This window comes from Pelophylax lessonae (assembly GCF_965119305.1).
Source record: "Pelophylax lessonae genome assembly, chromosome: 1".
Classification (NCBI taxonomy): Eukaryota; Metazoa; Chordata; class Amphibia; order Anura; family Ranidae; genus Pelophylax; species Pelophylax lessonae.
The window spans coordinates 227550807-227694985 of record NC_138768.1 but is presented as its reverse complement, the minus strand read 5'-3'; the positions used below and the strand labels follow the sequence as shown (position 1 = coordinate 227694985).

Below are 144179 nucleotides of genomic sequence, written 5' to 3'. Positions count from 1 at the left end.
GGTATGTAACAGGAAGTCAGCTAAATCTGGGAATGTAGTCACAGGAAGGAGATACATTTCCACCTGATTTAGAAAGTCCATTAATTAATTTAGGGTGTTGGCTACAGAGCTAGCCAGCAGGAAGTTGAAAGGCCTTCACCTGTTCAGAATGAGGGAGTTAAGGCTCTATAATTTGTTCAGAGAAATTCCTATTGTTTGCTGCCTCCAGAAGCTGTGTCCTGAAGCCATGTGGGCTGGGAGCAGGAGGACAGTCATACGTGTACCTCCCGACGCCGTGTGGGCATGGGAGAAGGACAGCTGCCTCCAGAAGCTGTGTCCTGAAGCCATGTGGGCTGGGAGCAGGAGGACAGTCAGCGTGTGCCTCCCGACAGGATGTGTGGGCCTGGGAGAAGACCCCCCGGAGTGATGTGTGCCCGGGACGGTAACCAAGGGTGAATACGTCTCAAAGGTGAGAAGACGAACTGTTGATGTGAAAGAAACAAAGGACTGTGTTGCCCTGTGAAGCTATTATAAAAGGACTATTGAGTGTCCGTTGTAGGACAAGGAAGTCTGCCCGACGGTAGGTTGGAGACAGACACTTAGGCAGGTTCCAGTTGTGAGAAGATAGCCGCCCACAGAGGCAAGGATTTATTTTCTGTTTTATTTTATTTTGGATGTTTTGCTGCATACAGCCTGGTGAAGAAAACACCATTTAATAAACCACACTGTTTGTTTGCAAGCACTTGTCGGCTACCTCTCTGGGAAAACGCAACCCCCAAGGGGTCATCCACACCCGCCACCGAGCTAATCCCTTACAGTGCCTAAATAAAACTATTGTTTTACATAATTTTGAGTCTCCAGTGCCCTTAGTTGGTCTCTTCTGAGACTGATCGACCACGGTCTTTCATCTCATATTTTTCTCCTTATGCATTATGTCTGTCCAATGGTCACGGTGTGAGACTTAACTAAAATATACATTCTGGGATTTGCTTATTAAATTCCCCATTGTGGGTTATTGGTAAGGCCATTTTTGGAACACTATTTTTTGCTTCTTTATTGTAAATGATATAGGGTTTGGGATTAAAGGTAGCATTTCGGCGTTTGCAGATGACACCAAGCTATGCAGTGAAATAACTTCCTTACAGGATGTTTCCAATTTAAAAGCCGACCTCAGCGCACTGTTTCATTGGGCAATGGTGTGGTAAATGAGGTTTAATGTTGATAAATGTAGAGTTATGCACTTGGGGGCTAAAAATATGCATCCATCATACATCTGCTGAATATGCATCCATCATTCATATTAGGATAATGGGGGAAACAGTCAATATCAGACCTCAAAAGTAGTGCCCATCCCTAATGAGTGGGAGAGACAAGCCTAAATTACCAGCTGCGTTACAAGAGTGACAATGCTCTGTTTGTGTTTTCCAATTGTGTTCTTGCATTATTACTCAAGTCACATGGGCTTACGATGGAGTCATGGTGGTCATTTCAGCACACATTAGGTGGACATGTTGCGCTGTTGCCCCTTTCAGGAAATGCAGCGAGCATTCTAGCGTGATTGCTTCCAATCTGCGGCCTCTAGGCCAAATACAACCCTTTGCTTGCCTTTATTCAGCTGTTGAGAGACTATTCCTCCCACTGACATTTAGGCTTCATTCACATCTAGGCGTTGCTGTGTTTACAGGCATTTTTTCTTTGCATTTTTGCAGCGTTTGTGCAGGGTTTTTTTGCAGTCGTTTTGAGTTGACAAGTGACCAATGAAAAGCCGTAAATTGCCTGTAATCTGCCAAAAAATAAACTCATGTACTTTTTTGAATGATGGGTGTTTTGCTTAAGACGACAGAATGCTCAGATGTGAACAGGGGCCATTAAAATGAATGAGATCTGTTTTGTTGGGTGTTTTTAGAGCTGAGGCTAATGCCCCGTACACACGTGCAGATCGTCGGCCGAACGATCGGCCGTCTTTTGTCCCCGGGCTGTCGTGTCTGTTGAAAAGTGCAAAAGACTGCACAAGAATTTTGTCCGCCGACTACAGCCGACTGCAGAAGTGATGTCATGTGATGGTTAACTTTCCCTGTGTTTTTTCTTTTCTGAACATGTCTTGCAAATCTGCTGTCTGTCGGCCGAATTCTGTATTGACTGGCGAACAATCGGCCGCTCTGGTGTCGGCATACAAAAATTTTAATGCTTGCACGACAGATTCTTTTCGGCCGAAAGTGCGCTGTCGAAAGCATTATACTAACAAGCCGAAAATCGGCCGATCGGTCGTCGTCCGAATCTTTTCGGCCGACAATCTGCACGTGTGTACGGGCCTTTAGAGCTGAAAAATTGCCCAAAAACGTCTAGATGTGAACGGAGCCTAACGGTGGGGCATAATTCCTCCCAGTGACACCAACGCTACTATTCCTCTAACCGACATCAGTGAAGGGACCCTATTTCTCCCACTAACACCAATGATATGACACTATTTCTCTAATACCAAACATAGGACATTGTTCGCTCCCACTGACCCCATGACATTTTCCACTCTCACTGACCACAGGCCGGCCCGTCTAGAGTCTAAAGGACAGTAAACTGGCCCTTTGTTTAAAAAGTTTGGAGACCCCTGCTGTAGCGCATGCATGTAGGCAAAAAATGGCTGCAAAGGGGCTAAAGTAGATCAGCAGCACTGAGATTGAGACTGCATAAGGGATGAAAGGACACAAATTTTATTTTTAAAAATTGTGGTTATTTAGGACAAACACTGCTTTAGAGAATTAAATGCTATTCATTAGGGGTTCACATCTGCTTTAAATATTCTGTTAACAGTTTCCATGATTAGTTTATTATTCTAACAAAAAAAAAAAAAAAAGAATACTCCTGAACAGTATGATGTTTTATATCCAAGCAAGTAAAATAAAACCACCCTGGCATACTGAGCAGCAGCCTCAATGAGAGAGAATATTGTTTGTAAAATTCTTAATCTTTGTGCTGTAATGTTCTTTTATCTCATTTCCCCTAATATTAAAACTTTCATCTTCCAGGCTTATGAAAATGATGTTATCAATGGTTCAGCTTCTCAGTTTCTCAGTGTATGATAAAATAGTGTTGAGAAAAAGTTTGGTTTATCCTTATTTGGTTAAACCCTCTGTGCTGTCTCCATGTAAACGCCACCAAAGCAAATACAAGTGTCCTGCTTGTGATCCACAACCTGCTTATCCCTATTCCTGGATAGTGTTCCTCATTGCACTAACAGGCACATATTAAATATACAGAAGGCTAAAGAGACTAGCAGAATAACTGATGTGATAAAAATAAAATTGTCTACCAGATTCAGGGGACATAAGACACGAAAAATCATTTGGATACGTTTTTTACTAGTTGTTTCTTGTACTCTAAAAGTAAAAGCATTTTGGGGTCATATAGAATATTTTTATTCTCTCTCCCTCTGGAATGACAAGAGGAGAATGAGCACATATATTCCTGCATATTCAAAGGGATAAATATTCAACTTCCAGCCTTTGGAAGAGATCTACTGCTCCAGTGATTTACCCTACGTTCACACCAATGCGCTTTTTGGTGCGTTTTGCATTTTCGTACATGTTCACATATATGCGTTTTTCAGCCGGTGCGTCTTTTATAAAGGATCGGAGATTTTTTTCCCTGCAGCATATTGGGATTTGCATGTAAGAGACTTTAAAGAAGTTGCACCAGAAATGCAAGTAATGCGTTTTTTGATGCGTCTTGCGTTTTTTTCCCCTTTAAAACACTGTATATAGCTGGTTGCTAAGGAGCGGGGCCGGGAAGCCCGCTGATGAGTCATCAGCTGTCAGCAGGGTTTCCCTGCTGACAGCTGAATGTAGAAAATAAACAATGTCGGAAAAAAAAAATGGGTAAAAAAGATGTGTGGGGTCTGTAGTGATATATAAATAATGCAGCAGGGTCCTCCCACAGATCAATACCAGCCCCTTCTGGTCTGGTATGGATTTGAGGAGGAACCTCACGCCAAAGAAAAAAAAAAAAAAAGGTCAGCAGGTCAGGAAGGGAGGGGACAAGTGAGGTCCCCCCCCCGCCCCCATTCCTGAACCATTCCAGACCACATGCCCTTAACATGGGGGTTTCTTTGGGGCTGGGGGGGGCTGTAGTTGTGGGGGGTCTGCGGACAGGGGGCTTTATAGAATCTGGAAGCCCCCTTTAACAAGGGGGACCCAAGATCCTGCCCCCCCATGTGAATGAGTATGGGGTACAGTGTACCCCTACTCATTCACCAAAAAAAAGTGTCACATAGAAAAAGAAAAAAAAAACAATTTTTGACAATTCCTTTATTAAAAATCCAAAAATAATGTTCCCCCATGTAGATCCATCGTCAATCACGCCGCCCACCAGACCTGAATGGAAAAAAAAAAAAAAAAAAAGAAAATCGATGCACTTGTTGAAGGCTAGGGCTAACTGCCGATTGGCCGCTCTTCTGTCTAACAGTTCTTAATTAGGTAACGTGCGTGGTCCCGCCCCCTTGTGACATCACCGCCCAGTGCATGCCCATTACCTATTTAAGAACTGTCAGTTGGAGGAGCGGCCAGTCAGTCGTTAACCTTCGACAAGTATGGAGCTTTTTTTTTTTTTTTTTTCCCTTTCTGGGTCCGGGCGGATGTAGTTGTCAAAAACAGTTGTGGGTTTTTTTTTTTTCTTAGAGACACTTTTTTTGGGTGAATGAGTTGCTTGGGTTTCCCCCCCCCCCCCCAAATCCATACCAGACCCTTATCCGAGCATGCAGCCTGGCAGGTCAGGAAAGGGAGGGAATGAGCGAGCGGCCTCCTAAACCCTGTGATGCTTTTTTGGTGAGTGAGGGGCATGGGGTCCCCCCAAAACTCATACCAGTACCCCATTCTCATTCACATGGGGAGGCAGGATCTGGGGACCCCTTGTTAAATGGGGCTTCCAGATTCTGATAAGCCTCCTACCCTCCTGAGGCCCTTGTCGCCAGCGACATGGAGACATGGTGCTTTGGGATGGGGGCAGAGCACCAAGGCCCCCCCCCTATATTGAGGTCATGCGGCCTGGTATGGTTCAGGAAGGGGCGGGGGGCGCTCACTCGTCACCACCCTTTCCTGACCTACTAGGCTGCATGCTCGGATAAGGGTCCTGTATTGATTTGAGGGTGGACCCCACGTTCTCCTCCAAATCTATACCCGACCCGAAGGGCCTGGTATGGATTTAGGGGACGGGAAACCCCATGTCATATTTTTCTCAAATTTTTATGCCGGCAATTCTTTTTATTTACATTCAGCTGTCAGCTGATGACTCATTGGTTGTTAAGGATGCAGCAGGCGCGAAGCTGCTCCTTAGCAACCAGCTATATTCAGTGTTTTTAATGGGAAAAAAATGCATGAAAACTGCATGCAAAATAGCATCAAAAGCATGGGTTTAAAAACGCAAAACGTGCCTGAAAAAAACACACCAATCACAACCGCATAGTTGTGAACCTAGATTTAAAGCGTATTTAAACCTCAAAAACAAACATTTAATTTATTTAAACTAATTTATTACTGCTTAGTGCTTACCAATCCTTAAATGTGCTGGCTGCATTGATTTGCTAGTTTTAGGCTTTTCCCCTATATTTTCACCTCATGATCTGGCAAGTAACACACTTCCTGTCTTAGAGTGCCTCCACTATGGATGGAGAAGCAACAGAGACACCTTTGGAGAGCAGTATTGTCAATCTGTGGAGAGGGTACATATTTTTAAGCAGTTACAGTAACATTTTATTTTTTATTTTTTTGAGATTAAGGTTTTTACACAAATCAATAAAAGGTGACCATTCTAAGCACCCCCGTCACTGTGAAATGGTTTGTCTCATCTCTCTAATGTCTCATTCACTCTAGTGGCTGGGCCATGTTTTTACTGACCCCCAACTGCTCCTCTTTACATGCAGAGAAAGCAGCCGTGGGTGTACACATGCCACGTCCACGATGCTTTTCTTCACAGACCTGGCAGGAATTATACTCAGTCACTTTGAGCAGTGTGCTAGTGTGGGGTTCAAGGGGTTAAAGCTGGCAGTGAGGAGGTGATACAATGTCTCCGTAACCCGCCTGTCAAATACTCTCTAAAGCATGATCCGAATGCAGAAGGCTCCTCAGAGCCAAAGCAAGTGTGAAGGAGCCCTAACTGCCACTTTTTTTTGGACAGCATGGTCTACTAAAGGAAGTTGAAAAATAAAAGACTACTGGCTGGATCACCACGTAAAAACAGAAGGGAATCTAATGATTGTTAGATCTCTTTCACACTAGGAGTCCGCCGGACGGACTCCGTTTTTCTCAGCGGGGGATCGATCCGCCAATCCTCCACTGAGCAGGAGGACGACAGCTGTGTCTCCGCGCTGTGTGCGGAGACGGAGCTGTCAGAGCCCTATGCATCTCTATGGGGGAATCGGATGGGAACGGACCATCTGTCCGTTCTCATCCGATCCACTGGACCGATGGAAAATAGGGTTTCCATCCATCCAGATTTGACGGATCGGATCGTATCGGATGTCAGCAGACATGTCTCCGCTGATATCTGATAGAGACGCATGGGGTGACCATTCAGATCCGCCAAAAAAACTGACAGGTGGATCTGAACGGTCCACCTGTGTGAAAGGGGCCTTAAGCTGCGATATATTAACCGCTTGCCGACCGCCGCACGACTATATACTGCGGCGGTCAGCCCCTCACAGGCAAAGCAACGTAGGGCTACGTCGCTAGCCTGTGAGGCTCTAGGAAGCTCCCGCGCACCGCCGGAGGCGCGCTCCCGCGCGGCCACTGACACCCTCGCGCGTGTGCCCGGCGGACCCGATGTCCGCCGGGCACTCGCGATCTTCCGTTACACCGGAAAAAAGGCAGGCGGCTAATGTAAACAAAGCCGCCTGTCAGTCTTCCCTGTGTAAGAATGGAGATCACACGGTTCTACTATGTAGGACCGTTGATCTCTGTTCTTACACTAGTAGCCACAGCCAATCACAGTTAGAAACACGCCCCTAGGGACACACTTAACCCCTCCCTCTCCAATAAAGTTAACTCCTTCACTGCCAGTGTCATTTTTACAGTAACAGTGCATATGTATAGCACTGATTACTGTAGTAATGTCACTGGTAACCCCAAAAGTGTCAAAAATGTCAGTCAAGGGTCCGATCTGTCCGCCGCAATGTCGCAGTCCCGCAAAAAAAAAAACGCAGATCGCCGCCATTATGCGCTAAAAAAAAAAAAAAAAAGACAAAAATCTTTCCTTTTGTTAGTAAACGCAATAACTTTTGCGTAAACCAATCAAAATACACTTTTTGCGATTTTTTTTACCAAACATATAGTAAAAAAAAAAAAAAAAAAAAAATTGGCCCAAAATGTTAAAAAATTTAGATTTTTACATTTTTTTGGGGGGGAATTTCATATAAAAAAATGTGAAAAATATTGTTATTTTTGCAAAAGTGACGCTCTTTTTTTGTTTATAGCGCATGATCAAAAAATCGCACAGGTGATCAAATACCACCAAAAGAAAGCTCTGTTTGTGGGAAAAAAAAGGACGTCAAATTCGTTTAGGTACAGCGTCGCACGACAATTGTCCCTTAAAGTCACGCAGTGCGAATCACAAAATAGGCCCTGGTCAGGAAGGGGGTAAAATCTTCCGGGGCTTAAGTGGTTAAAGGGTATTCCTTTCATGGGGAAAAAAAATTGTATAGCATATACAATTGTGACACAAGTCATTTTGTGATTGAATGTTATTACAAATGTCCTTTCCTTTTCAATCTTTAGTGCTGTAATTTTCTGTAAAATGCAATATGTCTACCTGGAGATGTTCTGTACAGAGAGATGGTGTATAGAACGCTCCCCCCAGAGATGTAATTTCCTGCTTGCGCAATTGGCTTACTGTTTTTCCCAGAAGTCTGCACTAAGATATAAATTCTATTTTGAGCATCCCCTACAGCAAAAATTGAATTTTTTGTTAGATACCCCAAATGTAAAATCATGTCTAAAGGGATGCAGACCTTGCAATGTTCCTCATTAAAGCCCTGCAGGTGCAGAAGCTGACTGATAACTACAAAACCACTCTAATAAAAGGTTCACTTTGCACATGGACACAGACAAACAGCTCTTTCTTCAGAATAACAAAAGGTAGGAATCTGCAGCAGAGTTTATTTAAATCCTTGCAATGTGCATAGATCACCCAGAAGGGAATATTTTTTTTCTCAACATAAGTGCAGTTATTCTTTACATTTTTGTGCATGCGCAGCTTAGTATACATTCTCGGCACAGTGCTAGTGTGCCGGGTTAAATGATTCCTGTTCACATGTTGGGGAGTCACGTATCTCACTGGCCAATTTAAGAAACTGAAGATCAGGCAACTGAAAGATGCCCAGGGAGTTATTGAACAGTCACGTTGCCTGAACAGAGGAAGTGTAACTATACCCATAAAAACTTAATAAAAATAATGTTCTTTACCAGGAACATACATTCCACATTAATAATAATGCTATCGGAATTAGTGTGTGCTGTAAATTGCCTCCAGCATTGTTACTGTTTCATCTTGCTGGCGGCTGCCATTTTGCTAAACCCCAGAGCTCCTGAACAGCAGTAAATCATAAAGCAGAGCTAAACCCATTGATTTAAAGTTTTTTGAAAACAGTTACATTCAGGGGTCAAGTCCTCGGAAAAAAAGTGTAGGAACTCACCCAAGATTACCATCTCCAACCTCAATAAAAAAGAAAAAAAAGTGTGTGTGTGTTCGTGTATGTGTGTGTATATATATATATATATATATATATACACATACATACACACACACACACACACACACACACCTCTTGAGGAGCAAGGGCCACTTTAGCAAATTGGTAACCAGTCACGGGCCACAATGAGCGGAGCGGGCAGATCAGATGACAGGTCTGTGTCAGCATATGCAGAGCAGACATGGACACAGCCCGTTCTACTCTATGGGCCCTCCAATCTGATCTGCCCAGACAGAAGGGGATGGATCCCCTTCTGTTTTTTTAAGTTGATCGAATTGGGTTTCTGCAGGTATCGCTGGCTGCTGCTGTCCCCCAAGCGGGTATGGCTGGTGGCTGCTAACTGGCTGTCCTCCAGAGCTGGTACTGCTGGCTGGTACTGCTGGCGGGTAATGCTGGTGGGTACTGCTGGCTCATACTGCTGGTGGGTTCTGCTGGCTTGTACTGCTGGTGGGTACTGCTGGCTGGCACTGGTGGTGGCTACTGCTGGTTGTGGGTACTATGGTGGGTTACGTATACATTGAGTTGCAAATTTGCAGTAGGGGTGTGATTTATATCAGTTGGACACAACATCATTAAAACCCTGGATCTGTCACATATTTCTTTGCAAAATAGACTTGCATTCCTGGAACACTGGGATTGAAATGGCTGGTGTCATAACTGATTACATGTCTAGCACCATAGCATATCAAACAGAAGCAGCTTGCTTGGCTGTAAGGGCCGGTTCACACTAGTGCGATGCCAGACATTGCATGTGATTCGCACCACATTGCTGTTCAGATCACATGTTATGTCTGTGCGATGCAATTTCAGCCATACAACTGTATGGCTAAATTTGCATCGCATTTGGACCAAACTCATGCAGGACCCATGCGATCCGATTCCTGTCCGATTTCATAGTTTGCACTGCATTCTGCGAACCGATTTTGGGGTGTCATTAACTTTATATTGACACCTGCAGCGGTTCGCAAAGCACAGTGTGAACTGCCTGCTCTTCTGATGCAGTGCGGAATCCGCAGCTAATTCGTTGTGAATTTGCACCGTATCCAGTGTGAACCGGACCTAAAAGATAGGGGGGATTAATTAGGCTTTATGGCTGTCAGCAGATCAGCCTCTACAAACTTGGCAGTGCCTAAAAAAAGAGAGCAACTGAGCATGTGCAGAGCAGAGTGAGACGGTGTATTACTGTTTTTTTAAACAGTACAGGCCCTTATTATTACTGTTTTACATAGCTACACATGCAAAAGGGGCCAGCCTGAAGTGATCTAGCAGGACTTAATTTTCTGACTAAATTTCCACTCTAAATTTTGTCTTCCATATAATCAGACAGTAGATCTGGTGAGAAGATTCACCCCTCCGTGGGGTGGCCTAAACTTAAAAGACCTAGGTCGCAAACCTGGCCAGGCCAGGCATCTTTGAAGTCTACTGATTGCTTTGTGTTTATTAAGTGCATCAGATGCCGTGTCTTCTAAATGGATGTGTTCAATGGAAGCAACAAAGCCAATGTGTGCTGCTAGCTGTGGTCAAGGATCAGGATGGGTGGGCACATTATTATATAGTATTTAGGAATGAAGCCAATCTTCAGTTACCCTCCTCACAAACCAGAAACAACAATTAAATACCTATCTTCAACAATACGACTTCCTCTGAACTCACTGTCACTGCAGAGGTCATTGCTCTGCACACTTTGTTTAGTGAGAGCAAAGGTTTTTTTTCATGTCAGCATTACACAACTGCTGTGTTGAAAATAATGGCTGTTCTTCCTTTCAGTAGTAGTATAAATAGATTAAAGTGAAAACATGGCATCTAGGATGTACTTCAGAATACAGATCATTTTGTGGGAAATACATTTGAAAATGTTCTCTCCATCCAATGTCTGCATCTCCCTATATTAAAAATCTGGAGGAAACTAGGCACCACTCATCACCTGGCCAATACCATCCCCACAGTGAAGCATGGTGGTGACAGCTGTGGGGATGCTTTTCAGCGGTAGGAACTGGGAGACTAGTCAGGATCGAGGAAAAGATAAGTGCAGCAACGTACAGAGACCTCCTTGATGAAAACCTGCTCCTGAGCACTCTGGACCTCAGATTGGGGCAAAGGTTCATCTTTCAACAGGAAAATGGCTCTAAGAACACAGCCAAGATAAAATATGGAGTGGCTAAGGGACAACACTGTGAATGTCCTTGGGTGACTCAGGCAGAGCCCAGACTTAAACCTGATTGGACATCTCTGGAGAGATCTAAAAATGGCTGTGTACTGACGCTCCCCATCCAACCTGCTGGAGCTCAAGAGGTCCTGCAAAGAAGAATGGGAGAAACTGCCAAAAAATAGGTGTGCCAAGCTTGTAAAATCATAATTACAAAAAGACTTGAGGCTGTAATTGGTGGCAAATGTGCTTCAAAAAAATATTGAGCACAGGGTTTGAATAATTATGTATATTTTTACTAAATTTGCAAAGATTTTAAACAAACTTCTTTCACGTTGTCATTATAAGGTATTGTTTGTAGAATTTATGGAAAAGTAGGATTTTTTTTTTTTTTACTTACCGTAAAATCCATATCTCTGAGTTAATTGATGGACACAGCTCTCCATTATTTAGAACTATAGGGTTATATTGCCCCCAACAGGAGTAGGACACTAGGCAGAAAAAAAAAAAAAAAAAAACTTTGCTACACCTATGGGCAGTCCTTGGTGGTATACATCCCCCTCTCTGCTATAGTCCTTCAGTTTAGTAACAAGCAGTGTCTGAAGTATCACAATCTCCATAGAGGAGTGAGTGCGGTGTCCTTGAATGAACTCCGAGAAATTAATTTTGCGGTAAGCACAAAAATCCCATTTTCTCCTTCATTCATTGACAGACAAAGTTCTCCATATTCAGAACCATAGGGATGTCCCGAAGCAGTGCTAAATATGGGGGGTGTGGACACGAAAAATCCCAAGGCTAAACACAGTAGCCAAACAGGTAAACAGGAGCCCAACAAAAAAAACAACTGGAGCCAAACCTGAACAATACACCCCCAAAAGAGGGAACAGACCCTCTAAACAGCAGCCTGCAAAAGCTTGCAGCCAAAAGGAAGCATCTGCAGATGCCAACACATCCACTTTGTAGAATGTAGGGAAAGTGTGCACCGATGACCAAGTGGCCGTCTTGCAAACCTGCGCCACCGAAGCCTGATGACAGAAGGCCCAAGAAGCACTAAGCACCGAGTAGAGTGGGCCGTTATAGGGAAAGGAGGAACCTGACCCTTGATAGAATAGACCTGAGTCACCATCTGTCTGATCCATCTGGAAATGGTTGCAGAAGTAGCAGACAGCCCTTTTCTTGACCCATCCTTGATCACAAACAGTGAGTCTGACCTCCAAAAAGACTGGATGTGGCTCCCAAATATACCCAAATCGCCCGAACCACATCCAGGGCATGTAACGCAAATTCCTTAGGGTGTATGGGCCTGGGACACAGGGAAGACAACACAACACAACATCTTTATTCAAATAGAAATCAGAGGCTACCTTAGGAAGGAACGACGAACATTGGCGAAGAACCACCAAGGCTGACACCTGGCCCTTGATGGTACTCAAGGCCAATTTCTGCTCTACACCTCATTGAAGGATGGTCAAAATCCGAGCCACCGAAAAAGAACATGGGTACACACTGGTTGACTGGCACCACAAAATGTATGCCTTCCATGTACGATGGTAGCTATTCCTAGAGGTAGACATTCTAGCCTTCAGCAATGTTGAAATCACCGACCCAGGCAAACCTCTATCCTTCAGCACCTGGCTTTCAACAGCCAGGCTGTCAAAGCCAACGACTAAAGCAGTATGGAAGATTGGCCCTTGGGACAGAAGATCCTCCCTGAGAGGCACTCTGCAAGGAACATCCGCAACCAATCGCGCCAGGTCAGCATAGGCGAGGCCAGGATGAGGGCACTAGAATGACCTGAATCCCTTTGACTTTGATCCTGCGCAAAAGCCATGGCAGAAGCTTGAGAGGAGGGAAAGGTGTAGATCAGAGGATACTGGACCCAGGGGGCCACCAGAGCATCTGTGGTCGTCCGCCAGAGGATCCCATGACCTTGCCACAACCTCGGTACCTTTCATTTGAGCTGAGATGCCAACAGATCCACCTCTGGGGTGCCCCACCAGAAATTAATCTAATCAAACACGTCCGGATGAAGGGACCACTTTAGTTTGCCTGCCGATTTATATAGTCCGTCTGCCAGTTTTCCACTCCTGGAATGTGTACAGAGGAGAGTGCCGGAACAAAGTGTTGTGCCCACCAGGGGATTCTGGCTACTTCCAGGGCTGCCAACACACTCATTGTTCTGACTGGGTGATTGACATAAGCCACCGCCGTGGCATTGTCCGACTGGAACCCTACCTGGAACCCCCAGAGTCGAACCGTCCAGTGATCCAGGTACAGCCTGATCGCACAAAGTTCCAAGACATTGATCGGAAGTCTGGACTTCTCCAGTGTCTAACAACCCTGAGCAGAGTGCAGTCCAAGGACACCTCCCCACCTGGACAGACTGGCATCCGTGGTGACCACTGTCCAATACAAGGGAAGAAAGGATTTTCCCTGCCGAAGAGCCAGAGAGTGAAGCCACAAGGCCCAGGATCCCCTGATTTCCCAGCTCAGCCGAATCTGATTGTCCAGAGACCTCAGGCACTTGTCTCATTTCACCAGGATCTCCCTTTGGAGGGACCCCGTATGGAACTGTGCAAACTGAACCACCTCAAAAAGGTAGATACCATTAGGCCCAGCACCCTCATGCAAGTCTGGAGGGAGGACCACCTGCTGGACAGCAGTAGGTGAATCGCAGCATGCAACTTCTGGTGTTTGTCCAGAGGAAGGAACACTCTGGCTAGAGCTGAATCCAGAGTCAGACCCAGATAATCCAATTTCCTGAATGGATTCACAGCAGATTTCTGGTAATTTAGAAGCTAAGCGAACTCCTTCAGGGTCTGTAAAGTGATCTCCACGTCGTCCGTCAAGGCAGCAGAAGACTCTGCTGGCAAGAGGAGGTCGTCCAGGTAGCCTAGTACTGCAATCCCCTGCTGACGTAGCAACGCCAGAACCGGGGCCAACACTTTTGTGAAGACCCGAGGAACAGAGGTAAAAACAAAAGGGTAACACCACAAACTGATAGTGCTCATCTCCCACAGCAAAACGGAGGAAGCGCTGGTGTTAGGCACATATTGGAATGTGCAGGTAAGCATCCTTGATGTCGCTAGAGGCAAGAAAATCACCCTGATGTAGGGATGTCACCACCATTCGAATGGGCTCCATTCCAAATTTTTGTTCCCGCACAAAGCAGTTCAGGGCCTTGAGATCCAGAATTGGACGTACCTTGCTCTCCTTCTTTGGGACCATGAACAGGTTTGAATAAAAACCCTGAAACTGTCCTGATACCGGAACTGGGACAATCACACCCTGAAGCAACAGGTCTTGCACCCCTCCAAAGAGAGCTTGCAATCGGTCCACGGATTTAGAGAATCCCGCTCTCAGCTTGCCAGACCAGGGCCGCTTGGAACCCAGGAGGGGTCCCTGGCACCCTAGCAACAGCCACCATGGAAAGGAGGTTACCAGGCACAGGACCACCATCAGAGGCCAGCACCCCCCCAGCCATGAATCCGATCTGCTGGCAGCTTGCCCCCACCAGTACAGTGCAGCACACCATCCCCTACCATCTGCCAACCCCCCGTGCAACCCCAGGGGGGGTATACCACCTAGGACTGCCTATAGGCGTAGCCAAGTCTTTTTTTGCCTAGTGTCCTACTCCTGTAGGGGGCAATATAACCCTATGGTTCTGACTAAGGAGAGCTGTGTCCTTCAATGAACGAAAGAGAAATAATGAATTTATTCCATTTTGGAATAAGGCTGTAACATAACAAAATGTGGAAAAAGTGAAGTGCTATGAATACTTTCCAGATGCACTGTATATATAAATGTTAAACAGTAATGATGGGCTATGTACTACTACTGCCCAAACCAGGACGTGCAAACTGCGGCTTTCAAGGAATGGACAGCAGCGGTAACCAGGGTTCTCTGTGGTGCCGTCTGAAGACTTCTTGGTTGATGACAGTGCTCACATGATCCTCCAATGGTAGATATAGGAAAGAGCAGCAGCTGGACTGAGCCTGTATCACAACCCCTTTTTTTTTTGCAGTCCAGTATTCGTCACAGCATAGCGACATTAAAGGACCTGCGCTGTGTTCATTCATGTCCCTTTCAATTCAAACCAACAACATTTTCAGATGAGCTGAAAGGCTCTCAGCCCTTTAGACACTTTAAAGCATGTTTGACTACTATAGAAATGCCAGCCAGTCAGGTCGTCACTTTGAAGTATTTTATCTCAGCTGTATTTTCATATTTGAACATTCCAAACCATTTTCGCATCTGCTTTTTGAAATGTCACCACCTTTTAAGTTTCTAGGTTATCTAGTTTGTCCAGTCACTATTAGAGTATGACAGTCAACATTACCTACAGCTTTCTACATTGCTGTTAAGGATTTATAGGTAGTGTTAAAGAATAAGTTCACCTTTTATTAAGAAAAAAAAAAAATGTGGATTTATTTTTTTTACACTGGAGCCTGAAAAGCATTGCACCCATGACCAGAAGATTGCATTGCCAGTATCCTGCAGACTCTCAGTACACTGTCTGCTGGTACCATCACAGGCAGGTAGTTACTAAATAGCAGGAAGAATCAATGAACTACGAGAGCCCTCACCAGCACCCTCGCAGTTCATTCAGAAACACCAAGTCGGCGGCCGCAGTGGCCGACGATACTTGTAGTTCATTAATTCACAGAACTCTGTGGATGAATAACACATTGATTGGGGCGGAGCCCCATATGGCCAAGCTTTCCTTTAATTGTGACAGCTGGTGCGGGTAGAAGATCCCCTGCCTGCTGTCACAAGGAAGAGGGATTAGAGGGAGAGACAGCAGGAGTTGGAATGTTACATGTTCCACCCTAAATACAGGTGGAACATGTAACATGTTCCAAAGATGAACTTGGCCTTTAAAGAGGAAGTAAACACTGCACAAAAACATGAAAAAAAAAAAAACTGCAAGACAAAAAGGTATAATGAGCTAGTATATGCATCGCATATGTAGGATATGCATCGCATACTAGCTCATTATGAAATACTTACCTTAGAAGGAAGCCCCCCCCCCCCGCAATGTCGCTCGCACAGAGACAGGACGGCCGACATATGTCAGTCCTCCTGCTTTCTGGTTTGCGTCCTCCAGCCATCTGATGGGCCAGAGGCGTGATTACATCACGGGCGGCCGTTTCTTCAGAGGGCATTCGTGCCGAGGATGTAATCGGCTGCATTAAAAGTAAATATCTCCTTAACGGTGCAAGTTTAGGAGATATTTACAGTACCTATAGGTAAGCCTTATTAAAGGCTTACCTATAGGTACAACTTCCAAGAGAGGTATTACAACCACTTTAAAACAAAACCAAAAAAAACATTCCACAGTTATTTGTGAGACAGCCACACACAGTACTGCAAAGATGTGTGATCATTTTAGAAAAACAATGTTACAAATTTGGGAAAAGTAAGCCAAAACAGGAGGTGGGAAGAAATCCCTGCAAATTAAAAGGAATTCCTTGGGGTCCCCCAGGTCGCCATAACTAGTTTCCCCACGGGAAGATTTTTCCTCTATTACTTTCTAGGTACAGCCCAAAATTTGAGATTTCACTTTAATGGTAAGCAGGACAAATAGAGAGGGTGAAACTCCCTAACAGGGGCACAGCCAGAAATGAAATCCTAAAAGGTGTTCTAATAAATGTCCACTCCAAAACTAAAAAAAAAAAAAAAAACGTTTTGCCTTTAGGTATACATTATCTATTATTCATGGCACCCCAATACACACTACGGTTTGTTGTTATGCGTTGGGTTACAAAAATATAGTGCATACACCTTTTTTGATGCATTAGGCAGCCTATTCAAATGAATAGGCTGCCTTAAAGTGATTTTAAAGTCTTGTTTTTTTTACTTATTTAAAAACATATATGGTATACTTACCTGCTCTGTGCAGTTGGTTTTGCACAGAGCAGCCCAGATCCTCCTTTTCTCAGGTCCCACTCCTGGCCTCTCCCTCCTGTTGAGTTCCCCCACAGCAAGCAGCTTGCTATGGGGGCACCATAGCTGAGCCGCAGCTCCTTGTGTCCATTCAGACACGGAGCCGGAGTTTGGGCTCGCCCCTCTCTCTCTCCTCATTGGTTAACTGACTTTGATTGACAGCAATGTGCTGCTGCTGCATCTCAGCCAATCACAAAATGAGTCCCATACGGCAGAGTCTCTCCTGCAATATCGCTGGATCGAGATGGGTCTCATGTATGTATTAGGGGGCTGCTGCACACAGAAGGTGTGATATCATCATGCACAGAATGCGTTAAGATTCAAAACATTCTGCCTTTACAACCACTGTAACACAACATGCCACAACAGTGTGAATCCTGCCCTAAACACTCTATTGAAAGATGTCACAAACCAAAATCTTTTCCTCACTTTCAGCCCGTCACTAAAACGAATAGGGTGAATCTCTACTAGTAGGGACACTGATAGCAATAAAAACTAACTATTGCAAACCTTTCCCTACTATATCCCAAATTTTTTTTTTTTTTAAGTTTTAGATACATTTAAAGGGCTCATTCACATGGCTATTCCTGGCTGTATACTGCCCAGATCAGAATATTCCTGCAATGGGTATGGCTAAGTGTTTCTAAATTAGCTGTGACGTTTAAGCCTATAAAAAACAAACGACAGTCTCTGCACCTGTCTGCATGTATTTGCACAAAGAGAGATTACCTGCGGTTAGGGACAGATAAATGGCCCTGGACGCAAATAGTAAATTTACAGAGTTGCTCCTCTGCTCTTAGCCGCATGTAATCGCGGTTTGAGCAATTACATGTTAAAAGCTGCAGACAGGATGACTGTCCAAATCAATGACAGGCTGACCCTATCTGCAGCTACTGGGAACTACCTGACTGTAACCTAGTTGTACTCATAACTGATGGAAAAATCCAAAAGGACCCCTTTAACTACCTCCCACCCGGGCCATAGTACATATACGGCCGGGCGGGAGTCTCGTCCTTCTGAATGGACGTTCCGGAACGTCCTTCAGAAGGAGAGAGATCGCGCCGCCGCGGGCACGCGCAGCGGCGCGATCTCGATGTGCCTGTGTCCCTCGGACACAGAGCAACATCATTCGGCAGGAGGGCCCTGTGATTGGCCCTCCTGATCACATGACAGCTGTGTCCAATCACAGCCGTCATGTAATGTAAATAGAGCCGTTGTAACGGCTTCGATCTCTCTTCTCCTCCTGACAGATCCTGCCAGTGAGGAGAAGAGGGATGATCGGTGCTGCTGCGGGGGTGATCAGTGAGTATTTCTAATTACTCACTGATCACAGGGGGGGTCTGTGCTGGTAATCAGAACATTGATTACCAGTGCAGCCCTGGGGGGGGGGGGGGGGAGGGGTGCCACTAAGCCACCAGGGATGCCCACTATGGCCACCAGGGATGGCAAGCAGGGCTCAGAGAGCCCCCCAGTGCCCTCTCTATCAGTGTTGCCCACCAATGCCATCTATCAGTGCTGCCCACCAGTGCCATTATTGCCATCTATCAGTGCCGCCCACCAGTGCCCATTATTGCCCACCAATGCTGCCTATCAGTGCCCATCAGTGCCCCCCATCAGTGCCGATCAGTGCCACCCATCAGTGCCGATCATTGCCGCTCAACAGTGCCACCTATCAGTGCCGCCTATCAGTGCCCATCAGCGCTGCCTATCAGTGCCCACCAATGCTGCATATCAGTGCTATATATCAGTGCCCATCAGTGCTGCATATCAGTGCTACCTATCAGTGCCCATCAGTGCTGCATATCAGTGCCACCCCATCAGTGCCACCCCATCAGTGTCTCCTCATTAGTGTCTCCTCATCAGTGCTCATCAGTGCAGGAAAAAACATATCTATTTACAAAATTGTATAGCCTAAACAAAAATTTTTTTTTTTTTTCAAACTTTTCAGTCTTTTTTTATTTGTGCACCAAAAAAAAAACCTGACGGTGATCAAATACCACCAAAAGAAAGCTCTATTTGTGGGGAAAAAATGACACAAATTTGGTTTAGGTACAGCGTTGCATGACCGCGCAATTGTCATTCAAATTGCAACAGCGCTAAAAGCTGAAAATTGGTCTGGGAAGGAAGGGGGTTTAAGTGCCCTGTATTGAGGTGGTTAATACACCATTAATAAAAACATAGCTGATCAGATTTGTTTTTAACATTTTTATTAGGCGACTAAAAAAAGCGAAAGAACAAAAGTATTGTAGCAGTCAGACATCCAACATACCCTGAAGCCTGACAGATATTTAAGATTTGTTGATCATCATGGGCGGCGAGATAGGCAGAGATGTATAGAAACTAAGTAGAACTACTTCACTACTGTACTTAAGTACCGAAAGGCGATATCTGTACTTTCCTGGAGTATAATTTTTTTCTCCTACTTCCACTTTTACTTCACTACATTTTTTCGATGATTTCAATACTTCTACTCCGATATTTTTTTTTTGTGCTGCATAGATACTCGTTACAATTATAAAAATTACCACTGCCAGAACAGTAGATGGCAGGTTTCATGAAGTTCAAAAAAATGTGTATAATGTCATGTGTAAATCAGCGCATACGAAAATAAATGCTACTGTATGTATAAATAAAATGGTCTACATATCTGCTGTTAATGGGAAAGAGAACCTCCCCCAACCAAGAAGAGTCACAAGCGTACATAGACCTTTTTTCTGGTAAGAGGCTGATTTTGCTTTTTTTCACTGGAAGTTGAGAGCACAGGTTTTTCAGTTAGGTGTCACTGGAAGAGTCTATTTGGATATTATTTTGCACTTACCTTCATCCGCCGGGTAAGGGGGAAATCCACAAGGTGGCGGGACTCGGAGTCTGCACCCATTATTTGGAATAGCACCTGTTTGATTCCTGCACCTTTGAAAATATATTCATCTTGTTTTGTCACATATATATGGTATTATGGCATATATATATGGACTTTTTATTGACTTTGATTTCATACACTCTTCCTTTATTTCATTATTGGAATATATTGTTGTATATCACATTGGTTTATATATGATTTTGCATACCAATAATCTGCGGAGAAAAAAAAAAACATGCAGGGAAGAGAAGGAGGGATGCTTTAAGGGGGAAGGGAGGGACATACTTTATCTGTTTTTGTTTACAAAACATTACAGCCAAAGGAATTGTGATTGTCCTTTAGGTTAATCATTTGAAATAATAAAAAACAATATGATGTTCAAACTTTTGACTTCTTTCTTTAAGAACTACATAACACAGTACTTGTACTTTTACTTTCAGTACTTGAGTAGCAAAATTAAAAAAAAAAAAAAAAACTACTTGCAATACTTAAGTACAAAAAATTCTGAATACTTTAGTACTTCTACTCAAGTCACTTTTTGATAGAGCACTTCCACTTCTACTCAAGTCACTTTTTGATAGAGAACTTGTACTTTTACTCAAGTATGGGTTTTGAGTACTTTATACAAGTGTGGAGATAGGTATGTATTATACCAATTCATTTACAGGTTTTTTTTTTCAGATTTGCTTCCTGGCTGTCTCTAGTTTCAATACCTTGGGACACTAACCTCATACAAGAATGGAGATGAGGAAAGTCAATATAGAAAAGAGTTGAGGTCAGAACTAATCTGCATACTTTTCATGGGTTAGAAACTTATAAAACACCAAATCTGTTGCATTAGCACAACAACCGAAGTAAAAATTTCTAGTTAGAGGAGCTCCAGGCTCCTGCAGAAAAAATTAAATGTCAGCAGCTGGAAACACTGTAGCTGCTAACTTTTATTATAAGGACACTTACCTCTCCAGGAATCCAGCCGGGTCTTCACCCGAAGCCGAGTTTTCAATTGGCTATCGGGTTCTGCCACCACAATCTCCACTAAGGGAAACAGGCAGTGAAGCCTTGTGGCTTCACAGCCGGTTCCCTACTGTGCATCGCTCTGTGATTGGGCCAGCTGCGGGGAAAGCAGGAGGGGGCTGAACCCCACAATGAACTCAGCCGGAAGTGGGATCAGTGACCTGTCAAAACCAGGTACCCACTCAACCCCCCCCCCCCCCAAATGTGGCAACGGAGGGGGGGGGGCTGAATAAGTGGAACTTCCCCTTTTTTGGGTGGCACTCCGCTTTAAAAACATAGATCTTTCACACACAATTAAAGCCTATTTTAGACTTGTGATCCTGGGTGCAAGTGACAAGATCACTATTCAGAACAGGGCTGGGCAGAGAAATACTTACCCATAGGCACATGTTGCCCGATTGCTGGCTGGATGAGTTAGGCACATTTTTCTCACCCGGAAGTGGCAGAAGGGCTTAATTTCTGCTGCAGAGCCAACCCAGGTTCACTAGCCATAACACTTCAAAGAACAAAAAAACAGAAATCGGGTCCATAGTGCAGAAGTTTATCAACCAAACGGAAGATGTTAGCAATAACACATACACAAGAAAATCTTAAAGCAATTAGCACCAGTTGAATCGGATATTTTCGCACCAGTATTTTAGCAATCCTTTACTGGAGAACTGTCACCAATGCCAGGATCGCAAGGGTAACCCGAAGAGACAAAGTTGAATACAGTAGCTTAGCGGTAAGCACTTCTGTCTTGCAGCACCAGGGTCCTCAGTTTGATACAAGGATGTTAAATTGTAAGCGCTTTGAGAACAGGGACTGATTGAATGTGCAGTATGTAAACTGCTGGTGCTATCTAGGACTAACAAAAATGTGCCATGGGGAACAGGCAGAGCTTTTTTTTTTTCTTAGAGAATAGGTGCAGAAACTCCCCCCTTGTATCTGCCTCCTACCCCTCTCCCAAGAACCGTCCCTTGGTTTCACCCCTTTCTCACCTACCAGTGCTGCCCCAAGTATCATTTTGTGGTGCTAAATAATTTGTATGGAATTTGTTCTTTTCTACAGTATCTCATAAAAGCGAGTACACCCCTCACATTTTTGTAAATATATTATATCTTTTCATGTGACAGCATTGAAGAAAGGAAACTTTGCTATAATGTAAAGTAGTGAATGTACAGCTTGTATTACAAACAAAAGTGAGTACACCTCTAACTGAAAATGTCCACATTGTGCCCAAAGTATCAATATATTGTTGTGGCCACCATTATTTTCCAGCACTGCCCTAACCCTCTTGGGCATGGAGTTCACTAGAGCTACACAGGTTGCCACCAGAGTCCTCTTCCACTCCTCCATGATGACATCACAGAGCTGGTGGATCTTAGAGACCTTGAGCTCCTCCACCTTCTGTTTGAGGATGTCCCACAGATGCTCAATAGGATTTAGGTCTGGAGACATGCTTGGCCAGTCCATCACCTTTACCCTCAGCTTCTTTAGCAAGGCAGTGGTCGTCTTGGAGGTGTGTTTGGGGTCGTTATGTTGGAATATTGCCTTGCGGCCCAGTCTCCAAAGGGAGGGGATCATGCTCTGCTTCAGTATGTCACAGTACAAGTTGGCATTCATGGTTCCCTCAATGAACTGTAGCTCCCCAGTGCCAGCACTCATGCAGCCCCAGACCATGACACTCGCACCACCAAGCTTGACTGTAGGCAAAACACTTGTCTTTGTACTCCTCACCTATCTGCCGCCACACACACTTGACACCATCTGAACTAAATAAGTATATCTTGGTCTCATCAGACCACAGGACATGGTTCCAGGTCCCCCCAAGCAACAATAGATACCCCTCCCAGCAATAGTAGACCCCCCACCCCAGCAACAATAGATCCCTCACGCAACAATAGTTCCATCCAGCAACAATAGATCCCCCACAAGCAATAATAGACCTTCACACAAAAGCAGATCCCCACCAGTGACAATAAATCCCCCAGCAGACACCATCAATAGACCCTCCAGCACACCCCTTGCTTTTACATACATTTAGTGCTGGAGGTGCCGGAACTGCGTCCCCCCGCGTTCCCACTGAAAAAAAGCCCTGGGTAAAGGCAGTAAGAGGTAGCCTCACAAGGGTTACTGTTTTCTACATATAAGGTACCTACTTTATACTAAAGTACATAATAGTTGGTTAAAGACAGTCATATATTGTTTTTAGCCATATGCGTCCAATTGAGAGATTTTCTTTTACATCCTAGGTTAGGAGTAGGCAACCTTAACCACTTCTGGACCACCCCATGAAAATATACTGCGGCAGGGCGGCCCTCCTGTGCGAAATTATGTACCTGTATGCCATTTCCTGCACTGGGCCCGGGGCGCAAGTGACCCGCTTCCACTGTGTTTGGACACAGTGGGAGCTAATCAGCAGGTCCAGCGGACCCAATGTTCGCCAGCACCTGGCAATCATTCCTGAGAGAGGCAGGACAGCGGTCTGCCTATGAAAACAAGGCAGACAGCCATTCTCTGGGAGGGGAAGATGGATATCTTGTGTTTCTGCTAAGCAGGAACACATATCTCTGTCTTCTCCCAGTAAAAGCATCCACCATACATGTAGAAAAAACTCCCAGGGAATACATGTAACCCTTTGATCGCCCGATGTTAAACCCTTCCCTGCCAGTGTCATTACTACAGTGACAGTGCATGTTTTTTTAGCACTGATCACTATACAAGTGTCACTGATCCCAAATAAGTGTCACTTAGTGTTAGATTTGTCCGCTGCAATGTCGAAGTGGTGTTAAGAATCGCGGATCGCCACCATTACTAGTAAAACAAAAAAAAAAAATTCCATAAATCTATACCATAGTTTGTAGACACAATAACTTTCGCAAATTAATATACGATAATTGGGATATTTTTTTTACCCAAAACATGTAGCAGAATACATATTGGCCTAAACTGATGAAGAAATGGCATTTTTGACCTACAGTAAAATCCATTTCTCTGACGGTGACAGACACAGCTTCTGATATTCATAACCATTGGGTTGTACTGTCCTCTAGAGGTGTAGGGCACTAGGCAGAAAATAATTCTGAAAAACCCTCCAGGGGGAGAGGGGGTGGCAGCTACTCATCAAACCTGGAACAAGGCGGGCACCACTCCAGACAGAACACCTCTCCATCGAAATGGGGGGCTATCAGCCAGGAGGAACGCTGTGACTAGGGCCAAGACCCGGTCGCATGCTACCTCGCAAGGCGTTTAACTCCCAGGCCAGCCCCCGTCCAAAGTGGCTATGTAAAGGCCGATAGAAGCCAGCCTTGGGGCAGACCCATACCATAGGAGCCAGCCTTGGTGTAGACCCCTACCACAGAAGCCAGGCCTGGTACAGACCTGCACCATACATGCCAACCTAGGTTTAGACCCCTGCCATAAATGCCAGCCTTGGTACAGACCCATGCCATAGATGTCAGCCCTGGTGCAGACCTGTATTACAGAAACCAGCTTTGGTGCAGACCCCTACCACAGAAGCCAGCCTTGGTGCAGACCCGTACCATAGAAACCAGCCTTTGTGCAGACCTCCGCCATGGCAACCAGCCTTGGTGCAAACTTGTACCATAGAAGCTAGCTATGGTACAGTCCGGTACCACAGAAGCAAGCCTTGGCGCAGAACCGCACCATAGAAAGCCAGCCTTGGCGAAGAACCGCACCATAGAAAGCCAGCCTTGGTGCAAACCCGTTCCATAGAAAGACAGCCTTGGTGCAGACCCGTAACATAGAAGCCAGCCTTGGTGCAGACCCGTAACATAGAAGCCAGCCTTGGTGCAGACCCGTAACATAGAAGCCAGCCTTGGTGCAGACCCGTAACATAGAAGCCAGCCTTGGTGCAGACCCGTAACATAGAAGCCAGCCTTGGTGCAGACCCGTAACATAGAAGCCAGCCTTGGTGCAGACCCGTAACATAGAAGCCAGCCTTGGTGCAGACCCGTAACATAGAAGCCAGCCTTGGTGCAGACCCGTAACATAGAAGCCAGCCTTGGTGCAGACCCGTAACATAGAAGCCAGCCGTGGTGCAGACCCGTAACATAGTAGCCAGCCTTGGTGCAGACCCGTACTATAGAAGCCAGCCTTGGTGCAGACCCGTACCATAGAAGCCAGCCTTGGTGCAGAACCGTACCATAGAAGCCAGCCTTGGTGCAGACGCGCACCATGGAAGCCAGCCTTGGTGCAGACCCGCACCATGGAAGCCAGCCTTGGTGCAGACCTGTAACCATGAAAGCCAGCCTTGGTGCAGACCCGTACCATGGAAGCCAGCCTTGGTGCAGACCCGTACCATGGAAGCCAGCCTTGGTGCAGACCCGTACCATGGAAGCCAGCCTTGGTGCAGACCCGTACCATGGAAGCCAGCCTTGGTAGAGAATCGACACATGATGCATGGAGCGTGAAGCATGAGGCATCACTTTTCTATAGACTGTTTCACCTATATTGGCACCTTTAAGTGAAGTTCACCGACTAATCTATTATGAATATATATATTTTTCTTTTTTTTTGAAGTGCGGCATTTACAGGTAAATTGATTTGATTTTGAGTTTTGTTGTTTAGATATCTAGTGCTTCATTTTTTAATATAAGCCTTGGTACAGACCCATACCATAGAAGCCAGGTTTGGTACAGACCCCCTCCATAGAAGGCAGTGCAGACCCGTACCATAGAGGTCAGCCTTGGTGCAGACCTGTACCACAGAAGCCAGCCTTGGTGCAGACCTGTACCACAGAAGCCAGCCTTGGTGCAGACCTGTACCACAGAAGCCAGCCTTGGTGCAGACCTGTACCACAGAAGCCAGCCTTGGTGCAGACCTGTACCACAGAAGCCAGCCTTGGTGCAGACTTGTACCACAGAAGCCAGCCTTGGTGCAGACCCGTACCATAGAAGCCAGCCTTGGTGCAGACCCGTGCCATAGAAGACAGCCTTGGTGCAGACTTGTACCACAGAAGCCAGCCTTGGTGCAGACCCGTACCATAGAAGCCAGCCTTGGTGCAGACCCGTACCACAGAAGCCAGCCTTGGTGCAGACCCGTACCATAGAAGCCAGCCTTGGTACAGACTTGTACCACAGAAGCCAGCCTTGGTGCAGACCCGTACCATAGAAGCCAGCCTTGGTGCAGACTTGTACCACAGAAGCCAGCCTTGGTGCAGACTTGTACCACAGAAGCCAGCCTTGGTGCAGACCCGTACCATAGAAGCCAGCCTTGGTGCAGACTTGTACCACAGAAGCCAGCCTTGGTGCAGACCCGTACCATAGAAGCCAGCCTTGGTGCAAACTTGTACCACAGAAGCCAGCCTTGGTGCAAACTTGTACCACCGAAGCCAGCCTTGGTGCAAACTTGTACCACCGAAGCCAGCCTTGGTGCAGACCCGTACCACAGAAGCCAGCCTTGGTGCAGACCCGTACCATAGAAACCAGCCTTGGTGCAGACTTGTTCCACAGAAGCCAGCCTTGGTGCAGACTTGTACCATAGAAGCCAGCCTTGGTGCAGACTTGTACCATAGAAGCCAGCCTTGGTGCAGACCCGTGCCACAGAAGCCAGCCTTGGTGCAGACTTGTACCACAGAAGCCAGCCTTGGTGCAGACCCGTACCATAGAAGCCAGCCTTGGTGCAAACTTGTACCACAGAAGCCAGCCTTGGTGCAGACCCGTACCATAGAAGCCAGCCTTGGTGCAGACCCGTACCATAGAAGCCAGCCTTGGTGCAGACCCGTACCATAGAAGCCAGCCTTGGTGCAGACTTGTACCATAGAAGCCAGCCTTGGGGCAGACCCGTACCATAGAAGCCAGCCTTGGTGCAGACCCGTACCATAGAAGCCAGCCTTGGTGCAGACCTGTACCATAGAAGCCAGCCTTGGTGCAGACTTGTACCATAGAAGCCAGCCTTGGTGCAGACTTGTACCATAGAAGCCAGCCTTGGTGCAGACTTGTACCATAGAAGCCAGCCTTGGTGCAGACTTGTACCATAGAAGCCAGCCTTGGTGCAGACTTGTACCATAGAAGCCAGCCTTGGTGCAGACTTGTACCATAGAAGCCAGCCTTGGTGCAGACCCGTACCATAGAAGCCAGCCTTGATGCAGACCCGTACCATAGAAGCCAGCCTTGAACCACAGAAGCCAGCCTTGGTGCAGACCCGTACCATGGAAGCCAGCCTTGGTGCAGACCCGTACCATAGAAGCCAGCCTTGGTGCAGACCCGTACCATAGAAGCCAGCCTTGGTGCAGACCCGTACCATAGAAGCCAGCCTTGGTGCAGACCCGTACCACAGAAGCCAGCCTTGGTGCAGACTTGTACCACAGAAGCCAGCCTTGGTGCAGACTTGTACCACAGAAGCCAGCCTTGGTGCAGACTTGTACCACAGAAGCCAGCCTTGGTGCAGACCCATACCATAGAAGCCAGCCTTGGTGCAGACCCATACCATAGAAACCAGCCTTGGTGCAGACTTGTTCCACAGAAGCCAGCCTTGGTGCAGACTTGTACCATAGAAGCCAGCCTTGGTGCAGACTTGTACCATAGAAGCCAGCCTTGGTGCAGACCCGTGCCACAGAAGCCAGCCTTGGTGCAGACTTGTACCACAGAAGCCAGCCTTGGTGCAGACCCGTACCATAGAAGCCAGCCTTGGTGCAGACCCGTACCATAGAAGCCAGCCTTGGTGCAGACCTGTAACATAGAAGCCAGCCTTGGTGCAGACTTGTACCATAGAAGCCAGCCTTGGTGCAGACCCGTACCATAGAAGCCAGCCTTGGTGCAGACTTGTACCACAGAAGCCAGCCTTGGTGCAGACTTGTACCACAGAAGCCAGCCTTGGTCAGGGGCGTAACTACAGGGGTTGCAGGGGTTGCAATCGCAACCGGGCCCCATGCTCAAGGGGGCCCATGTGGCTCCCCTGTACACCTGAATAGGAGGGGTGGTGGGGGCAGCATGTAGAGAAATCACTGTCCTCCTTTTTCCTTCTGTAGCTGCAGGAGGAAAATGGAGGAGATTGGTTCCTCTGTACGCTGCCCCCAGCCACTTCTCCTATCCAGTATACTTGTGTTCTGTGGTCTCTGGGCCCCTGTGTGCTCCCTGGGTCCCCCCCCCCACTTCTGTGCTGCCCCCCCTTCAGAATTCTCCCTTCCCTCACCGTAATAAAGGGCCCCGCAACTAGAGTAAAGGGCCCCAGGGCGCCAGGGGTCCAGGGGGCCCTTCATGGTTTCTTGCACCGGGGCCCTGAAGGTTCTAGTTACGCCTCTGGCCTTGGTGCAGACTTGTACCATAGAAGCCAGCCTTGGTGCAGACCCGTGCCACAGAAGCCAGCCTTGGTGCAGACTTGTACCACAGAAGCCAGCCTTGGTGCAGACCCGTACCATAGAAGCCAGCCTTGGTGCAAACTTGTACCACAGAAGCCAGCCTTGGTGCAGACCTGTAACATAGAAGCCAGCCTTGGTGCAGACTTGTACCATAGAAGCCAGCCTTGGTGCAGACCCGTACCATAGAAGCCAGCCTTGGTGCAGACCCGTACCATAGAAGCCAGCCTTGGTGCAGACTTGTACCACAGAAGCCAGCCTTGGTGCAGACTTGTACCATAGAAGCCAGCCTTGGTGCAGACTTGTACCATAGAAGCCAGCCTTGGTGCAGACCCGTACCATAGAAGCCAGCCTTGGTGCAAACTTGTACCACAGAAGCCAGCCTTGGTGCAGACCTGTAACATAGAAGCCAGCCTTGGTGCAGACTTGTACCATAGAAGCCAGCCTTGGTGCAGACCCGTACCATAGAAGCCAGCCTTGGTGCAGACCCGTACCATAGAAGCCAGCCTTGGTGCAGAGCATACCCGTACCATAGAAGCAGAGTAAAAACCCGCTCTCTCGCAACCGGCGTGCCATGAGCATACAGCACACGAAGAGAGCTCAGGCAATGCAGCGACAAGCAGCTCTCACAAACCCCGCCCCTCCAGCCTCAGCTGAGCGTAGGCCGAGCTCCCCCACTGGGACATTTCGAGCTACGTCACCGTGATCCTGGATCCTGCCGGGGAAAAGAGGCGTGGCCCGGTGACGCTCCTTGCCACCAATCAGAGTCGTCCACATGCAGCGACCGTGAGCCTGGGGCAGCCTCAGAATAAAATGCTATAGCTGCTGTGTTCCGCTGCCACACTAGAAGTAGGAGCTGCGCAGGAGGAGACGGCCCGGTGTGTGACACGGCACAGACACAAGCAAACGAGGCCGCGGCCCGGAGACAACGCTTCATAGGAGGAACGCCCTGACCTGGCGCCGTGCAGTCTCTCTCTATATATTTATATATATGCGTGTGTGAGGGAGGGAGCGAGCCTCGTTGAGTCCCGGGCGCTGAGGTACATCCCGGCAGCGTAGAACATTGTGGAACGTGTGGTCTCTTGGCCTCGCCAGCTGTGCAGGAATCGCAGACAGTAGGAGAAGACTCCATCCTCTCATAGACAGCAGTACCCGGGGTGGCGGGGGGGGCTCCTCGTATGGACAGAGAGCTGTGAGGAGGACACGGCCCGGGCCTATTGTGTGGACTGATTACTAAACGGACACAGAGGAGGAGAGCCATGGAGAACGCACACACCAAGACGGTGGAGGAGGTGCTGGCCCATTTCAACGTGAATGAGAGCACGGGGCTGGGCCTGGAGCAGGTCAAGAAGCAGAAGGAGAGATGGGGCCCCAACGGTACGTCAGCTCCAGGGCCCCTCCATCACCTGCTACAATGGAGGGGGGGGAGGGGTGTGATAAGCTCTGATCGATTGCTGCCACTAATGGTTCTCCCCATACATGTTCCAATCTTTCTATAGTGCCTGATCATCCATACATGTACAAGGCCAATCTAAAGAGATTGTAATGTGTATGGAGAGGGTTAGAGGGGGGAACTCTCCAGAGCTGGAGCAGCTGTGCATAGCAACCAATCAGCCTCTACCTTTCATTTTTAAAGCTTACCTGAAAAAGCTAGAAACTGATTGGCTTCTATGCACAGCTGATCCAGTTTAGATCTTTCTCTCCCCCCACCTTGCATGTTGGATCACAGGTGGTCACTCCATCTTCCTACCAGGGTTGCCAACTGTCCAGTAAATTCATACAGTTCCAAAATGTGTGATTTTTACATCTGTCTGTGAATGTCAGTTACGAACATGCAGTCTGCCTGTCTGTGGACATTCATGGGCATATGTAAAAAAATAAGATTTTACAAACTGTCCATGAATTTACTGACAATTGGCAACCTCCGGTAGGAAAATCTAGGCCTAATTTATGCATCAGTTAAAAAGAAAAAGCGCCCTTACGAGCGTTTTATTTAGGGAACCACATTGTTTTCAATGGAGACATTCACACCGGTGCGTGAATGTGCACTGCGTTCAGATCCGCTCCGTAAAAATCTGTGCCTGAGGATGTATGTAGGCCGCAGATGCAGGTATTGGAGATAAAAATCAGGACAAATTTACGCAAGTATTTACTGACCTTTTTACATGCGTAATAAGATCAGTTAAAGTTTTACACCCATGTGAATGTAGCCAGGTTGTAGTGTGTGTGTGTGTGTGTGTGAGAGAGAGTGGTGGAGATGGCAGGGCTGAATTACTGGTGACTGCATCATCTCCTACCCACCGGCTACAGTGAGAGAGATGGGGACAAAAGAGAATCACAAACTCATCATTACCCAGATCTAGCACCGCTGGCGTGTAGAATCAGCAGCTGTTTGTGCTGTTGCCAGGCGACTGATTAAAAGATCACACAACTTTATTTGTATACTAGAGATCGGATGTGCTTTATCCTTGGAAGGGTGAGAGAGGGCTCGGGCTGCTCCAGGACACTGACATAGCCCACTGATTCCTCTGTGGGGGAAACAGATCAAAAGGGATAATGTCAGCACTTCCTGTAAGGGCCTATCCCGGCATCTCAATGGGAGCCTAGTATCACATTAACAGAAGATGGCTGCCTGGATGGAACCTCGTGTGTGAGAGAGAGAGATCGAGTACCAGAACTGGTTTCACCACTTCCCTGACATCTGCCGATTGCTGATCTTGGCTTTAATCCCTATGCCTTTTCTTAAGAGTTGCACAACATCCTGTCTCCTCTTTATGTAGGAGGTGAATGTAGAATTAGCAGACCTGGGTGACAAAGCATATATACTTGTTAGCTAACTTGCCAAATAAAAAAAATCTTTATTATTACTCACTAGAGATCTTTGTCATTGTTGGAGGGATAACATATTTTTTGTATGTTTTGTATACATATTTCTGTAGCCAAAAGCTGTGGGTATGCCTGCAGGTGTCCAGCAACGTGTGTGTATGTATGTGTGTGTGTGTGTGTATGTATATGTATGTGTGTGTGTATATATATATATATATATATATATATATATATATATATATATATATATATATATATATATATATATATATATATATATATATATATATATATATATATAATTTTATAAACTTAACTATAAATTTAATTTTTATTTTGGATTCTTTTGTGTGCATTTCATTGAGGTTGTCATTAACTGTGTTTTTATACAGTGTGTGTGTGTGTATGTGTGTGTGTGTGTGTATATATATATATATATATATATATATATATATATATATATATATATATATATATATATATTAGGGCTGCACGATATTGGGGAACAAAAGAACATTGCGATATTTCGTTTTCAACTATATATATATATATATATATATATATATATATATATATATATATATATATATATATATATATATATATATATATATATATATATATATATATATATCTCGCAATATTTTTCTGGGTGGAATGCAGAAGACGGATTAGGCAGAGTCGGGACTCACAGTTGTGGTAGGAGGTAAAAGAATACAGCCCGACATGACATCTGTCCCACACGTTCCCTCTGCCGCCCTGGAGCTAGTTCTCTTGACCGAGCGGTGAGCGCGGCACAGCGAACCAATCACGTGAGTAGCGGCACAGGGAACCAATCAGGTGTGCAGGCACGCATGATTGGTTAGCAGTGCAGCTGCTCACAGCGTGCTGCTCACCGCTGAACGTGTGGGACGGCTGCCAGCACTGTGAGTCCTCCTCCTCCCCCCCCCCCCCCCCGAGTCCCGACTTCTCCCTGCCTAATGGTAAATATCATGTCTTCGGCGATATGAATATCGCCCACCCCTGCAGAACGATAGTCGATATCACATCGACTATTGTTCAGCCCTAATAAATATATATTATTCAAAAAGGTACTGCACTTTTTTTTTTTTTTTATTTAACTCTTATTAAATCTAAAGTGTGGAGACTTTTTGAAGACCCCTCGTGTGTATGTGTATAGTATGTATGTATACATTCAAATAAGAGCCCATTCACACAGGGGTGACACGACTTGCTGGGGCGACCTGTGAAGTCGCGGTGCACCGCGACCTCGGCGCGACATGCACAGACTTCATATAATTGAAGTCAATGCAAGTCGCCTCCAGGTCACCCCAAAGTAGTACAGGACCCTTTTTCTAAGTCGGAGCGACTTGTGTCGCTCCTATTAGAACGGGTCCTGTGCTAATCAATGGCAGGCGACCAACCGCGACTTGTCAGGCGACCGAGTCGCCTGACAAGTCGCGCTAGTGTGAATGGGGTCTGAAGCTGCTGCAGGTACCTAAAAGAAACCTTTTTATAAAGACTTTAGGCTAGAGTTAGACCTTGTTTGTTCTAACTATATAATACAGTGAGTTAAGAAACATACTAAGTTAGTACAGAAATGTTTCTATTACCATCTGGGTACATATAGGTTTAGCCTGGAAAAGAGCAGACAAGTAGACATACATGTCAAGGATCACCTGGGACTTTGCTCATTTACATAACTGACCTATGTCTCTTGGATTTTAACTTTTATTTTTTTTCTTTCCCTTATGCTCCTTGAACCATTTCGGGAACAGAGCTACCAGCAGAGGAAGGTAGGTTTTTATTGCCGTTCAGCTATGTTTTATTTGTGCTTCTGTGTTGTTCTTAAGTCATGGTGACAAGTGTTTATCTTTCTCCATAGGGAAAACATTATGGGAGTTGGTGATTGAACAGTTTGAAGATTTATTAGTTAGAATATTGCTACTTGCTGCCTGTATATCGTTTGTAAGTATATTGAGAACAAAATAAAATGTTAGCATCTAGTATTGTTAGATGTGCAGTAATGAGATAACACGTTGCAACACTATCATTGCAAAGGGAAATCTTTCCAGAATGTTCTAGAAATCGTGTGTGTGTTCTCTTCTGGGAATGTTGATCACTTTAGATCACAATGTTCTAAGCTGAATGACACTTGGTGGGAGGGTGGATGATCTGTTGACCAAATGTAGTAACTGACCTTTTCTTTCTTTTGAGCCCAAACAGAATTACTACTTTTATTTTTACTCTATAATTATTTTTCTATGTATGCTTGTACTACAAATGAACAGAGAGGGCTTGTTTTAATGAATGATGCAGAGATAAGTACAGCAGCTAAAGGAAGTGTATTTTCTGTTTTCATTGGAAAGCTTTCTTAGGAGCCCTGGGCTTTTTGGGCTCATGTTCACAAACATTATTGTGCAGTATTCTTGCCTTACTATGTAATATAGGATTGTGCCAGATTATACAGTGTTTTATATTCCTAATATTGGCTAAATATTAGGAATATAGGAATAATATTAGGAATATAAGTTTGGGTGTTATTGGGATCTGTTCAATTGGGTAGGAATGAGCTCGCTCATCAAGAACCCTCCTTCACCCAACATGTCATGTGTTGTGAAGCAGTATATAGTGACATGGCTGTATCAGCACAGATGAATTAAAGTTGGTCAAACATCTTCGGTTTCAGTAGGTCCCCATGTAGTGGCAATGCTAGTCTCCCTGGGTCAGTTATTTTGATTGTAAGTGTCACATAAATATCACAGTGATATTTACCGTAGATTTTACCAAAGCTGTATCATGAATTTAACAAATACACTTAACGCAGGATATTTCTATCCTAAACCAATTAAAAATTATTTAGTGTTTAAGTAATCTCAATCAAAAAGACAGCTGCACTCGCTGTATCTCGCATAGTAATACAAAATGGATATCTGAAAAGGTGCATGTTGCTCTATCCAATAATCAGATGGCACTTTTCCACTGCAAGTACCGGCTAGTACCGGCTCGGCTCTACTCGGCCCTGCTTGGCCCGGTTTGCTTTTCCACTGCTGGTACCGCATGGTATAGGGTTGGAACGGTTCGGTACGGTACGGTATAGGTTTGCTTTTCCACTAAAGCAGTACTAAAGTTAAGTGGGTGGGATAACAACGGGGTGGGTGGGATTCTCTGACCAATCAGTGGCTTGTAGTGACTGCATGCAAAGGATTGTGGGATATGGTACCAGTTTGGTACCTGTTGGAACCACAATCGAGTAGGTACTGTTTTTTCAGGGCCGTACCGTACCGTTCGGTTCCATGCAGTGGAAAAGCAAACCTATACCATACCGTACCGAACCGTTCCGACCCTATACCATGCGGTACCAGCAGTGGAAAAGCACAAAAGGGTGCCGAACCAGTACGGTTCCATGCAGTGGAAAAGCGCCAAGAGTGAGCAATTCAGAACACAATTCATAGGCTAATAAAATGCATACATAATTAGTAAATTGATAAACTTGTAATGCACTTGTGTGGTTCCAAGATCCCTCTTGGTGGAGCACATCTTTGTGTAATCGCTTGAAGCACAAGATTTTTGATCTTTTTGGCTCACAAGTAGAGCACCTTCATTGGGACTGATTTTTCACTGTTTTTATGAATTTATGCAATTTCTTTTTCATATTTACACTAGTGTTGGTATATTGGCACTAATTGCACGCTGCTGATATTTATAGTGGGTGCTGACATCCCTTTTATTAATATAAACTTAGACTAAGTCAGGGCTAGCATGTTTTTGAGTATTGATCCTAATCAGGGTTTACCTACTAAGGTTAGGTTCACACTATTGCAGGCTCTGGGTGCTGTGTTTGCATGGGTACAGCAAACTATTCATTTGAATAGGGCGCTGTACGTGCTGGAAACGCAGGGAAAAGGTCCCCAATCTTTTTATCCAAAACTGATCTGTGGGGCAGCTGCACAGAACAACATGGCGCTGTGGCATCATGTAGTTTTGCACCCCCAAAAACAAACTGCGTTTTCTTGTAGGGGGGGGGTGCAGAAAAACGCTGCTAAAAGCCAATGTGGCCAAACGTGCAATAACGGCAATGAAAAAAAGCTACTAAAAGCACGTTTTTACAGCTGCTTTTTCCTGGCGTTAGAAGTGGCTCTGCAGCTCGTTTTTTTCTGACGCCCTGTGTGCATGAGGCCTTATTGGGTAAATTGCATCCACAGCTATTGACAGTTTCAAATTGCATGACAAGTTGCACCCCATTTCATGCAATGGAACTGTTCATATCGCTGCAACTCATGTTGCAGCAATTACGAAAAGTTCCTGCAGTACTTTTCACCGATTTCATTGCGACTTGCATATACTTCTGTTAAATTTGCAAGCCTCAATGAAATCAGCGGTGCAAATCGTACTGATGTGCAGCTTTTGAAATTGCACTGAAGTAGCGCTATTTCAAATCTACACCTGTGTGAATGGAGGCTTAATGTGTTCATAATAAAGTAGCAATAACTGAATGAAGAAATAAGTATAGCCTATAGGCTTTTTTTTTTTTTTTTTTTAAATTTACAATGGCTTGAGTACTGTATAGAGAATAATGTAAGTGAAAACATGTATGTAGTAGATAAGGAGGAAACAAAGTGACAATCCTTTCCTGCCTGCCCAGTGGGATTAAAGATTTGGTTACATTTTGTAACAGTAATTTAGAATCTTGCATGTTTGTAGAAGATTTTTTTTTTTTTATAGCTATATTTCTTTTCCTTTTTGGTTCTTGCCAGATAGCTTTAGCTATGTTGATCGAGATCATGTAACCTGATGTTAACTGTAACATACAGTACATGTTAAAAATAAATACATCCATGGCCTGTTATGCAAATGTTATTCTACCAAGTCCAACTCCAGCAAAAAGTGTTTTGGATTGCAGGGAAGGATTGGAGCCTCTGTCATGTTTTGATTGCTCTGTATCAAGGGGATAGGAAGTGATGAAGAAATGTCTGTCTTGGACAAAGATTGCAAAAACAAAAAACGATCTATTTTAGCTTGGTAGGAGTGATAGCTCTTCACCCTAATGCATGCTGGGCTTTTAATCCCTGTGTGTCAAATTTGAAAGGCTAGGAATAGCTGGAATGCGCTGGAATTTGATGCTCAGGGGATAACACCCAGGATGCATGAGACTCCCTCCACTCTTTGAAAATCTAAAAAAAAGTTGACTGGAGTCCACAAATGTTTATGCTGCAATAAATGGTGTGTGGGGTGGTGGGTGATTTTTGAAAATTCTAGTTGGATAGATGTTGAGTTGCATATTTTAATGTAGGTGTTAAAAACCTGGTACAGTCTTGCACTTGCATAGCATTGTTTTTTTTTTTTTTTTTTTTTTTTATTCCCAGTGTTCTAACTTGTAAAGAAATTTGACCTGATTGTTCAATGCTTTCTGACAGCTCTGTTCCATTTATAATATGGTGTTAATGATTTCTTCACCTATAAAAGATTGGACCTGCTTGTTAGAAGGTCTGAAAATCTAATGCAAAACCAAATGGGCACTAACAGTGTCATCAATTTCTCAGTTTTAAACAATGCCAACAAATTCCAATGCCTTAGCTATCAAGGACAATGCCTGCTGCACTCTCGATTTGTGTAAATCTTTTTCTGTCTTTATTTCAGGTGTTGGCATGGTTTGAGGAAGGTGAAGAAACAATCACAGCCTTTGTAGAACCTTTTGTAATTTTACTTATTTTAGTAGCAAACGCCATTGTGGGTGTGTGGCAGGTAAGAAAATTTGTGATTAAAGCATAACCTTTCTGTTCTTGCATTTTATCACATGTATAAACATATTAAATACTCCTTTTGCAAAAAAAACTCAGATTCCAGTTCTAAACCAGGCACTCAACTGATTAAAACATTTTCAGGGAAGCTAAAATTATTTGATTTTTTGTTTTCTTTTTGTTTTTTTTATGGGCTGAAAAATTAAGATTTTAGTGGTTGCATGCTTGTTCTAGGTTAGCGACTTAAGTCTAAGTTGTAATACAAATGGAATGGCAACCTTGTGGCATGAAAGTCTAAAAACAGGACAGCAGTAGTAGCTTCAATTTTTCTTTAAAAAAATAAAAAGTTTTAACGTATCAAAGCTAACAGAATAAATCGCATGTAAAGGATTCTGTTCAGAAGTTGGAACAAAGTTTTTCAGTGTAGTGTTTACAATGACACTGCTTTCTGTTGATCTTACATTTTCCATCCAATGATGTAACTTCCTCTTACTAAAGTGTTTTGCAATCACCCATGTTATAAAACCGTGCCTCTAATGGTGTTTTCTTCTCTCTGATTAATAAACCTACAGTACATTGTAATAAAGAGTACCTATTGCACGCTAACCCCACTTTCCCCAGCTGAAGATTGTCAAAGATTGCGGACAAGTCTGTTTAAAAAAAAAAAAATACATAAAAAATGAAAATACAGACTACTCTGCAATATTAAGTCTTGTGTTGGTTGGCTTAGCAGCCATTCACTAAACAAATTGAGGTTAGCTACGTCAGACTGCAAAAACATACCTAATAGCGAATATGCTAGAATTATTTATATTTGAGTGGAAAACCCAATATTATGATTATCCTACTGTAGTTGGGCTCATATTGACAACGTTTTACATGATTGGTCGCATAGTCTTGACGTAATGTAAATTTTAAAATAAGCTTTTAGTCCACAAACGTGAATGAATATTATTACACAGAACATTCTGGTACCCTTTTTTTTACCTGTCTCCATATTGATCCCCATGGAGTGCCCTGGGTTCTAAACCTAGGCTAAATGAATGATCTTTACTTTCCTCTAAGTTGAGATAATAAACCACTTTAAGACTTGCCCTATTAGCAAACCATATGTGCTCTCTACCTTGCTTCCAAGCCACTCTGTTCAAAGAAACATAGCCATTGCTTCCAGGTATTAGGCAGCTTTTGATTCTTTTCTTCCTCCCATGTAACAGCGTTCGTGCTTCACTCTTGGCCATTCAGGTATCCAGCACACTGTCACATAGGACAGGGCAATAGTCCTCTAGCCCTGTATAAGCTGTAAGTTCCTCTTTTCACTTTTGGTGTAAAGCAGATTCACAGTTGCTAATCACAGCGATCAGGTGACCCAGGGTCGGACATTTTGAGTCCCGATCGTTCAAACTGGCTACCAGCATAAAGGGAGATACGCAAATATGCGACTTCATGGAAAAAACCCCAGGCCAGTGGGGCCTCCTATTTGTGTTACAAAAACCTGGACCTCTGTGCTACTATGTGTAGATCTATGGGCTAGTAGTGGCCACCAATGAAATTGTATATCATGAGGTTGCTGCCTAAGGCTCCATTCACACCAGCGCGACTTGTCAGCCTGACAAGTCGCGCTCCCTCGCGACTGCTACAGGACCCATTCTAATAGGAGCGACGCAAGTCGCTCCGACTTAGAAAAAGGGTCCTGTACTACTTCGGGGCGACCTCGGAGCGACTTGCATAGACTTCCATTATGTGAAGTCCGTGCAAGTCGCTGCGAAGTCGTGGTGCATGGGAATGCACAAGTCGCCCCCGATGTAGTACAGAGTCGTGCCGCCCCAGTGTGAACCGAGCCTAACGCCTATGTGTGTTCCCACATGACAAACAAAAATATTGACAGTAAAGAGTGAAACGCTACCTGACAAAAAAAAGTACAAAAATATTGCAAATCTGAGAAAACTATGAATATTCCAGTTACTGCTAGTATCTAATTGTGCAATAGTGGTGGTGGCCCCCAATTCTTATCATCAAACAATGCAAGTAATTACCGTGTAAGATTCAGTGGCAATAATGGTACATAAAACAAATAAATATGCGAAAGTAACGGATGTTGTAGCCTCCCCTGACAATGTCATGAGTGGTATAAATCTATGCAACTGGTTACTAGTGATGTCGCAAACATAAAATTCGCTGTTCGCGAACGCGAACATCGGCGAATGTTCGCGAACATTGCGAACCGCCATAGACTTTAATAGGCAGGCGAATTTTAAAACCCACAGGGACTCTTTCTGGCCACAATAGTAATGGAAAAGTTGTTTCAAGGGGACAAACACCTGGACTGTGGCATGCCGGAGAGGGAGCACACAAGTTCTTAAAAATTTATTTTTTTGATAGAGAGCCAATTATTGGAAAAATTAAAAAAAAAATAAAAATAAAACATTTCTTTGGATTTAGCATCTGGGGGGTCTAAAAAGTGTACCTGTGAAGTTTCAGCTCTGTAGCATATCCGGAACCAGAAAAAATTACGAATTAGGGTTAGGGCTAGGGTTAGGGTTATTTTTATGGCTAGGCTTAGAGGGTTAGGGTTAAGGTTAGAGGGTTAGGGTTATGGTTGGAGGGTTAGGTTTAGTGTTAGGGGCTAGGGTTTGGGTTACGGTGAGATACTTAGGGTTAGAGTTAGTAGCCCTACCCCTCTAACTCTAACCCTAAGCACTAAAAATAACCCTAACCTTAGCCCTGACCCTAACCCTAACCCTGATTCTATTTTTTTTTTCTGGTTCTGGACATGCTACAGAGCTGAAACTTCACAGGTACACTTTTTAGACCCCCCCAGACAATAAATCAAAAAAAAATTTTTGAAGTTTTCCAATAATTGGCTCTCTATCAAAAATGAAAATTTTGAAGAACTTTTTTTGTGTGATTTAGTGTCTAGAGGGTCTAAAAAGTGTACTTGTGAAGTTTCAGCTCTGTAGCATGTCCAGAACCAGAAAAAAAGATAATTTTTCAGTAGAGCAGGGAACCCCTTTTACACCTATATGATCTTTTTTTCTGGTCCTGGACATGATATATATATAGATAGAGATATAGATATAGATATAGAGATATAGATATAGATATATAGATATATAGATATATAGATATAGATATATATATATATATATATATATATATATATATATATATATATATATATATATATATATATATATATATATATATATATATATATATATCTATATCTCTATCAAAAAAAATACTCAAATACCAGCCCTCAAAGGGGCTTTTGGGGACTATAGATATATCCAAAAAAAACCTCCAAATACCAGCCCTAGGAAGGGCTTTTTGGGGTGCTGTCCTTACAGCAGGAGTGTACCAAGAACACTGGCTAACAAGACCGGGAACTGTCCCCAGCTATTACAGCAGCAGCAGCACCAGCACTTTCCCTGCTCTCAGTAACACAGAAATGATCTAAGATGGATGCTGCCCTTGCTTATTTATAGGAGGTGGGAGGGTGTGGGAGGGAGGTATGCCGATTGGCCTGGAATGTGTCTGCTGACTGTGATGTTCAGGGTCAAAGTTTGCCTCAATGATGATGTATAGGAGGCGGACCGAACATCGCATATGTTCGCCCGCAGCGGCGAACGTTCGAAGTTCGCCGGGAACCGTTCGCCGGCGAACCGTTCGGTACATCTCTACTGGCTACTAGATGTGAACCATGTCCTAAAAGTGATTAATCATCAGTGAAAGCAATCCTTAGAGACATCAGACTTCTGTGAATACTGTGTTCTTCTTCAAAAACAAAAACATGTGCCCCCTCCTCCGGTCAAACTATGCGCTCACCTTTTTATAGAGGGACCTTTTATACTTTTTTTATAATGGCCCAAACAAGCCTTCCCCTGTTCCTGGGACACACTTGCTTCACTTGTGCAGTTTTCCTTCTACAAGTTTTTCTAAAAAAATTTGAGAAATTGACATAGTGCTGAACTCTTTAAAATTAATACTTTATTAAAAAGGTTAAGAATCGCACTCCCATTTGTAGATGCACTTGAGTAAATTGATAGACACTTTGTGGGTGCTTGGTCCCCTTAATAGTGATTTAAATGTCCGCAGCTCGACTCTGGGAGGTACAGATTACTTCCTATTGATGTGTGATGTTGTCAAAAGGCTCCGCCCCAACGCATTTTGTCAATCGTCACATGACTTTCTCAAGAGCTTAAACCCTTGGCATCGGCCAACCTGTAATGGAAGAGACCCTTTATACAACTGGGACTTTAGAACCTCCCAAAGCGCAGAGGACTTTTTTTGAAGATAGTTGTTCATACACCTTGTATACCACTTGATATATCACTGATGCCCAACCTGTGGCTTTGAGTCCCATGCAGCTAGTGGTAAGCTTTTCCTTCCTATGTGTTCTCATGCCAGCGAAGGAAAAACATTAGTAAGTCTGCGGTTTGCTAGTTTTAAATGGTTTCAGATCTTCTTCTTTTAAATTTTTTGTTTAATGTGCTGTCTATTCCCTTTTTTTCTCTTGTGCATTTTTTCCTCTGATCTTCTATAATGTTGAGAGAAATATCAAATTTGGCACCAGTATATTTTGGGAGCATTGAAATTGACTGTAGTGGTAGAACCAACGGTCTCGTCTTAAGATGTGCGCAGTCTCTGTTTACTGTAAAATGCATGCAGTCTGCATGTCAATAGTAGTAATACATGCACTGATAATTTATGTGATGTCAGTGGCCTCCCTTGAAGACAGCTTTATCTTAGTTGACCCCAACCGGTTTATACAATTTGGACAGAGCATGTTCGCTTTAACGTACTTGTATAAAACCCTTGTTGGATTTCATGTAAAAAATCTTTTTTTTCAGGAAAGAAATGCTGAAAATGCTATTGAAGCACTCAAGGAATATGAGCCTGAAATGGGTAAAGTGTACCGACAGGACAGAAAAAGTGTCCAGAGGATTAAAGCCCGAGATATTGTTCCTGGGGACATTGTCGAAGTTGCAGGTGAGGTTTCACTTTTGTAATTGTGGTAAAGGTAGGCTTTGCACCTAAAAATGCTTGTTAGTAAGAGCTTCTCAAGTGATGGTAAACTGCATAAATACTCTGCAATTTGTTTTTACAAACAAAATAAACTGCTTTAGTGTTTTTATTAGCTGAATTGCATGTTTCCTGTACTACTTCATCTTCAATGCTTATATTTAAAGTTTCAGTGCTCTGATCCCTATGTACACTTTGAATTTGGTAAATTTATTGCTTGAAGCTGAGCATTCTGCATGCTTGAAGCTTTAATATGTCTATAAATGTCAAATTGCTTTTAGGAGCAGACGTTGCTACGATTTATTTAATGTCTGCCGCACTCATGTTAAGTTGCTGATGTATGTGGAGTGTATTGCTAATACCTTTTATGCTTAGTATTGTATGGACTTTGCCATAGAATTTGTGGAGAGATGTCCATGTAGGGAAATGGAGCACCTCATTCAGGGATGCATATCTTGAAATGGAATTCTAGGCCGTATGCCAATGACATTTGTATGTTGAAACCTATTTGCCTTCTGTGACAGCGGTGAAAATGACTGACTGACGGTCAGAGATTTGTTTTATGATGTCCACAAGAAAGCTCTTTTGGTGTCGCACGTGTGTGTGTTGTGTGGTGTTGTTGTTTTTTTTTTTTTTTTTTTTTTTTTTAGGGCTTTAAAAAAATAAAAACATGATTCTGTAATACTAGCCTTATAAGACGGATTGCTTTTTAAATGTAAAAAAGGAGCTTTAGGAATTGTCTAGTTGGTAGCGTTTTTTAAAGCTGACCTCCAAGATAAGCAAATATATAAATACTTTTGTTGTGTATCCTCCCTTGAATGCTGGTGTGCTTTGTGTATTTCTTCCAGATCTGTGCAGTAACCCAGAATAAAACTTTGCCTCTGTGTAGCTCTCTCCTTCTACAGGGTGACTAGTGCCCCCCCCCCATAGTTTTCTGTGGGTTACTTCTAGTGGGTGGGGTTAGCTGGGTCCCTCCCACAGTCCCGATCCCTGCACATGCGATGTACAGCACAGTGATGATGTCACGGTTACTTTTATAAGGTAGTAACTGAATAACTAAAATTGTGCACACAAAGTAAATGTATTTAATTACAATTTTTTTTTTTTTTTTTTTGGGGGGGTTCAGCTTTAAATTCTTCAGCATGCAAGAAACTGACATCTTTATTCAAGTGTGTTTCCAGAAAAATGTATGGTTTATATTAAAATCTAAACTAATCATTAATTCTGGAAACAGATTCTGCTTTGGACATTTTTTGAGACAGAGCAGTTATTTAGTAAACATCTAGCAAAGTTCTGCTTGTATATGGCAAAATAAAGTGTTTTGGTGAAGCTTGCAATTGGCTTTGTCTGCAGTTTAAATTTGACTTGCAAGCTTTCTCCATGCTTGTTAGCAGTTGACCTGTATGATTTTGATATTTTAAGGGTTAGTTCACCTACAGGTGACCTTGCTATAGGTGTAGGCCATTTACATACCTCATGAAGCCTGGCTGGAAAATTCTCAGGACACTGTAAGGGAGGCCCAGCTGTTACTGTTGACCTCTCCGACTCTGAGCTCAGAGCTACTTCATTGGGGAGGGAGAGACTGAGAGAGCATGTAAGGGAGGGGGGAAGCAAGACTGCGCATGTGAAGGGGTTAGAATCGGAAACGGAGTTCACTTCTGGTGAATAGTAATAGCTGCTGGGCTTCTCTTACCAATGTCCTGGGAATTTCCAATCAGGTTTCATGAGGTACATAAAGGGCCTACACGTTTAGCAACACCAGTATTCAATTTTGGTCAGAGATGTACAGTTGGTTATCTACAAAACCTTTCTTACTGCATAGGCAGTTTTTTGTAAAAAGTAGCGATGCCTTTTTAAAGGTTGAAGGTTGCCAAAATATAAATTTGCTGTCCGAGTACCTAATTTTGCTATGAAGTCAATGGTTCTATCTTGGTCAGTGTTTTTTGACTAAAATGGGTATTGTTTGCTTATATGAATGGTGTCCTCCAGGATTTTACTTTCTTAGTTTGCCTAAGAAGGTAGCCTTTCTGTATTTTTAACTTCGGAGGCTGAAAAGAAAAGATCTGCTTCTATGGTCTTGTGTAGGCAGTGACTGGGTAGCAGAAAACTCCCCCTGTCATTGTTTGTATCCACACTCATGTCATGTCCATGTAAATGGGAACAGCCACAAGTCTCAGTTCCCAACTGTAAAAACTGCCATTGTCTACAAACCTGATCTAATTTACTTTTCAGTGCCTAGCAAACTGTCCCATTATTGAAGAGGATCTGAGTTGACAGGCAAGTGTGACAGACTGACCAGAGGCAGACTCAGTAGTAAGAATAATTGCAGCAGAGCTGTCCAAAGATCATGCGATCTCCATTGGCATCTGGCTGGCTCAATATCAAAAGTATTATTCTTCCTCCTGGCTACTGATGAAGGGTTTTGTGTGGTTTTTTTTTTTTTTTTTTTTTTATCGTCCTTCAGGGTAGCATCTGAGAGAGAGAGAGAGGCTCCTCCCACCTGAACCCAGAAGCACAATAGTCCACCTTTATAAAAATGTCAGTCTTGCCTTCTGCCTCAGTTTAATTGTTTCTCCTCCGGATCCACAGAAGCTGCAGCTGTTTATTATAGGTCAGCCTCCCATCCAGCTCAGCGAGCTTTGGAGTGTGCAGATCAGGGGCAGCACATTAGGGCAAGCTGGCCTATACATCTCCCCCCCCCCCCCCCCCACAGGCTGTCAGGATGTCTGCAGCATTTCCCCCTAAACTGCACCTGGACGAGCCAGCGATCCTGCCAGTGATCTTCTGGGCTAGTTCCTGCTAGCCACAGCTATCCTCCCGGTCGGCATACCTTACTTAGCGTCCCACGCTGTTGGTGGGGCAAGATGGCAGCGGGACAGGAGCAAAAAAAAAAACAAGCAGAAGGATAGATGGACTCTCCTCCCCAAGGAATAAGCAGGCCGTAGGATACCAGGAGAGCAGATGACAGTGCAGGTATGTCCACCAACCTGTATGGGGGTGGGGCTGGAGCTGGGCAGGAAGCAGTCAAAAGGCCCCTATGCAGGGGTTTCTTTTCTGAGGCTGACCATGTTGGATGATTCCCCACCCTGCCCTGCAGATCCTGCCGGTCAGGACAGCTCCAAGGTAAGCCAGAGCACTCTGGAGTTCCCTCTGTCTTTACCTCACTACAAATGATCATTCATGTTTGTGTATGGTAGCTGCCTGCCTTACTGGGTCCTTTGTGCTTGTTTACACACAAACACCCTAGAAGAGAAAAAGGCAAAGACCAGTAGCAAGGCCAATTGGCCGATTGGACCAATACGTACGGCCATGGAAAAAAAAAAAGGAAGGTACCAGCCAGACCAGCACTCAATCTAACAGTAAGACACCCACCCCCTCCAGCAGCGCAGATGATGTGGCGCAGGGAACGGATTCAGATAGCTCAGAATCCGAAGATGGCCCATGCTCTGATTTAAGATGACGAAGATCCAGCATCCCATCTTCCCTAGAGGCGAATGTTGTTTTGGTTCCTTGCAACCCATCTTCCCTAGAGGCGAATGTTGTTTTGGTTCCTTGCGCAATCAAAAGAACGCTCCAGTGGTGGCTCAGCCTGCTAATTTACCTCGAAGGATGCAAATGGACACAGACAGATCTGGTGGGATCACTATGGATGCCAGCGCTTTGGGTTGGGGGCGAGCACATATGGCGGACCATTGCACACAAGAAAAATGGAACCCTTCCACTGGTCTCAAGCATGCTCAAACCTGAGGGAGTTAAAAGCTGTAGAGGAGGCGCTAAAAGCGTTCCAACTGGCAAGTCAGGGAAAGACGCCAGGACTCGGTCAGACAACACCACAACTGTGGCATACCTGAACAGACAAGTGGGGACAAAATCAACCTGTCTAATAGGCCTGACCGAAACATGGTTGTGGGGCGAGAAAAACATCAGATCCACCTCCACCATCCATCTGAAGGGAACCGACCACACGCTGGCAGACTTCTTAAGCCGAAAAATAATAAAACAGACGGTATGGCCTTAAATCAAGAAATCTTCTGGTGGATCACCCGAGTCAGGGGGGTGACTGAAGTGGATCTGTTTTGCGGCAAAAATAAATAGGAAGCTCCCAAAATTTTTCTCTAAAGTCTACAGATGGGAACATTGGGGTAAATGCGTTCAACCAAAGCTGGGCCCCTCATCAGTGTTATGCATCCCCCCCCCCCCCCCCAACTGCCCGAATACCAAAGTTGGTACAAAAGATCAAGGAAGAAAGGGAAACAGTGATACTTATTCCACCCCATTGGCCTCAGAGGCTATCTTTCAGTCGCTTAAAAAAAACCTCCGTATTCAGCCACATCTGACACTTCCAGACACGCCGAACCTTCTATTGCAGGGGCCAGTCAACCCCCCGAACCACAACGTCATGAAGCTTTTGGCCTGGTTCCTGAAAGGGTGAGGCTACAGAACAAAGGTCTGTCAAATAGAGCGATTGACACCATCTTAGCCAGCAGAAAACCTGTGACTAGAGCCATCTACGAAAAAGTGAGGAAAAAGTTTTGTCTTCTGGCATGAGAACAATGAAGACCCCGACAAGGGGGCTAGTCTAGCAATCTTAGATTTTTTTTTTTACAGGAAGGAGCAGACCAAATCATTTCCCATAACACTTTGAAGGTTCAAGTGGCAGCGCTATCTTCCCACCTAGACATTAGGCTGGCAGAAGACACGCTCATAAGACGATTCCGTCTCTCATTGAAAAAAAGCCAGACCCTGAAGTTCAGCAGAAATCCAACATGGGACCTTTCCACAGTATTTAAAGGATTCCTCTCGGCACCCTTTGAACTATTGGAGGAATGTTCGGATAAATACCATTACACTAAAAACATTACTCCTGGTGGCGCTTGTGTCAGCAAGAAGAGTTGGTGAAATACAGGCTCTATCCATGATAGAACTGAATTGTTTAATTCTGACAGCTAAAGTTCTCCTCACACCAGACCCAGCCTTCCTACCAAAAGTCTCTTCAAATTTCCACAGAACTCGGGATGTGGTTATTCCTTCCTTCCAAGTTCGATGGATCGCAGGAAAAGTCACCTACAACAAGCTTGATGTAAGATCCTGATAGCTTGCCTCGAGAGAACTAAAGATTGGTGAAAAACGACCACACTATTCATTCTCCATGCTGGAGTCAACAAGGGGAACCCGGCTTCAAAGCACAATAGCCAGATGGATAAAGCTTGCCATTCAGACAGCCTACCAAGAACTAAACTTGCCCTGCCAAGCAGAGTCACAGCCCACTCGACTAGAGCCTGGGCATCATTAATTGCAGAAAGAGCCACATTGGAGCAGATCTGCAGGGTAGCGACGTGGTCAAGCTTCAATACCTTCGCAAGGCATTGTTTTGACCAGCTGTCCAGTCAGGACCAGACATTTGGTCGAAAGGTGCTCCTGACTTTATCCTCTCCCTAGAAGTATTGCTTGGTACATCCTCTCAGATGCTGCCCTGAAAGACGAGTTGGAGAAAACGGGTACCTGGTAACTTTTTCTTTAAGAAGTCTTCCCCCAGCTCTATATGCAAAGGATATGTGCAGCACAACCATGATTTCACTACTACTTTTACAAGGAAATATCTAGGTTTTCAAATACATTTAAACTTTTTCCCAATTTTGGATAGGGAGCGATCAACGTTCTAGCCACTTTTAAGAGTATTTGACAGATGGTGAGGTGTATCACCACCTGACTGCCTATTTTAACCCCCTAAATACTGCATCACCATGCGCGCTTTGCACAGTCGCAGTGGCGTTTATGGTGCAGACCCATTTAGTACCACCTAACGAGCATTATGAGGGAATATTCCTGCCACAGCCGTGAAGCAAAGCATCTGTGGTGGTACGTGTACACCCCCAACCGCTGCCTCTACAGCAAAAAGATTAGCAGTTGAGGGGCGTTTAGTTTTTTCTATAGATTTTCTATTGGATTCAAGTCAGGTGATTGGCTGGGCCGTTTTAGCAGCTTTTTCTTTCTTTTCTTTTCTTTCTTTCCTGTAGTTTCCTTGGCTTTGTGTTTTGGGATCATTGTCTTGCCAAAATATCCACCCTTGTTTCATCTTGATCATCCTAGTAGATGGCAGCAGATTTTTATCAATGTCTTGGTACGTTTTTCTATTCATCCTTCCTTCAATGATATGAAGTTTTCCAGTACCCTATAAAACAGCCCCACACTGATGTTCCCACCTCCAAACTTCGCTGTTGGAATGGTGTTTTTGGCTGATGTGCAGTGCCATTTGAACTACAAACATGGTGTGTATTATGGCATCCAAGGAGTTCTGTTTTGGTCTGATCTGGCCAGACTATATTCTCCCAGGAAGTATTTCACAGGCTTGTCTAAATGTTATGCAGCAAACTTTAAATTACCTTCAACATGCTTTTTCTTCAGTAATGGAGTCTTGCGTAATGTGTATATACAGGCCATGGTGGTTGAGTGCATTACTCCACAAGTGGTCCATGGCTCTTTGACAACTCTTCTGATAATGCTTATTACTGCTCTGTCAGAAATCTTGCGAGGAGCACCTGGCTGTGGCTGGTTTATGGTGAAATTATGTTCTTTCCACTTCCAGGTTATGGCCCCTAGCAGTGCTCACTGGAACTTTCAGAAGTTTTAGAAATCCTTCTATAACCAATGCCATCAGTATTTTTTGCAGCAATAAGGTTGCGAAGGTCTTGAGAGAACTCTTTGATTTTACTCATCAGATGTTTCTTGTGTGACACCTTTGGTAATGAGACGCCTTCTTCTTTCTTCTTTCTTCTTTCTTCTTTCTTCTTTTTTCTTTTCAGGATTGCTTTCTTTTTTTTTTTTTTTTTTAAAACAGTGAGGTTTATTGAAACTTTTGGTACAATACAAAAATGGACCGTGCATTGAAACTTCGATCAGATTCATAACACACAGAAGTACAAAAAAATATACAAATATACACAGTGATTAACACTTAGAAACAGAACAGACATAGTAAAAATAAGGCAGTAATCAGTCACTTTCTTTCGGCCCAACACTCGAGCAGACAATATTAGGTCAATTGGGGCGGTCAGCATAAAATAGTTACCCACTGCACTACTGAGCTGTATCAGGGCACTGCACCCACTTGTCCCAAATCTTGTTGAACTTCTGGGGGCACCCCCTATGTTTATATAAAAGTTTATGAAATGGGATGACACTATTAATTTCCTTAATCCACAATCCTAGAGTAGGAGGAGTAGGTCTCATCCACCGCCTGGCTATCAATTTACGCGCTATAAACAAAGTTTCCTGAAGAAATATGACAGTGGATTTGGGCATCTCTCCATCCGGATAGACCCCCAGGAGACACTCCTTAGGGGAGAGCTGTAGAGGAGACCCCATTTTGTCGTGCAGAAATGTGACTACCTGTTGCCATAGAGTCTGTAGTTGGGGACAGCTCCACAATAGGTGAAAGAAGGAAGCATCAGGGTCTGCGCGCATAGGACAAGAGGGGACCAAGTCAGGGTGATATTTGGACAGTCTGAGCGGGCGACACTCTGCGGCACGTCTCCAGGGCATCCTCCCATTCCTCATCCTCCATGGCCCCCACATTGCGCTCCCAGCGGGTCTTAAGTGCATAAGCTAAAGTGGTCGAGGAAGGTGTGTGGAGCTCAGAGTAGAACATGGAAATGAGGTGACTGGGTTCTGTACTTTTAACAATCTCAAGGGTGGTGACCGATTCTATCTCAGGAGGACCGTCAGGGAATTGAGATCTATAAGCATGGGAGAGCTGTAAGTATCTGTAGTGCATGGGGCCCTGGAGCGCAAACTGGCCCTGCAGGGTCTCGTAAGACCGCAGACCAGTGGTCGTGGAGATATGGCTAAGGAGGAGAATACCCCTCCCGCTCCATATCGACAGGTCAGGGATGGAGAGGAACTCACGCAATGTACTATTATGCCACAGAGGGGTGAGTGTGTGGAACGGAGGGCACCGAAGCCTGGACGCTACCACCTCCCAGATCCGACAATAGTGATATAGGAGAGATCTGGGGCTCCGGCGAGCCCCTGACGCCCCTAAGGATAACTAGGAGGGGGTCCCCGAGGGGATGAGCCCACCCAGGGCAGAGCAGGGTCAAGAAGCGTTCTCTATCCGTTTTATCAATGTGAAAGAACTGGGACAACTGAGCTGCCAGATAGTACAGATTAAAATCCGGCAGGGCCAACCCCCCTAGATTTGTAGGATTTTTGAGTTTGCGCCAGGAGATCTTGTGCCGGTTAGCACCCCAAACAAAGGTCTTGAGGAGTGATTCCATCTGCTTAAACAGCCTGAGTGGCAGATATATAGGAGAATGCCATACAACATAGAGAATTTTGGGGAGAAGAATCATTTTAATTAAATTGACCCTACCCATCACTCCCAGAGGTAATTTGGACCATACTTGAATTTTGGCCTTAAGCAGAGGGAACAAGGGTTGAACGTTATCTGGGACATAATCTGCTGAGCTAGCTGTCACCTGAATCCCTAAGTACTTAATGCGGGATACACACTGCAGGGCCGGGTTTGCGGGGGCGATCGCCTGCGGGCTCTCGTCAAGCGGGAGAATTTGTGACTTATCCCAGTTTATCTGAAAACCGGAGAACCGTCCGTACCGTTCAATTAAAGAAAGGGCTGTGAGCAGGGATTCTCGAGAGTCTTCCAAATATTTCAGGATTGCTTTCTAATTACTGATATATTCCAGCTGGTGTCTTTGTTTTCCATGCCTTTTTTGCACCTCCCTTTCTTCACGTGTTTACACTTTTTTTTTTTTTTTTTTTTTTTTTTTTTTTTTTTTTTCTGTGTCATTCCATTTTATTACTCATAATGTAATTCCTGAACTTATTTGTTATGGTTTCTTTGTGTTGATTGCATGGGTTGCTACTGACCTAGTGAAAATTTCATGTCAATAGCACCTTAGAAATGGATTTACCTAGAAAAATGGTGACGTGTTCCAATACTTATTTTACCCGCTGTATGAGAGAAAATCCCTCCAAGGTGAATGAAGCCTGGGTTGTCTCCAGGGTCACCAAAATTAGTGTCCCCATTGGAAGGTTTCACATCCTTTCAGGTTCTGGCGATCTCTCAAAATTAGGCTTTTCGTTAACTTTCACTTTTCACGTAACGGTAGACAGGACACAGAGGGTGAAATGAGGGCACAAACCACTATAAAAACTCAACAGGTGTTTTAGTCCCTCTCCACTCTATCTAAAACAAACAAAAAAAAATAATTTTGTTTTTAATTTAAACTTTAAAGCTAATTTAGAAATTTGAAACCTTCCAAATTTCACAGTAAAACTAGGAAGTTTTGTGTTTTAACTAATCGAGCACATACACAACATTTTCTCCTTACTGACCCTAGTGAGCCTATTGTATTCCGTTACACTTTCAAGATGCCAGTCTGTAGTTTGACCAAATGTAGGAATTACAGGGTGGGTTTTTAATTATTTTTTAATAATATTTTCATTTATTTCTTTTACAAATGGGGAAAATGAAACCTTGTTTTTGAGCATCTATTCTAATGTGGGCCTCCTAGGTATTTAGAAATTACAAAAATATAGTGAGACAGTTATTGGTGGGGTGATGAAATGGAACCAAAAAGATCTCCTCTGAACCAGTGTGAAGTACAGTAAAACCTTAAAATGGGAGTGTTTATTCCATATTATAGTATAGTTGGTGGAGCAATGCAAATTATTCCTTTTTTTTTTATTCCTTTTCCAGCTGTACACCCACCAATATTTTTTTTTATTAGCCTTACCATGCTAGAGTACAGTTCAGTGCTAATATAACCTACTATCCATGTGTTTTGATGCAGAAAAAGACTCACTGGACTGCATGTAGTGTGAACTAGCCCTAAAGGGGGGGGGGGGAGGGAATCGGGTTGGAAACGAAACCATCACCTCCTATATAAAAAGGCAATGAAAGATTTGAGAAGTAGAATATTTATTGGCTGTAGGGCATAGCCTATTTTATTGATACTGTGCCATAGAGGTCACCCAAATAGACTCTTGCAAGTGATGGGGTATCTATATGCATTGCTTGCAATAATTAGGCATATTTTGGTAATGACCTTGTGTGACTTGTTGGTTGACTGTCCTAGTTATGGGTAAAATATATCCTGATGGGATTGGCAAGGATGCATGATCACACTGAACTCTCATCTTCTCACTTCACTGAGGTCCCGTTCACATGTGGCGATTTGGAATCAATGGGGTTCTGCCTGGGATTCCAAATCACACTGCAATAGTGGCAAAATGCACCACGTGTTCATCTTCAATGGCAGCTAGACACGTTGCGGTTTGGCTGTGATTGTCATGCGATAAATTGCATTGCGCGAAGCTTGTCGTCCGAAAAAGGAGCAGGCGCTTCTTCTGGGCGACAAGCTTTGCATGATTCAGTTTGCTGCACAATTTATATGTTTAGGTGCCATTAAAAATAAATGGCACCCAAACACACACGGTGCTTTTTCCAATTTTGCAGTGCGATTTGGAATCGCATGGTTTTCTGCCCACAATCCCAAATCGCCAGATGTGAACAGGCCTGTAAGTGAAAACTTTCATGTGTGGTGGTTATCAAGAGGAACCTGGGTGTGTGCAGCAAAATATCCTAATTTATAGATTTGTTTATAAGGGTATTGCAAGGTTGGGCACCTGAAATGTAAATCTGGGAATGTAGCGTTAGTGAAGACCAGAACTGAGAAACGCTCAACTAATTAAGCTGTGGGGTCGCTGGCTGCTCATGAAAGCTGCATTGCAAATCTTGAATCAGCAAGTTTATATTTTTGCTCTCTGCTTTACAGAAATGGTGTCCAGTTCAGTTTAGTCAAATATAATGGGCCTTTGTTACAAGCTTTTTTTTTATTTAAATATTTACTAGTGGGTTTTTGATTTATAGATATTCATGGAGCTAAAGGAAAAACAAAGGTAAGTATTGGCAAGGTTTTTCTCCTTTTATTGGCAAATCGTAAATCTCATCATCCTTCAAGACACTTGTTTTGCCAATTATTGATACACATGGGCCACTAAATTATGGGTACTTTATGGGTATAACCTGGAAAGAATTACTGCAGGTGTTTAAGAATGCAAACCTCAAAACAACCTATTACTTGTAATTGCATAAGGGCTCCCTCTAGAGACTGCTTGTACTACAGGGACACGGTGTAGAGAAGTTAGCTTTTATTGTGGGGTCATTTTATCTCTCTCATACAGTGTTTGTTTTTCGTTTTTGTTTTGTTTTTTTTGCTGATGTGTGTACATGGGCTTTTTTTATTTTTGTTTTTTTCTTTTATAGATGCATGCATTTAATACAAAATTTAGACTGGTTCAAAACTGGTGCCGAGTAAAGTCTTGGATTCTTGAGCAATTTATTTAAAGTGTTAGTAAACCCTCACCTTGTAAAACAACCCTTTCAGTTTAAAGTTTAGAAATGAAAGGAAAGACATATTTTTTACAAATCCCAAAGGTGTGGTGTGCATTTATATTCAGCCCCTTTTACTCTGATAATCCCTTAGGGTCCTTTCACACGGCCGCTCCGCTGCTTAAAGTGGAGTTCCACCCATTTTTTGGAACTTTAGATCTATGTAATCCCCTTTTTTAAAATGGCTTTTACCAATGGAAACTTTTTTTTTTTTTTGCTAGTAAATACCTTAATTTCTGCTTTATTCCTCCTCTCCTCACTTCCGGGTCCGATCGGCGATGACGTCATTCGGCGATTCGCAGTGTCTGCTGGGATGTATTCTATTCCAGAAATCTCGCAGTAGCTGAGCTGTAGTGAGCCGTGCCTGCCCCGCCTCCTCTCATTAAGTTGTATTGTATGAATGTATTAAGGCCGTTCTCTGCCCCGCCTTCGCCCCGCCTCCTCTCATTAAGTTGTATTGTATGAATGTATTAAGGCCGTTCTCTGCCCCGCCTCCTCTCTGAGTTGTATTGTATGAATACAATTCAATGAGAGGAGGCGGGGCAGAGAACTGCCTTAATACATTCATACAATACAACTTAATGAGAGGAGGCGGGGCGGAGGCGGGGCAGGCACGGCTCACTACAGCTCGGCTACTGCGAGATTTCTGGAATAGAATACATCCCAGCAGACACTGCGAATCGCCGAATGACGTCATCGCCGATCGGACCCGGAAGTGAGGAGAGGAAGTATAAAGCAGAAATTAAGGTATTTACTAGCAAAAAAAAAAGTTTCCATTGGTAAAAGCCGTTTTAAAGGGGATTACATAGATCTATGTATTCCAACCTATTAAAAATGGGTGGAACTCCGCTGCAGGACTTTTTTTTTTTTTTTCACGGAGCGGATGACATTTGTGTCATCCGCTCCGTGTGCCCGCATATCATCCCATCCGTTTGCGGATGATATGCGGACATAATGTAAGTATATGGCATTGCGGATGTCAGCGGATGACACCACTGACATCCGATTTTCCTTCCTTTCCGTTTTTTACACGGATGAAAAAATAGGGTTCTGTTCCATTCGAAAAAACGGAACAGAACTGAAAGGAGGAAAATCGGATGTCAGCGGATGGTATTCCGCTGACATCCGCAATGCCATTCACTTACATTATGTCCGCAAATCATCCACAAACGGATGGGATGATTTGCTGACACACGGAGCGGCCGTGTGAAAGGACCCTAACTCTCACATTTTAGTGGAACCAATTGCCTTCAGAAGTCTCCTAATTAGTAAACATAATTCTCCTGTGTATAATTTAAGCTCAGTATAAATACAGCGGTTTTGTGAATCCCTCAAACCACATCATGAAGGCCAAGGAACACATCAGATGGGTCAGGGATAACGTTGCGGAAAAGTTTTAAAGCAGGGTTAGGTTATAAAAAATATCCCAAGCTTTGAACATCTCAAGGGGCACTGTTCTGAAAATGGAAAGCGTATGACACAACTGCAAACCTACCAAGACATGGCCATCCACCTAAACTGACAGGCCGGGCAAAGGGAGCATTCATCAGAGAAACAGCCAAGAGGCCCATGGTAACTACTGAAGAGATCCACAGCTCAGGTGGGGGAAACTGTCCACAGGACACCTTTCTTTTAGTCATGCATTCCACAAATCTGTTTTTTATGGAAGAGTGGCAAGAAGAAAGCCATTGTTGAAAGAAATCCATAAGAAGTCCTGTTTGCAACGTGTGGAAGAAGGTGCTCTGATCAGATGAGACCAAAATTGAACTTTTTGGCCTAAAGGCAAAACGCTATGTGTGCCAGAGAACGAACTGTGCACATAACCCTGAACATACCATCCCCACTGTGAAACATGGTGGTGACAGCATGATTTTGTGGGGATGCTTTCCTTCAGCAGGGACAGGAAAGCTGGTCAGAGTTGATGGTAAGATAGATGGAGCCAAATACAGGGCAATCTTGTTAAAAAAACATGTTGGAGTCTGCAAAAGACTTGGCACTGGGGTGAAGGTTCACCTTCCAGCAGGACAACGACCCTAAACATACAGCCAGAGCTACAATTGAATAGTTTAGATCAAAACATATTCATGTGTTGGAATGGCCAAGTCAAAGTCCAGACCTAAATCCCATTGAGAATCTGTGGCAAGACTTGAAAATTGCTCTTCATCCAATCTGACAGAGCTTGAGCTATTTTGCAAAGAAGAATGGGCACAAATGTCACTCTATAGATGTGCAAAGCTGGTAGAGACATCCCCAAAATGATGTGCCGCTGTAATTGCAGTGAGAGGTGGTTCTACAAAGGTATTGACAAATGCACGCCACACTTTTCACATATATTGGTGAAAAAAAATGTTGAAAACCATTTATCATTTTCCTTCCACTTCACAATTATGTGCCAATTTGTGTTGGTCTTACACAAAACGTAAATGTATTTTAGTGGGACTTTATAACAAAATGTGAAAAATTTTAATGGGCATGAATACTTTTTCAAGGCACTGTATAGATATATGTAGATATAAAAAAAATATATATATTTTTACAATTAGAGTTGTATGCCTGCCATGCTTTAATTTAAAGTTCATAGTATTCTTCTGTGAGCATATTTTGGCTATGGGTTGAAACGAAAAGGTAGATACAAAAATGAAATTTTAGAGAGTTTCTGTACACTGCATGTGAACAGCAGCAGATTGTGAGAAATTTTTACTTCCTGCTTTTGTGCTTGGACTACTGCTTCTGCTTCTCCCAGAAGTCTGCAGTGATCCACAAGTAACATATCCTGCAATACTTTTATTTGAATAGACATTACTGGTTTTCCTGCAACACTGCTTGAGTAGCAATAATTAAGTGTTCTTTCCTATGGCAAGTCCACTTACTCTTTCACAAGATTATTCTTATTATAGTGAAAGCCTTTGGGATAACTTCTTCCACAGTTTTTACACTACATAGACAAGTAATATACTGAAACAAGCGGATCGTTCCCGATCGCGTTGCTATTACTTTTTGGAAGGTTTCTCTGAATGGTTTGTGAAATATCATTTTTGTGGCAAAATTGGCTCCATAAGAATGAATGGCGGAATGTTCAAAACTACACCGTTTCCAACTGCCAAAATTTCTTAACTGCTGCCACCCGACACACACACACACACACACACACCCCACACAACACACACACACCCCACACAACACACACACACACCCCACACAACACACACACACACCCCACACAACACACACACACCTCACCCCACACAACACACACACACACACACCTCACCCCACACAACACACACACACACCTCACCACACACAACACACACACACCTCACCACACACAACACACCTCACCACACACAACACACACAACACACACTCCTCACCTCATCCCACAAAACACACACACCACACAAAACACACACTCCTCACCTCATCCCACAAAACACACACTCCTCACCTCATCCCACAAAACACACACTCCTCACCTCATCCCACAAAACACACACAACACACACTCCTCACCTCATCCCACAAAACACACACACACACCTCACCCCATCCCACAAAACACACACACCTCACCCCATCCCACAAAACACACACACCTCACCCCACACAACACACACACCTCACAAAACACACACCCCTCACCCCACCCCACACGCCACTTCCACACACAGTTACTCCGCCCACTCCAGCTGGAGACTACCGGTGGTGGCAAGAACACGTCACACAATTTTCCCGGAAATTGTATGTTTTCTAGTTAAGTCTAAACTTCCAATTTCATTTAAGAAAAGCAGACCTTTCTAGAGTAAAGCATAAGGCTAGATTCAAATTGTTGCTCTGCGGTAATGTGCAGGTTAGGACTCAAACATGCATTGGCGTGCTGTGGTGTGTTTTTCATTCTTAATCGCATCTTGCAAACAGACTTGCATTGCAAAGCACCACCACTCATGGTAATGCATTGCAAAGCACCACCTCATGGTAATGCACTTCTGTCCTTTTTGTGGTACACCTGCATTACAAAAAAATATTCATACTTTTTTTTTATTAGGGTTAGTCAGCCCTTCCAAATGATTGGGCTTCCTTAACTTAACGCACATTGACGCGTGTCGGAACACTGCAGCAGTGTGAACCATGCCTTGCACACTCAAAAATATTTGCCTATATATTTGCAGTGAAAATAGTTCAGATGATAGGGATTGTTTTTCCCCTCAGCAGATTTGGGGAGGGGGGGTTACACTTTAATTTCACATTTCTGCATAAATTCTTTTCTTCCATGTTGCAACGGTATCAAAATGGTCTTTAAAATAGTGCTTTTTTTTTAATCCTTAAAAATCAGTCCCTGAGCTCCAGTAAAGTGCCTTTCCCTAGGTTAAGATGATACTATTGATAATGCTACAAGCAGGAGGAAGTTTCACCAATGCTCCTCTCCCCTAGTAAATAAACTGCAGCAAGGTTGTTGTAGGAACAGATTTGTCAGGCACTTGTGAACACAGCCAGGGACTGCACAGGTACCAGAATTTACAGGATTGTAACCTCTTGAGTCAGCCTCTTACACAGGGTATACAGAGGTTTTCTTTTTTGCTTTGTTTGTGATTTTTTTTTTTTTTTATTTTCATTCAACCCCCAGTATGTTGAACGGGGAAAAAAAACCTGATCGAGCCCTGCAACAACACAACGATGTGTGATGCAAGGATATTGCCTGACCCCCCCCCGCCAGAAAATGGCCATTAGCCAGAAGCTGGTTGTTGTTCAATTGGCTTCTGTTGAGTAGAGCAAAGTACATGCAGAAATTGTGTACCTTGCTTTATTCTGGCAAGTAAATGCTGGCCTAGATATTGCCCAAAGAAAGATGGTGCCCTCCTTTAGTAGGGGAGCAACTGTGACCCCTGTGAGTGGTACAGGCAATTTACGTGAAGAAAAAAATATGTTTGAAACCTAATGCTGCTTTATTTTTAATCAGATCTTATGGTTGAGTAGATGGACCTTTTTACTAAGCCATTTTACATAGATATTTCATTTGTACGTAAAATTTGTTGTTTTTTTTTTTAAGAATCAAATCTTTTAATTCCAATATCTTGAGGGACACAGCTTTGATAATAAGCAGTAAGAGTTACACTGTCTATAGGAGCACAGCTCATACCTGCCAAGTTACACTTCCCGTTCTTGGGTGAATGGATGTCCCCTTCCTCTCTGCTTTACTTTTCACTTGAGTTGGAAGTTTTTCAGCTGTTGAGCTACTGGTTGATTCCTGCTGGATATAATAAAATCTTGGAAGGCTCTCCATTTAGCCAACATATACAGGTTTTTCCAGATCCTTTACTGTGATCTTTCTAAAACTGTCCAGGGACTACCAATCTGTGTTCCAGTTGCACAGCATGCTGCTATTTAGGTCAGAGCAGTATATCTAAATGATCAGGAGCAGAACTGCAGCAGTTTTTTGTCCCCATCTCTGACCCATTTGTGTGAATGGCCAAAACTGCTTTCTTTCTGTATGGAACCCTTTTATATACCTGCGGATATTGCACATAAACATCTGTAGCAGCTTGACACCATTGAGGGGGAATAGATGCTGCTTTCTGGATATTTCTTTACATTTTACCTTCATCCTTCGACTTGATTCCTTGCTTTGCTTATTACTGTGTCTCCCTGGCATTGGACAAATGTTTTTATTTTAAGTGTCCTTTACTGCAACTGATGGTTAGGTTTTCATTCAAACCTATTTACAATTCTGAAATCTAATAGATGCATTTTTTCCATTCTGGGAATTTCTTCATGAAATTCTACATGGTCAATATATCTGCCTCCTCAGGATGCTAGTTTAACTGAGATTTTTTTTTTTTTTTTTTGGGTTGATTCACCTGTGTTTTGAGGTGTCTGTGCCTCTGTTTTGGACTGTCTTATGGCTGTCTCTTGGTTGTTATAATCCTTATAATAAAAACTGTGTTCCGTCAATAGACGATAGAGAAATCTGGCTTTGTACTCGCTGTAAAATCTTTTTCTCATTGAGGAACACTGCTCCTTCTCCACATATGCTATCCTTCCTCTTTGGTCTACTTGCTATAATTGAACAGGTGTAAGGCAAGAGGGGTTATACCTTCTAGCGGACTGGCCTTTTACTTTTTTGTTCCTACGGTAGTATCAATTTCCCCTGTAGGTGGAGATTGCTTGCTTAATATATCAAAGCTATTTTCCTCAGTGGGCAAAAGTATTTTTGTAAGTATGTGTTGGGAATTTTTTGAAAATGCAATTCAAATTTCTGTTTAAATTTCTTAAATTTTTTTTTTCTCCCCCTCTATTCAGTTGGTGATAAAGTCCCGGCAGACATAAGATTAACTTCTATCAAGTCTACAACTTTAAGAGTGGATCAGTCAATCCTAACTGGTATGTAGGATGAGGGGTTTGTGGAATGTTGTGTGTGGTTTGTTTGTTTTTTTTCTTCCCCAAGATTTTCTTCCCCAAGATTACATATGTCCCTTAGGGCTCTTTCACACGGTCCGCCTCCGTAGGTGGATCTGTGCTGCTCAGCGGGGATCGATCCGCCATCCCCGCTGAGCCGGCGGATGACAGCTCCGTCTCCGCTTGCAGTGCGGAGAGGGAGGTGTCACAGCCCCCGCTGCTCTCTATGGCTGTTCTCTATGGGGGATCGGATGAGAGCGGACCACCTGTCCGCTCTCATCCGATACCTGAACGGATGGAAAAATAGGGTTTCCATCCGTCCAGATTTCATGGACAGATCGGATACGGGTGTCAGCGGAGGTGTCTCCGCTGACATCCGCTGCCCCATAGAGTTGCATGGAGGATCCGATCAGATCCGCTTAAAAAACTGACAGGCGGATCTGATCGGACCGCCCGTGTGAAAGAGCCCTAAGTTTACATATGAAAATAACCCAAACGTGCAATGAATGAGAATTCCCCCCCCCCCCCCCCCCCCAGTGGGAGCTTTCTGACACTTCATCGCTCTACCTTAAACCAAAAACCAATGTAGTTCTGCTCTGTTATAAATCAGTTCTATCTATATATATATATATATATATATATATATATATATATATATATATATATATATATATATATATATATATATATATATATATATACACTAAATGATTGCCAACAACCATAACCTTAAAAAATAATATATATTTTATCATATATCCGTGTAACAAAACAATTTTTCATATACACAAACATGGAAAAAAATCACACAAAACACTGATGAAATAACAAATAGTGAAGTCCCAATCCAATAATTTGGTCTGTGTGCTTTAAATTTCACATTTAAAGGTGGTGTTCACTCTTCACACAGTTCAAACTGCTAACCATGAGGTTTGATTGGCATGAATCCCCCACGTAGGAGTAAACTGCCAATTATGTCTCCTTTTTACAGCAATCCAGCTCTAACAGTGCTCCTGTTAGAGCTCAGCATTATCAAATCAATATAGAAAAAATAACTTGGTGCTCACTAAATGGTTTTATATTTAAAAAAAAAAAAGTTAATACAAAGCTTGTGTAGAAATGGCACATATATATATACATGTAATCTGTATATACATGTAATCTGTCCAGTCCAGACCCATTACAGGATAATGCGGAGAAACTGCTCACAGAACACACTCCTCCAGTTCACACAGCATGATGTAAAAATTAATTTGGAGGAGCTTTAAAACCCGCTGATGCAGTTAGGCTCCCACCTTCCGAAGAAGTTCTGCTATTGGAAGATACGCCTAAAGGGATAGAGCCCGACCTTGATGACATCATCACACTTTGCTAGCCAGAGGAGTGTTTTCTGTGATTGCATTGTCTTGTGATGTGACTGGGTGAATTACATCTACACAGTATATGCGCTATCTCTTCACAAGCTTTGTGAGCGTTTTTAACTGTTAGACAACAAAACCGATCAGTGAGCACTATGAGCATTACTTTTATTTATTTATATATATATATATAATGCTGAGGTGATCAGGCGAGGAGCACTGTTAGTGCTGGATCACTGTAAAGGAGACTTACTTTTCCCTTTACTCTCAATTTGGGAAATACATGCCAGATGGACCTAATTCATGTAGAGGTCAGTTTGTAAAAGTGAGCAGTTTAGAGTAGAACTCCCCAAAGAGTGAACACCTTTTGAGTGTGCAAATTTATAGAAGTGTACTGATCATATTCTTGGATTAGGACTTATTTACTTTGGTTGTTTCATGAGTGTTTTATGTGAAATTTGTATTCCCGATGTTTGTGTATATATTACCCTTTTCCCGCCCTAGCTAAAGGCAAATAATGGCTACAGCACAAGCTTCCAGTTCTGGGAGGACATCCATTGGCATTGAATTGGGTGCGCGCTGTGACTGCGGAACCCTTTGGACACAGCTGATCACGGATCACCGTAAAGGGGCAATCGCAGCAGGAGCTTTACCATGTGATCACCTGTGTCCAAACACAACTGGTCACATGTAAACAGACTTGCTGGTTATTACAATTCCTATCCTCACACGCAGTCTGTGTGAGGAAAAGAGAGCCAATAACCGGCAAATCTGACAGGGCATCAGCAGTGCAGCATATCAGTGTGGCAACATTGGTGAACGTCATGCAGCCTCATCAGTGAAGAAAAAATTTCTTATTTGCAAAATTGTTTAACATTAATTAAGAAAAAAACTTTTTTTTTTTTTTTTTTTGTCACTGTTAAATGACTGTGCAATCGTCCTTCAAAGTGCGACAGCACTGAAAGCTGAAAATTGGCCTGGGCAGGAAGGGTGCCTGGTGTTGAAGTTAATATTTGTCGCACATTTATTGTATGCAATGATATATGATGCAGTTTATTTTTTTATGTTCATTGTATCATACTGTGATGCTGTATTTTGATTTGGCTATGGACTTGGCTATTTACCTATCTATATATCAACTGGGAATTTGATAGGGTAGCGTTGTGCTGATGTTTGGTTAAAGCCTTAGTTCAAATAGCTTAATTTATGAATTTATAGGAAGGAACCATGATACAGATTTTGCACTCTTTAGTTTTACTAAATCAACCCCATAAGGTAGCGGTCACACTTGAGGCAAACATTTTGGTAGTTTACCTTTTTTTTTTTTTTTTTTTTTTTTTTTTTTTTTTTTTTTTTCTTTGTGCCTTTGTACAGATGTATCTGCTTGAACATTTCTTTGATTATTTTTTTTTCGCGAATGGAAAGCTAGTTCCTAGACGAAAAAAGTGTCGTGGGCACTTCTGCATGTTTTTTCTAGCACTCCTATTTAAGTCTGTTGTAATGCTTGACACTTGTGTACCTTTTGAGCTTCAAGTCACACTGCTCAGATGTGAACAGGAAAAAATAAACCATGAGATTTTTGTTTTTTATTTTGAGTGTTTTGGAGCTTTGAGCTATAAGGCTCCATTCACACCTGGGTGTTTTTGAGCGTTTTTCAGCTCCAAAAACGCTCAAAAAGAACGTTCCAAAATGCCCAACAAGTAAAACCCCATTCATTTAAATGGCCCCTGTTTACATCTGAGCGTTTTGCCAAACGCCTGTAGCTGAAAAAAGTACACGAGCTTCTTTTTGGGCTGATTACCAGCGTTTTTGATAGATGTCAATGCCTGCCTCCAAAAACGCCTGAAAAAATCGCTGTAAAAAAAAACGCTACGCTGAAGTGTGAATGCAGCCTTAAGCGCCCAGGTGTGAATGGAATGTAATAGAAAAAATATACAGACTAATAAATAAGATACTAGCGTTTGTGGAAAAAATCTTGTATTAATAATTTCTTTGGGTAAATGAAAATCTTCCCTTGTGTTCTAGGTGAGTCTGTGTCGGTTATCAAACACACTGACCCTGTCCCTGATCCACGTGCTGTTAATCAGGACAAAAAGAACATGCTCTTTTCTGTAAGTACATTCAGATGTTGTCCTCGGTAGATAAACCTGAACCTCTAAACTACTTCTCGTGCAAAGTGTTCTTATTTTTTTATTTTTTTTTTTTAGTCAATCACCCCATTTACTGCACCTTTTTGTGATTTATTTTTTTTTTTTTTTCTTAGGGTACAAATATTGCTGCTGGCAAAGCAATTGGAGTAGTTATAGCAACAGGAGTCAACACTGAAATTGGGAAGATTCGAGATGAAATGGTAGCAACTGAGCAAGAGAGGACTCCATTGCAGCAGAAGTTGGATGAATTTGGGGAACAACTCTCCAAAGTTATCTCTCTAATTTGTATTGCTGTCTGGATGATCAATATTGGACACTTTAATGATCCGGTTCATGGAGGCTCTTGGATCAGAGGAGCCATCTACTACTTCAAAATTGCAGTTGCCCTTGCTGTTGCTGCTATTCCTGAAGGCTTGCCTGCGGTTATTACCACTTGTTTGGCTCTGGGTACTAGAAGAATGGCCAAGAAAAATGCTATTGTCAGAAGCTTGCCATCTGTTGAAACATTAGGTTGTACATCGGTCATCTGCTCTGACAAGACGGGAACTCTAACCACTAACCAGATGTCTGTGTGTAGGGTAAGAGAACCTCCATATAATAGTGAACTTCAATGTATGTCATCATGATGGTGTTGTCTGCACTTTTATTGTACTGTGCTATTTTGGGGGAAAATGTGTTGCCATTACTATGAATATGACATTGTGGCATGATTTTGCCTGCACTGTCAAAGTCACCTTGAATTTAAGCTGTATTTCTTGGGTATGTGGAGGAGTTGAGAGAGAAAAAAAAATCCAATCGTACTGTGCCAGTCAGCCAAGCCTGTGGTGCATTGTCTTGTTGTGAGTCATGGATGACTGGTCAATTTTATGGTTCTATCCCTCACAGCATTCTAAAGAGATGAGGATGTGACCAAGCTTTTGTGAGACACATAGCATTTAACATTTTGTTTTTTATGCTTAGAGGGGCAAACCCTGGCCGAATAGCTGGAAATAATGGATGTCATTTTAGCTTGTATTCAAGGCTATGCTTTTATACTGCAGCTCAGAATTTTGATCGTAAGCCAGTAATGTTTAGCATCGTAGGTTACATAATTGCATTTCAATCCCTAATGAAACAATGAGTAACTGATGTGCTGTTTTTGTTTGATCTAATCCATAATAAGTGAAAAGGTTACCTTTCCTCTCACAAGAGTGAATGCTGATCAGTATTCAAGAAGAGACTAGTTGCAGTGTTTCATAACTGCTGTAGTCCGACATACAGGGTTCTGTGTTTCCGAGGAATAAAGCCAAGAGACCTTGGCAATAAAATATTACATCCCGTCGGGTTTAATTTGTGTCTATTGCTGTTTAAAGGGGTAGGTAGCATACTTTGGTGTAGAAAGATGGATAGATTGATGCTTTTGAGAAATGAGGCTTTTGAACAGTTTTTAAGATTGTTGGTGAAAATTACTTTAACGTTTGTGCTAGTAAAGACATGATATTTTAGAAAAAAGTGAAGTTTTGTTTGGAATTTTTTATGCAGTTCTATATGTTGGCTTTATCAATGAAATGTTGGAGAGAAGCATAATTTAACAGACTTCTAAAGACAGGGTTTACTTTAAAAACTTTTGCTAGTATCAGACAGTGCACAGAAAATGTATAGAGTAAAAGAACAAGCTCATGAACTTAAATGGCATCCCAGTCTTAGTCCATAGGGTTCAATATTGAGTTGGCCCACCCATTGCAGGTATAGCCGCTTCAAATCTTCGGGGGAAAGTTGTCCATGAGGTTTAGGAGCGTCTGTGGGAGTGTTTGACCATTTTTCCAGAAGCGCATTTGTGAGGTCAGGCACTGTTTGAGAAGGCCTGGCTCGTAGCCTCTGCTCTAATTCATCTCAAAGGCGTTCTATCGGGTTGAGGTCAGGACTCTGCAAGCCGCTCAAGTTCCTCCACACCAAACTTGCTCATCCATGGACATTGTTTTGTACACTGGTTCAAATCATTTGGTGGAGGGGGGGGGGGGGGGGGATTATGGTGTGGGGTTGTTTTTTGTTTGGTTTTTTTTTTAAACCCATCCGATCTCAATGGGGAAAAATATCATGCTTAGTGTCTACTGGTATGGACTGGGTAATGTGTTGGGAACAAAAGGATGCCCCATCATTTGATGGAAATGAAAAATTATCACTCCTTCAGAGGGCTGAAATCAAAGTGAAAAAATGATGCAGCAGACTAGTCCATTTTGCTGAAACTTCATTGCAGCAACTCAAAATGGTACTCGGTAGTTTGTATGGCCCCCCACGTGCTTGTGTGCATGCCTGACAATGTCAGGGGCATGCTCCTTTTGAGACAACGGATGGTGTCCTAGGGTATCACTGAGGTGCAACCTGGCAGTGTGGGATGGACCAAAACAATGTCCCAGAGGTGTTTTTTATTGGATTTAGGTAAGGCGAGCGTGGAGGCCCATTCAATGGTATCCATTCCTTCATCCTCCAGTAACTGGCTGCATACTCTTGCCACATGCGGCTGGTCATTGTCATGCATCAGGAAGAGCCAAGGACCCACTGCACCAGCGTAGCGTTTGACAATGGGTCCAAGGATTTCATCCCAATACCCAATGGCAGGGTGCCATTGTCTAGCCTGTGGAGGTCTGTGCGTCCCTCCCTGGATATGCCTCCTCAGACCATCACTGACGCACCAGCAAACCGGTCATGCTGAACGATGTGACAGGCAGCATAACGTTCCCTGGGGCTTCTCCAGATCCTTTCACGTCTGTCACACGTGCACAGGGTGAACCTGCTCTCGTCTGTGAAAAGCACAGGGCGCCATTGGCGGACCTGCCAACTCCGGCGTTCATTGGCATTTGTCAATCGAGCTTCATGGTGCTGGGCAGTGAGCACAGGGCCAATTAGAGGACATCGGGCTCTCAGGCCACCCTCATGAAGTCCTGTTTCTGAATTTTTTGTCAGACATTCACACCAGTGACCTGCTGGAGGTCATTTTTTTTAGGGCTCTGGCAGTGCTCATCCTGTTCCTCCTTGCTCAAAGGAGCAGATGCTGGTCCTGCTGATGAGTTGAGGACAAAACCATTCCTGTTTTGGTGGTTGTCTCATTGTTTCCCATCTAGTGCCTCTGTTAATATCAATAAAACCAAAGCAGCTGAAACTGATTAAAAACTCCTCTGCTACTTAATTGACCAGATCAATATCCCAGGGGTTTACTTGACTTGATGCTTTACGTTAATTTTTTTGAGCAGTGTATGTACTGATATGGACTGGGTTGGGTAATGTGTTAGGCATGAAAGGATACCACATCCTAGTTTTATTGAAATGAAAATTATCAATCTACAGAGGGCTGAACTCAGACACCCCGAAAATAAAAGTGAAAAATGATGCAGCAACTTATAATGGTACTCAGTAGTTTTTTATGGCCCCCCACGTGCTTGTACACATGCCTGACAACGTCGGGGAATGCTCCTAATGAGACGATGGATGGTGTCCTGGGGTATTTTCTCCCAGATCTGGATCAGGGCATCACTAAGCTCCTAAACAGACTGAGGAGCAACCTGGCAGCATCAGATGGACCAAGCATAATGTCCCAGAGGTGTTCTGTTGGATTTAGGTCAGGTGAGCGTGGGGGCCATTCAATGGTATCTATTCGTTCAGGAACTGGCTGCATACTCACGCCACAGGAGGCTGGGCATTGTCATACACCAGGAGGAACCCAGGACCCACTTCACCAGTGTAGGGTCTGACACCAGTTGTTCAGGAACTACAATTCCCATCATGCCTAGTCATGTTTGTATATGTCAGGGTTTTACAATGTCTCATGGGATGTGTAGTTCTGCAACAGCTGGAGGGCCGTAGTTTGAGGATCCCTGCTGTAGAGGTCTGTGCGGCCCTCTATGGATATGCCTCCCCAGACCATCACTGACCCACCAAAACAAGTCATGCTGAATGATGTTAGTCAGGATAATGTTCTCCACCGCTTCTCCACACCCTTTGAGTCTGTCATAGGAGCAGGTTCACCCTGAGCACATATCTGTAAAAAGCACAGGGCGCCAGCGACAGACCTGCCAATTCTGCTGTTCAATGGGAAATGCTAATCAAGCTCCAAAGTGCTGGGCAGTGAGCACAGGGCCCACTAGAGGATGTCAAGTCCTCAGCCCACCCTCATGAAGTCTGTTTGTGATTGTATGGTCAGACATTCACACCAGTGGCCTGCTGGAGGTCATTGTGTAGGGCTCTGGCAGTGCTCATCCTGTTCTTCCTTGCACAAAGGAGCAGATACCAGTTCTGCTGATGGGCTTAGGACTTTCTACAGCGCTGTCCAGCTCTCCTAGAGTAATTGCCTGTCTCCTGTAGTCTCCTCCTCCATGCTCTTGAGACTGTGGTGGGAGAGCAAACCATATTGATGTTCTATCCTGGAGAAGTTGGACTGCCCGTGCAACCTCTATAGCGGGGATATGCAAATTGTATCCCTCCAGATGTTGCAGAACTAAAGTCCCATGAAGCCTAGCAAGACTCTGATAGCCACAAGCATGACACCCAGAGGCATGATGGGACTTGTAGTTTTGCAACAGCTGCAGGGCCACAGTTTGCATATCCCTTCTCTATAGGGTCAAGGTATCTCCTCATGTGACACTGACCCTAGCCTAATTCAAAACTAGTGAAAAACAGTCGAAGATGAGTAGGGAAAAGTCAGTGGCCTCTACCTGTAAAACCATTCCTGTTTTAGAGATTCTCATTTTTGCCTATCTAGTGCTACTTCACTAACCAGACGAATATCCCAGGAGTTTAATTGACTAGATGCTATACTCTGATTAAAAAAAAATTTCCTTTAATTAGAGGTGTATGTAATTAGAGGTGTGTGTGTGCGTGTGTCAGTGGCCTCCACCTGTAAAACTATTCCTGTTTTTTCGTTTCATTTTGGCTCATCTAGTGCACCTGTTCAGTTCATTAACACCAAAGCAGCTGAAACTGATTAACAACCCCCTCTGCTACTTAACTGACCAGATCAATATCCCAGGAGTTTAATTGACTTAATACTATACTCCTGATTAAAAAGTTTTCCCTTTTAAATTTGTTTGAGCTGTGTATGTATGTGTATACTGCTCAAACAAATTAAAGGAACACTTTTTTTTTTTTTTTTTAAATCAGAATAAAGCATCAATTCAACTCCTGGGAGGGATATTGATCTGGTCAGTTAAGTAGCAGAGGGAGCTGTTAATCCGTTTTTAATTAACAGGTGTGCTAGATGAGCAACAATGAGACGACCTCCAAAAAGGAATTGTTTTACAGGTGGAGGCCACTGAATTTCTTTTTTTTTTTTTTTTTCTCCCTCCTAACCCTTTTGACTGTTTTTCACTAGTTTTGCATTTTGCTAGAGTCACTGTCCCTACTGGTAGCGTGAGGCGATACCTGAACCCTTTAGAGGTTGCACAGGTAGTTTAACTCCTCCAGGATGGCACATCAATATGTGCCATTGCCAGAAGGTTTGCTGTGTCTCCCAGCACAGTCTCAGGAGTATGAAGGAGATTCCAGGTGACAGGAAGTTACTCTAGGAGAGTTGAACAGGGCAGTAGAAGGTCCTTACCCATTAACAGAACCGGTATCTTCTCCTTTGTGCAAGGAGGAACAGGATGAGCACTGCCAGAGCCCTACCAATTTACCTGAGGCTGGTCAGAGACATTCACACCAGTGGCCTAACAATCAAACAGACTTCATAGGGGTGGCCTAAGGGCCCGACATCCTCTAATGGGCCCTGTGCTCACTGCCTGACACTGTGGAGCTCGATTGGCATTTGCCATTAAACACCAGAATTGCCAGGTCCGCCCCTGCCACCCTATGCTTTTCACATGAGGGCAGGTTCAACCTGAACACGTGACAAGACATGAAAGGGGCTGGAGAATCGGTGGAGAAGGTTATGCCTGTAACATCATTAAGCATGTCCGGTTTGGTGCGTGTTCAGTGATGGCCTGGGGAGGCATAGCCATGGAAGGCCGCTCAGACCTCTACAGGCTAGAGAATGGCACCCTGACTGCCATTAGGTATCGGGATGAAATCCTTGGACCCATTCAGACCCTACGCTAATGCATTGGCTTCCTCCTGGTGCATTGCAATGCCCGACTTCATGTGGTGAAATTTTCCAGCCAGTTTCTAGAGCATGGAGAAATTTGATACCAATAACTGGCCCCCACGCTCACCTGACCTAAATCCAATAGAAAACCTCCTGGGACATTGTTTGGTCCATCCTAATGTAGACCGATTGCACCTCAGTCTGTTCAGGAGCTCAGTTTAGTGCTGGTCCAGATCTGGGCGGAAATCCACCAGGACACCACCTGACGTTGTCGGGCATGAATGCAACCATGTGGGGACCATACAAACTACAGAGTACCAATGAGTTGCTGCAATTAAATTTCAGCCAAATGGACTAACCCGCTGCATCATTTTTTCACTTTGATTTTCGGGGTGTCTTTGAATTCAGCATTCTGTGGGTTGAATATTTTTATCAAACAATGTGGCATCCTTTCGTTCTTAACGCTTTACCCAATCCGTAGCAGTATGAATGAATTTTCCCCATTCAGATCTGATGTGTTTTTTCAACATGTTCGTTTAATTTTTTTGAGGTGTGTACATACATTATCTCACAAAAGTGAGTACACCCCTCACATTTTTTGTAAATATTTTATTATATCTTTTTATGTAACAACACTGAAGAAATGACCCTTTGCTATAATGTAAAGAGGTGAGTGTACAGCTTGAAGAATAGTGTAAATTTGCTGTCCCCTCAAAATCACTCCACACACAGCCATTATTATCTAAACCGCTGGCAACAAAAGTGAGTACACCTCTAAGTGAAAATATCCAAATTGGGACAAAAGTGTCAATATTTTTGTGTGGCCACCATTATTTCCCAGCACTGCTTTAACTCTCTTGGGCATTGAGTTCACCAGAGCTTCACAGGTTGCCTCTGGAGTCCTCTTCCTCTCCTCCATGACTACATCATGAAGCTGGTGGATGTTAGACCTTGCACTTCTCCATCTTCCATTTGAGGATGACCCACAGATGCTCATTTGGTTTTAGGTCTGTAGACATGCTTGCCAGTCCATCGCCTTTACCCTCAGCTTCTTTAGCAAGGCATCGGTTGTCTTGGAGGTGTTTGGGGTCGTTATGTTGGAATACTGCCCTGCGGCCCAGTCTCCAAAGGGAGGGGATCATGCTCTGTTTCAGTAGGTCACAGTACATGTTGGCATTCATGGTTCCCCCAATGAACTGTAGCTCCCCAGTGCCGGCAGCGCTCATACAGCCCCAGACCATGACCCTCCCACCACCATGCTTTGACTGTAGGCAAGACACACTTGTCTTTGTACTCCTCACCTGTTTGCCGCCACACATGCTTAACACCATCTGAACCAAGTAAGTTTATCTTGGTCTCCTCAGACCACAGGACATGGTTCCAGTAATCCATGTCCTTAGTCTGCTTGTCTTCAGAAAACTGTTTGCAGGCTTTCTTGTGCATCGTCTTTAAAAGAGGCTTCTTCTGGGACGACAGCCATGCAGACCCATTTGATGCAGTATGCGGCGTATGGTCTGAGCACTGATAGGCTGGTACCCCCCCACCACCCCTTCAACCTCTGCAGCAATGCTGGCAGCACTCATGCGTCTTTTTCCCTTAGACAACCTCTGGATATGACAACCGAGCATGTGCACCCAACTTCTTTGAGCGACCATGGCGAAGTCTGTTCTGAGTGGAACCGGTCCTGTTAAACCAATGTATGGCCTTGGCCACCATGCTGCAGCTCAGTTTCAGGGTCTTGGCAATCTTATAGCCTAGGCAATCTTTATGTAGAGCAATTATTCTTTTTTTTTATTTTAGATCCTTAGAGTTCTTTGCCATGAGGTGACATGTTGAACTTCCAGTGCCCAGTATGAGAGAGCGATAACACCAAATTTCACACCTGCTCTCCATTCACACCTGAGACCTTGTAACACTAACAAGTCACATGACACTGGGGAGGGAAAATGGCTAATTGGGCCCAAGTTTTTTCAAGGGGCAATTAAGACCTACTTTTTATAACTGAACTAGTATTTTACTCTGCTCTGGAAAAGCTATAATGAGTAGCAGTACAATGTAGTGGATATGACATGGTGGAATGGCAAGAAGACTTTGTGCCTGCATCCTATACATCAGCTTTTCTTTTCCCTGGTTCCAGTAATCCATGTCCTTAAGGCCTATATACACGTGCAGATTGTCGGCCGACGACCGATTCGGCCAATTTTCGGCTTGTTAGTATGATGCTGCCGACAGCGCACTTTCGGCCGAAAAGAATCTGTCGTGCAAGCATTAAAATTTTTGTTGTCCAACACCAGAACGGCCGATTCTTCGCCAGTCAGTACAGAATTCGGCCGACAGACAGCAGATTTGCAAGACTGGGCATGCTCAGAAAAGAAAAAAAAACAGGAAAGTTAACCATCACATGACATCACTTCTGCAGTTGGCTGTTGTTGGCCGACAAAATTCGTGTGCAGTCTTTAGCACTTTTCAACAGACAAGACAGCCCTCAGACAAAAGACGGCCGATCGTTCGGCCGACGATCGGTACGTGTGTACGGGGCTTTAGTCTGCTTGTCTTCAGCAAACTGTATGCGGGCATTCTTGTGCATCATCTTCAGAAGAGTCTTCCTTCTGGGACGACAGCCATGCAGACCAATTTGATGCAGAGTGCGGCGTATGGTCTGAGCACTGACAGGCTGACACCCCACCCCTTCAACCTCTGTAGCAAAGGAAACTGTCCTGTTAAACCACTGTATGGTCTTGGCCACTGTGCTGCAGCTCAATTTCAGGGTCTTGGCAATCTTTTTATAGCCTAGGCCATCTTTATGTAAAGCAGTGTTTCCCAATTGGTGTTCCATGGAACCCTAAGGTTCCGCGAGCACACAATTGGGGTTCCACGGCGTTTGGTCACATCCAAGATGGCCACCGCTGCCTGCTGTTTCCGGAAGGTCATAAACAGCAGAGATCACGCAACCGTGATCTCATAAGATGGGTGGGACCAGCACTGAGGTAGCTGCCTGAATGAACTTTTCACATTAACAAGTAGGTGATTGGCTGCTAGGAGGCGGTCCTAGCAACCAATCACCAGCTTGCTAATATGAAAGGTTAATCCGGCAGCTCCCACGCCCCATCCAGTGCTGCTGTGCCTTCAGTTCAGGATTGTCCCGCAGCCTTCTCCTCGCTCTGTGTAAGGTAGGAGAGTGCAGGGAGGAAAGGACATGTCTGTGAACTTGTAAAGGATGGGGAGAGCAGGGTCATGTAAAGGGGGGGGGGTGAAAGGGGCAGTGCTTTTGGGATATGTGAGGGGGGGGGGCAGTGCTGGGGGATGTGAAGGAGGCAGTGCTGTGGGGGGGGGGGGTGTGAAGGGCAGTGCTGTGGGGGGGGATGTGAAGGGGGCAGTGCTGGGGGGTGTGAAGGGAGACAGTGCTGTGTGTGGGGGGGGGGGGGGTGTGAAGGTGAAGGGAGAAAATGCTGTGGGGGGGGGGTGAAGGGAGACAATGCTGGGGGGGGGGGTTGTGTGAAGGGGGCAGTACTGTGTGGGGGGGTGGGATGTGAAGGGGGCAGTGCGGTGGGGGTGTGAAGGGGGTAGTGCTTACTGGATATTAGCCAGATATAAAACCAGATCTAAAATGACTTTTCCAGCAAAAGAACATTACTCTCTGCTTGTTGAAAGGTTTTGGGCTTTCAAATTTTTGCTATACCATGTCGAAGGGTTCCACGGGAAAAATGAATTGGGAAACCCTGATGTAGGGCAACAATTCTTTTTTTTTTTTTTTTTTTTTTTTTTTTTTTTTTAACTTCCAGTGACCAGTATGAGAGAGTGATGACACCAAATTTAACACACCTGCTCCCCATTCACACCTGAGACCTTGTAACACTGAGTCACATGACACTGGTGAGGGAAAATGGCTAATTGGGGCCAATTTGGACATTTTCCCTTAGGGGTGTACTCACTTACTCACTTTTGTTGCCAGGGGTTTAGACATTAATGGCTGTGTTGAGTTTTTTTGAGGGGACCGCAAATTTACATTGTTATACAAGCTGTACACTCACTACTTTACATTGTAGCAAAGTGTCATTTCTTCAGTGTTTTTCACATGAAAAGATATAATAAAATATTTACACAAATGTGAGGGGTGTACTCACTTTTGTGAGCGTATGTGTGTGTCACTAACATTAACCATAGGGTTAATGTTAGTGACACTGTAGGGATTGGGAAGGATGCCGGGAATGGAAATCAGGAAGCATGCAGGCAGCCTTGTAAATTTTAGTTGCAGATACAGGGCACTGGGCAGGTCAGGGTTAATATGGTAACATCAATTACTCAGTGACAGTCAGTCAGTGTCAGTGTGGACTCGATCAGATTATAGTGACAGACAGTCTCTCATAGTGGTGGTAGTAGGAGGCTGGAGGTGGACTAGTAGGAGCCTGGAAAGGAGCACAGCCGCATACATACATTACTCACTCGTGCACTGCAGCCCGCCCCACACATTCAGTGAGTCTTACTCTCCTCCCTAGTTTTTTCAATGGCACATTCAGGAAGCCAATCACGCCGTGAGTAGCGGCACAGCGGAACCAATCAGGGGTGCAGGCACGCGTGATTGGTTCGCTGTGCAGCTAATCACGGCGTGATTGGCTCTCTGAATGTGCCATTGAAAAAACTAGGGAGGAGAGTAAGACTCACTGAATGTGTGGGGCGGGCTGCAGTGCACGAGTGAGTAATGTATGTATGCTCACTGCTGAAGTGTCCCGGCTTCCCCTGCCTAACACGGAAGTCTGAGTCCTCCTGTCCTCCTCCGAGTCCCTTCCCCCTGCGGCGATATGAATATCGCCTACGGCCACAGAACGATAGTCGATATCATATCGACTATTGTTCGGCACAAAATTATTCGGCCTTTTGACTTATTCGGCCGAACACCGAAAGTGCTATTTAGTCTATTTTCGGCCGAATAATGTTCGGCCGCCGAATATTCGGTCCATTCCTATATATATATATATATATATATATATATATATATATATATATATATATATATATATATATATATATATATATATATATATATATATATATATATATATATATATATATATATATATATATAATCTCAATTACACACCTCAATGAGATACTGATTGTGAATGGAACCCTCCATTACTCTGTCCAAAATAAGGAAAATTTGCTCCCTCCTACTTTTAATTATATCACTTTAACTTTACTGAAAATAATTTTTGCCCTAGAACACCTCTGTATGTCCAATACAAAAAAATATATATACCAGATTCTTTACTTATTCTAGTATCTACCGCAGTACCATGTGCAGCATGTTTTTCAAAGTAGTGCATGCGCTACTTTTTCCACATTCAGGAGCGATTTGCATCCCATGCAAATAAATGGGCTTCAAAAATTGCACCATGCAGGAATCGCACAGGAACACAGCACACATTCCTATGCCATTCTGTTGTGAACTGACCCTGAGACTTTTTTTTAAGGTTTTTTTTTATGTTAGGCTTGGTTCACACTAGTGCAGTATAGCCTGCGTTTGCTCAGGCATCGCAGGCCATTTATTTGAATGGGCTTCTGTGCCACGTGAACTACAGAAAAAAAAAAAAGGTGCATGTACCTTTTTTAAAAAAAAAAAAAAAAAAAAAAAAAAAACGGCTGCAGGGAAACCGCTGCAGATCCTGCAATTGGAACGCACAGTGAGGGCTAGTGGGAACCTAGCCTCAAAGTGGAACCAAATTTAACTGTTTAGTTAAATGGTTACATTCAAGCAATACCTTAGAATAAGGCCCCTTATACACAACCGTTCATGTCATCAGTTCAGTCACATTTTTTTTTCAAAGAAACAGATGAAGTTCACATCAGTTTTTTTTTTTCTCTTTGTCTTCCACGACAGCCTCTAAGACAGAGCTCCTCCCTCCTGGGAAAGGAAGCCTGTTGACCTCCACTCTTTAAAGGCGGTCCTCCAGGCCCCCTTCAGTTTTTATAGTGTTTTGGGTAGAAAGAATGATGGGAACCTTCCTGTGGTGGTAGCTCCCTGGGTGTACCTTCTCCTGGCCTGCCGCACCCCCCTGTCTGCGCGGAGTGGGTTTGCGTGTCCTGCCACTGCTGTGCTCGAGAAAAGAGAGGGGGACCTCTGTTGAATGTTGCAGCGCCCGCCGCACTGCTCGCTAGCTGTGCTTTCCCTGCCGGTTGGGGAAGAAAGGAGCGTCTTTCGGGGGCAGGACCACTGCGCTCCAGGCTGGTTCTGGAAGCTGCTGGAGCAGTTTTTTGGTGGAGTGACATCAGAGGGCCCTGGAGACAAGGGTTCTGGTCTCGTGGCATCCTGGCGACAAGTGGAGACCTGGCAGAGGCTGTGGCAGTCACTAAAGAATCTATGGAGGGCACTGCGGTTTCCCAGGCGGTGGACTCCGGTTCTTCTGACACCAAGCACCTCTTGAGTAAGCATGGGGAATGGGTCCCACTGCTATCCCTGGGGGGGGGGGGGGGTCTTTATTGTCCCTAGTCCTTGGGGAGCCATAAGTGATGAGGTGGGCACTATCCTTACTTAGTCCTAGCACAGTGGTGGTCTGGAGGCAGGGACCTGTTTTTTATGGGGGATATATTTTGTTTGGCTTTTAGGTTAAAGCCCAGATGCAGGCTTCAAGAACCCTAATCAGAGCCACCATTATCCCACTATTGTCCAAACCCAGCCAGAAAGGGGTTGGCGAGGACATGGAAGAGGATCTTGGGTCACATGCCTCCTCTCAGGTGGACTCTGGGTCAGAGGAAGAGCGTGTGGGTGATTCCTCCAGAGGGTCCAGGTATAAATTGACTCTGGACGAAGTGGGTGACCACCTCAAGGCAATTTATGACACCTTGGAAATTGAGGAGGAGAGGGTACAGTTATTCCAAGCATGACCTCATGTGCCAGGGTGTTTCATGTTCATAGTTCCCTGGTAATAAATCTGAGTGGGAGAACCCTGAAAGAAGTCGTGTGTTTCCCCCCCCCCCCCCCCCTCAGGCAGCCTTATGTGAAGGTTTCTGTTTGAGGAACATGCGGCTCAACCGCGAATGTTTCTAAAAAAAAAAAAAAAAAAAAAAATACAGATCTGGCCTTCGACATGGGGTATCTTAGCGACCTCCTGGATAAAAGTGGTGAAGTTTTGCTGCGGAGAGCTTGGAATTCGACTTCCATTGGTCTGAAGCCATCCCTAGCTTGCCATCTGTGTAGCCAGATACTTGGACTTGAGGTTAAAGCAGTTAGACGCATATCTCAGTGGGTATATTCAGACAGCAGCTACTGAAAAAATTTCCATTGCTTTTCAAAGCAGTTGGGTTTCTAACCGATGCCTCAGCAGAATCGGTTAAGCTTGCAGCCAAGGTCTTCTGCGCTAATAATTTCCGCTAGAAGAGCCGTGTGATTTTAAGACCTGGACAGCTGATTCCCTGTCCAAACTAAGGCTCTGTGGTTTACCTTTGTCAGGGGATCATTTTTAGGTCCTGGCCTCCAGGAAGCCCTGGAGCGCACCCAGGATAGAAAAAAGCATTCCCAGGGAGCACAAATAAGGCGGTTGGCAGGAAGTTTTTACATGGCCACAAGTAGCAGGACAGAGAGCCTTTCCAAGAAGCACTGGTCGGGAGACACGGGCCAGGGAAGAGGAGCTATTTTATTCAACCCTCCTTAAGCCCCCTGCAAAAACCCAATGACTCCTGCATCTCAGTGGAGGGGAAGGTTGGAGGCCTTTCTGCCACAGTGGGCTTCAATAACCTCAAGTCCGAACATCCTAGAAATAAGGTACAGATACAGGTTGGAGTGCAGTTCAAGTCCCCCCTCCAAATTCCTGGTGACCTCTTTACCCACAGGATCGGGAGAAAGCAGAGGCACTTTGTCTCAAAGTGGTTGTAAACTCTGTATCCCAACTTCAGCTCATTTCAGTCCTTATTAAGGCTACTGATTGCTGCCTTTCAAAGTCTCCTTGTTTTTTTTTTTTTTTTCTTGAATTCTGTCCCCTAATGTTTGATAAGGTCACTGACGCATGCCCTTTTCGTCCTTCGATTCACGGCACGCTCTGTGCTGTTCCCCCTTCAACATAATGCCGTGTCCGATAGTTCCACTCACTGCGGCACAGCTTAGAAGACACGCGAGACTGGGCAGTATTCCCATCTTCCTTCCTTGCTTGGTTGCCATAGTAAAGAAGATTGAGAGAGGCTTTTATAATCATGATCACGCATGCGCGGGATTTCAGCAAAGGGAAGCAAGAAAGGGCGTAAATGACGTTCACGGGACTTGGAAAACAATATTCAAAATGGTGCAGCCTAATCCCGGAAGAATAATTTATTAAAAGCCTACTGAAATGCAGTAAGTAACAAGCGTTTTTTGGATACATTTGACTGGGAAATTATTGTAAATAACGTTGCATATTACAGAATATGAAAAGGGCAATACCAAATGCAGTTTACTTCCTCTTAAGAGATCTGGTAGATCAGTGGGTTCTCACACAAGTAACGCAGGAAGAGCGCTTTTAGGGATTTTTTTTTTCCCCACGCACTTGTAGTGAAGAAGCAGTCAGGCAAGTTTTCAGATTTTTGAATCTTCGTCTGCTCAACAGGTCTCCGATGTTCCAGCATTCCAGGATGGAGTCAATCTTTTCGGTGACAAGCGTTCTGTTTCTAGACTGCTTGCTTTAAAACGGTCAATCTGAGGAATGTGTACCTCTACATCCCTATACACCTGGGTTTCCAGAGGTACCTTAGGTTGGTGGTCAAGATCAGCTTGGAAATTCACCACTTCCAGTTTCAGGCTCTCCCTTTCGTCCTAGTCTTCTCACTGAGGATTTTCACAAAGGTTTTTTTGCAGAGCAGAGGCCTTAGCTCCATTATGGATAAAGGCCATCACTGTCATTCCATACCAGGATGATCTCCTTTTCATTGACAGGTCTTATCAGCTGGAGATGATCTTTGGATTGCTCAGATTCTGCAGTCTCTAGGATGAGACTGCTTCCCGGCAGTCCCCTGGGTGAGATTTCATCGGCCTTCTCTGAAGAATCGCTTTCTACTGTGTTAGAAGACCAGGATCAAGAGGTTGTTGTGGTGGTGGCGGGTCCGCTAAAACAGTGGTCCCCAACCCTGGTCCTCAGGGCCCACTAACAGGTCAGGTTTGCAAGATAACTGAAATACATCCCAGGTGATATAATTTGCTGCTCATTGATTGCAGTACTTTAGTCTGCATCTCTCCAAGGTAATACTTAAAATCTGGCCTGTTAGTGGGCCCTGAGGACCGGAGTTGAGGACAACTGCGCTAAAATATTCGCAGGAGTCTTCTATGGGCCAAACCAAAGTCGCTGATTTTCATGACCGATGCAAATTCCTTTGGCTCCTGCAGGGATTTGATGTTTTGCCTTGTTGACCCTCATGTATATGCGTGGATTGATGCCATGTTTCTGGACCTCAACTGTTCAGCTAATATACAGGGAAAAATATGTGCTCATTTCTCTACGCGCCAATGAACAGGCAGAACATCTTTAAGACAGATGGGCCAGAGACAGTTGAAGCAGTTATAGATGCTTGAGTGGCTTAGTGCATGCTCTTTTCTTTTCTCTTTCTCTTGCTTTTCTTTAGGGAGTTATATGGCCCCTAGGTCCCTAAGGTCAGCTTATGAGACGCCAAGACAGCCAACCTTGGATCCAGCTAATATTGCCAATAGGAACCCCTCTCACAAGTGGTCTCGAGGAAACTACGCTTTGCGAAACGCCTTGACCTGTGACCAGTGGAGGAGCCTTGGTACATTGCATGTACCCCTTATACACCTAGGGGGGATATTCCATCCCAGATGTGAATTAGGGATATGGTGTACTAGGACCTTATCCTATGTTCTACTGTTTTTTACATTGTTTTTAATGTGTGTTGTATTGTGGTGTGATACCAGGTTGTGTTTTTTCTACTATATGTATACATTTAAATTTTGATACTGTTTATCTTTAATGGGTCTGGTCTCATGTTTATGCCAGTAAAGTTTGCCTTTGGGAGAACTGGGCTTCTCCGTTTTTTTTGTTGCTCATAACCTCATGGTTATGAGTGAGTGTAAACTCGGGAAACGCATCAACATTTTGTCCTTGTCCGTGATGTTTTGATGTCCAGTTTTGGATCTACAGTGGTGAATAAACTTCACATGTTCACTTACATCATCAGTGTGCGGCCATCACTTTGTGTTTGAAGATATTGCTGTAGACTACGGATCTGACCTGCACCTGATTATAGATCCTCACCTGAGCGGCTTATCTGCAGTTGTCTCAGTTTTAATGCTCTATTCTGAAGGGTCTTGCCTTAATTCTCCTCCTAGAGAGGAAGTATCTGATTTCACAGGGGCTGATTCTACATTCACAGATGGCAACCCGGAGGCTGGCAGCATGGTTTCTGAGGAACAGCTCTTAAAGAAGTACAGCTAAAGCTTGTTTAGCTATGGATGAATTGCAAACACTAATTCGAGAGCCTTTTTTCTTCATTTGAGGATAGATTTGTGCTTAATCCTGACCCAGGGATTCTTCCCAAGTTTTTTTTTTTTTTTTTTTTTTTTTTTTTTTTTTTCATAGTATAAAGGATATTTTGTCCTTCCAACATTTTGTTCCTCCCTGTCCAGTGATGGGGAGATGAGAAGTTAGATGTTGGACTGTAGAAATCTTTTTTTTGGTGTACCTTAATTTTAGAAAGGAGTTCAGGAAGTGATTCCTTGTTTGTTAATTTTGCAGGTGCACAGAAGATTTGCAGTGCATATAAATCTTCCATTGCTTGGTGGCTCGGAAAGGCAATTACAAAGGCATATAGTCTAGCAGGTGCTCCAGCACCCCTTGTCAATGCACACTAGACCAGGTCTTTGTCAGCTTTGTGGGCAGAGAATGTTTGATGGTGTATTGTGTCCTGTAGTGCCTTACGGCTGTACTTGAGGATACTGAAGGAGGAGGCCTGCAGGACAGTCTTTAAGAGTTGGGGTTCCTGTCCTGGAGGGAGGAGCTTTGTCTCAAAAGCTGTTCTAGAAGACTCCTAGAAAATTATTTACCTATATTTTTTTTTTTTTTTTTTACATCCACTCAGGGCCGCTTGTAGGGGGCCAGAGCACACAAGGGGGCCACACAGGGAGTGGGATTAGTGATGAAGAACAACATTTAAAGAAATCTTCCTCCAGCAGCTGAACCCCCATTTCCCTGCTGCCAGCTTTTATCTGCTTAGAAAGAGAAAGTTGTCTCTAATGTTAGCTCTGCCCCGGAGTTTATTATCTCTAACTTTTTCTCTCCATGCAGTTCTTCCTTTACTCCGTGTGTGTGTGTATGTATGTATGTATATGTGTATGAAATACACACAGGCTGGGCCAAGGAGTAAAGGAAGAACTGCAGAGAAAAAAAAAAAAAATATATATATATATATATATATATATATAATATATATATATATATATATATATATATATATATATATATATATATATATATATATATATATATATATATATATATATTTATACTTTTTCTATCTACCCCCGCCCCTCCCCCTGTCTTCCTGACAGTCACAGCTGATCAGCTGCATTCCCATGGGGTGCAGAATTTACTGTTGCCTGATTCCAAAGCTGCCTGTTATCTTGTCCCAGTGCAGTTTAGTGTGCTTTATGTAGCTGGGCTTCCCACTCCTCTCCCCCAGACTTCTTCCTGACCTACCCACCTTTGCTTCTTCTCCCCCACACTGTCAGTTCCCTCTGCAAATCCATGTATTAACTCCTTCTTCTATTTACCCATTTACTAACTGATCTGGCAGTAGTAAACTACATTTTTTATCTTGTATCCACAGGTAAGCCTAGAATAGGACTTACATGTAGGTTCAGTGAATATCTCCTAAACATAGCAGCCGATGATAGCACCAGCGCATGTGCACTGCGCTCGCAATGCATGACATACCATCTATTGAGAGAGCTGTGCTGAGACCATGACATCCCCGCGCGCATGCGTGTAAGTTGCATCATCACAGTTTGGCCAAACGACTGGAGCCCAAGAACTCTGAGAGAAGACCAGATGAAGATGGAATACCTCTTAGTATAGTAGGGAGAGCACATCGCTGGAGAGATCTGTGTTAAGTTAGAAAAATATAATTAACCACTTCTGGACCTGAAGGTTAACCCCCCCCCCCAATGACCAGGCCTTTTTTTTGCGATTCAGCACTGCGTTACTTTAACAATTGCGCAGATGTGCAACGCTGTACCCAAATGCAATTGATGTCCTTTTTTTCCCACAAATAGAGCTTTCTTGTGGTGGTATTTGATCACCTCTGTGGTTTTTCGATTTTATTATATACAAAAAAGAGTAACCATTTTGAAAAAATACACTATTTTTTTTTACTTTATGCTATAAAACATTCCCACTAAAAAAATTTAAAAAATCAAATTTCATCAGTTTAGGCCAATTTGTATTCTGCTACATATTTTTGGTTAAAAAAAAAAAAAAAAATCCCAAAAAGCGTATACTAAATGGTTTGCGCAAAAGTTTATAGCGTTTACCAACTATGGAATAGATTTTTGGACTTTTTTTATTTTTTTTTAAATTTACAAAAATATCTGCCCATAACGGCCGATACCAATACGCGATGACCAAAATATCGGTATCGGCAATAAAGAAACATCAGTCGATCACTAGTATATGTACTGCTGGCGGTTGTCAGGTAGTTAAGGGCTCATTCACACAGGTACTCTGGTTGTGTGAAGGAGGGGTTTGGGCTGGAGCCATCTGTCATTCTATGGGGATGCAGCGCCTGTATGATCACAGCCGCAGGCCCTACTTGGGCAGGTGAGCAGGTGAGCTGTCCCCAAATGAACACTGTCTGTGTTTGGGCTGTACACCTGCATCCCTACGCCTATCAAATAAGACCTGTGGCTGTGATCATACAGCTCCAGGTGGCTACCCACATAAATGAACCCCTGATTTACAGACCACAGCACCCATGTGCATGAGCCCCAACATCGGATTCACACAGATTTGTTTATCAACTCAGTTTCATCTTTTAGATTTACCAGGAATTCTGTGAGTTATGTTGTATTTGTGTCTGCTAATAATGATTTTCTTGTATTTTTATCGAACTATAGCTTTAACGTTTTCTAGGGGGGCCCTGTCAGGTAGTCTGTACAGGACCCCGTGATTTCTATCAGCAGCCCTGCATCCACTACTAATGCAAAAATGGACCGTTTGTTCATTTTTGCATCGGGTTTTTGTCCGTTCCATTTTTTTTTTTTTTTTTTTTTTTTTTTTTAACGGAACAAAAATAGGGCTTTGATCCATTTTTTAAAAACTGATGTTGACTGATGCAGATTTCCACTGATGTAAATGATGATCATCCCTTTACTTCATTTTTCCATAGACTTGCATTGATGTCTTTCATCTGTCAATGGCTGGATGAAGAACAAACAAAACAGTTCATGTGTGAATGGGGCCAGAACTGTCAGTTACAAGTGTGCTTAGGCTAGGTTCACACTAAGCCCGCACTGTGTGTTCCTGGTGTGGGAAATACCCGCAGCCGAATTGCACTGCTCTTGCAAGACGTACATGGCTGCCATTCATTCTGAATGGCATCCCCACTCCTCTCTGCCCGCAGCGCGATCGCAGGTGCAGAAACCACATGGTCTTTTTGCAGCCGCATTTTTAAAAAGTTGTATGCACTTTTTTTTTTTTTTTTTCACGGATTTTAAGGTTGAGAGGCTACAGTACATGGGGATTTGTTGCAGCCATTCAGACGTATTTGGCCAAATATAGAGCTTCTATTTTCCTGCCAGCAACCATCCAAATAGAGGAAGTGTTTGTCTAAAGTTACTCTGTGCCAATAACTAATAGTTTTTTTTTTTTTTTTTTCCTGCATGGGCACATTTTAAGCTATTGTTTTTTTGTTGGAATTATAGACATTCAGTATTTATATTCCAAATGATGATTTCTCTTTGGTTCATTGAGGGACACAGCTCCTGATTCTCCTTAACCATTGATTAAACTACTCCCCACAGGAGTAGGATACTAGGCAGGAAAAAGCTTGACTACGCCTGTCGGGAGTCCCAGGGGGTTTACACCCATACTCAGCTATAGGCACTCTTCTGCCTAGTCAGGAGTAAGGAACTAGTTCCTTGCTGGAATCTCTGGTCCTGGTGATGGTATTTTTTGTTATCTTTATTATTTTGTTCCTGTAAGAATCTACAATCAGTTGCCAGACTGGAAGATGGATTGGATAATCTAGATCCAGAGGGTCCCCCCAGTCTGGCCAGCGAGCGTGCGCAGGCCTCAGCTCCGCGCTAGGTCAGCCGCGACATAGCCCCAGTGGACGGGGCTGGCCTGCGAGTTAAGTCTCACGAGGGCGTAAACAACCTGGCCAAGGCCTAAGTTGCAGCGTTCCTCCTGCCCGACAGCCACCCACATTCTGATGGAGCGGTAGTCTGTCCAGAGCAGTGTCCATTCTGTTCGTGGTATAGTAAGTAGCTGTCCCTTCTACTCCTAGAGGATTTTGGAGTGGACGTGGGACCCCCCCCCCCCCTTAGCCCTTCTAAACTTTCGGTGGTCACTGTGGGTCTTTCGCCCCTCCCTGGGTGAAGTTATGAGCTGGCTTTTGCCACATGCTCTAAAGGGGGGCTTGTTGGGAGTTGCTGCTGACAGGGTTTTTCCTGGTGCGCAACGGGGGGGCTGAGCAGGATCCCCTGCCACCCTGGGGGCTGGTGACTAGGGCAGAGAGGTCCTCTGGACTCCCTGCAGTGGCTGTTGGGCTGGGGAAGCGGAGGGCTTAGCATCGTGGGTCCACTTCTCACGCCACCGGATCCTGACATAAATTTAGAGCTTTGCAGCCTACTGGTCGGAAACTATATGGTTAGGCCCCTATGAGGGTGGCTGAAGCCATTGCCTACCGTTTGGGCATCCGCCCTTCTCTCCACTGCCCCTGGGTAGTTGGCTTCACTGGGGCTCACATCCAGGCAGCTCGTGCCCTATTAGGCTCCGTTGGGGGTCGGCCCCAGTGAGTTTGGCTAAAGCCCCCACCCCCAGTTTGGCTGGCGGAGGTAGCAGCTGGTCACTCGGGTCTCCCGTAGGATGGAAGGGGGGGGGCCCTTCGCTCCTCGTAACGACTGAGCAGCTGCTTAGCCGCATCGGTTATCACCTGAAAGCCGACCGCCAGCTCAAAAAAAAAAAAGGGTACCAGGGTTAAGTTTGCAGCTGCAGGCATCACCCCGGTACAATCACTTCAAAAAATGACATGTCATTTTTGCTTGGGGGGGTTAAAGCTCTTTGGATCATCTAAATACCTGGCTGAACCTGCCTGGTGCTGCCATCCCCTCTGTAAACTGACCACATTTATCATGGCTGCTGAACCCCTGATACTGTATTCAGATTACGTGCCTCTGTCACCCTGCTGGTGTCAGCGCCTGCCCTTCCCCTCCTGCTGCTGAAATAACTTATGGTGTTTAAATTTTTTTTTTTTTTTATGTTTTTATACTTTCCTTTAGAGCGCTCACATAACCGCCCACTGCTCTCCTCCTCTGCTCCCAGCTGACGTCAGCGGGGGGTTCTCAGGCCTTCCCACTGTACTTCTCAGATGGGGAGTGGAGAGCAGCGGGCGGTCAAGTGATGGCCGAGAGGCTCTCTGAAATAAGGTATATGCATCAGTTTACATGTCTGAGACAAACCACCGAACGCTGGCAGGGAAGAATAAAATGATCAGAATTTTTTCATGCAAAACCTTTTATCCCAAAAGGGGGGGAAAAAAGGTTTGCTATAACGGATTATAACGTATAGACTGGAGTTCGGCTTTAATTTGTTAGTGTATCTAAATCTGCTAATTTACCACTACCTCCACCCCCTGCTTTTTAAACCTCCGCTAAAGATATAAAGTGATCACTGTACAAGGGGAACAAAGAAAAATCACTGCTGTGATTCATTCATTTCTGAGGAAATTTTAGTTTGATTTATCAGGCTCTGTAAACAGGCCGTTTTTACAGCAATGTTTCATATTTATACATTTTTTTTTGTTTTGTTTTGTTTTGTTTTTTTTTTTTACAAAATTGTTGATGTTAGTAAACCCACCACAGTAAAATCAGTCTGTATATGCAATAAAGCAGAATTGTACTTACTGTGGAACCTAAGGGGTTAATCCTTTGCCTTGTGTAAAAAGGCTGTTCCTGTCTTCTCTGATCCTCCCCTTTCTTTACTGTCCCCAATCTATCTGCTGATAGAACAGATCTTTGCAGGCAAGCTGCACATGTTCAGTTGTGTGTATTGTTAGAGAGTTTTTGTTTTTTTTTTCTTCTTGGGAGAGTGCATGTGATCAGCACAGGGCCAATCAGCACTGTCCAGACAGATGGTCAGGGATCCTGCAGCCTCATAGGACAGTCGGGGGAGAATGAAAACTCCTCCTAAAGACACTGATAAAGTCGCTAGACAGCTCTAACTGCTGATGAGAGTTAATTTAGCAGAATATATATATATATATATATTTATTAGGGATGCACCGAAATTTCGGCCACCGAAATTATCGGCCGAAAATGAGCCTATCCCATTTCGGCTGATAATGGGTTAATATGGCCGCCGTGAGGAAGGAGGGCGCAGGGCAGGTTTTAAAAGTCCCGCCTCTGGCCGGCCGCCCGCCTCTCAATGACGTCCCTACTACAATCTGTGCATAAATGGACATACCAGGCGGGAGGGCGGGGCGAGCGGCCGCTAATAGATAGAACTATGTGATCCTTCTCATTCACACACAGTCCCGCTGAGCTGACAGGGAAGGATCACATAGTTATATCTATAGCGGCCGCTCGCCCCGCCCGGTGTCTGGTCAGTTCTCATACACACAGTCCCACTGAGCTGACAGGGAACTGACCTGACCTGACAACGGGGGGGGGGGGGGCGGGGCGAGCGGCCGCTATAGATAGAACTATGTGATCCTTCCCTGTCAGCTCAGTGGGACTGTGTGACTGTGAATGAGAACTGGTCTTATGAAGGGGAAATACCACGGCAAGAGGGAGGGTCAGGCAGCAACAAAAAAATCAGTGTCAAATTCTACACCTAAAGGGCTGCCTTCCCTTTCCCCAAATCTGATATCATGTATTTTTGGGGAGGTATGTGTCCTTTTTATGTTTTTTTTGCTAGAGCCTTTTTTATTTTGGGGCCTCGGTGTGCACTTGTTGCCGACAAGTTTACTTTGCCCCAATTCTTTACATACTTGTGCAGTAAAGTAGTGTGCTCAAAAGTACCACAAGTTTATCCCCACTATTGCTTTAGCTGCCAATAAACTTTGTCAATCTACTTTATTTAAAAAAAAAATGCCAGGCAGGTCCATAGTGGGAGGCAGAACTTTTACTTGCATAGATAGTGCAGGGTCAATTAAAAACCGAATCTTCACAAGGCACTTAGGCAAGATTCACACATGTCCCCTCAGTATTCACTGCAAATTTCTAAAGCAGCTGTTCAGCTGTGATTTAAATGCGATTCAGATGCAAAATTTTGGAGCCAGCAGCCACCAGCGTCTTAATGGGGGAGAGCTGAGGCAGCTTACCAATGGTATTTGTATTATGAAGCATGATGGGTTAATGTATTGTCACTGCAGGTCACTGATGCATTAGTGACCGACCAGTGGCAGTTAATTAACCCCTTTGTGCTGCATTAGTGCACCCAGTATCAGTGTTAATTAACACTGGTTGCACTGATACTGGTTGCACTAATGCAGCACAAAGGGGTTAATTAACTGCCACTGGTCGGTCACTAATAGAGGAGTGACCAGCAGTGACAATACATTAACCCCTCATGCTGCATAATACAAATACCATTGGTAATTAAATTAACCTCTTGCCAACCCATCACAGTACATCTACTGTGACAGGGTGGCAGCGACAGGTGTACGTCGCTGCCTGTTTTTGGTGTATGCCCCTCTTCTATCTATTTTTAAAAAAATTTTGGGGGGAAAAAGTCATTTTCGGTTTCGGCCCACAATTTTCATTTCGGTGCATCCCTTTTTATATATATATATATATATATATATATATATATATATATATATATATATATATATATATATATATATATATATATATATATATATATATACTTTTCTTTTTTTTTTCACCCTTTGTAAAAAAAAAAAAAAAAAAAGAGGTTGATCATCTCTCCCTCCCCCCCCTTGCTTTTGTTTTTTTACAATCTGAGTCTCATGGTGGGACTCTAGTGGACCTCCATTCTTAAACGGCTTAAGATTCAGAAGCTGGTTTGTTAGCCAGGAGAATTTCACCTGTTGCTGTATCTTCCATTTTTGGACCAATTGTGTGCTGGGGAAAATAATAGCCTAAAGTGGAAATTTAAGACATATGATTCTATTGGAATGTAAATTTAAATGAGAATGTCTAATTTCAAATCTTAAGTACACTGCGTTTGTATGTGAAAGGTGTTCATCAGTGTCATCCTTTGGTATAGTAGCTCAAAGCTCAAGTGTTAAAAAAAAAAAAAAAAATGTACTTACCTACTTAATGTCATGGGTATTTTAAGTTTCATCCATATACAGTTAACATTTCTCAAGCAGCATAATTTGTTTTTTAAGACAAACTAAAGTCAATTTTGGGACTAAACAGAAGTGCTTTTATTCTTAAAAGGTAAATCAACTGATGTGTTTTTTTTTTTTTTTTTTTTCTTCCTACAGATGTTTATAGTTGATAGAGTTGAAGGTGATAATTGCTCTCTGAATGAGTTTTCAGTAACCGGCTCCACTTATGCACCAATGGGAGAAGTGTAAGTCCCTTAAATCTTTTTACTTTCAAGCTGATTGGTTTGCCTCCTAATACCTGTAAATAGTTTACTCTCATATTAAAGCAGTATTAAACCCAAAAGCAATTATCTTCAAGCGAACCTAACCTATTCATAGATGAGGTGGTTGCATTCGTTTTCTTTTTTAGGCTTTGTTTTCCTTATTTTAACATGGTGATCTGGCCAGCAAATCTATTTTTCAAAAGAAAAAGCTCTTACAGATGTAGCAGTTACAGGGTTGAGACAACCCATTTACTGCTGACGGGGTTGTTAATGTATGCCTGGTGCTTACTGACGTGTAGGGGGGGAGGTGACTGTGTGAGTCATGGACAGATCGGATGTCCAGCTATGCTGAACACTCCGATCTGTCACTCCCTGTCACTATGGAGATCCGCCCGCTGTGTTTACACACAGCGGGCGGATCTCCAGACTCGATCCCCGACGATCGGGTAAGAGCAGCAGGGATCGCCGCTGCTCCTCCCCTGGCCCGACTCCCGCTGTGAATGAAAATGAAGGGGGAGTGTCCAATCACGTTAATACTACGTGACTGGACGATAACGAACCACTCTGCCGCAGTAGTATTACTGTGAGCGGTTGTAGAGTGGTTAAGGAAAAAAATATTGCTTTAACTGCTTATAAAGTAATTAGCTGGAGTTTGGCGTCAACACGTTAGATGGACTAGTAGATTACTAACACTCCCCCCCTCAGACTGACATTGCTGCTGTCCAGCGCTGCACCTGTGCTCCTTCAACCAGAGTGGTGGTACTCGAATATATGTGTGTTACTGGCCAGATCACTAGAATGAGTTAGAAAAGGGAATGGGAGCTGTTAAAAGCTTGGTTATTTACATCCTCGCATCCCCTTTAACTACACTGTCCTATAGCAATGCGTGTGAAATGAGAACTTTGTGTTAATCCAGAGAATGTGGATTTTAAACTGTGTTTCTCTTTCGTTCATTGACGGACACAGCTCCTGATTCTTCTTAAACTTTGGGTTATACTGCCCCCTACAGGAGTAGAACACTAGGCAGGAAAAAGCTTGTCTAAGCCTATGAGCAGTCACAGGGGGTATACACCCACTCTCAGCTGTAAGCACTCAGTTTTTTTTTCTGCATAGTCAGGAGTAAGGACCTAGTTCCTTGCTGGAATCTCTGGTCCTGGCGATTTTTTTCTCTTTTTAAATGTAATTATTTTTTTTTTTTTTTTTTTTTTCATCTTTGTTTTTTTGTTCCTGTGAGAATCTACAATTAAAGCAGTTGTAAACCCAGAAAACAAAAAAACCCTGCAAGACAAAGGCATAATGGGCTAGTATTACTTACCTTAGAACGAAGCCCCGACCCTCGGACACCGCTGCGGGCACTGACATGATCCCACGGCGTCTCTTCCGGGTTCGGCAGCTCCAGCGCTGTGATTGGTCGGAGCCGCGATGGCGTCACTCCCGCGCATGCACGCGGGAGTGATTTTCCGGCAAGCTCCCGGCAAGGGAAGCTGAAGGTCCGCCGGACCTTCAGAGCGCATGCGCCGCTTGCGTGAGCGGCTGCATGCACTGCAAATATCTCCTAAACCGTGCCGGTTTAGGAGATATTAATTGTACCTACAGGTAAGCCTTATTATAGGCTTACCTGAAGTTAAAAGTGAAAAGCGGGATACTACCGCTTTAATTGTCAGACTGGGTGATGGACTGGATAATCTAGATCCAGAGGGTCCACCCCAATCTGGCCAGCGAGCGCATACAGGCCTCTGGTCCACGCTAGTTCGGCTCTGACATAGTTCCACTGGACAAGGGCTGGCCTGCGAGTTAATCGTCTCTCGAGGGTGCACACGACCTGGCCTTGGCCTGAGTCGCAGCGTTCCTCCTGGCCGACAGCCACCCACATTCCGATGGAGCGGTGGTCTGTTTGGAGTGGTGCCCACTCTCTTGTATGGCAAGTTGCTGTCCCCCCTCTACTCCTGGAGGGTTTTGGGGTGGTCTTGGGACCCCCGGGTTCCCCCTCCTTCCCCCAGCCCCTCTAAACTTTGTGGTCACTGGGTCTTTTTGGTCCCCCTCCCTGGGTGAGGTTATGAGCTGGCTTTTGCCACATGCTCTAAAAGGGGGGCTTGTTGGAGTTGCTGCTGACCGGGTTTTTCCTGATGCGCGACGAGGTTTGAGCAGGGTTCCCTGCCACCCTGGGGGTTAGTGACTAGGGCAGGGTGTCCTCTGGGCTCCCTGTGGCGGCTGTTGGGCTGGGGGAGCGGATGGTTTAGCATCCGCAGGTCCGCGCCTCACGCAGTCGGATGCGGCCAAAACTTTAGGCTGCAGTTTTGCCGGCTACTGGTCAGAAACTATGTGGGGCGGCCCCTGCGAGGATGGCTGAAGCCCACTGCCTCCCGTTAGGGCATCCGCTCTGCCTGCTGCCCCTTGGTGGTCGGCTTCGCTGGGGCTCACAGCCTTCTAGGCCATACGGCCGAGTCGTGCACCTCCGTTTAGGGGCAGCCCCAGTGAGTTTAGCTGAAGCCCTCATTCTTCCTTTGGGCATCTGCTAGACTGGGATCCGTGCACTGGCGGCTGGGCCTCCACGAAAATGTAGGCCGTGGCCTGCTAGGCCATGCGGTGAGCTTGGCACGTCCCTTGGAAGGGGTGGAACTGTGGGGGTGGTTCATTGCCCTTCCCCTTTTTTAGTGCTGGGGGACCATCGGGGTACCCTGCCTGCACGCCCCGTCACGACAGACGGCCCCCTTTTTAAGGGGGCTATATCCTATTATGCAGGATTCGGAGGGCGACGCCCTTGTCCCCTTTTTGCAGGGTCCATTGGTGGACCTTCAGCCAGCATCCCCTTTGCGGCATCCTTTTAGGAAACCGCCTGTTTGGAGCTTCCTTGGATGACCTCGTTAAGGATCTCACAGGGGGAAACGTACTCTTCTTCCGCTGGCTACCAAGGGCAAGAAGCCCCGTCGTAGATGTGGGCCATTCTCCTCTGCTCATAAGAGGCCTTTTCCGTCTCTCAGGGTCTCAAGAGGAGATCAAAAGTCAGGGCCTCCACCAGAGGTTTCAAGAGGACCTGGTCTGGCAAGTCAGGAGCGGGCTGGTCCAGACCTGTGGACAGGGCTGCCTCTGCATGCAGGGGTGGCGGGACGTCTTCGCTGGTTTCCGGATCCGTGGACCTCCCTGGTACAGGACAAGTGGGTTCACAAAGTTATTCTCTTATCCTCCAGAAAGGTTCTTCCCTTCCAACTTGCACATCTCTTTGGGGCAGTGCAAGACTTGTTAGTTCAAGGGTGATTATTCCGGTTCCAACTTGGGAAAGTTTTCAGGGGTTTTTACTCAAACCTCTTTACAGTCCCCAGGAAGGAAGGCAAGGTACGTCAACTTCTGGACCTCAAGGCGCGCTAAGCTGCTTTGTGTGGGTACAGAAGTTCTGCATTAAGTCCATTTGCACGGTAGCGGCGTCCCTACATCAGGGGGTTTTCTTCTCTCTTCCATCGACATCAAGGACGCCTACCTGCACATTCTAATATGTGGCGGTCACCAGCGCTTCCTCTGTTTTGCCGTGGGCGAGGAGCAGTATCAGTTTGTGGCATTGACCTTATCGTCTCCCCTCCGCTCCTCGGGTCTTCACAAAAGTGTTGGTCCCGGTGCTGGCATTGTTTGAGTCAGCGGGGGATCGTGGTACTGGGGTACCTGGGAGATCTTCTGCTCGCAGAGTCACCGACTACTCTGATGGACATTTGGAGATTACTCTGCGAACTCTGAGGGAGTTTGGTTAGATTCTGAACCTTCAACAGTCTGCTTTTGGTTCTGTCCTCAACTATCTGGGTCTGACTCTGGACTCGACCTCAGCCAGAGTGTTTCTTACTCTGGAAGAACTCCAGACATTGCAGGAGACAATTCAGCTTCTGTTGTTCAGCAGACGGTCATCCCTCCGGGCTTGCATGAGGGTGCTGGGCCTGATGGTGTCCAGCTTTTGAGGCGGTCTGTTTGCACAATTCCACACAAGATCTCTGCAAAAGAGATTCTGGTGAGATGGGACAAGGATCCACAGTCTCTAGAGGTGGCTTCATTCTCCGGTGCTTTGACAGGGAAAATCCTTCTCCCCCTGTACTGGACGGTTGTCGCCATGGATGCCAGCCTGTGCGGGTGGGGAGGCTTCCTTAGCACAGATGTGCTCTGGCAGGGTCCAGACTGCCGGTTAATGTACTGGAACTCCGAGTGATCAGACTTGTCTGGCTCATTGGACAATTAGTCTTCAGGGGTGTACAAATTCATTCGGACAAGGCCACAGCCTTGGCCAATCACCACAGGGGCACAAGAAGTGTCCTGGCGGCTCGGTAAGTAGCCTGCATTCTAACGTGGGCTGCCTATTCGTTTCAGTCCTCTCAAACTCCTGCCACGACTCCTGTGTAGGATCAAGGCAGAAAGGATTCTGGTCATTCTAGTGGCTCCAGACTGGCCTCGCTGGTCTTGGTATGCCGATCTGGTATGGCTGGTCACTGATCCTTGGGGACTTCCCCTCAGGGAGGATCTGCTGTCCAAAGGACCAATCTTCCATCCTGCTTTAGTTGCGGACTTTTGACGGCTTGGCTGTGGAACGTCATGTGCTGAAGGATAGAGGTTTGTCTGAGTCAGTAAATCCTACCCTGTTGAAAGCTAGGAAATCTACTTCTAGGACAGCCTTTCTCAACCTTTTCAACACAGAGGAACCCTTGAAATAAATTTCTCGTCTCTGGGAACCCCCGGGTAAAAATTAAAAATCATGACATATTAGTGTGACAGTCAGTGTGAAGAATGCTCCTTACTCTTGTCATCGTTGGGAAGAATTACCCCCTTACAGATAGCTAAAAGGAACAATTTATCTGAGAGGCAGAAATTGCTCATTGCTCAAGGAACCCCTAGCAACCTCAGGAGGAACCCTAGGGTTCAATGGAACCCTGGTTGAGAAACCCTGTTCTAGGAAGATCTACAGTTGTACATGGAAGATGTACATTGCATGGTGGGAGTCTCTTGGGGTTCTTTGGCTCCTTCTCAGTGGATCGGATCTTAACCTTTCTTCAATGCGGGGGTTGAACAGCAATTGGCCTTGAGTACCATCAAGGGCCAGATGTTGGCTTTGCCGTTTTTTTTTCTCAACGACCTTTGGCCACAAACTCCCTGGTGTGTATCTTTTTCAGTGTCCGACATTTGGTTCCTTGAATGCGGGCTCAGTTACCGCCCTGGGATCCTAATTTGATGCTTTCAGCTCTACAGAAGCCTCCCTTTGAAACAATTCGGGAGCTTTTCCTGTTTTCGCTGTCCCAGAAGGTAGCCTTTTTTTTTGTGGCTTTCACCTCTGCGCACAGGGTGTCGGAAACTAGTGGCGTTATCCTGTTCACCTTATGGTGATTCACAAGGATAAGGTGGTGCTTCACCCCTGTCCGTCATTCCTTCCTTAGGTGGTCTCTAACTTTCATTTGACTGAAGACATTGTGTTGCCTTCCCTGTGTCCCAGGCCTAAACATCCGAAGGAAATTGCCTTGCATGCCTTGGATGTGGTCTGGGCAATTAGGGTGTACCCGGCAGCTACGGAGGCTTTTAGGAAGTCAGAATCTTGTGTTCACAGATGGCCCTCACAAAGGGTTGTCTGCTTCCTCTGTAACCATTTCCAGATGGATCAGACAGATGGTGGTTCAGGCCTTTTCTGTCATGGGTCAGGTTCATCCTTTCCCTGTCAAGTGCCTCCGTACCTTTCCTTCATCATGCGTCAGTGACGTAGGTTTGCAAGTTGGCCATCTGGTCGTTGGTGCACACTTTTACAAAGTTTTTATAAAGTGGATGTGTTAGCCTCTGCGCATGCTTCTTTTGGCCGCAAGGCTTTGCAGGTTGCTGTTTAGCGGACCTGGTCCTCTTTGAAGGTGTATTGTTTTTCAGGTGAGCTCCAGGTGTGTATGCTAGAGCTCTGTTAACCTGTTCGGCTATGGATAGCCTTGGGAATTTATTCTGATGTTTTTCCCACCCCTCATGTTTAACACTGCTTTTGGGATGTCCCATTGGTTAAGAATCAGGAGCTTTTCCCATCACTGAACGAAAGAGAAAATGAGATTTTTGACTTGCCATAAAATCCATTTCTCTGATGTTCATTGACAGACACAGCATCCACCCCACTGTGGAGTTGGCTTTCTTCTGACACTGCTTGTAACAAAACAGAATGCTTATAGCAAAGAGTGGGTGTATACCCCCTGGGACTGCCCATAGACGTAGTCAAGCTTTTTCCTGCCTAGTGTCCTACTCCTGTAGGGGGCAGTATAAACCAATGGTTAAGAATCAGGAGCGCTGTCCGTCAATGAACATCGGAGAAATGGATTTTACGGTAAGTCAAAATCCCATTTTTCAGCATACTTGTTGCTTTTGTGTTAACAGCACCTCATGCATTGTTTATTTGTAAACACAAGACCTTGTGTAAGGGCTCTTTCACACGGGCGTTCCGATCAGATCCGCCTGTCAGTTTTTTAGGCGGATCTGATCGGATGCCCCATTCAGCCCTATAGAGCAGCGGATGTCAGCGGTGACATGTCCGCTGACATCCGCATTCGATCCTGTCTGTGAAATCAGGACGGATGGAAACCCTATTTTCCATCCGTCCTGGGGATCGGATGAGCGCGGACAGGCGAAGCGGGGCTCTGACACCTCCCTCTCCGCACACAATGCTGAGACGGAGCTGTCATCTGCCAACTCGATCCGCCGATCCCCGCTGAGCAGAGCATGGTCCGCAACAGAATGCGGACCGTGTGAAAGGGGCCTAAAGCTACCCAGAAATGAAATTCGAATGAAAGAACCTTCTTTTTTTTTTTTTTTTTTTACATTAATGCCGACCTGCAATTTTGTGTTTTTGTTTATATATTTCTATGTTAATAGGCTGAAAGATGACAAACTAGTGAAATGTCACCAGTATGACGGCCTAATAGAGCTTGCCACCATCTGTGCACTTTGTAACGATTCATCTTTGGACTTCAATGAGGTTTGTATGACATGATATATATACCTTTTGAGTTGTGTGTATGCATACACATTTTGATTCAATAAAAGATGTAAAGTATTACATAATTTGCAACTTTTCTGCATTGTTGATTTTAAAGGATAAGTGCAGTCAAAATTTAACGAACGCTAAACCTGCTCTGTGCCACATTCTAAGACTATTCTATTTAACCCTGTAAAACCAAAATTGCTGTACTTACCTTTTCTGCCCCAAACCCAATGCCGTCCCGCACTGAGCTGTCAGCGGTGGCTTCAGCTTGGAGGCGGGTGCAGGAGAGGCACTTGACAATGGAAGCCCTATAGTAAGGCTATGGGTGACATCACTTCCCATTCATTTCACAGCCATTGTCGGTCCTCTCCTGCACAGGCCTGCCTCTGCTGGAGATCAAACCGGATCTGGTGTAGAAACGGTAAGTACAGCAATTTTTTTGCTTTACAGGGTTAAATGGAATAGTCTTAGACTGTGGCAAAGAGCAGGTTTAACGTTTTAGGTTTTAACTGGACTAGCATTTTATCGTAGTAGTTTGTTTTTTTTTTTTTAAAGGATGTTTTTGCCATTCTGTAATGCAGCCAGTGGTTCTTTACTTAGGCAAGCCATCGATAATGCAATCTTTTTTTACCTGTGGTTGCAGGAAAGTGTTGATGGGGAAACCTATCTCACAGCACTATTAGTTCTGCTGGCGGGGAGCCTTCCCTGCCAGGAGAGCATAATGGTCACTGCTGGTGTCTATAGCCACCGGCAGTTGTCACATGCAAAAAAAATCACATGCTGGTTGTGCTAAAGGCGGTCGATGGATCAACTTCAGTACAACCAACCTGCCCATAGATTAATTGAATCTCGGCTGGAACAGGATTCTATGGCTGACTTTATCATCACAACATTTTAATGACTTGATCTCCTTACCAAACGGCAATTATTTTAAAGGAGATCTGTGTAAGTCAATTATATTGTAAGTTTAGATATGCCTGACCTTTTTTAGAATGCTGTAATTTTTTACATCTGTTTTCTATATATAAAAAATTGTCTTTTTTTTTTTTTTTCTATTAATTTTAGGCAAAGGGAGTTTATGAGAAAGTTGGAGAAGCTACAGAGACTGCTCTTACCTGCCTGGTTGAAAAAATGAATGTATTTGACACAGATCTAAAGGGACTCTCAAGAATAGAGCGTGCCAATGCTTGCAACTCGGTAAGTCGTGTGTGGTTTTTTGTTTTTGTTTTTTTTTTATAGGGTTATATTTGCAAATCAGAGCCTTGTAACAAAAGTTTACTGATGGCTAGTGTCTTTTGCTTCTACAACTAACTTGTTTGTTTTACAGGTTATTAAACAGCTAATGAAGAAGGAATTTACATTGGAGTTCTCAAGAGATAGGAAATCTATGTCTGTTTACTGCACGCCAAACAAACCAAGTCGCACTAACATTAACAAAATGTTTGTCAAGGTAAGTCTCCTTTCATACAATAAATATTTTATTCTGTATTAAATTTTTACCATATTTCAATTTGCTGAAATATATTTGCTGTGTTTAATGCTTGTTATTACTGTCAATACTTCATTTTTTTTTTTTAGGGTGCTCCTGAGGGTTTAATAGATCGTTGTACACATATCCGTGTTGGAAGCACAAAAATACAATTAACACCTGGAATTAAACAGAAGATTACGAGTGTGATCAGAGAGTGGGGTTCAGGCCGAGACACTCTGCGCTGCTTGGCTCTGGCAACTCATGATAACCCTCCACGGAAAGAAGATATGAATCTTGAGGAATCTTCCAATTTCATTAATTATGAGGTAAAGTTTTAAATTCATGCTTCTGTTTGTTCCATATTTATTTTGTTGATTTGAATTATTTGAATGTGAACCTATTATACATTTGAAGATTGATTTTATTGATTTTAGATTTAGTCTGTTTTATTGTAAACAAATTCAGTAAAGGAAATGTTGAAATTAGTTTGATTTTGTGGTATATAAAATACACACTGGTATATTTAAGTGATTGTGCAGTACTTTTATACAGAGAAGCCCTGATCTTTCTCTTCAGTGGTCCCTCCCTGACACTCTGTGTAAATTACCATATAGATAGGTAGTATGTGAGCTGGATGTAGAAGGTATTGCCTTGTAGTCAAAAGTATTGGGGTATGTGGTATCAGGATAGGGATATGGCAGTGGAATAAAGGGGAGGGGGCGTTTGGGAACAGGGGAAAGCGGGAAGGGAGGTAAAGTGATGTCATTGGCCCACCTTTCTTTTTTTTTTTTTTAAACCAGTGAGTTTATTGGACAAAAAAGAGGATAAACATAGTTTTACAGAAATTAATACATAAAAACAAGTGTCAACTAGGACCGTGCATGCAGACATAATCAAGGCAATTTGTGTCATCAGGACATAACATTTTGCATATCAAGTACACAACACATAAATGGAATGCAGCCACCCGAGGGAACCCCAACCGCTAACGAGTGTCTCAACGCCCAGTATCCGGACTCTGGACCCATCTGTCCCATATCTTGGCAAATTTAGCCAGATTTCCCCTGTTTTGTACATAAGTTTATGGTACGGTATGACATTATTGATCTCCGCCTTCCACGCACCAAACGTGGGAGGGGAATCCCGCATCCACTTTCTGGCAATTAGCTTCTGGGCTATAAACAAAGTGGTCTGTAGGAAAATAAGTAGGCTTTTGTCCATGTCCTCGTCTGGGTATATACCCAGTAGGCATTGCTTAGGGACCAGCTGTACCGGGGAGCCCATTTTTTCGTGAAGGAATGTGACAATTTTGTTTCCAATACCCCTGGAGCTGGGGACAGCTCCAAAGGAGGTGGAAAAAGGTGCCCACAGCCGTCCGGCACATTGGGCAGTTAGGCGACAGTTCAGGTCGGTAGCGCTGTAAGTCGAGGGGAGTCGGTGTAGGAGGAACAACTGGGTGAGCCTGTCGGATAGCCTAGGGGACACAGCTATGCACGTCCCCAAGGCGTCGTCCCATTCATCATAATCTATAGTACCTACGTCCGTCTCCCAGGGGGTCTTAGCAGCATAAGCAATAACTGTAGAGTAGGGAGTGTGGAGCTCTGCATAGAGAATAGAGATCAGGTGCTGGGGATCGGTACTTTTGAGGAATACAATCATGGAGGGGGTCTCCAGAGGAGGGGGAGGGAACTGGCCCCTAAATGCGTGTCTGATCTGGTAGTAACGGAAGAGCATAGAAGCCGGGAGAGAATTAGTAGAGCTCAGATCTATGAACGAGCGTAGAGTCGTCCCTTGCAGTAAATGTGAAAGAAAATAAATTCCCTTACCACTCCAGAGCTCTGAGTCCGGCATGGACCTGAACTCCGCCAGGGCCGCATTATGCCACAGGGGGGTATGAGTGTGTAGAGCAGGGTACCGCATTTTAGTCATAACAACCTCCCAGATCCTACTGTAGTGGTATAGCATGGAATTGGTCTCGCCCGCGATCTCGGAGCCCCGCACCCCCCCGAAGCCCCGCAGTCAAAGGGTCATCAGTCAATTGGGACTATCTGGGGCACAGGAGCTGGAGGAAACGGGACCTATCGGTTTTAATTGGCCCACCTTTTCACCTCGTCCAATTAGAGAACACATAGGCTTTGCATTTTCTGAATAAAAAAAAAACTCCAAATGGTGCCTGTGCAGGGCCTGGAAGTAGAGATCACTGAAATAAGTGTCTAATTCATTGATTTCCAGTTTCCAGGGGCATCAGCCAGGTAAGGTTGTGTGTATGTATGTATGTATGTATGTATGTATGTATATGTGTGTGTGTATATATATATATATATATATATATATATATATATATATATATATATATATATATATATATATATATATATATATATATATATATATAATGTGTGTTATGATGTTCCAAGCTTGACCAATATAATAATGTATAATAAAGCCATGCCTGGAATTATTTTTAATTAAGCAAATTTTGTTACTTTTTTAAGTATTTCTGTGCTCTGGTTGAAGGTAATTGTCTTTAATGTACTTCCACCTCCAGACCAATCTGACTTTTGTTGGCTGTGTTGGAATGCTGGACCCTCCTAGAACCGAAGTTGCTGCATCTGTGAAAATGTGTCGCCAGGCTGGAATTCGCGTGATTATGATTACTGGTGATAACAAAGGCACAGCAGTTGCAATTTGTCGACGTGTTGGTATCTTCCGTGAAGATGAGGATGTTACTGAGAAGGCTTTCACAGGTCGCGAGTTTGATGAGTTGTCTCCCGCTGCACAAAGGGACGCTTGCATGAATGCACGCTGCTTTGCTCGTGTAGAACCTTCACACAAGTCCAAAATTGTTGAGTTTCTACAGTCTTTTGATGAGATCACAGCCATGGTAAGTAAATGAGTATTAGAAAATACTACTTAATAGGGTGATAAATATCTTTTTCATGATTGGATTACAACTGCAATATTAGTAAGCATTCTGATATTAAGTATTTAGGATTTGTTTCATTTCTCTAAAAAAGATTCCATATCACATTCTGTGTCAACAAAATCTGTGACCTCAAGTTCATTGTGATTGTTTTGGTTTTAGACCGGAGATGGTGTCAATGATGCCCCTGCCTTGAAAAAAGCAGAGATTGGAATAGCTATGGGATCTGGTACTGCTGTGGCCAAAACCGCTTCAGAAATGGTGCTGGCCGATGACAACTTCTCTACAATTGTTGCTGCTGTTGAGGAAGGGCGAGCCATCTACAACAACATGAAGCAGTTCATTCGGTATCTCATCTCTTCAAACGTCGGAGAAGTGGTTTGGTATGTATCAGTCAAATCTGCTGTTTTGTTGGCATGGTTTGCTGGGTGTTTTTTTTTTTTTTTTGCTAACTTTCCCTCAAACACTGTCCTTTGTGTTTTTTTTTTTTTTTTTTTTTATTCACCCCAAGTTTTGGGGCAGGTTTGAAAACTCAAAAATATACCCAACCACTGTATAGACTGTTCAGAATGTTTGAGGTTTCTTTTATTTATTTATATTTAGGTAATTTGTTGTTTTGGGAGAAACAAATCCCTTTTTGAAGTTTTTAATCGCAAATATTTTACTATATGTATTTTTTTGTCCCATGTAGCATTTTCCTGACAGCTGCCCTTGGATTTCCTGAGGCATTAATTCCTGTCCAGCTGCTGTGGGTTAATTTGGTGACTGATGGTCTTCCTGCAACTGCACTGGGTTTCAATCCACCAGATCTAGACATCATGAACAAGCCACCCCGTAATCCTAAGGAACCGCTTATTAGTGGTTGGCTTTTCTTCCGGTATCTTGCTATTGGATGTGAGTTTTTTTTTTTTTTTTTTTTTCTTCTTCTTCTTGGGGGAGGGGTTAGAGAGTACTTGGGCATTTGTGTATTTAAACTTTTAACTGTTCTGTGTAAAGGCAAGGTGCCTTTTTGTTTTAACAAACATTCAAGTTGCCAAAACTTGTTCTGAAATGTTCCTGTAGGCCTCCTAATTATTAGATGAAGTTGGTGTCGGAGGCAACCTACCTATGCTGTCCAAAAAAAAGTTGTCTTTTTTATGTCTCCCCAGTAGAAAGTTAAAACAAATTTTGTCCTAATCTGAGCTAGAGGAGGTCAGCATATCACAATAGCCTGTTGAGTAGGGAAAAAAAAAAGTCCCTGAACTGTATTCAAAACAACTTTTTACACTTTTTCGGAACAATTTTGCCAACCTTCAGGACTAGATGCCTATAATTATGAAGTACTTGAACTCTTGCACACCCATTGTATTCCAGAGTGTTTTTCTCCTCTGTGGTGGTGTTTTTTAAATGTTTACAAAATAATTTCCTCGTTCATTGACGGACGCAGTCCTCTGATCCATATCAGTAGGGTTATACTGCCCCTACCAGAGTAGGACACTAGGCAGAAAAAAGTTCTGGCTACGCCTATCGGCAGTCCCGGAGGGTACACCCTCTCCCTTCCTGCATAGGATGTCCATTTTTTTATCTGTCAAGTCAGGAGTAAGGACCTAGTTCCTTGATGAAATCTTTGGTCCTGGCATTTAAGTATGTTTTTTATGTAGAGTAAATGTCCCCCCTCCTCCTCCCTGGTGGATTTTGGGGTGGACGTGGTCCCCTCCCTTGGATGGTCGGACCCTCGCCGTCCTGGGTTTGGGTTTCCCTCTGTCCTGTTGTGACCCCACCCACCCCCCCCGTGGGGGTCTGTTTGGGCCTACCTGGGGCTGGGACCTCATTTGCAGGCTGCATGGGGAGCAGGGGTGTGTTCCTCGCGCTGGATGGTGTTAGGAGGGCTGGCGGGGGGGTCCCCCCTGTGGATCCTGGTTACCGTGTTCTCACGCGGGGCTGCCATTTTCTTGTAGCCTCGCCTGCTTCTATGATGGTGGCCATCTTGGTACACCCGTTTTTGGCCATTTTGCGGTGGAGTCTTTGCTGTGAAGGCTGGTGTGTGTGGCTTGAGGCGTTTTGTTGGTGGGCTCCTTACCCCGGGCAGCTTCCTTGCTCACTTCCTTTAACTGGGCCGTCGCTGAGACCTCCCTAATCAGATTGCTTATCTGGGAACAGTGAGTTACTGAGGGTAGTCTCTCTCTCCCTGTAGGGGTTCATTAGCGCGTGCCTGGCCTCCAGGGGGTGCTGTAGCGCTGTGGGGCCGCTCTTTTTAAAAAAAAAATGTAATTTTTTTGCAAATTATGCTGGCGGGTTCTTCTGGTGTAATATGGACCCTGCCGGCCATGTGTCCCCACCCAACCCCCTCACAGAGGCTGCAGGGCCTTCCGGTTCTCCACTGTCCATCAGTGCATTTTTGGCGGTTCGGGAAGCTTTTCCCCACCTACCCCTGCCTCATCTGATTTCTCGGATTCTGAGTCTGACTTAGCCACCACAGACGGGGGCCTCCCTGACGGGTCTGTTACCTCGCGCCCTGCCCTCTCGGATAATGATGACATTTCTACCTCCCTTGCCGCGCATGATACAGGTGCTGGTGGTTGCACTGGTGGTTTCGGTGCATGACACCCTGCAATTTGGAGGACGCTGCTGTGCCTGGGGCGCAGTTGGCATCTGGCACTCACATGCCATTCGGAGCAGCTTAATTTGCTAGCATGCTCATGAAAAATAGGACCATCTGCAACGTTCCCCTGGGGTGTCTAAGCGGCTGCTAGACTTTACCCTTTTGAGGAGTCTCTAGTCCGCCTAAGGTGGACCTACGGGTCTCTAGGCTGAAGAGGACTACCGTTGTTTTGGTGGAGGAATCCTCGTCCTTTAAGGACCTGGTGGATAGGATGGCGTGGGCTGTGGCCTGCCATCCGTAATGCCTGGGGGGGGGTCTGCACTGGGAACAGTGTTTAGGATTGCCATTGCAACGCAGCCTGATGGGCAGAGTTCCAACGCCATGACTTGGTGAGGAGCGAGTCCCTCCTGCCCTGGGGAAGCTGTTTGATCAGCTGGCGCATGCTGCGCTGGACACAGCTCCTTTATTGGGTCACCTGTCGGTTTTGGCGGTGGTTGTCCGGCGTATACTTGGAAGGAGTGTTGGTCTGCGTGTCAAACTTCTAAGACTGCCTTAATGGATGTCCCTTTTTTAGGGGGATTGCCTGTTTGGCGCTGCCCTGGATGACATTGTGTAAGGGTCTCACAGGGGGAAGAGTGCCTTTCTTCCATGGGCTAACAAGGGTAAGGGCCTTCCTCGGGGACAGTCGATGTGGCAAAGTCCTTCAAGACTTCCTTGGGTGGTTCCAAATGACCCTGGTCTAGCGAACAAGAGATCCTTTTTTTTTTTTTTTTTCAGACCTGAAGAGAGGCCTACTCTGCCTGAAGGTGCGTCCTCACCCATATATGGGGTGGGGGGATGTCCTTGCTGGCTCTTGGACCTGCGGCTGGCCCGGTTCCCAGGCAGCTGGGTTCAGGAGGTTATGCCGTCTTGTTGCAGATCGATCCGTTTTTTCCAGTAAGGTTTTCCCTTCCAATGCACAGCTGTAACCAGATCGCTTACAGGTGCTCTATGGGGCAGTTCAGGCTCTGGTCAAGACTTGGTATTGGTTCGCACGCTGGTGTCTTCCCTACATCAGGGGGATTCCTGGCCTCCATAGACATCAAAGATGCCTACCTTCACATCGTTTTGTGCAGTGGGGAAGGATCTCTATCGGTTTGTGGCGTTGCCCCTTTGTTTCGCTTCTGCTTCTCGGGTCTTCACAAGGTGTTGGCTCCGGTCCCGGCATTATTGCGGCAGCGGGGTGTATTGGTCCTGGGTTCCTGGCCGATCTGCTTCTCTGTGTGGAGTACCCTACGGTGCTAGGAGCACTCTGGAGGAATTCAGGTGGGTTCTGAACTTTCAGAAGTCATCCCTGGTCCCTTCCATGAGACTGGAATATCTGGGCCTGACTTTGGACTCATCCTCTGTCAGGGTGTTTATCCCTCAAGGGAAAAAACTCTTGGAACTTCAGACATGGTCGTCCCTTCAGACCTGCATGCAAGTTCTGGGACTGATGGTGGCATCTTTCGGACAGTCCCTTTCGCTCAATCCTTCTCTAGGATCCCTCAAAAGGTAATCCTTCTCAAATGGGACTAGACTCCAAACTCTCTGGACACTCTGACCTGGCTGAGCCAGGTATCCAGGGAGTCTTGATCTGGAATCCTTCCTCCCCATCACCGCGGATGCAAGCTTGTCTAGGTGGGGAGGAGTCCTCGGGAGGTTCTCTGCTTCGGAAGTATGATCCCTGGAGGATCCAGGTTACTGATCAATGTCCTGGAGCTGAGAGCGTTCCGGCTTAGCCTAGTTCACTGGACCAGGCACCTGCAGCTGTCCAGTACGCATTCATTCAGACTATGCCACGACTGTGGCTTTATGTCCTATACCTAGGGGGGGCACCAAGGGTGTCCTTGCGGTCTTGGAAGTGACAGGCATTCTTCGTTGGGCAGAGCGCCTTGTTCCAGCTTTCTCCGCTTTTCCCTTTTCCAGGTGTGGAAAATTGGCAGGCGGATTGCCTCAGTCGACAGGTTTTGGATGCAGGGGAATGGCCCTTTCATCCGGAGGTGTTCCAGCAGTTGTCTTCATTGGGGCACTCCAGCCGTGGATCTGTTGGCATCGTATCTACAGGATAGTGCAGAGGTTTGTGGCCCGCTCCCGAGACCCTCTGGCAGATGCACTGGTGGCACCATGGGTTCTGTCATAGGCAAGAACTTATGCCAAGTTCAACGAGCGATGCTGAGAAGTTTAGCATGGTCACCTGCGCAAGGATGACGCCGGCATAGTTTTGTGTGAGCAATCGCGGATGGGCCAAGGTCCGTATCAGCTGCTGTCTGCCTTTCCTCCTCTCAAGTTGCTGCCAAGACTTCTTTGCAGGATCGAGGCGGAAGATATTCGGGTCATTCTCGTGGCTCCGGACTGGCCTCACCGAGCTTGGTACGCCGACCTGGTCAGGCTAGCCGCAGGCACTTCTTGGAGACTTCCTCTCAGGGAGGATTTATTGTCTCCAGGGCCAATCTTCCATCCCACTTTACGGTCGCTGGCTTTGTCAGCTTGGCTGTTGAAAGCCTGGTGCTGTAGGGCAGGGGAATGTCTGCTTCAGTGATTCCCACCCTGCTTAAAGTGTGGAAAGCTACTTCTAGGATGATTTTTCATCATACGAGAAAGTCGTATATTGCGTGGTAGGAGTCTCTTTGGGCTCCCCCTTGCTCTTACTCGGTGGCCCGGATCTTGGCTCTCCAACGGGGAGTTGATCGAAAGTTGGCCTTGAGTACCATCAAGGATCAAGTTTTGGCTTGGCAATTTCCTTCCAAAGGCCGTTTGCCGCCCGTTCCCTGGTGCGTAACTTCTTGCAGGGGGTGCGACACTTGGTACTTCCAGTGCGACCTCCGTCACCAACTAGGGATCTTGATTTGGTTCAGTCGGTTCTTCAAGACCCTCCTTTTGCAAGTATTTGGGGGTTTTCCCTGCCTACCTTATTACAGAAGGTGGCCTTCTTGCTTGCTCTCACTCTGCATGCAGGGTGTCTGCGCTGGCGACATTGTCCTGTCATTCTCCCTATATGTTGGTTCATGGAGACAAATGGTACTTCGTCCAGATCCGTCCTTCCCTCCGAAGGTGGTTTCTAGTTTTCACTTGAAGGAAGACATTGTATTGCAGTCTCGGTGTCCTAAGCCCAAACATCCTAAGGGTTATGCATTGCATACTCTGGATGTAGTTCGGGCACTCAAGGTGTACTTGGCAACTACTGAGTCTTTTCGTGAGTCAGGTTTGCTCTCTGTACTCACGGATGGCCCTGGAACAGGGCTGCCTGCGTCTGCTGCAACTGTTTTCAGATGGATTGGACAGGCAGTGGGGCAGGCTTATTCAATTGAGGGTCAAATACTACCTTTCCTTATTTTGGCGCATTCTACTCGGGCGCCTAGTTCTTTCTGGGCTTTCCGCCATACGGGCATCTGTGCTTCAGGTTGCAAGACGGCCACCTGGTCGTCTGTTCACACCTTTACCAATTTTTATCAAATGGATGTGCTGGCATCTGCAGATGCCTCTTTTGGCCGCAAAGTTTTGCTGGCTGCTGTCTGGAGGGCTTTTGGCCTTCCTTGAGGGTGTTTACTGTTTGTTTTAGGTGGGCCTCATCTTTTGTTCTGATGAGTCCTGTGTTGCCTGGTTGGCTATGTTTAGCCTTGGGGACTTGTTCTTTTCTACTGTTCCCACCCCTCATTTTATGGCACTGCTTTGGGACATCCCTACTGATATGGATCAGAGGACTGCGTCCGTCAATGAATGATGGAGAAAACTGGATTTTTGACTTACCGTAAAATCCTTTTCTCTAGTTCATTGACGGGACGCAGTACCCACCCCTCTATTTGGAGTTGGGTTGGTGTTACTTTTCTGACACTGCTTTGATACAAAACTGACATCCTATGCAGGAAGAGAGAGGGTGTACCCTCCGGGACTGCCCATAGGCAAGTCAAAAATCCAGTTTTAAGTCTTATTGAACTAAGTCAATAATGTGTGTCAGTATTCTCAAACCACAGATTTATGGGCCATACACACTATAAGATTCTGAAGACTTTTTCCTTTAGACTTACCAAAACCATATAATATGAGGTCAAACCTAAACACTTTCAATTTGTATGCAATCTGGTTGGCCCTTGCACTACATAGAAAAGGTAAATCTGAAGGAAAAAGTCTTCAGAAAATCTTAGTGTGTATGGCCCTTAAGTAGTCGTTGATCACATTTAGCTAGACTTGCTCTGTAATGATGAGAATTTTGTAGGGTGTTCATGCCGCCTAAAGAGAAGCATCAGTCAGATGTGCCAAAACTCAAAATCAGCAGCTACAAAAATTGTAACTGCTAACTTACTAAACATGCACTTACCTGTCCAAGGATCCAGCGCTGTCCTCACCCGGACCCATTTTTTTGCTGGTCTCAGCACCAGCATTTTAATTGTTGGTAGCTGGCTGTGACTGCTTGTGGCTTCACAGCCAGCTGCCCACTTCGCATGCATGAGATGCACTGAGCTTTGTGACTGGTCCTGCAGCCTTATGGGACCTGTGACGTGTCCCAGAAGGCCGTGGGCCTAGATGATCCAAGTGGAAGAGGAAGCCGTGGGGTACCTGTCAAAACTACAATTTTGAATGAAAAGTATCTCCATTTTTGCCAATGATTTTAAGGTTGCTGATATCTTAGTCATGTCATTTGCATTCTAGGAAAAGATTCTATGATCTTTGTCTACCTGTGAATTGTGAGTTTTTGACTTAAGGACTGCATTGAATTTTTATTCAGTTAAACCTTACCCATAAAAAGAACAGCATAAAGCAAAGTCTACTTGTGTAACGAGCAAATATCACTACACCTATGTCCTTTGTACATATGTATTTATAAACGCAGACACTAATTGGCACATGTAGATCCTAAAAAAGGTTTTAAACTTATGGGCTGTCTTCAAATCTTGTGATATATACTGACTTGACAAATACCATTGCTTTATTCCTCTCTCTGCTTGCCTTAGGTTATGTTGGTGCCGCTACAGTTGGTGCTGCTGCCTGGTGGTTTATTGCTGCCGATGGTGGACCAAGAGTCACTTTCTATCAACTGGTATGAAATATAATTTTAGTTCAACGGAGGAAGATTTTAATCTATGAATGTAGATATTCAATGCTTTTTAGTACTGAACAAGCACATATAAAAATGCTTTTTGTTAAGTGATACCTCATAATCCTGTGGCATTTTTACTTTTATATCTTTTATGTATTTTACTGGGGTCAAATTGATGATGATGATGAGATTGAAGATTATGATTATGATGATGATTGAGGATTAAGGAAGATGATGATGATTGTAGTGACAAAAAAATGTGAAGAAGCAGGAGGGAACATTTAACTTGAACGAAATTCTGTCAATATGGCTTTCGTTCAGGAAGAATCCTAAATATTGTGATGCACATGGGCGCAAAAGAAATTTGTTTAATACGTCCAGGGTCTGGATGAAAGTTTATCTTGCGGTCAGTTTGTTATTGATGATTCTTGCAAAGAAAGGGGAGAGAAAAGCAAACCTTTTCCAATTTTACAGTGAAAGTGTATGCAGTCCCGACTTCACCCTTTTTGGTTCCAGCAATCTACTGTAGCCAGTTTATCAAAAGTTATTTCACTATTTTATTACAGGTATTTTTATAGCCCCATCAATTTACCCAGCACTTTACATGTAGTATATTGTACATTCTCATCAGTCCCTGCCCTTAAGGAAGTTACAATCTAAGGTCCTTAACTCCCATTCATGAATACACATCCTAGGGCCAATTTAGATCGGAGCAAATTAACCTACCAGGATGTCTTTTGGGTGTGGGAGGAAACTTTCTGAAATTTCTCTAGGCCATTCCTGCCACCTTGTTTCATTGGTCTGTAAACCTGTGGCCCTCTGTTGTGCTTGAATGATCCCCCATGACACTGGTTACTATAGCTCAGCAACTAATTGTATCCTGCTTATATCTCTAAACCACTCTAAATCACTGCCTATATTTTAAAAATCTCTAATAAAAACTTACTGCAAGTAAAAATATATGCAGACTCCTTTGAAAAATATGACTAGTGGTTCTGTCTGCTAATTCAGGTGCTTTTTCCTTCCAGAGCCATTTTCTTCAATGCAAAGAGGACAACCCAGATTTTGAGAATGTTCAGTGTGAAATCTTTGAGTCTCCTTACCCAATGACGATGGCACTGTCAGTCCTTGTCACTATTGAAATGTGTAATGCCTTGAACAGGTAAACGTAAATGAATATTGATGGTTATCTATAGTCTATACAGCTCTCGACTAATATTTACAGCCAGCATCCTGACAGTGCCCCTAAAACCTCTCTGCAATTCCAGCACAAGGCAATCTTTCTGAAGGTCCATATTTGTTTGTTTGCAACCCCTACCTTCTTCATTCATAGCAGTGCTGCAAGGCCTAGTGATATGTCAGTCAGGCACAAGCCTATCATGTGGGAAGAACTGCAACCGTAGATAGAGGACACATCAGCTTAGTGCATTATTCTTTAGATTTACTTTTATTAATAAAATCAGAAAATGTGTAATATACTTACGTGTATACAAGCTCATCAGAATAGATCAAGGTACTGATTGCCAAGGTTCTTGCATATCATCTCTACACATCAGAAGGACAAGAAGATGATCGACACACTAGTAACAATACAATGGCAAGTTATGGCATCTAACTAGCCAAAGACCCAGCTACTCGCTGATTCTCCAATATATTCGGTGTGATCCTTGTACCTCAAAACATACTAACACTTTAGGAATGGGGTGTGAAACCCCCAAAAAAAAGGATGTTGCATAAAGGACCAAGCCGCTAACGCAAACTAATGGGATCTTTATTAAAAGTATGTGATAAAAGTACAAAACAATGGGGCTAAAAACTTCACCAAAACCTCCACTTAAGTTGTAGTTAAAAGGACTACGTTGTTTAAAATCATAGCAGCTGCGCTCACAGAGACACTCACAGGCCCCTTTCACACTTGTACGACCAGAAAGTTGTGCCACTTTGCCGTGACTTGAAGCAATGCTTGTGTAATATTTGAGGTCCATGGAAGTCTCATTAAAGTCGGACCAAAGTAATGTAGGGACTACTTTGACATTGCTGCGACTTGAAATTCCACAGATATGAATAGTACTCATTGGAAATCATGGGGTACGGCTTGTCATGTGACTTTGCAGTCCCAAGTCACTGGACAATTCGCATAAGCGTGAAAGGGGTCTTAAAAATAAAAGTAATAGAGAGAAGAAAAATTATGATAGTCCCCGGCGGGGTTGAAAGGTAAAGGGTATCTTTTGTTATGAATCTACCACTACGCAGTGGGGATTTTAATACTATCCTCCTGCAGGAAGAAAAAAAATGTGGTTTTTAAACGAAATACACTAGCTCTCTTAGGACTCAACACCGAGTGTAACCTACAGGTCTACCTCAATATGCAGACAATGGATTATACCATATCCCTCCTGCCCAAGATGATAATGTCAGCCATCCTTTGACTCCTTTGCTAATTGTGTTACTGTATGTATTAAGTAGCCTCGTTGCTGTCTCAATGTTTGCTACCCTTGGCAAAAGAAATGCCAACTTGACAAAGATAATTGCAGAGTTTGCAATTCTTTTTTGTTTTTGATTTGTGTTTCCTCCATTTTATTTTTGGCTTGTCCCTTTTTTACCAACTACCCCAGAAAGGTCAGTAAAGATGCTGGCTGTGACCAGAGGCATGATTTGGAACTTTATGGTGCCTTCTAACCACTAAGTATCCTTTTTCAGTGTTGCTTTTCACTTTGAAGTGTCATTACCACAAAGTTTCAATTAATGGAGATGCACTTCATATGTGCAAAACAGATGACTGAGGAAATTTGCAAGTTTCCTTTGCATACCGACCTGATGCGATGGTACGTTTAGTCCCAAAATGATTTACTGTATGCTGTCTCTTATGGCTGCTCAGTTTGTCTCCCGCTGTGTATGGAAATTGGGCTTCAAGGATAACCTTTTGTAACCTGTTTTACTGTTGCAGCAGCCCCTCTACCCTCCCACCCACTTTGTGACAGTGAGAAGCCCTGCACCTGCTGCCACATCATTCATTCTGAGTTCTGTAAATTGGAGAGCTACACGTGCCAACAGCCTTTTGCGGCTGTTGTCTTGTAGTTCTCAATGAACTACCAAGGGAGCTCATGAGCGCTTTAGGTAGTTCTTTGATGCTTTTTGTCATTATGTAATTGCATGCCCGTATGAGTTACAAGCTGACAGCTTACACTGACAGTTTGCAGGAGCCTCGCATTGCACCTGAGTTTTGCTGGGGCGTTTCTCAGGTGGAGAAAATGTGCCATTTTATGAAAAAATAGAAGGTAATTTTGAAATTGATGGCAGCAACACGTCTCAAAGTTGGGACAGGCAACACAAAGTTGGCAAAGTAAGTGGTGATGACAAGAGCTGTAAGAATATTTTGCAAGTAATTAGGTTTGGAAACAGGTCGGTAACATAATTGGGGGGGGGGGGGGGGGGGGCGAGCGAGCATCTTGGAGTCAGTGGCGCAGAAGTTCACCAAACTGTAAAGAGCTGTGTCTATACATTGTTGAACAATTTGAGGAGGTTCCTATAATATAAAATTGCAAATATATCCTCTACAGTACATAATATCAAAAGATTCAGGGAATCTGGAGAAATCTCTGTGCACAAGGAACAAGGCTGAAACACAAGATTGGATGCCCGTGATCTTAGGGCCCTCAGACAGCAACCCATTAAAAACAGGCATGATTCTGTGAGCGACATCACTGGATAAGCTCAGGAATACTTCTAAAATCTCTGTGAACACAGTTCGCTGTGTCTGTAAAGGTTCTCCCTTATTGATGTTATAGTGAAGAACTATTAGATCCAGTTGAATGAGACCGTTCTGTGATGTTGAAGACTTTTTTTTTTTTTTTACTACTTTTTTTGCGTGGAAAACAGCTTCAGCGTTCCTGTAATAGAAATTGCATAGCACTGTTACGGTTTTACGTTGCAGTCCATTATTACATATTCCTTGTTCATTATATGTAATTTGTACTTCTGATATGGGATATATTTCTTGCAAAACGAATTTTATTTTATATATATATATATATATATATATATATATATATATATATATATATATATATATATATATATATATATATATATATATAATGAATGAAGTTATCAGACTTTGAAAAATAATTTTTAAGATTTTCTTTAATAAGGGTTTGATTCTTTGTTAGGATTTATTGTGTGGTTGCTTTATTAGTTTATTTTGATGTGCAGTAAACATAGTGTTAAGATGCCTTCTTCCAATTTTTATTTCTCAGCTTGTCTGAAAACCAATCTCTTCTGAGAATGCCTCCATGGGAAAACGTGTGGCTTCTGGGCTCGATTTGCTTATCCATGTCCCTCCATTTCCTAATTCTTTATGTTGAACCATTACCTGTGAGTATACCTGCCTTTTTCAGCATTTACTTTATCTTGCACATTGCAAAAATGTTCTCACTGACCTGTTTTAATTTTGTTCTCCATTTTCTATAGCTCATCTTCCAAATCACTCCATTGAACCTGACTCAGTGGTTGATGGTGCTGAAAATCTCATTACCGGTCATTCTTCTGGATGAGACACTTAAATTTATTGCCCGTAACTACTTGGAACCTGGTAAAGAGTGTGAAAAGCCTGCTGCCAAACCGTGCACTTTTTCAGCATGCACTGAGGGAATTTCTTGGCCGTTTGTGTTCATTACCTTACCTCTGGTTACATGGCTTTACAGCACCGACACTAACATTACTGAGATGTTTTGGTCTTGACTGACATTTTTATGGAATGGAAATGTTTAACTTAACCAATTCATTTTTTGTTTTGTTTGTTTTTTTTGTTTAAAGCAACTGTCTATTTCTGCTGAAATTTCACATGAACGTAGTGCTGGTGAAGGCAAGTTTTTGTTTCTCATACTAGGTCTCATTTTGCTTCCCCCCAAAATACACACCTCTTGACTCACTTCTGGATAAGGGGTGCCTCACTTTGTTTTTTTTATTTTGTTTTATACATATACACTTAGTGTTCATGTACAGAGAATTAACACTATTTTATGCAAATATTTTTTGTAGATGGGGAAAAAAGCATGTACAGTGTTCTGTTTCATAATATTCATTCTCGTTTAAAAACAAAAAAAAGGAAAAAAAACACCCAAACATAAGGAAGCGAAAAGGAACTTTAATTTGATTCAATGGACATTATCTGCAGAAAATTAGTAGCAGATTTAGGGAAAGTGATTAAATGTCTAAAAATACAAAGCATGATCTGTCTTTCTGCATGGTCATTTGGATTTGGTTTGATATCATTAATGCTGTCTTCTTTAATGGGCTTTTTATATAGCCATAAGCCATTTTTTTCCTGCACAAAGCAGATAACTGCTACCTCAGTCAGTATTTTTGTTTTCTAGGCTCTCATTTCGTTAATTTTTTTTTCCTTTTTTGTTTGTCTGTTTACACTGTTTTCCATAAGAGGTATGCCTGTTGCTTGTGCAGCTCATTCTACACCCATCTAGTTCAAATAAAAATTCCTCCCATAGATTTTTAAGTTTATTTATTTAAATGTCTAATGTATTTTATTGTAAGACATTTTCATTTTGCCAGTGTTGCCCATATCATGGGCTATACTTTTCATCCTAGACAAAAATAAAAACCATTTTAATGGACAGAGAAACCAATGTCTTGTCTTGAAAACTGCTTTATCACCCAAGTTCCTTATCTATTTTTTTTCTGCTTTAGAACATACTGTGTGAATGTGATCAAATAATTTGCACTGCAAAGATAAAGCTGGATCTTATTTCATTTGTTGGCACACAAGCATCCACCTATTATCATTGCAGGTTATTCTGCTAACTTGCATTACCAGAGTTGGGGAGTTTAACTTTGTGTATTTAATTTTTTTTAACTTGTAAATAGAACATGACCAAATGAACATATTGTATAGATCTATTTTTATTTGAAAGTGACACTAATGACCATCGTTTAACTGTTAGAGCATGTTTTCAGGTTGATTTTCGTCAGCCTCCAAAGTTTAGATCATTAACCGTCCTAATTGTGGTGTTTTTCTCCAAATGCATTCCAACACTCATCAACTAAAGTGAGTATTGCCTTTGAAACACTCCCTCGTAGCCAGTTCATGTAACGTTGCCAGAAATAACAGTCTGTATTGTTGCTAAAGAATAAAAGTGGTTAAGTTTCCCATTGCTTTGAGTCTGTCCTCCACATTTCATACACATGCACTTAACAGGCCAATCACCTTTATTGTCTCAAAACACCCAGATGACAGAATAAGCGTGCAGTTCTGCATTCTGCACGATCCAACAGTTATTTTATTAATTATGGTTCTTCTAAACATGCAAGCCAGTATTTTCCAGTGTGTTTTTTTTTTTTTTTTTTTTCTTTTACCAAATAATGAAAACTGATAGATGTACTTTTTAGAGCCAGTTCTTCTATTGAATTCTCTGCTGTTCTCGTATAAACTTTCACCTGGTATTCACAACATAAAGAGATTTTCAGTATACGGAGCTAGACTTTTTTGGTTCAATTGTTTATCAATTAAATCTACTTTCGGTTAAGAAGGTTAAATGACTATACAACCCAAGCGCTCACTCTGTTGTGAATTGTAGGCGTGCCGCTCTCCTTAGATAGGGAAACTCCAAATACTGAAAACAAACGAGGTGCAAACGCCTACTTTATTACCCTTCGGCACCTTAAGCCAAAAAACATACTCCCGAAACAGGAGTAAAATCGCATATCAAATAACCATCCCTTTGTGGAAAGGGACACGTCCCTGTGCTTGGACCACAGACTAGTTTCGGGAGATATGCTCCCTTCCTCAGAGCTCTGAGGAAGGGAGCAGGTCTCCCAAAACACGTCAGCGGTCCAAGTACAGGGACGTGTCCCTTTCCACATAGAGATGGATATTTGATATGCAATTTTACTCCTGTTTCGGGAGTATGTTTGTTTCTGGCTTTTAATACATTTTTTAACCGTGTCGAAGGGTAGGCGTTTGTGCCTCCTTTCTTGTCTGTTTTAAGAAGTTTAAATGTCTGGGATTTTCTTCAGTTAGGCCCCACTGATATGATGCGGTTTGACCTGCATGTAGTATTTTCAGTGCGCTTTCAGAAAGCGCACCAAACCTGTGGGACATAATAGAACTGCGTGGGGAAGCGCAGGTAACTTGCACTAAAACTGCAGGTACTGTGTGCTGCACCCGTGGTGTGGTCAAACCGCATCGAATCGGTGTGAAAGCTTACAAAATAGTGACCGAATTGATTGTCCCAGCTCAGCATGGAAGTCAATGGGAAATGTTCTGATCCAGTAATGCCTAAAGAGATTCCTATGGGAAGATCTTATCGGTCTGCAGACCTGAAGAAATCTGCCAGATTTGCCCTAGGTAGATACAGGAAAAGTGTTTTCCCCAGCACACTAAAATTATGCAAATCAGATCATGGTAGTAAATCAGTGAGCATGTAGCAGTTCTAGCTCAGTTAACTGTGCTGTGGGTGCATAAAGGCAAGCAAAGTGGAGCTAAACCCTCCTATCCTTTTCATCCAAGGAAGCTGCTATTTTAACCTCTTAAGCCTAGTACACACGCAACGAATTTCCGCCGACCGGTCGTCCATCTTTTGTCCAGAGTGGTGTTTTGTTGGTTGGAATGTGCCTAGACTGCACACGAATTTTCACGCACGACAGAATTCTACTTCAGAAGTGATGTCATGTGTTGGTTTGCTTTCTTTTGTGTTCTTTCTTCTCTGAGCATGCCCAGTCTTGCTCATAAGATTTTTCCTTGTCGAAATCTGTACTGACTGCACAAAAATCGGCCATGTTTTGACGGAGGACAAACATTTTATAGCCTGCACACCAGATATTTTTCGGCCGAAAAGTCCGAGTCGGTTGTCGGAAGCATCATACTAACGAGCTGAAAATCGGCGGATCGGTCGTCGGACGAAAATTCCCGGCCGAATTTCGACGCGTGTACGAGGCTTTAGATATGCAACTACCATGGTGCTGCACATGTGATCAGTTATGATTCCAGCCATTTGATGCTTTAACATTCATATGTCTGAAATTGTGACAGCATCTCCGGCATGCCGGGAATATAACTTTTTTTTTTTTTTTTTTTTGCTGTTCGATGGGTTTAGTTTAAATATGAAATTTTCCTTTTTGCATGGGGCCAAATGATTCAAAGTGTTAATCTTTTCATGTTTATCAGGCGTATCTTTTCTTATTCCTTGATTTGGCATAGATGCTGGATCCTCTGGTCAATTAGAGTTGCTCATTTAGTGATCCTTAATGGCACCCTAACAAACCTTGCCATTGAACATGCGCTGCAGGGCACCACAAAGCAATAGTAACACACTGCAGTGCAGTGTGTTGCAAAAAAAGCACTTTTTTTGGTGTGCTTAAGGTAGCCTACTAAAATTTTAATAGGCTGTCTTAATGCAAGGCACGGTAATGTGTGTGCACTGGTGCAGCGCAACAGTGTGAATGGGACCTTTTTTATTATATACACTATATTGTCAGAAGTATTGTGATGCCTGCTTTTACATGCACAGGAACGTTAATTGCATCCCAGTCTTGGTCCGTAGGGTTCAATATTGAGTTGGCCCACCCTTTGCAGCTATAACAGAGTCAACTCTTCTGGTAAGGCTGTCCACATTGTTTGGGAGTGTGTCTATGGGAATTTTTGGCCATTCTTCCAGAAGCGCATTTGTGAGGTCAGGCACTGTTGTTAGATGAGCATGCCTGGCTCGCAATCTCCACTCTTATTCATCCCAAAGGTGTTCTATCAGGTTGAAGTCAGGACTCAGGGCAGGCCAATTAAGTTCCTCCACCTCAGACTTGCTCATCTATGGTCTTTATGGACCTTGCTTTGTGCACTAGTCCAAATCATTTGGTGGAGATCCTGGTGTGGGGTTGTTTATTCAGTGAAGGGAAGTCTTCAGGCGTCGGCATACCAAGACATTTTGGACAATTTCATGCGCCCAACTTTGTGGGATCAGTTTGGGGTTGGCTTCTTCCTGTTCCAACATGACTGCGCACCAGTACACAAAGCAAGGTACAAAATCCTCAACCTGTTAAAACACCTTTGGGATGAATTAGAGCGGAGACACTGAGCCAGACCTTCTCGTCCAACATCAGTACCTGACTTCATAAATGCGCTTCTGGAAGAATGGTCAAACTTTCCCATTGACACACTCCTAAACCTTGTGGACAGCCTTACCAGAAGAGTTGAAGCGGTTATAGTTGCAAAGGGTGGGCCAACTCAATATTGAACCCTACGGACGAAGACTGGAATGCTATTAAAGTTCAAATGCTTGTAAAAGCAGGCGTCCCAATACTTTTGACAATATAGTATATCTAAAGAGTCTGCACATTCCTAATCTTCCTCCATTCAGTTTCACTCTAGAGTGATGTGGGTGCACTGGTCAATTCTGGTGTTGTAGCACTATGTTAACATTGTATAATACAGAATTGGCTTTACACTTTTAGCTTCTTAAGATGTTGACCTATTGTTGCATTCAGAAAAAAATAACATGCTTTTATATAAAGTCAAAACAATTTAGCTATATATGGACCAGGTCAGAAGTCCTAAGCATAGGACTCCAATAGTCTCAACAGGATTACTGTAAATGTGAGATGGATCTTCACAGACATGTCAGTGGGCAAATTTTCAGTGGCTGTACATTAAAAGCTGATCTAAACCAGATTGAAAACATTACTAAAATTCATTATCAGATTGTAGCAATCAATCACCATTACAGTATTCTCATGCAATACATGGCAAGGCTCATAATGTACGTGCATAATTGTCCTATGGAGGAATAATATAACTTCTTTAGTCTGACAGTGGCAGACTATGGAAGGAGTGTTTAATTTAAACTCCAAGACCTGTCTGCTTTTATAGGCTCCAGTGGCTGTTTTTGGAAGAGCGTTCTTGTGATTGGATGATGGTTATAAAAAATATATGCTTTGTTATTAACCGGAAGATGAGAATTTAATTCCACTAATGAAAATAAAACAAAAACATTTTTAAGGGCACTCCAAAATGCGTGACTATTAAAGCTCAAAATCCATCAGTAAAAACCAGTAATGTGCTAGTGTGTTAAACCACAAATCCTTAAACCAGGCATTTTGAATCATAAGAGTAATAAGACACCTCTTGCTGCCTTTATTGCTGCTCATCACAAGATTGGGAAAATGTACAAATGATATCAAGGGAAGAGCGCACACCAAGTGCAGAGTTAAAGCTTTAATATTAAAATCAAATGCAAAATTGACTTTAATATTAGAATCAAATACAAAATTGGCGACTCGCAAAATTTAAAGCGTAACTCCACTTTTGTTGAGAAGAAAACATTCCCCTCTGGGTGATCTCTGTACATTGCAGGGATTTTAACAAACTTTGTTGCAGATTTCTGCCTTTTGTCGTTCTGAAAAAAATCATTGGTTTCTCTGTGCTGTGTGGGTGTAATGGGAGTGGTTTCATAATTATCTACCAGCTGTGGCAGCTGCAGGGCTCTAATGAAGAAAGCTGCTGGGCCTGCATCCCTTTAGACGTGTTCCTATTGGGAGTATCTCACCAAAAATGAAAATTTTGTTGCAGGGGATGCCAGAAATCTGACTTGTATCTTAGTGCAGACTTCTGAGAAAATTGGTGAGCCAATCACACAAGCAGGAAATGATGTTTCTGGGGTGCGGTCAGTATACATTCTGTGTACAGAACAGCTCCAGGTAGCCATATTGCATTGCATTTTCAGAAAATTACAACAGCTGCAGATTGGAAAGGTAATATTCAATTACAATATGATTTGTGTCGCAATTGTATATGCTATATTTTTTTTTTTCCTCCACGAAAATGGAGTTACCCTTTTTAAAATAAAAAAGATTCGTACGCAACAATGGTCAGCATGACCATAGCAGCACTATCAGATGGAAGAGTGTCTACAGCTGAAGGATAGACCATTGCTCTGAACATAGACACTGCATGTTGCAGGGAATTTCCTGGGCAGCATCACGTGGGTGGTGCGGTGGGCATGATTGTCCTTTGTCAAGGCATAAGAAATTAGGTCCTTTGAAATGCGTTAAGCCACGCCCACCGCACAGCCTGTATGTGTCGTCATCTAGGAGATTCCATACAACATGCTGTGCCTGTGTACAGAGCTCTGGTCTGTCCTTCAGCTGCAGCTATTCTTCATCCAACAGTGATGTTTCATTCCAATTTAAGCTCAGAACGCAAGGGAAGATTTAGTCTACACATTACAAAACACGTGTTTAAGTACATCTTGGCCTGAAATAGCGAAGCACATGGAACAATCGTTTTCTCTCTGTAATACAGAAAAATCAGTTGTCTGCAGTAATGCTTTTTTGGATGATTGCAGCTTGACTGCATAAACACATTATTCCAGTTTAGCAGCAAGCCTAAGGGTCAATGTACACGGGACGCTGGAAATGGCCGTTTAGGAGCAGTTGGGCGTTTTTTTTCAGAAGCCCCTGAACCCATCTACATTTTATCTTATCTGTCCATGTACACCAGGTCGTTTACAGTCGCTTGCAGGCAGTTGCGTTCAGGAACTTTTTTTAGAACGCAATTATTTGCGTTCGAACGTGTTTCTCTGCGTTTCAAACGCACAAATGCGTCCGAACGCGTCTGAAAGCGATGACCCGCGTTTAGCATTCGCGTTTTTCCATTTTAAAGGGGAATAATTTTTTTTGACCTCCTAGGAACGGTTCTAAACGCAAACGCCGCTAAATGCGGGTACAAACGCGACCGAACAGACGTTTCAAACGTCCTAAGAATTCCAGCATTCAAAGGGACTTTTAACAACGTCCCGTGTACATGGAGCCTTAATCTACGTTTTTCATGGTACACAGTGACTGACTCAAGAGCCTAACGAGGCTGCAGGAAAATTTCTATTTAAAAGTAAATTATTCTATAGCAGTATTTCATTTCAGATAGGCAGAAATTTGAACCCATATTTAAAGGTGAACTCCTAAATGGCCATAATATGATGACCGCCACTGATTATTGTGACTGCAACACAACATTTTGTATTGAAAGCACAATCCGTGGCAGTCATCATATTATGGCCTATTATTTCGCTACCCTTGAGTGCTGCCCAGACTTTCCATCTGCTTCATCACTATTTGTAGTGTTTTTGTGACAGCAGCTTAGGCTATTTTTCACTGATTTAATCATATGCACGAGAGACTTTGGCTATAGCGTTTGGAATATATGCGTGTGTTTTTTCTAAACTTATATTTAAATGGCTTGCAATATACAACAAATTGTACTTTGGAGTTTGAAGCTTTTGCATTGACACACATGCATAGTCTTTCCTGGTTAAAAAAGGGATTGTACATCCTGTAAGGAACAAAAAGGCAGATGTGAAGGTTTCTTGTTGCCCTTTGCAAGCAATCAGTTATTTCATTTCCAAACCTGAACTGCGCAATGACAGTAGGAATGCAATTGATGGCTATGGGCAGCAAACACTTTTTTTTTCCTATAGCACAGGTAAGAAGCTAGGCCTTCAAAACTTGGAAAACGCGTTTAACTTCTGCTGCTGGATCAAAGAAAACATTATCTTATTGTCCATAGCAACCATGGAGATGCCATTTTCTTTTCACAAATTACGAACACTCGAGTCTTTGTTTCCTTGTATCAATAATCAAGGCCTTTTCTCTTAATCAAATGGTTCTGCACTGCAGAACAAGTTTTCAACTTCAATAGAACACCAAAATGTGCTACAGATAATTGTGCTGATTTTCTAAAGAAGTTGAAAATCATTGCACAATACATGAAACCGTCATGTAGGTTTATGAAAATGTCACATAGTAGTCAGAACTTCAACTCCCTATCCAACATCTGTCTGATCCAATAGGCTCCCAGACGGTGCTGTTTAATCTGCTGTATTGTAGTTCATGCTAAACATTTCAGCAGTCCGCAACCCATTTTAATGCTGCTGTTTGGATTAGTTGATTGTGTGTACTGAAGTTAGCATTTTTTCCAAGCTGCCATAAAACGGCATCATAAAAAAAGGATGCTTGCTATGTTAGGGGCTTTTTCACATGGTCCGCCTCCGTAGGCGGATCCGTGCCGCTCAGCGGGGATCGATCCGCGATCCCCGGTGAGCCGGCGGATGACAGCTCCGTCTCCGCTTGCAGAGCGGAGAGGGAGGTGTCACAGCCCCCGCTGCTCTCTATGGGGGATCGGATGAGAGCGGGCCCGCCTGTCCGCTGTCATCAGATCCGATACCTGAACGGATGGAAAAATAGGGTTTCCATCTGTCCAGATTTCACAGACAGGATTGGATACGGATGTCAGCGGAGGTGTCTCCGCTGACATTCGCTGCCCCATAGAGCTGCATGGAGGATCCGATCAGATCCGCCTAAAAAACTGACAATCGGATCTGATCGGACCGCCCGTGTGAAAGAGCCCTAAGGGTATTAATAGACTGCATCATATGTTGTTTGTTTTGCCTACAGTTTCTGGTAATTTTCCACCAATCTTTTGGTTTATCTATGAACCTTCCATAACCGTGTTTACTGATATTATAAAACCTCTAAACTGTTGGTGAAAGGTTATCTTGGGGTAACTGTTCTGGCCTTTTTTTTTTTTTTTTAAAGGAAAAGCTGGTTGTGAAAATTGTTTCTCTAAAAAATAAATATCTTAAAATCTTAGCTGTGTCCTAACAGAATTTCAATATTTAAATTTCGGTATTGCTACAGATGTGTACATGGGCTTTTTGGAAGGACGTTTAGGCCTCATGCACACTGGACGTTTTTACAGCTGCTGTTTTTGGCGTCAGACATTTTTTTTCTGCAGCCACTAAACTCCCCAGCATGGTATTCTATGTGTCCATGCACACTTAGGCTGTTATCATCAGTTTTTGGCAGGGGCCTTTTTCTGTCTGGAAAGAACACAAAGAACTAGTGGGGTTTAACCACTTAAGATTTTACCCCCTTCCTGACCAGGGCCTATTTTGCGATTCGGCACTTCGTGACTTTAACGGACAATTGCGCGGTCGTGTGACGCTGTACCCAAACGAAATTGATGTCCTTTTTTTCCCACAAACAGAGCTTTCTTTTGGCAGTATTTGATCACCTGTGCGATTTTTTTTTTTTTTTTTTTTTTTTTTTTTTTTTTTTTTTTGATCATGCACTATAAACCAAAAAAGAGTGTCAATTTTGCAAAAATAATATTTTTCACATTTTTTTTATATGAAATTCCCCCCAAAAAAATAAAAAATTTAGATTTTTATAACATTTTCGGCCAATTTGTTTTATGCTACCTATGTTTGGTAAAAAAAAAATCGCAAAAAGCGTATTTTGATTGGTTTGCGCAAAAGTTATCGTTTACTAACAAAGGGAAAGATTTTTCTTTTTTTTTTTTTTTTTCTTTTGCGGTACTACGACATTGCGGCGGACAGATCGGACCCTTGACTGACATTTTTGACACTTTTGGGGGGTACCAGTGACATTTCTACAGTAATCAGTGCTATACATATGCACTGTTACTGTAAAATTACACTGGCAGTGAAGGGGTTATCTTTGAGAGGGAGGGGTTATGTGTGTCCCTAGGGGCGTGATTCTAACTGTGATTGGCTGTGGCTTGAGGTGTAGGAACAGTGATCAACGGTCCTACATAGTAGAACCGTATGATCACTGTTTCTACACCGGGGAGAATGACAGGTGGCTTGTTTACATCAGCCGCCTGCCTTTCTCCCTCTGCACCGATGATCACCGAGTGACCGGCGGCCTACGGGGGCACGCGCTCGCTCCCTAGACCCTCACAGGCTAGCGACGTAGTACTACGTCGCTCTGCCTGTGAGGGGCTGACTGCCGACGTAAATAGTCGTGCGGCAGTCGGCAAGTGGTTAAGAGGCGTTTTTCAACTGTAAAAACGCTCTAACTCTAAAGAAAAAAAAAAAGCTTAACTGTGAAAAAATGCCAAAAAAACACAGCTTTTCAGCATTTATCAACATTTTTGAGCCATACGCTTTTGTGGGAATATAGTTTAGCTAAAAAAAAAAGGTAAACGCTACAGCTGGAAAAAGCTTAAAAATTCCTTCTACAGCTTTCTACTGACGTTTTAAGAGCGTCCAGTGTGCATGAGACCTTATAGTGGTTACTGCAGTTCATGACACTCTGGTGCTATTTAATAAAAAAAAAAAAGGGGGGCAGTTTTTGCTCCTTTGCCTTGAATTGGCAATCTGTTATAAGTTGAAAGGCTGCTTTATGCAATGAATATGGCAGGTATGAAGGGGTCCTTAAATTATAACCCCAGCAATTTTATTCACTTTTTAGGTTTTAGGGTAGTGCTGAGTGGGTTTGTTGTGGTAGTTTTGTTTTTTTTTGAGCTCCTGACCTCCTACCACTTTCTGTTGCCAGAGAAGAAAGGTTAGTGTGGTCACCTACTACTACAACAAAAAAAACCTCAAAAGAATCCAACCTGTACCACCTTCCATACATTGAAAGCGAAGTATGGTCAAGCTTTTTTTTTTTTTTTTTTTTTTTTTTTTTTTTTTTTTTTTTTTTTGGACCTGCTTCTCTTCTGGGTCCAAAAGACCCCTGTCAGCTGATGTCACTGGGCCGATCAAGTCTCTGAAAGGATCCCAATCATATTGTCGGGATCCACCTAACTGCCTGTTTGACTCTGAGTGCTCAGGTGAGAGCCGAAGCCAGCTGTACCACCCCTCTCCTGCCTGGTGACAGTCAATACTCTTTGCTCTAAGCAGATTGAGAACTGAACAAGCGTCAGTCGTGTGACCCCTTAGTTCAGTCTTGGAGACAACGTAGGACAGCTGCAACAGAAGTGAGTATGTATTTTTTTTAATAACCCCCCCTTCTTTCAATTGTTATCTGTACCCTTGCTGGAGAAATTCTACAAACTTTCTGTCCTAGTTACACAACTGAGCACTGAGATGGAAAAGAAACATTGGAAATTCGATTTTTTATTTTAAATCTTTATGAAGGAATTGGCCATTTGCTGCCAGGCGATGTACCAGTCCCGGTACTTTGTGATTATAGCGGGATAATGCTCCCCTGTTCTCACACGCAAAGGTGAAATGCACATGTCTGTCCTTCATCGGTATTTAAATTATGATCGCACCACACATGAGGTATCACCACGAATGTTAGATTGAGCGCAATAATTCTAGCACGACACCTTCTTTTGTACATCTAAAGTGGTAAGCTGTAAAGGCCTTAAAGCATTACCTATGAATAACATAATTTATGTAGTTTGTCGCTGTTCTACAGGTGTGCAAAATTTTAAACAGTACATGTTTGGTATCTATTTACCTGACCTAACATCTTTTATATTTTATCAAACATTTGGGCATTATAGTGTGCTTCTATGGATTAAAATTAAAGTGTATTTTTCCCCCCAAAACAAAATGCTATTGAAAAAGCGCTGCGCAAATACCGTGTGCCAGAAAAAATTGCAACACCCACCTTTCTATTCTCTAGGGCCTCTGCTTAACCACTTGCCGTCTGCTCACTCGAGCACTACTGCGGCAAAGTGGTTCGTTATCGTCTGGCGACGTAGACCTACATCGCCAGACACTCCCCTTTCTCGGCGGCGCACGCACCGCCGGAGGCTCGCTCCTGCTGTATTCAGTCACAGCGGGAGTCGGGCCAGGGGAGGAGCAGCGGCGATACCCGCTGCTCTTCCCCGATCGTCGGGGAATCAAGTGTGGAGATCCGCCTGCTTGTGTAAACACAAGCGGGCGGATCTCCTAAGTGACAGGCAGGGTCAGATTGCAGGGTTCAGCATAGCTGAACCTGCGATCTGTGCCTGTGTCACTCAGTCACCTCCCCCCACACACATTAGTAAGCACCAGGCATACATTAACCCCTCCCTCTCCAGTAAAATTAACCCCTTCCCTGCCAGTGTCATTTTTACAGTAACCGTGCATATATAGAACACTGATTACTGTAGTAATGTCACTGGTACCCCCAAAAATGTCAGTGAAGGGTCCGATCTGTCCGCCGCAATGTCGCAGTCCCGCAAAAAAAATCGCAGATCGCCGCCATTACTCGTTAAAAAAAAAACACCAAAAATGACATCTTTCCCTTAGTTAGTAAACTCAATAACTTTTGCGCAAACCAATCAAAATACGCTTATTGTGATTTTTTTTTTTTTTTTTTTTTTTACCAAACCTAGGTAGCAGAAAACAAATTGGCCAAAAAATTTAAAAAATGTAGCTTTTTTTTACATTTTTTTGGGGGGGAATTTCATATAAAAAAATGTGAAAAATATTATTTTTTCAAAATTTACGCTCTTTTTTTTTTGTTTATAGCGCAAAAAGTAAAAATTGCACAGGTGATCAAATGCCACCAAAAGAAAGCTCTGTTTGTGGGAAAAAAAGGACGTAAATTTTGTTTGGGTATGGCATCGCACGACCGCGCAATTGTCAGTTAAAGTCGCACAGTGCCGAATCGCAAAAAGTGGCCCAGACGTAAGACAGAAAAATCCTCTAGTGGTAAAGTGGTTAGAAAAAAAAAAAACACGTTTGTAGGTTTTAAGTCATTTTCATGCAAAAATAGTGTTTGTTTGTTTTTTGGGTTTTTTTTATTTAGGTCTGGGGGACATGCAAGGAAAAAAAAAAAAAAACAGCCCATAATTTCAGATATTCTCCTCAGATCTTCAGTGACTGCACTTCCAAGTGCAATTGCAGTTCACAGTGGATTTGCCTTTTAGTAAATAAACCCCAATATAGTAGAAATATCCAGTGCAGGAAAAGAACACTGACAAACGCGGTTAATATCAGTACACCGTTTTCGCATTTTTCAACTTCAGAATTACTTCGTTTAAAGTTATACAACATGACTGTTTTTCTTTTCCCAGTAGAAAGTGAAGGCTATTACAAATCTACTCTAGTTACAAGACATGTTTACTTTGGTACAAAATAAGCCTGTTTAAACCTAAATGTACAAGTTGTTCTTAAATACTGTGAACTTTGTTGTTCCATGTTTGCTTTTCAATAAACTTTACGGGAAAAAAATAAAATAAAAAAAAAATAAATATATATATATCAGTACACCAAATATCTGTTGTGAAGCCAGCACTAATCTCAAAATGACTCAAGGGAAATTCAAATTTTACTATTGTCTTTAGTTAGTCCTAGACTTTGGACAAGCCCCAAAAAACATTGTCATTGTATACAGGACTTGTGCAGCAAGTCCAGTGTCGCTGCCCTGCTTCTGGGACCCCCTCCAGGTATATAGAAATTGTTGGCTCTGATTATTTAAAGCCAGCATTACGGTGTGGAGAAAGTGTTGATAGCTGCAGATGTAAGAAAAAAAAAGCAATCTGAATGTGTTTATACAGTACACTGCTCCAGATGCAAATCTAGAAAGATACAATAGGTAATAATGCTGTTTTGGATCATTTTGTTCATTAGTTTGCAGATCAAAGGTATGAACTTCGATCTGTAAATGAATTCAGGTAAAGGCAACCTGACAAGTGGAAAAAAATGTTTTAATATAAAACGCCGCTCTGTTTAACCCCTTATTGACCCTTTACTTCAATCGGCTATAATTCACTCCTCCATTTAATTAATTTTCTGCTGTTTTTTTTTTTTTTTTTTCTATTTTTTTAACTATTAATATTCAAACGTTTTCGTTCATTTTTTTACACATGTAACCTATATTTACACATTTCCCATTTAAAAATGCACATAATTGGGGGGAAAAAAAAAACTTTTTTAATTTGTAAATTATTTTGCAATGCTTTGTGCCAGAATCATACTTTTAGTGTAATTTTAAACCGGACAGAATAAAATGCATACTTTTTTTTGTTTTTATCTGAAGTAACATTTTATTTTTAAACCCCTTAAAAAAAAAAAAAAAAAAAAAGTTTTGCTTTAGTTTTGTTGCATTTTGTATTTTACAAAAAAAAAAATTTTTTTAAGACAATATAAAAAAAAGAAGAAAGCCTTTTGTCCTAAAACATATTACCAAAAGTATTGGGACGCCTGCCTTTACACGTGCACTTTAATGGCATCCCAATCTTAGTCCGTAGGGTTCAATGTTGAGTTGGCCCCACTTCTTTTTTTTTTTTTTTTTTAAAGCTATAACCGCTTTAACTCTTCTGGGAAGGTTGTCTACAAGGTTTAGGAGCGTGTCTAAGGAAATGTTTGACCATTCTTCCAGAAGCGCATTTGTAAGGTCAGGCACTGATGGAGAGAATGCCTGGCTTTCAGTCTGCACTCTAATTCATCCCAAAGATGTTCTATTGGGATGAGGCCAGTCAAATTCCTCCACCCCAAACTCGTTCATCTTTATGGACCTTGCTTTGTGCACTGGTGAGCAGTCATGTTAGAACAGGAAGGGGCCATCACTAAACTGTTCCCACAAAGTTGGGAGCATGAAATTTGTCTAAAATGTCTTTGGAATGCTGACGTCTTAAGAGTTCCAACCCCTGGAAAACAGCCAACACCAGAATACCCCCCTCCACCAAGTGATTTGGACCAGTGCACAAAGCAAGGTCCATAAAGACACGGATGAGCAAGTTTGGGGTGGAGGAACTTGATTGGCCTACATAGTCCTGACCTCAACCTGATAGAAAACCTTTGGGATGAATTTGAGTGCAGACTTCAAGCCAGGCCTTCTCGTCCAACATCAGTGCCTGACCTCACAAATGTGCTTCTTAAAGAATGGTCAAACATTCCCATAGATATATTCCTAAACCTTCCCAGAAGAGTTGAAGCTGTTATAACTGCAAAGGGTGGGCCAACTCAATATTGAACCCTACGGACTAAGACAGGGATGCCTTAAAGTTTTTGTGAGTGTGTAAAGGCAGGCGCCCCAATACTTTTGGTAATATAGTGTTTGGCATTACTAAAGAGAACATGATAATCTAAAGATATTGCTGAATAAACAAACTGGTCCATAGCAGAAATGTAAAAATTGCTGTAGTCTATGGGGGATGAATCGGTGTATTGAGGCGAAGTTGTGGCTGGAGTTTACTCTGGCTTACTCTTCTTCTCTCGTTCTTTTTAAAATGTGCTTGACTTAAACTTGTGGTTTAAGATGTATTTATGTTGTCAGCCACAGCACACATGAGATGGTCCTACAAGCAGATATCCCCCTTTTTACTGCTCATCCTAGTTATTGTGGGTTATTAAACAATTCCCCATTTAAAGCCGAGTTCCACCCTGGGAATACTTTTTTTAATAAAAATACTCCTGGGACAGTCAGGGCTAGTACATTCCACAATGGCTAGCCTCTGATCTGTCCCGGGTTGCACTTTCCTTTTAGAAGAAATACTTACCTTGAAAATGTCTTGTCCAGCGCTGCCATCTCAGGTGTGGGCAGCTTGAAGCCAGCGCGATCCTCTTCTGCGTCTTCTTCGGTCCCACGATGCACTGCACCAGCCCCGCCGTCACTTCGGACGTCGGGGCCGGTGCAGGCGCATTGATTCCTGGGAGCGATGACATTCAGCTCCCAGGAATCATTGCAAAGCCAAGGAAGTGACGAATCGCCGTGGCCGCCGAGGGGAGGAAGAAGGAAGTAAGGTAAGTATATTTTATTCTATACGAGGTAAGTAAAAAAAAAAAAATTGCGATTATCCATTTGTTTTTCAGGTGTACCGGAGCGAGAAGATGTAGGTAAGTATAAATTTAGGGTGGAACTCCACTTTAAGAACCTAATGTTCAGTCTAGAGAAAAGCGTATCACAGTTTTAGGCAAAAGGTGCATCTACAGGTACAACTTGTTTTTGCTCTTAGCTCCATCTGGAATTGTTTATGGTAAACTTTAGGCTGCACTGCTGTTTCCTAATGCATTTAGTTACAGTTCCTGGTACAGCTAGCCGACTTCTTTAGAAGTGCAAGTGAAAGCGTTTTTGCTAGAAAGAGGTTCAAGCCTACTATGTCCATAAATGGTTCGAGTAAAAGCAAGCATTCCTAGTGACCAAGCTGTGTTTAACTGCACAGTCTGATACATTGAAGCTGCCAGGAAAGTCTTGTATGACTTTTTCCATTGCATTTCATCAATCTTTCATACTATTTTACCTAATTACCTCCATTTTAAGTAAGAAAAAATGTATTTTAATTTCAGACCTATTTTAAAACTCCTGTCTTTAATGTTTCCATTAAACTTTAAAGACAGAGTAAACAAGTTGATAACTTTTCCTTAGAGACCAGCCTTAATTCTTTCATTATGGGATTTGGGTATCAAATTAGTACGAAACTGTGCGGTGGAAACTATTGTAGATACACAGTCAAAAAGGCCAAGGTAAATGTAAGTCATGATCCTAAAAATGTGCCCTAGATTAGCAGCAGTAGTCTCTATAATAGCAGTAATAACATCTTGGTTCAGTTTTGTAGTTTCCTTATGCAAAGCAGCGTTATAAGACACAGGAGGCTAAACTATATTCACCAATACCTTTTCACCTAAATGCCAACTGTGCTAGTGCTGAGTCACTGTATTTGAAGAATTATAAAACCTCTTTTAATGCAGCGTATAAAGGAAAATTAAGGTCGTTTTGAAGGGACTATATTTTTATTGTATTTTTTTTTATTTTTTTTAATGTGGGGATTAGAATTTTATATGCTTACTGTTCCAAATCTTTATGGCCATGTTTCTTATACATGTGTATTCTACCTTGAGTGGTTTGTCTATATATCTGCCAGTCTCTCTTCCATAATTACTATAGAGATTAAAAAAAAAAAAGGGATAAGCAGTATTGCTTTTTTTTTTTCAGTCATTAGTTTAAATATTTAATGAGCAGTTGTGTATTTTTTAGTGAAGTATGGAAACTTATGAGATCAGTTTTCTTATTGAAGTTCAGATGTTGAAACGGACACCTGGTTGGTTGATTTATACGCAACAGAGATGCTTTAACTTTCACCAGTTTTTATTGCTGTGGTCTGTTGTATGATTGAACGTATTGTTTTCTTTTGGCTATCCTTAGAAAATCCAGCTATTTATCAAACTATCAAAAACGCTGATATGTTTTTTGAAGTCCATCTCACATATTTCAACAAAAGAGGCAAACTGCTCTATTGGCAACTGTTTACAAATACCTGGTTTAGCCCTGGATCACACCAGTGCGACTTAATGGTCCAAAAATCGCATAACAATTCGCACCCATTGCCAGCAATGGAACCCTTCAAATCTTTGCACCTCAAGCTGACACGACTTTGAAAAAGGTCCCTGCACTGCTTTTTGGCAAATTTCATTGCAACTTGCATTGACTTCTGGTTAATGAAGCCGCAATGAAATCAGGAGATCCAAATCATACTGATTGGGCACCTTTGAAATCTCACTGAAGTAGCGTGATTTCAAAGTCGCACTGGTGTGAACCAGGGCTTAATCTCATAGGACCTAAAGGGAAATATCTATCCTTTGTACATAGCATTATGGTGTCACATGACTTAACCATATGACACTGACATTTCGAATATAATCAAATATTTAACATTCCATAATGAAAAGGGAGCCCGGGGAAAGAATAGTATATTGTTCAGACACCAGAAAGCTCTACTTTTAAATCGTGTCATTTTGTAATTGTTTGTGGACCCAAATACAAATTGACCATGATATACACCTCTTCTGTAGATATGAAGTACTTTTGTATTGTTATTGCCATTCAAGCACATTGAGTGTATGTAACTAGTCAGTCCAGAGCTTAATGGTGGCTATGCACAACCTCAGTCATGATGGACATTATTAAACCAGTATATCAGTTATTACCAGGATAGTAATGTTACCCGTATTATCCAACTTCACGTCATAGATTATCTGGAAACTCTAATTAATGGCCCAACTCCAGAAGTTGTGCTTCTCTAATGTAGATTGTAGTCCAAGTTACATGATTTTCAGTAAATCCAGCTTAATGCTGTACTAATTGTAAAATAACCACTGGCTTTTAAATGGATAAAAGATAAAATACATATTTTGTATTAAATCTAATTTGGCTCACAATGCTGAGATTGGTGTTGAAACATTTTGAAATAACATAAATTTGAGATTGAGATCCACAGCCAATTTCATCTGTCATTTTTCTGTTGTGAATTAAACATCTGATTCCTGTATGACTAAGATCACCATGTCTCACCTGTGATTATAATGAAGAGATCCTGAGAACCTACTACTTGCTAATAGTCTGGACAAATGCCATAACAATGTGTGATAAATTACCCATGCACTTTTTTTTTCATTCTTAACATCTCACACCTCTACTATTCAAACTGGGAAAATTAACACACTTTGACCTACACATGGACTATTGAAAATGTTTGCCATTTTGAAATTCACTGTGCACCTGAATGCTATTAACCTTGGTGGTGGTGTATATTTAGGATTACACGACATTACTGTTACGTTTTTAAATCAGGGAAATCATTGTGTTCTAAGAAATACTAGAATAGAATTTAGGGGGTATCTTTTTTCACTATACATGATTCACTATACAATCACTTGCTGGAGCATTAAATTGAAGCCATCTATAATAGCACAACGTCATAACATTCCATATTTACAAGGACAACAGGAGTTAAACCAGAATTCCAGGTTTCCTTTCCGTTTTTAATTCATTTTTTTCGTCCAGCTTTGCTCAAACAATGGCAGCGCGTTCTGGCTGCTGAGGATTCTGTAGCTTTGCTACACCCTATAAGGGACATGGTCTTCCTGCACTGGTACAAGCAACTTCCCCTCTGCTGCTGGACAGAAAGAGGGCCTGTATGCCATTTAGGAAAAGCCTTGTATTTTCTTTAATAGAACAAAGTGTTCTTTGATTGGCTGAGGTGTTGAAGCAGACAGATATCGCCACCATTACCTCAATCTTATAAGAATTCATAAAAATACAAGGCTGTTCCTGGAAAGTGGTAATTCCATACAAGCAACACTCTTTCCAACAGCAGAGAGGAGGTCGCTTGTTACAGTGCAGGAAGACCACTCTTAACTGTGTGTGGTAAAACCTACTAAAATCTATTACAGCATACTCTGCCTCTAGATTTTTCTGCCAAGCTGGCCCAAATTACCTATTTAAAGTAAAAGGAAACTCTTGAGTACTAGTTTATGTGGTCTTTGTGTCCATTACTGTTGCATCCTATTAGCATCTCAAGGGAGCAAATTAATGGAGAACCCCTTTTCCACACATGTTTGAAGAGAAATTCAGGTTACAGGCTAAGGTGCAAAGGGTGCAGGGCAGCATATAATCATTTTTGCTTGCCTACAGGGCTGTAGTTCAGCAATCTGTTCTAAAAGCACCCTGTAAAATACTTCTCCAAGTGTGCCTGCGTGGTCTTGAGTGTCAAAAGATTCCTCCTAGGCTTCTTTTAATTACATGCAAAACAGCAGCCGAACTTTGAGGAGGAAAGCATTTGGACCTTTGCAAAAACTGGATTCGGTTATTGGCAGATTTATACCTGCTCTTCTGTACAAATCTTAAAGACACAATCTTGTAGCCTGAATTTCTCTATAATAAAACACTTCTATCTGGGTGTCTGCTGAAGGTGCCATTTGAAACACTGCTGACGTTTTGTCATAATTGGCCTTTTACATTTTACTATTACATTTATGTTTGCTAAAACAAACCTAAAGTGACCATATATTATTCCCATACCTGTTAAGTTTATTAAAATGTAGATATTTTTACTTTAATGATGAAGGCTCCTAGCTCTCTATATTATCTTGCATATTACAGGTAGGTCACTATTCAGTAGACGGAAGTGTGCACCCAAATTACTCCTACAAACGTAATCCTATTTTCCTCTTAAGGGGAAGTATCCACTTTAATTACTGTAGTAAACCCATATAAGAAAACATTCACGGCAGTTTTGATGCATTATATAAAATTACATAGTGTGACACCTCCCTTTTTATGTAGCATAGAAAGGTTGCAGATTAGCTTTAAAACTTCAAATAGTGCTTTTAGATCATAGGCCTTAGAGCTCAGCAATATGATTTTCTGTTGTACAATTGAAACCCTGTCATTCTACAGCCTTCGTAAAGCTGATCTGCTATTTCTTTTTTTTCCTTTTCAGAACAACTGGAGTAATCACCTCCTTAAACAATTGTGCAGAGATGTAAGATTGCTTTGTTGCGTGCATGTGTGTGTTTAGAGGCAGTTAATGGGTACAAGAAAAGGCATGTCTATTGGGCTTTGAAAATAGCTAAAATGAAAAAAATTTCACAGCAGCAGAATTAAAAGATTCTGTGGATTTTAATTATTCAGTGCACAGTGAAGATGCAACATATATTGAATGCATATTCATATTTTTGCTGTTAGAGGGGCACCCAGACTCCTATTAGGTTTTTTGGACCCTCTAACATCAAATGGATAAGGAAGAAATATTGAGCAGCCACGTTTCTGTGTTTCGCCATGTAAGATGTCATTGATTCATGTACAATATCATTGTAGTGCATGCTTTCAGTTGTAAGTAGCCAAATGTCTGTATTGTATCATTTCCTTTATAAACAGCTATGTACAATATGCACTTGTTCTATTTATAAACTCAATCAAAAGGTACAGATGTTGAATGTTTTAAAATGTAAATCTCCAAGTCACCATTTCATAAGTTTTAGGGTTTTTTTTAAACTTGTTTTAAGTGTGCAAATATCATTTTTGCACTGTAATAATGTAACTTATTAAATTATAAAGCAGATAACATTTTGGTGCAATACGACTTATTGTGATGCTTCTGTTACAAGAAAACAATGTCAGTTACTGCAAACGCATGTTTGGCCTTTAGGCAATTGTAAATAAATTCAGTTGTTGCTGACATGAGCATCATACAGACATCATGGTTTCAGGTAAATAAAAGTTTGTTCTACTATAGACTTTTATGACTGAGTTGTCTTTTATTATACAATCCGGTTTTAATGTGTTCCTTCGGTATTTCAGAGCTGACCTAGTGCACATTTTATAACCTGTGCCATATACATGTGATGGAATTCCACACCCAAATTAACAGCCAATTGAAGTCTCCCTTTATTATCTCCTTTTAGTCTTCTACCCCAAAATGTTATCTTTTCTTGACAGATTTTTTTGCTTGGAAATGCCTTTTTTATGCATTTTTTGCCATCCATTGAGGGGCACACAATTGTAGAATAGTCTGACGTTTAGGTTATACTGCCATCTACAGTAGTTTTGTACACTGCCAAAACAAAAACTTGGTCAGCTCCTGATTACTGCCGCATCCAACAGTCATACATCAGTATTTTGCTGGTCTTGGAGGATTGACACATTTTCTTCAGCTCCGCTGTGGATTCCTTTATTTTCTTTCTGCAATTTTCAGCATTCAAGATAGTTGTACCACGGACATTTTTTTTTATTTTTATTTTTTTTTATTTTATTTTTTTTTTTTTAGTAACTTTTAATCGAGCACAGCAAAAGAAGCGCATTTGAGGTCTTTGAAGCTATTCGGATTGGTGTATCCTCAACAGTAGCTTCAGAGGCTGTACCCGGTTCATGCTGAAACAAAGATTGCAGGACTAGCATTGAATGTGACCTTTAGGCACTGGGCTCTACCAGTGGCCTTTTTCAGATCTTTGTGTACTGAGGTAACCACAGAGCAATCTCTAGGCCCAGAGCCATTGCACAGCCTCTGGTGTGACCTAGTCCCTGAGGACTAACTTGTGAGTGAGCCTATGGTTGTAGCTAAATCTGGTAAGTTATCTCCAGGGCCTTAACTCTGCATTGTAGAGCTTTTCAGATCTTTGAGTACTGTAAGGTGCAAAGTGTTGTATGCCAAGTCCAAAGCCATAATGTGACCCAGCCTCTGAAAGCTTGGGGAGAGAGCCATTCAAGACCAAACATATTTAGTATTTAGTTAAGCTTTCAGAATTCTTATCCACAATGGATTGGTATGTGACCCTCATTCATCCAACTTTGCGTTATAATGCTATCCAGACCTCTGGTACTGTTTACTTAAAAGGCAGCCTTTCCCAATTTTGGTGCCACCGCAGAATGTTAACATTTACAAAGGCAAATGGATCAAGTAGCCTGATCCAAGCCTACCTTAAAACAAACACTGTTTCTGTGCAGGGCGACCCACCATCTTATCAACCAATGACGTCATGAGTTGCTTTAGAGCACTTCAGGTGCCTGCGCAGTGTCCTTAAGTTACCCCCATCTGCCAATGGGGAGGTATAGGTTGAGGGGAGTTCCCTGTGTCTCTCTCCCCAGAGTTCAGAAGGCTTTATTTCACCTCCCCTTTGCCCCTGCAGAGTATCATGGGGCAGGACTACCCTGGAGCTAAACAGCTTCTCCTTCGTCAGCCATAGGTGGTGGGTGGGACCAGGGGAATGTCCACCTGCTTCCCTTGCCGCACTGGATCCAGCAGCTGAAGAGAGCAAACCTGGGAGTCTTCCACCTCCTGGTGGGGCTTTAAGGGAGAAACTTCCCAAGCAGGAATTCTGTCCGCTTCATTGACTGCCCCACTGCTGCATACTGCTCACTGACTGCCCTGCTGTTACGTAGTGCTCAGTGACCGCCCCACCACTAAATACTGTTCACTGTTTTGAATATTTTATAAGGCCACTCTGCATCACAAACTACTGACCACTGAACTCTGTGTCAGACTACATTTTAGGCCTCTTTCACAGGGGCATACTTAAGCATAGACCAATGTGAGGGCCATATTTGTCCACACAGGGTTGCACAGGTGTCCCATCCATCTGCATGCTGAGCGTTCTATTCATGTCAATTGGGACACCGCAGCTGCACAGACACAGCCAGCCACTGCTCCCAATTTGAAATTTGTGTGTGTGCAGGTATGGGTGCATGTCCCTAAACACAGACATTGAGTTTGTGGACACGCACCCACACGGACGTCAAAATGGGAACAGCAGCTGTGTCTATGAAGCCACTGCTTCCTAAATGACATGAATAGGACTGCCTGCACAGAGATGCATGGACACCTTTGCATCTTGTGGGGGCAAATACAGCCCTCACACTGGTGTACATTTATATTTGCCTGTCTGAATGAGGCCTTAGACTGGTGTGCCTCAAGATGGTGCATAATTTAAAAGGTAACTTGATTGAAGAAAAAAAAAAGGTTGAGAAACGCTGGTCTAGAGCAGTAGCTTAACCCCTAGTCTCCTTATTTATTAAAGAAAAAAACATCTGGCCTAAACTATGGTTGCATTTTCACAGCCATATTCATACCATTGCATACTATAAAACATTGGAGTCTTGTCTGGTATAGGTCTTTTGGGTACTTTTGCATGCTTTGTGGCACTTCACAAAGTATTTTTCATATTCTGAGCACGGCACAACCTCTAAGAACTTGCAAAGCGAGTGAACTTGGAAGGATTGGTACGCTGGAAGTTACTTCACAGATGAAACCGTTGTATACTATTAATATACATAATGCTGAGACAAAAAACTGCTGATGTAATTCACTAGGTAGAGTGTGGTACACAAGAACTGTTTCTCCCACCTTTTCATTCTGAAAGAAGCTCTTTCCTGACAGACTCCATGGCAGCATACGTATGGGTTAACCCCACCTCCACTCCTCCCCTATAGGACCCCACTCCCATAAATCTTTGCTCTGAGGCAGAGGCTGTGTTTCTTTTTTTTTGTCGTCCTCCAGACCAGAATGGTTGAAGTTTTACCTTAGATGAAGTGTCTACCATCGAGGCCTGGTTGTTCGACAAGCTGTGCCCCAGAAGACGTGGAGTCTCCTGAGTCCCCAGATATTATTGGGGTGGAGAAGGGCAATGGTGCCACGTGGAGTCCCCAGCTTTTAGCAGGGTCGAGAAGGGTGATGGATTTGGTGCCATGTGGAGTCTCCAGCATTCCCCAGCTATTAGTGGGGTGGAGAAGGGCAATGGATGCGCGGTGCCTTTGAAGAGCTTAAGCTTGGCCATTGGCAGGCAAAGTGGCAGTATGCCTTAGAGCCCTGCTATTAGGTGGCCATAAATGCCCTGGGCTCCTGCAGCAGCGTCTTCTGGATCCAGGCATGGTTGTGGGGGATGCCGTGTGCGGTGATGTATACTTTTATTTAGATATTCCATGGCAGCAGTTGTCTGTTTTGTTTTTCTTCCCTGGCTCAAGTGTCTTCCAGCCTATGGCGACTGGAGTGCATTTGCGTTCCAAGCCACCACTCTCTCTTCTGGCCTGGTGTCCCTGGGTTACTCCTGCCCAGCGACTCAGCGCATGCGCACTGTGGGCAGCGGTGGTGTCATTACAGTGGAGAAGTTCAATCACCAGTCAGTACTGTTGATATTGGGATTTCTCTGTGGGCAGCCTACAGCAGGTTCCCTAAATGCAGTGTGCAGTCATCCCAGGTATATGCTCTGCAATAAAACTCTTGTGTTCTGCCTGTGTGTGTGATCCTGATGGTTCTATCACCTGTGCAGGTTGGCTGTCTGTGCAGTTTCCACACTACAAATGTATCACTGCCCCCCCCCCCCCTTTGTGGTTAGCCCTTGTGTAGCGGGATCAGAGAGTGTGTTTAACCCCTTCCTTTCCTTACTTGCCTGGGCGCTACTTTGGGTTTTTACCTCTTTTTTTCTTTCTACCTGATTTGCTTTCTTTTTAGGTTTTTAGGTCCTTCTAGATCAGATTGAAAATACACAGCACAAGATGAATAAAGACCTCATTAGGTCACTACATCAACATTCTTCTTCCAGATTTAGTCGTCATTGGTCACCGTCAAGGTCCAGCCAGCATAGCAGAAGCCCTGAATCTTCCTTGGAGCGGCTGACATGGCAGTGGATGTGGTGCTCAAAGGAAGGAGCCTCAGTGTGAGCCATACTAAGCCCAGGTGGTTGGAAAAGGGGATGGTGATTTCCAGCAAATGGAATCTCTGGTGAGGCACGTAGTGCAGGAAACCCTTAAAGAGTGGGGTAAGGGCAACACGCAAAGTCCAACAGCCGTTATGGCGTGTTCTCCCACTAGGGACGGGCAGGAAAAACTGAAACCATCCTAACCAAGCCATCATTCTCTGAAGACCTCAAAGTGAGGCAGCGCGAGATGAGTCTCTTTGCCCTTGGAACGCCTTGGGCAAGGCAATAATGGGAGCATTTACAGGAGTAGAACCGTGTAGAGTCTCCTGCAAAGCAAGAGGAAGTTATTTAGGCACCTCTAGAAAGAGCATTCTAATTTCCCATTCCTAATGGAAATAAGGGACATAATTTTGGATGAGTGGAGCAAGGTCGTGAGATATACCTCCCTTCTGAGGAAGATTGCCAAGCTCTATCCATTTAGAGATAAGGATGTGAAGCATCTAAAGGTTGCCTCTCTAGTTGTTGAGACCTTGATGAGGCAAGCAAACATGTCGCTCTTCCTTGGAAGATGTAGTGAATGGCCTGAAATTCGGCCTGAGCTCTTGTAGCCATGTTTAAAGTGATGAAAACGTGAAAGGAGAATGTGGATGCAGTATTTAAGAGTGTTTTCAGAAACTCGATAGTTCATGAGCTGGTGTCAGTTTCCATGGTGAGACTCCAATTGACATCTGCATAGTGGCGTTGGTTTTGTTACGTCAGTTTACGGCAAAGTGAGTGCTATGGCTGAGGCCTGGGCTTGGTAATCCCGCCTCTAACAGGCCTAGTGTAAGCTCCCTTTAAGGGAGCTTCATTTTGGGAAGCTGGTGAGCACCATAACCCGGGCCACGGTTAGCAAGTTGGGTCTTGCCTCAGGACCGGCCCCTGCTAGGCCAGAAGATGACACAGCTTAGAGGACAAAGTTCAGAACGTGCGAGATCAGGTCAGGTCTGGATTTTAGGAAGAGCTGGTGAAGAGGCCAGATATCCCCCTCAGAAGTATGCTAAAAGCTTGACCTCGGGTATCCAAGAAGCTACTGAGTTTGAGCCTCAGACTATTGGAACATCAAAGCGGTCTTTTCAGGACACACATTCTCCTTCAGAAGTCCTCCTCATCTCTGATTTGTTTCCACTGACTTTGCCTAACTCTGAGGTAAAATAAGGCATATACTCTTGTATTACGTAAAATCACTGGTGTCGCAAAGTGCTCCTGTGCCAGTCTCAGGATGCAAGAGATTTCAGGGCATGTACTCGCCTCTTTATGGTCATGAAGAGGAGCGGCTTGCGGAGGCCGATTTTAGACCTTGCCCACCTAAACCAATTTTCATCAAAAGGAGAAGTTCAAGATGGAAACATTGTCCCTAAATCATAGAGGATCCAGCCAGATGACTGGCTCATTTCCACTAGACCTAAAGTTGCTTACTTTCATGTGCCCATTGTAGAAGACTTCTGCAAGTTCCTTCAGTTTGCCATAGGTCCATACCATCTCCAGCTTGCTTGTCTACCATTTGGTCTTTCAACATCACCCTGTGTGTTTTAAGGATATGATTGGTTGTTAAGGTCTTTATCAAAGCATGGAGCTTACGCCTGCATAGTTACTTGGGTAATGTTCTCCTACTGTCACAAGATAGAAGGCATCTGCTCCTCAAAATTCAGCTGGTGGCTGATTCTGGAAAAGAGACACCTGGAGCCCACTCTGTCTCTTGTGTGCCTTGGAGCTCAGTTCGATATAATCAAGAGGACCATTGCTTTGTCTCTGGATCCTGATGTTCAGGAACGGAATACTCTTGGCCCTGTATTCTTTCCACCTGCGTGCCTTTCAGTGTCTAAAATGATTGACCGTATGGTGTCTACAGATCCGATGGTCAAGTGGACACTCCCAAGAACGTGGCCCTTCCGGAAGGTGTTTCTCAAGCAGTGGGAGCCAGGAAGCAGTATTCAGGTCATCTACATAACCTCAGTCATGAGAGTGAGTCCCCTGGTGGCTGCAATGGAGAAACTGGCTCATTTTGCCATTCCATTTCCTCGTTCACAATCACATTCAATACCACCAATATGGGATGATGGCTTGCTGCCTATCGGGGATAGCTCAAGGGAGGCGGGGCTGTCAATTTCACAAGATTATGTTGAACATTCTGAACTACGGGCAGCCTTCTGCACCCTATAGGCCTTTCACCATTTAAGGAAGGGCGTCTCGGTGCTCTTAGGGTAGTCAACACTACAGCGGTCTCCTACGTTAAAATACAAGGGGGGGGGACTCACAGCCTAGCCTGTTCTCTATTACAGGAAGCGGTGCCAATTATGTCTTGGGCTCAGAAGAATCGAGCCTACATCTTAGAGGCTTATTTCCCTGGAGTCCAGAATATTCCAACAGACTTTCTTTCCAGAATCCAGTTGGACAACAAGAAATGGTCTCTACATGTGGAGGTTTTTCAGGCGCAGGTGGCCTGACGGATCATTGGAAATGATACGGGTACTGTGCGTTTCTTCAAGTCCTAGTCATCCTCGGGTTTCCTGCGAAAACCTTGAACAGAAGTTGTGGAGGTAGTGGCAGTGATCCCTTATTGGCCAATTAGGCCATGGTTCCCCTTGCTAGCCCTGTTCAGCTAACGGAAACCAGAGCTCCTTCTCATCAGGCCAGACCTTCTGTCAATGGGTGCATTTCTACTTCCATGTCCAGCACGGTTACTTCTGATGGTCTGGTTCTTGAGATTGGAGGTCCTCAGCTGCTCCCCCAGAATCACCTCTCTCTCTCTCTCTCTCTCTCTCAAATGCTAGGAGAGTGAACACAAAATTTATGGGAGAATTTGGTCAAAGTTTGTGCAATACATATCTGCTGCTGACAGATCATGTACTGATCTAGAAGTTCTAAATATTCCTGTTTCCAGGTCTAGGCATCTTTTCCTGTCCAACAATTCTTCAAGGGGACAACTAGGTTCAGACCTCAGAGTAAGTGGAGGTTTTCCAAATGGAATCCCCCTCCTGTTCTTAACTCCCTCTCGGGAATTGGAGCGGAGTGTTCTAGGGCTGTCTCTGTTAAAGGCCTCTCTGTCATGTTAGCCTTTCTCCTTATTATCATATCGGCATGGAGAACTTTTCTTAACGTTCTAGGTTGAGCGGTGCTTTTACTTATGCTTGACTCAATTACCAAGGGTACATCAGTCTTTCATGGGAACCAAGAAATAGTTCTGCCAACTTGTGGAACACTAACGTGCGTCCTTTAGATGTGGGAGAGGTCGCCCTGTGGCTTAGTTGGTTAAAGCGCATGTCTAGTAAACTAGGAATCCTGACTTCGACTGTCAGCATTATCTTCCTTTAGTTCTAGGAATCTCTCAAATATTGTGAGGTTATATCTACAAGCTAGAGCTTCCTTCAGGCTTCAGAACGCCTGTTCATTCTTTTTGCCAAAAAGGACAAAGGGAATCTAGGACGATTGTGGCATGGATTGTCTGGCCCATCCAACAGGCTCACAGAGCCGAGGGCTTGGCTCCTTTGGGAATGGTGACTGCTCACTCGACCAGGAGTGTGTCTACAATACATCCTGGGGGGCTTTGCAGCATGTGGTTCCCAATGTAATTGGTAGGGCGGCCTTGTGGTCTCTGATCAATACGTTTATTGCTCATTATTGTGTAGAGCAGGCCTCTTTATCTTCTGTTAAATTTCGGTTTACAAATCCTGTTGGTTGACAGTGTCATATAAACCCCTTTCTTTGGTCTGCAATTACCCACGCGGGTGTGTAAGGCTAGTTATTTCCCATACGTATGCTGCCATGGAGTCTGTCAGGAAAACAGAAAATTTCCTATCAAATACTTACTGTAATTTTCCTTTCCTGATGGACTCCATGGCAGCAGGAGTTTCCTCCCAGAGTCATGAGTAGGCTAGTTCTGGAACATGGCCTCTGGCTCAGAGCAAAGATTTATGGGAGTGGTGATCCTATAGGGGAGGAGTGGAGGTGGGGTTATCCCAAACGTATGCTACCATGGAGACCATCACGAAAGAATAATTATGGTAAATATTTGATAGGAAATTTTCTGTTTTCCGGTTAAGGTTCCCGCTTCGACAGTATTTTGGAATCATCTGGTCCCCAGACTGGTTTCACTGCTTAAATATAGGAAAGTGGTCTGGGTGGGGCTGCCTAAAACCTATTTGTGTGATCCTCATAAAAATTTATAGTGAATAAATAAAATAAAATTGTCAATAAAATAATAAAGGTGCTATCTCCTTGAAACAATTCATACATAAAAACATAAGTGATATATTACATACATAATCCAATGGTAATCAAATATAACAAGTTTCAACACACTATGTCATATAAATCTAATAATGCAAAAAGCGCTCAGTGCAAAAAAAAAATGCAATACACAAATTATCAAATAAATATAATCCAAAACTTCATGAGCCCTTATAGGATAATAAAGTGATAAGTGCAATAACAGTCTCTGGTGGTGAAATACAAAGGTGAATCCACTTGTGACCCCCTCTCAGTTACGCACTCACCAGAGGATTAAACCCCTACAGGGGTCACAGACACCAACAGGTAACCGGAAAATGGTACATCTCCTTCTGCACCTCAGTATGGCAGGTCACTGGGGGCTTCCCTGACAGAGTATATGGATAAAAAGAGGCATCTCATAGTGTAACTCTGTATATTATAAGTTTATTAAAGAATTTAAATGCACATACAATAAAACAATGAACAAAAGTCATCTGGCCGTATGCTGTAAAGCTGTGGCTTTTCACATATGGCTTTTATTCATTGTTTTATTGTAAGTGCATTTACTTTATTTAAGAAACGTATAATATACAGAGTTTCACTATGAGATGCCTCTTTTTTCCATATGCCCTGTGAGGGGAGCCCCTAGTAACCTGACATACTGAGGTTGAAATGGAGATACACCATTTTACAGTTACAGTTGTGCTCATAAGTTTGCATACCCTGGCAGAAGTTATATGAATAACACTCAAACCTTTTTTTTTTTACTCATGGTTAGTGTTTGGCTGAAGCCATTTTTATCAATCAACTGTATTTACTCTTTTTAAATAATAATGACAACAGAAACTACCCAAATGACCCTGATCAAAAGTTTACATAGCCTGGTGATTTGGCCTGATAACACCCACACAAGTTGACACAAAGTGGTTTGAATGGCTATTAAAGGTAACCATCCTCAGCTAGAGACAGGTACATCCAGCTTAAGTTTATCCATAGGGCTTATTATACGTCTTTAAGGCTCTCACAAATCTACCCCACCAGGACTGACCAATGCCCTAAATGCCAGACTGATACTGGCACTTTTATACACATGGTATGGTCATGCCAGTTGATTCAACAATTCTGGCAGGGGGTGTTAGATGTGCTCAATTCTGTGTGGCAGCTGACCATCCCCTTGGATCCCACTTACTGGGCATTTGTAGTGATGTCGACCCAAGCACCCATGTGAAACTGTTTGTCTTCTCTACAGCTTTCTATGCTAGGAAATCTATCTTGACCCATTGGAAACAGGCTGACCCCTCTACAGTTTCGCAGTGGATGGCGCTGGTGGACTCGGTCCTACCTCTTTAAACTTATATGAGTAGAAGATGCCCTTCTAAGTTTGATAAGATCTGGGAGGCTTGGGGGAGCACTAGACCACTGGAATAGTGGTGGCTTTGCTTGTTGAAGAGATGATATTTTGCTCCATTCTATCTGTCCTTCCCCCCCCCCCCTCCCCCCACTTGTTTCTGACCCGCTACTATTTCCTGACCCTATTCCCTTTTGCTTTACTACTCTCTCTTTCCTCCCTGTCCCCCCCCCCCCCTTGTTGTTATCTTCCGCTTTTCTTATCTTTTTTCTTCTCCTCCCTCTCTCCTGATTGTTGCTTCTTTGTAATTTTCTGGCCATCTGGACTTTTCCCTTTTTCTTCCTCTCTTTTCCTCTTTTCGGAAATTCCCCCTTTTTTTTTTTATGTATTATGACAATGCTTAGTGTGTACCTCTCGTGCCTTACGTTTGGTTTACTCTGTTACAATGCCAGTGCTATCACGTATTACTCTTTTAATGTTTTTTGAACAATGTTTGTTCATTTTCTTGAGATAAAAATGTTTCTGTTAAAAACAAAGGTAACCATCCTCACCTGTGATCTGTTTGCTTGGAATTTGTGTGTGTGTATAAAAGGTCAATGAGTTTCTGGCCTCCTGACAGACCCTTGCATCTTTCACCCAGTGCTGCACTGACGTTTCTGGATTCTGAGTCATGGGGAAAGCAAAAGAATTGTCAAAGGATCTGCGAGAAAAGGTAGTTGAACTGTATAAAACAGAAATGGGATATAAAAAGATATCCAATGAATTGAGAATGCCAATCAGCAATGTTCAAACTCTAATCAAGAAGTGGAAAATGAGGGGTTCTGTAGATACCAAACCACGGTCAAGTAGACCACAATTATGTGCTACTTTGTGTTGTTCTATCACATAAAATCACAGTAAAATACATTTACGTTTTTGGTTGTAACATGACAAAATGTGGAAAATTTCAAGGCATATGAATACTTTTTCATGGCACTGTATGTAACTAGGGGCACGGCAGGGTGTTTTTGATTAAATGTGTCCTCCTTTTCTGCCTCAGAATAATGAGAATTGTGTCTTATCACATATTTACAGCTTGGACATGCAAATATATATTGCTTTTTTGGTACATCTGGAGTTCATCTTTGGGGCTGTCTTTTTCTAGACATATGATTACCTTTTTTTTTTTTTTTTTTTTTAAATAACACTTAACAAAAGCTTCCTAAAATAGCTGGCCTTTTTTTATTATTATTAAAGTGCAGCAGCGAGCAATGTCAGTTCAAAATGCCCTCCAGTCTGAAATAAAATAAATGAACAGGGCTTTGTGAATGAGGGTTAAAAGCTATTCAAATATAGTAACTGGAGCCTGAATTCCAAGACGCATTGTTTATTGCTCTCTGAGGTGTGTGGTGATCTGTGTCCCCTACAGCTATTAAATCAGCAGCTTCACTTATTCCTTGCCAAGGTCACACAGGCTGACACCATTCTCAAACATACCAGTGTCTTCTAAACGCAAAACAGCAAAGACAGACAGGAAAAACAAGCCTGAAATGATTTAATTAGTAGACAATAACCAGCTGTAGTAAGTTGCAGACCTGAATTCCAAAGCTGGCAATGGATTCAAATTCAAACGATTCCTGCTATTTACCTCAAAATATGTTCTGTGGGTGGTCCTGTTGGCCCCCTCTGGCTTGACAAAAGTCCACTTTTATGTCGAAGAAGCCATTCAGAAAACGGTTGGCCAAACAGGGCCTACATCCAATCCAAACAGGTCTACATACATATTATACATTTTTAAACATTAAATTGTTGCAAAGGTAATGTGCTACGCTGGCGGGCCCTCTGTTCCTTTTCTTTTTAGAGTTCCGCTTGGGTTTCCCCGACCTGTTGTGAGTGGCAGCACAGCCAATATGGAGGCAGAACTAGTGGAGACACACGATTTCAACCAGCCGCACAGCAACTTCTCAAGCACAGGACCATTGGTCTTTTTCATGTTGATTCTGCCTGTCAGTGACCTGAGTGGAAGTTCCTTGCAGGTCTAAGGGCAGGGAGATGTAAACGGACTTGTGTCTGTTTACACTGACAACATTTGATGGTTTAGAGGTAGCCTGATGTAAACAGACACAAGTCCAGTTACATCAAGCATCCTTTAGATCCAACAGGGGCCTGCCACAGTCTGTGATCCATATACAGTAAAACCTTGAATTGAGAGTAACTTGGTTTGAGAGCTTTTTGCAAGACCAGCAAAGTTTTTAAATAA

At 43.5% G+C, this 144179-nt stretch overlaps 1 protein-coding gene across 3 annotated transcripts; it reads left to right on the top strand.

Moving 5' to 3' along the window:
* Positions 1-29238: 29238 nt before the first annotated feature.
* On the top strand, positions 29239-132445 carry ATP2A2 (ATPase sarcoplasmic/endoplasmic reticulum Ca2+ transporting 2; the record flags this gene model as incomplete). Of its 3 annotated transcripts, none has more annotated exons than XR_014225914.1 (21): positions 29239-29356; positions 32584-32601; positions 32691-32773; positions 36446-36550; positions 41397-41535; positions 59279-59359; positions 62758-62843; positions 62996-63460; positions 87580-87668; positions 94548-94650; positions 95722-95853; positions 95984-96106; positions 96235-96453; positions 98676-99011; positions 99213-99433; positions 99742-99944; positions 106602-106687; positions 107716-107849; positions 110944-111061; positions 111158-112748; positions 131652-132445. XR_014225914.1 is itself a non-coding variant. In XM_082272349.1 (21 exons), the coding sequence occupies 21 exons, from the start codon at positions 29239-29241 to the stop codon at positions 131663-131665; spliced, it is 2994 nt and encodes a 997-aa protein (XP_082128475.1). In that variant the 3' UTR covers positions 131666-132445. The 3 variants fall into 3 exon arrangements, 2 of the variants coding, with proteins under 2 accessions (XP_082128475.1, XP_082128474.1); XM_082272349.1 differs by having other exon boundaries at positions 111158-111278; XM_082272348.1 differs by lacking the exon at positions 131652-132445 and having other exon boundaries at positions 111158-112855.
* Between the last annotated feature and the right edge of the window lie 11734 nt (positions 132446-144179).